General features: G+C 41.2%; 6 protein-coding genes and 1 long non-coding RNA gene across 26 annotated transcripts; 3 read left to right on the top strand and 4 right to left on the bottom strand.

Annotated features, from left to right (window-relative positions):
• Window positions 1-17,536: 17,536 nt before the first annotated feature.
• On the top strand, window positions 17,537-81,883 carry agla (amylo-alpha-1, 6-glucosidase, 4-alpha-glucanotransferase a). 9 transcript variants are annotated; one of them, XM_079649941.1, is made up of 27 exons: window positions 17,537-17,750; window positions 18,909-19,096; window positions 20,478-20,601; window positions 21,609-21,772; window positions 21,877-21,978; window positions 22,948-23,103; window positions 24,750-24,900; window positions 25,016-25,140; window positions 25,238-25,350; window positions 25,525-25,659; window positions 26,255-26,385; window positions 27,002-27,138; window positions 29,526-29,659; window positions 30,005-30,180; window positions 30,372-30,474; window positions 31,498-31,621; window positions 31,855-31,956; window positions 32,464-32,505; window positions 32,726-32,770; window positions 33,390-33,501; window positions 33,597-33,732; window positions 54,761-54,873; window positions 55,526-55,737; window positions 55,814-55,911; window positions 56,069-56,156; window positions 58,396-58,529; window positions 80,270-81,883. In XM_079649941.1, exons 1-27 carry the CDS (start codon window positions 17,552-17,554, stop codon window positions 80,385-80,387), a joined length of 3,462 nt encoding a protein of 1,153 aa, XP_079506067.1. In that variant the 5' UTR covers window positions 17,537-17,551; the 3' UTR covers window positions 80,388-81,883. The 9 variants fall into 9 exon arrangements, 8 of the variants coding, with proteins under 8 accessions (XP_079506067.1, XP_079506068.1, XP_079506069.1 ...); XM_079649942.1 differs by lacking the exon at window positions 20,478-20,601 and adding an exon at window positions 19,608-19,731; XR_013802607.1 differs by lacking the exon at window positions 80,270-81,883 and having other exon boundaries at window positions 55,814-55,931; window positions 58,396-58,419.
• Window positions 35,401-51,193, bottom strand: LOC307019235 (N-lysine methyltransferase KMT5A-A-like). 7 transcript variants are annotated; one of them, XM_079649951.1, is made up of 13 exons: window positions 50,650-51,193; window positions 49,437-50,096; window positions 48,398-48,540; window positions 47,133-47,289; window positions 45,309-45,501; window positions 44,076-44,183; window positions 43,213-43,320; window positions 42,350-42,457; window positions 39,119-39,160; window positions 37,936-38,046; window positions 37,353-37,463; window positions 36,880-36,989; window positions 35,401-36,394 (listed from the first exon to the last, which is right to left on the bottom strand). In XM_079649951.1, the coding sequence occupies exons 3-10, from the start codon at window positions 48,510-48,512 to the stop codon at window positions 37,966-37,968; spliced, it is 912 nt and encodes a 303-aa protein (XP_079506077.1). In that variant the 5' UTR covers window positions 48,513-48,540; window positions 49,437-50,096; window positions 50,650-51,193; the 3' UTR covers window positions 35,401-36,394; window positions 36,880-36,989; window positions 37,353-37,463; window positions 37,936-37,965. The 7 variants fall into 7 exon arrangements, with proteins under 7 accessions (XP_079506077.1, XP_079506081.1, XP_079506080.1 ...); XM_079649955.1 differs by having other exon boundaries at window positions 42,350-42,451; XM_079649954.1 differs by having other exon boundaries at window positions 43,213-43,314.
• Window positions 81,884-81,996: 113 nt separating the features above from the next.
• LOC307019234 (uncharacterized protein) lies at window positions 81,997-100,344 on the top strand. Of its 2 annotated transcripts, XM_079649949.1 has the most exons (19): window positions 81,997-85,448; window positions 85,652-85,781; window positions 86,161-86,235; window positions 88,469-88,858; window positions 89,069-89,167; window positions 94,148-94,380; window positions 94,507-94,685; window positions 94,850-94,943; window positions 95,039-95,148; window positions 95,421-95,546; window positions 95,699-95,813; window positions 95,927-95,989; window positions 96,237-96,291; window positions 96,516-96,607; window positions 96,847-96,964; window positions 98,701-98,802; window positions 98,898-99,068; window positions 99,292-99,468; window positions 99,835-100,344. In XM_079649949.1, the coding sequence occupies exons 1-19, from the start codon at window positions 85,350-85,352 to the stop codon at window positions 100,044-100,046; spliced, it is 2,640 nt and encodes an 879-aa protein (XP_079506075.1). In that variant the 5' UTR covers window positions 81,997-85,349; the 3' UTR covers window positions 100,047-100,344. The 2 variants fall into 2 exon arrangements, with proteins under 2 accessions (XP_079506075.1, XP_079506076.1); XM_079649950.1 differs by lacking the exons at window positions 88,469-88,858; window positions 89,069-89,167.
• A 3,680-nt stretch (window positions 100,345-104,024) lies between these two features.
• LOC307020808 (uncharacterized protein) lies at window positions 104,025-107,312 on the top strand (the record flags this gene model as incomplete). The annotated part of the gene is made up of 7 exons (XM_079652392.1): window positions 104,025-104,180; window positions 104,616-105,285; window positions 105,678-105,769; window positions 105,876-105,986; window positions 106,135-106,411; window positions 106,722-106,896; window positions 107,278-107,312. Exons 4-7 carry the CDS (start codon window positions 105,922-105,924, stop codon window positions 107,310-107,312), a joined length of 552 nt encoding a protein of 183 aa, XP_079508518.1. The 5' UTR covers window positions 104,025-104,180; window positions 104,616-105,285; window positions 105,678-105,769; window positions 105,876-105,921.
• LOC307020807 (uncharacterized protein) lies at window positions 107,061-120,551 on the bottom strand. 3 transcript variants are annotated; one of them, XM_079652389.1, is made up of 20 exons: window positions 120,334-120,551; window positions 118,211-118,792; window positions 117,879-117,922; window positions 115,966-116,019; window positions 115,360-115,435; window positions 114,817-115,012; window positions 114,433-114,634; window positions 114,154-114,229; window positions 113,600-113,880; window positions 113,469-113,519; window positions 113,326-113,379; window positions 113,146-113,219; window positions 112,963-113,034; window positions 112,498-112,703; window positions 109,844-109,940; window positions 109,592-109,754; window positions 109,327-109,430; window positions 109,034-109,178; window positions 108,007-108,133; window positions 107,061-107,699 (listed from the first exon to the last, which is right to left on the bottom strand). In XM_079652389.1, the coding sequence occupies exons 4-14, from the start codon at window positions 115,981-115,983 to the stop codon at window positions 112,508-112,510; spliced, it is 1,296 nt and encodes a 431-aa protein (XP_079508515.1). In that variant the 5' UTR covers window positions 115,984-116,019; window positions 117,879-117,922; window positions 118,211-118,792; window positions 120,334-120,551; the 3' UTR covers window positions 107,061-107,699; window positions 108,007-108,133; window positions 109,034-109,178; window positions 109,327-109,430; window positions 109,592-109,754; window positions 109,844-109,940; window positions 112,498-112,507. The 3 variants fall into 3 exon arrangements, with proteins under 3 accessions (XP_079508515.1, XP_079508517.1, XP_079508516.1); XM_079652391.1 differs by lacking the exon at window positions 112,498-112,703 and having other exon boundaries at window positions 113,146-113,216; window positions 113,324-113,379; XM_079652390.1 differs by lacking the exon at window positions 112,498-112,703.
• Window positions 120,552-124,985: 4,434 nt separating this feature from the next.
• On the bottom strand, window positions 124,986-129,315 carry LOC307018740 (uncharacterized protein). Of its 3 annotated transcripts, none has more exons than XR_013802488.1 (7): window positions 129,119-129,315; window positions 128,838-128,977; window positions 128,025-128,190; window positions 127,528-127,869; window positions 126,771-126,906; window positions 126,453-126,560; window positions 124,986-125,535 (listed from the first exon to the last, which is right to left on the bottom strand). XR_013802488.1 is itself a non-coding variant. In XM_079649132.1 (5 exons), exons 1-4 carry the CDS (start codon window positions 129,226-129,228, stop codon window positions 127,572-127,574), a joined length of 714 nt encoding a protein of 237 aa, XP_079505258.1. In that variant the 5' UTR covers window positions 129,229-129,315; the 3' UTR covers window positions 126,732-126,906; window positions 127,528-127,571. The 3 variants fall into 3 exon arrangements, 1 of the variants encoding a protein (XP_079505258.1); XR_013802489.1 differs by having other exon boundaries at window positions 124,992-125,535; window positions 126,324-126,560; XM_079649132.1 differs by lacking the exons at window positions 124,986-125,535; window positions 126,453-126,560 and having other exon boundaries at window positions 126,732-126,906.
• Window positions 129,316-129,891: 576 nt separating this feature from the next.
• Window positions 129,892-132,498, bottom strand: LOC307020484. The gene is made up of 2 exons (XR_013802904.1): window positions 132,077-132,498; window positions 129,892-131,327 (listed from the first exon to the last, which is right to left on the bottom strand). It is a non-coding gene; the product is annotated as an uncharacterized lncRNA (long non-coding RNA).
• Between the last annotated feature and the right edge of the window lie 6,508 nt (window positions 132,499-139,006).

The raw sequence follows: 139,006 nt of genomic DNA, 5'->3' as shown, positions 1-139,006 counted from the left end.
TGCATTTGATCTGGGATTTAGCTCTGTATTTACTGTGAGGATTGACTGATGCACAAAGGAGTGCTTCAGTCTGACTTTATTGAATCGTGGGACCCTGTATCTCCGATTAGATGGTAGCAGTTCATAGTCATTGTTCAGAACATGGTTTGGGTCAGAGATTATGTTGTTGGATAGCCTCACTAGGTTGTTATGAGTCATAGAGTCTCTGACAGGGTTGACCAACAATCTTTGAGCAGATTTTTAAAAGGTGGGGAAGTTTTGATTTTAAAGCTGCTGACAAACATTTGTACCAGGTAGTATTGCAGTACTGCAGAATAGACAAAATCACAGATATAAAGAACAACAGAAGAATTTCTCTGCTTGCCCCAAAAGACCTAATACGGCGGAGAAAATAAATTCTTTGTTTTGTCCTTTTGCAAAGATATTCAATGTGATCCTTCCATGACAGCAGGTGGTCAATCATTACACCCAAGTATTTGTATGCAACTCCCTGCTTGATTTCATCTGTATGGATGACAATGGGGACTTTATGGGAGTCAGATGGTGAGCCAAAAATGATTTCCTCAGTTGTCTTGGTGTTGATCTCAAGAGCATTGCTATCAGTCCACTCGACCACCTGATTTACAGCCTGTTGGTGCAGTTCAGGGTCGTCTGTGTTACTGAGGCAGAGATATTATTGCAGTATCATCAGAGTACTTAATGATGACTTGATTTGGTGCGTTGGTACGACAATCATCAGTGTAGAGAGTAAAGAGCACAGCTGAACTCACACAGCGCTGGGGGGCACCTACATTGGTTGTGATGGCAGATGACAGGGTTTTGTTAACCTTCACAAGTTGCTCTCTACTAGTGAGAAAAGCAGCATACCAGTAAATAAGGTATGGATTTACTTCCATTTTGGCCATTTTTGAAACCAAGATGTCGGCTTGTATTGTGTTGAATGCTGATGAGAAGTCTAGGAAGAGGGCTCTTGCATAGGTGTTGAGTTTATCTAAATGTTTAGTGATGATGTGAACCAGAGTGGCCACAGCATCTTCCGTACCACACCCTTGTTTATAGGCAAATTGGTATGGATCCAGTTTTGTCTTGTGTTGTACTGATAAGAAATCGGAGCAGAATTCTTTCTAGTGATTTCATAATCACTGAGGTGAGGGCTATTGGTCTGTAGTCCTCATGTTCTTTTAGGCATAGAATTTTGGGAAGCGGTTTGATGTGTGAAGTTTTCCATGACAGAGGGATGGTGTGCGTGTCAATAGAAGCCTGAAAGATGGGTTGCAACACTGGAGCCAGCTCAGTAGCAAAGTTTTTCAGCAGAAAACCGCTGCACCCATCTGGCCCAGCCGCTTTATTGGTGTTGGTGCACTGAAATGTTTTTCTGAAGTCTTCGACACTGATGGTAATTTTGTCAGAGGAAGCAGGTATTATGATTTCGAGCATTTCAGTGCACTTTGCAGAATATAGCTCACAGCAAGCAGAGAAGGACAAGATACTCTCAAAGTGCGAACACAGCACAACAGGACAAAAGATCTAAACAAGCGCAGTGTTGGGAGGAGGAGAAGTTGAGTCAGAGAGAGAGCCTCGAGGAACTGCACGGCTGCAGCTTAAAATTCTCCCGTCTCCCCAGGTGGACCAATCAGCCTGACGAGGGTAGCTAATCAGCTAACAGGCACCACCTGCTTGCACACACACACACACACACACACACACACACACACACACACACACACACACACCACACACACACACACACACACACACACACACACACACACACACAGGGAGGGAAAAATATACACACAAATGACCTAACGACCCAGGGTCGTAACACCCCCCCAACTAAAAATCAAACATTTCCCCCTGAAGAAATGTTTGACTCAGATATATTCAAAACATTTTTTTCTAAAGACGGACTCTTAAGGACTCAAAAGGACTCCAACAGACTAGGGCTACAACAAACGACTAATTTGATAATCGATTAATCGATTATTCGGACTATTATGCCTTGCACAATTTCTCAAACGTTCTTATTTAGCCATCAACTTTTAGATTTAGCTTGAGGTTGTTTTAGGCATGTGGAAACTAACAATGAAGACAATAAAGATGAATACTTGATTCAAAAATACATATATTATTAAATTAACAAAACACATTTTGGACAAAATTAACATTGCTTTTTATTTAAATTAAATAAATAATATTTCACATCAAAAGAAACAACAGTGTTTTAACAAATCGTATTAAATAATGTGATAAAAAAAAAACTAAACAGAATAGCTTAAACTTTAACAAAATAAATAACTCAGTTCTATTTCGTATATGGCTTCGCCCTCTAAGGCGATCGCTATTGGGTAATCCCCTGCGCACCCGTGCAGCACTGAAACACTTGTAGTCCACGCCCACCCGCAAGGTGGGCCCCACCCTCGGGCTCCCTTTCGCTGTAAATAGGAAGGAGGCCCGACAATCTGCTCCCTCTTTTCTTCAGCACACCGTTACTGAAGCACAAGGGACATTTCAATTGCAGAGTAAACATGAGTAACAATTGTGTGAGAGATTCTCCCTCATGTGGCTCTGGGTTCATAATGAGTTATGACCAGCAGAGATAATAGCAGTATGCAAATCCTGCCTGGGGTCAGAGCACGCGTACGCGGCTCTAAACCAGCAGGTAGCATGCATACACTGCGCCCGTCTCCCCTCGGGCGACAGGAAGCGGAGAGCGGACGCTCTTGCTGCTGTGGCCGAGGAGGACGATTGGCCCGTCCAGGCTTACGAGCCCGCGGACGCGGCCTCGTGTCCCTGGGGCCGAGTGCCGGGCAGGAGTCCGACAACTCCTGCCCCGCCTCCCTCCACGGTTCACCGTTCGGTTCTCCTCTCCCTCCTCTCCCCCGGACGGGGGAGACAGAGTCGGAGCAGGGTGCCAGCTTAGCGGCCGAACATGCTTTCCCCCTCTCCGTCACCACAGTGCGGCGGCGAATAACATCGCGCTGCTCTCCAACTCGGTGGTGACACTGGTAGAGCGGTCCACCACCGAGGCAGAGGAAATTAGCAAGGCGGCCAGCACGGCGCTCACTCTGTGCGCGTCCGTCGCTGTCTCCCAGGCGAGGATTTCCGTGTGGGTGACACAGATTAAGCGCCACCTCTGGCTGAAGCAGGCGTCTGTTAAGGAGACGGCCAGAAAACTGCTACTGGACGCTCCAATCAGCCCGGACGGGCTGTTCGGACCCCAGTTCCACGCCATGGTGGAGTCCATGAAGACGGCCGCGGAACAGGCGGACGGCATTCGCCAGCATGTACAGCTGACTCCAGCCTGCTGAGCGCCCACAGCGGCACCAACGCCCGCAGCAGCCGCGGCGTCCACGCCAGCCACGCCGGCCACAGGAGGCCGCAAGCGGAGAGACGCCCACAGCAACCTCCTCGGCGTCAGACTCGCCCTTTGGCGGCTGCAGGGGGCTCCGTCCCACGTCTCCACTCCCCGCCACGCCAGAGACAGGGTCTCCCGGCGGCGAGTCAAAGGGGAGTGAGGCTCCCCCGCTCCTGGTCTGCTCCGCGAGAGCCTCCGAGGAAGCAGAACCGGTAATTAAGCCGGCTGCCACTAGTGAAACGCACCGTGTGGAGGCTTCCTCGCAGCCCTTTCGCCTCACGGGCAGCGGCGGCGAGGGCAATGGCGTGGCTCGTCAACATGACGACCATTACAGCACATCACAGAGAAGCCAGAACGGGGGAATGAGCAGTATTCCAGGCTGAGTGCCCCCAGCGGCAGCGCCGCAGCGTCAGGGCTTGCTGCAGAAGCCTGCTGGTTTTAACCTATCGGTTAATTAACTGCAGAGCTTGCTAATTAAGCCGGCTGCCACTAATCTGTTGATTAAGTAGACAGTAGGGCTCGCTGCAGAAGCCTGCCGGTTTTAACCTCGGTTAATAACCTGCAGAGCTCGCGGCATTCCTCTGTCCGAGATACGCCTCCTACACACGGCCATAATAAACCCATGAGCGCCGTTATAACGCCTCATGTGGGCAGCACTGCACACACCTCCATCCATCCCCTGAGCGTGGACGCGCCTCATGATGAGAGTCGGAGTGAGACGCGACGTGTTGAGGCCCCCGCGCAGCCCTTTCGGTCCAAGCCCACCTTGGGTTGCCTCACGCCCTGTGTAAACCAGCTGCCTATAACCTGTCGGTTAATAGCCAGCAGGGCTCGTTGCTAAAGCCTGGTTTTAACCTGTCGGTTAATACATTTCAGAGCGCACTAATTAAGCCGGCTGCCACTAATCTGTTGATTAGTAGACAGCAGGGCTGGCTGCAGAAGCCTGGTTTTAACCTGTTGGTTAATAAACTTCAGAGCTCGCGGCATTCCTCTGTCCGAGATACGCCTCGTACACAAGGCCTTAATAAACTCATGAGCGCAGTGATAACGCCTCATGTGGGCAGCACTGCACACACCTCCATCCATCCCCTGAGCATGTACGCGCCTCATGATGAGAGTCGGAGTGAGACGCAGCGTGTGGAGGCCCCCGCGCAGCCCTTTCGGTCCAAGCACACCTTGGGTTACCTTACGGGCAGCGGTGGCAGGGGCCCTGGCGTGGCTCTTCACCATGACGACCAAAAACACATCTTGAGCATGTGCGCCCGCTCTCAGAGTTTTTCTCAGAGTGGCAGCGCGTGTGTCTGATGGGCAGATGGATGAGCAGGCTGATCAGCAGAGGATACGTCCTGCAGTTCGCCTCCCCCCCCCCACCCCCCCCCCCCCACACTTCAATGGGATACAGGAAACACTCCTGTCCTCCCATAAGTTATGTCTTGCGCTCCAATCCGAGCTGATGGAACTCCTGTTGAAAGAGGATATTTCCAGGGTTCCTCAAAGGGAGGAAAATCAGGGGTTTTCACTCCCGTTATTTTTCTAATCCCGAAAAAGACTGGGGGAATGAGACATCCTCGATCTGTCAGTATTTCCACATGCTGATGATCAAACAGGTGCTGGAATGTGTTCACCAGGACGACTGGTTCACTTCCACCTGAAGGATGCATACTTCCACGTACCCATCATCCCAAAACACAGGGAATTCTGCGTTTTCTCATTTCAGGGAATATCAGACCAGACAATCGTCTGCCGTTCGGATATTTCCTGGCTCCTCTCATTTTTGTCTATTGAAGGCTGGAGCCACTACACAGAGGAGGGATGAGAGTGTGGTTTTCTCTCTGGCTCGCTCCAGGGAGGAAGTCGCTTTACAGACGGTACATCTCGTATCGCATCTGTCAAAGCCTGGGTTTCATAATAAATTGGAAGAAGAGCTGTCCTTTTCCCTCTCAGACAATCGTGGAGTGGAGTTAAACTCAGCCAGCATGAGAGCGCGGCTCTCGTGGCAGCGAGTGGAGGAACTGACAGCTCTCCTCCGGCGTGTCACAACCTACACAGCCCTCTCCGTGACGCAGCTGCTCGGCGTTGGCCTCAGCTGGTCACGTGATGATACCCCTGGGACCGGGTCTCTTCCAACAGGGGGACACTCCAGAGGTGGTTCATTCGCTGCAGAAGCCTGCTGTTTTTAACCTATTGGTTTATAAACTGCAGAGCTCGCGGCATTCCTCTGTCCCAGATATGCCTCCTACACACGGTCATAATAACCCACGAGCACCGTTATAACGCCTCGTGTGGACAGCATGCACACACCTCTCATCCCCTGGGTGTGTACGCGCCTCATGATGAGAGACGGAGTGAAAGGCAACGTGTGGAAACTCCCTCGCAGCCCTTTTGCCTCACGGGCAGCGGCGGCGATGGCGTGGCTCGTCACCATGACAACCATTACGGCACATCACAGAGAAGCCTCTCCCCCCAGCAGTTCCATGGGATACAAGAATCACTCCTGTCATCCCAGGAACAGTGTCTTGGGCGGTTTTTACTCCGCTATTTTTCTAAATCTCGGAAAAGAAAGGGGGAGTCGCCCCGTTGCTGTACAATCAATGTGTTGATTCGCACAGACAACAGGCCATGGCTATGGAAGCAGCCTACCTCAATCGCCAGGGAGGAGTACGATCTGCGCAGCTTCTGAACACAGCCAGGCGGCTGCTGTTCTGGGCGCGCACACACGTTGCTCTCATCAGAGCAATGTATACTCCCAGCAAATAGAACAGAGGGGCTCGCAGAGCGCAGCAGCCGTGTTATGCGAGGAGTACGGAGACTCAGACCTGTGTCACGCGAACTCAGTGGGATTTGGCTTTGGTGTTACGCGCACTAAAGCAAAGCCCCATTTGAACCTTTAGACCAGGTTCCCCTTAAACTGTTGTCAGCCAAAGTGGTATTACTTTTGGCTCTATCGGCGAAAAGGTTGAGCAATTTGTCTGCTCTCTCTGTGGCTCCGTCATGCCTCTGGATCCAAGGAGATGGCAGTTCAGCTGTTTTACGCCCTAACCCGGCTTTTATGCCAAAGGTCATCACAAGCTCTTTTAGAGTCGAGAGTGATCACCTTGGATGGCTTGAACATTGCTCAACTTTTGAAGCGAGCAACGCGAAAAAAGCAAAGCGACGGAACAACAATGCAGTTTGGTAAAGTGTGACGTCACCCCATTCAAAGTGAATGGGCAGAAGCGTTGAAGCTTCAACGCACGCTACCCTGTGGACGGGCCGTTAGAGTAAACTTTCCCGGGAAGGCTGAGTAGTGTGATGCCTCTATAATTGGCACACACCCTCTGATCCCCCTTTTTGAAAAAGCCACTCCTTCTGTACTGTTTCCGACTTCCACACAACGTTGAGGAGACGTGTCAACCATGACAGTCCCTCAACACCCAGAGCCTTCAGCATTTCTGGGCGGATCTCATCCACCCCCGGGGCTTTGCCACTTTGGAGTTGTTTGACTACCTCAGTGACCTCCCCCCGGGAGATTGGTGTTAATCCCCCTGTCATACTCCAGCTCTGCCTCTACCATAGAGGGCGGAGTTGACGGGTTCAGGAGTTCCTCAAAGTGTTCCTTCCAATGCCCTAACACTCCATCAGTTGAGGTCAACAGCGTCCCATACTTACTGTACACAGCTTGGATGGTTCCCTGCTTCCCCCACCTGAGGTGTCGGACAATTTTCCAGAACAACTTTGGTGCCACCCGAAAGTCCTTTTCCATGTCTTCTCCGAACTTCTCCCACACCCGCTGCTTTGCCTCGGCCACGGCTGAGGCTGCTGCCCTTCAGGCCTGTTGGTACCTTGCAACTGCCTCGGGAGTCGCCCGGGATAACATATCCCTGAAGGCCTCCTTGTTCAGTCGGACTGCTTCCCTGACCCTATTTAGGGGCAATGGATGTCCACTCTCGGGAGACGACAGACAGTGGTGCGGTTAGCCAAAGTGACAGACCTAATGTTAGACCTATTTACAGGCAATGGACGTCCACTCTCGGGAGAGAGACCTCCAGCATGTGTCCCTGAAATGGAGACTCTGTTTATTTCACTCATCCAGGACAGAGACCGGGGAAATCTCCTCTCTGTGGCCCCTCCAAGACCCCCAAAGGACGGACCACAGACCTCCAGCATGTGTCCCTGACATGGGCACCTCCATAACCTTGCACACCGTGAGTCCCCGGACTCCCGGACTTAAGCACTCCCCCACGGACTAAACCCAGATGATCGCACCCTACAGAACCTCATGCCCCTGGTAACCCTAAAAGGGGGGTGGATTTTGCGGTGCTTTACCGTCCGCACATCGGCATCCATATTCGGCCTTATTCACGGCACCACCACCCCTTCTGTGGAGGATATTCTCATGCTCCTGGTAACCCTTTAAATAGTCTGATACTATCAGGGCTCATCACCGCACTTTACAAGCCAGAAATAATGTTTAAATGGTCGGGGAAAGTGTTTTTAAACGTCTGGAAGAGAGTTGTAGCCTGTCATTTTGCACGATATCATTTAACATTGAACATTTCCTGGAAATGCACAGAATATGTCCATTTCCAGGAGAGATTCCATGTTAAATGATATCGTGCAAAATGACAGGCTATAACCCAGGAACAAGTGTTTGAAAGGCGGGTAAAAGTTGTTTAAAATAGTCGGAAAAGTGTTTTTAAACGTCTGGAAGAGAGTTGTAGCCTGTCATTTTACAGGATATAATTTAACATGTAACCTCTCCCGGAAATGCACAGAATATGTCCATTTCCAGGAGAGATTCCATGTTAAATGATATCGTGCAAAATGACAGGCTATAACCCAGGAACAAGTGTTTGAAAGGCGGGGAAAAGTTGTTTAAAATAGTCGGAAAAGTGTTTTTAAACGTATGGAAGAGCGTTTTAGCCTGTCATTTTGCAGGATATCATTTAACATGTATCCTCTCCCGGAAATGCACAGAATCTGTTCATTTTCAGGAGAGGGTCAATGTTAAATGATATCCTGCAAAATGACAGGCTAAAACACCCAGGGATACGTGTTTGAAAGGCGGGGAAAAGTTGTTTAAAATAGTCTGATACCTCCAGGGCGCATCACCGCATTTTACAAGCCAGGGAAGGTGTCTGAATCCTGGGTAAACATTGTTTAAATAGTCTGACACCTGGCACTGTATTTGCCCCTGGGAACCTTCAAGGTTATATTCATGTTTTACTATTTATTTAATAATCACATGATTTTTACAAAAACAGTATACACATTATACATATATACAATAATAATAATATAACAATATACATAATAAAAACATGAAAAGTGGTGAAAATGAGAAAATGTATCCGAAAATAGTGCCTCATAATGCGGGCATGTGGACAGTAGCCAGAGACTCACAGGCACACACACATGCAGAGATCCAGGGGGCGGAGCACATGGCTTTTTTTACCCAGAAATAAGTCTCTGAGAGGCGGGGAGACTCAGAGGACAGGCTGCGTCACCTCACTTTGTAACCCAGGAAAAGAGCAGGAATTCTGGCTGCGTGAGTGTTAAAAGTGCATTCATCTGTGTTAATCCAACAGCCGCAGAGGTGCTGACGGAAAGCAGGCGGAACAAATGGATTATTTTAACCAGGAATAAATGTTTGCAAGGCGGGGAAAGTGTTCCTGCAGCCCCTCCATAACGGTAATAATGATTAGAAATGATTTCCAGGGCAGAAAGCGGTTTTTAAATGTGGAAAAAAATATGTTAAACTGTTTAAAAAGCACAAAGTGATTTGAGTGCAGTTCTCATGTGTCCCCACAGGAGGGCGCATCATCCCAGGGAGCAAAGTGCATTAATAGTAAAAAATACAACAAAAACAGGGCAAATCAATGGATTTAAAGTGCAGGGAAGCTCCGCACCACACACAGGTACATTCCTAAATCCCCACCATGGTGACCACGGTGATTTAAACTAGTTTCTGCGGGGGAAAGAGTGCTGAAAATCGGATTAAACCCTGCTCACAGTGTGGTAAAAATCAGATTGTTTCAGAGACCCATAGTAATGCAGGGTTGGGCCGTGTCAGTGCTTGGATGGGAGACCGCCTGGGAATACCCGGTGCTGTAAGCTTTTTTTTAAATGCAGCTACATGCATGGTGACAAGGTACGATTTATACTCTAAAATAGCATGCTAAGCGTGGGTGGATTGGTTTCAAAGCATGCACACTCTGCTCATGTCGGACTTACATTAAAATAGACCGGGAAAAACACCTCTCTTTAGCCCCTCACAGAGCCCCAAAGGACGGACTAAGCAGCTCCAGCACGGCTCCCTCACATGCACACTCTGCTCATGTCAGACTTACATTAAAATAGACCGGGAAAAACACCTCTTTTTAGCCCCTCACAGAGCCCCAAAGGACGGACTAAGCAGCTCCAGCACGGCTCCCTCACATGCACACTCTGCTCATGTCAGACTTACATTAAAATAGACCGGGAAAACCACCTCTCTGTAGCCCCTCACAGAGCCCCAAAGGAAGGACTAAGCAGCTCCAGCAACAGTGGCACTTCCATAACCTCGTGCACCGTGAGACCCCGGGCCCCCGGACTTAAGCACTCCCCCACGGACTAAACCCAGATGTTCACACCCTACAGAACCTCATGCCCCTGGTAACCCTAAAGGGGGTGGATTTTGCGGTGCTTTACCGTCCGCACATCGGCATCCATATTCGGCCTTATTCATGACACCACCACCCCTTCTTTGGAGGATATTCTCATGCTCCTTGTAACCCTTTAAATAGTCTGATACTACCAGGGCTCATCACCGCACTTTACAAGCCAGAAATAATGTTTAAATTGTCGGGGAAAGTGTTTTTAAACGTCTGGAAGAGAGTTGTAGCCTGTCATTTTGCACGATATCATTTAACATTGAAAATCTCCTGGAAATGCACAGAATATGTCCATTTCCAGGAGAGATTCCATGTTAAATGATATCGTGCAAAATGACAGGCTATAACCCAGGAACAAGTGTTTGAAAGGCGGGGAAAAGTTGTTTAAAATAGTCGGAAAAGTGTTTTTAAATGTATGGAAGAGCGTTTTAGCCTGTCATTTTGCAGGATATAATTTAACATGTAACCTCTCCCGGAAATGCACAGAATATGTCCATTTTCAGGAGAGGGTCAATGTTAAATGATATCCTGCAAAATGACAGGCTAAAACACCCAGGGATACGTGTTTGAAAGGCAGGGAAAAGTTGTTTAAAATAGTCTGATACGTCCAGGGCGCATCACCGCATTTTACAAGCCAGGGAAGGTGTCTTAATCATTGGTACACATTGTTTAAATAGTCTGATACCTGGCACTGTATTTGCCCCTGGGAACCTTCAAGGTTATACTAATGTTTTTATTATTTATTTAATTATCACACCATTTTTACAAAAACAGTATACAAAATAAACATAATAACAACATGATTACAACATGATTAACAGGGGCCTGGGGGCCATATTAGCCGTCTAACTTGCACGGTGCACCGGGGAAAAAAGGTTGAGTCCACGGCCCCTTTCCCCTCATCAGGAGTATCAATCGGTCTACAAGAGGTATCGCTGCTCTCCGCCCCTGAGTCCTCTTCGGAGGTAGCTGACGGTGGTAGACCTCCTTCTGATGATGATGCTGCTGCAGCTGCTGCCGCCCTGAACATGGAGCGGATCTTCAATGCCTCCTTTATTCCAGGCGTATTCGCGTAGAACCGGTCTGCATTGCTTACGTCGTGGCACATAAACCTAGCGAGAATCGACCTGCTTTCTGGATCTTGGTGATGCTTGATATTGTCAGCCAGGGCAGTGCGCAAGATGGTGAAGGTGACGGCTGTTTCTAGCCCAGCATCAGCCCAAGCCCTCTTCAAGTGAGCGTTCAGGTTCTTGGAAGCCTGCTTCCCCGATGTGAAAAGGAAGAATTCACTCTGAGGACCCGACAAGCCCTCTTTTATCCCCATCCACCGCATGACCCAGCTAAACTCCTTTATTGTAAGCACCAGCTGTGCTTCACCAAATGTCTTGGCAGTCTTGTGATCCTGCACGTGGATGATGTAGCCCTCAGCAGTGCCCCTTCTGTCCGCCTCAAAGACCTCCGTGTTGGTCATGTTTGTGTACACACCCGGACGGTGGCCATACAGGAGGCTCCAATGGAGGGTTAGATAGCCATATAGCAGGTACTGGGTGATTGAGGTCGGATTGCTAGCCATCAGGTCAAGGAGATCAGGGATGCGCTTCTCAGCGGCGGCCATGGCGGCGAGAAGCTCCGCCTGGCTCGGCAGACGATCCAGCTTGTCCCTCTTCACCTTAAACCGGTGGACAGTGACAGACTTTTTCAAATCGTTAATGTTGGCTTTCACCTCTCTGATGATGTGGGTCATATCAGACTGGGTGAGCCTGCACCCCCGGAGCTTTGACGCAGACAAGTACCTCAGGAAATAGTTCACAGTCTTCAGGAACAACAGCGATGTTGTGACTGTCCGGCCCGACTCTGAAATATACTCGCTCCAGCCACGGACCCTCTTTGTGTCTTTTAGAAACAGCCAGTCTGACAGCCGGTCAACACCATGGGCCATGAATACTAGGAAGTTCTTTATCCGGCTGACATTGGACATACAATTCTCTTTCCGTTTTACTGTCGGTGCGAGACCCTCACAATGACCTCTGTATGTCTGAATGTACGTCTCCATGCTTTTAGGCAACGTGATTTCACGCATGGTATTCCCCCGTCCCTTCCCAGTGGACCATTGATTTTGGGGAGAGGGCCAGTCCTTAGCCAGATTAGCTTTCAGCTTATTGGAGACAGACGCACGGGTCTTCTGGCATACAGGGGTCTCACTACAGGAGGCTTCTACGGACCGCATGACAGTCTTCACCGGGGTCTTGCTTCCGGAGGCTTCTGGGGACCGCATCACAGACTTGAGAGGGGTCTCACTCGCAGAGGCTTCTATGGACCGCATGACAGTCTTCACCGGGGTCTCACTACCGGAGGCTTCCGGGGACCACATGACAGTCTTCACCGGGGTCTTGCTTCCGGAGGCTTCTGGGGACCGCATCACAGACTTGAGAGGGGTCTCACTCGCAGAGGCTTCTATGGGCCGCATGACAGTCTTCACCGGGGTCTCACTACCTGAGGCTTCTGGGGACCGCATGACAGTCTTCACCGGGGTCTCACTACCGGAGGCTTCTGGGGACCGCATGACAGTCTTCACCGGGGTCTCACTACCGGAGGCTTCTGGGGACCGCATGAAAGTCTTCACCGGGGTCTCACTACCGGAGGCTTCTGGGGACCGCATGACAGTCTTCACCGGGGTCTCACTACCGGAGGCTTCTGGGGACCGCATGACAGTCTTCACCGGGGTCTTGCTTCCGGAGGCTTCTGGGGACCGCATGACAGTCTTCACCGGGGTCTTGCTTCCGGAGGCTTCTGGGGACCGCATCACAGACTTGAGAGGGGTCTCACTCGCAGAGGCTTCTATGGACCGTATGACAGTCTTCACCGGGGTCTTGCTTCCGGAGGCTTCTGGGGACCGCATCAAAGTCTTCACCAGGATCTTGAGAGGGGTATTGCTGCCAGAGGCTACTGTGTTCATGCCGGGGGTACTTGAGATTGCTAGGCCCTTAAATCGTATACATTCTTCGTCTTCCTCAAGCAGAGCAGCAGTGGCATTCTGCTTCCTGGGTTTTAGACCCTGTTTTAGCCTGGAGCGCAGGGTCTTCACCTCATCAATGAGGGCATCCTTCTGAGCCCTCAATGCCACATTTTCCAGCCTCACCTGCATGCAGTCCTCTTCGTCACACTCGGTATGTGGGGAGAAGGGTGGAAGGTGCACCGGGTATTCCTCCTCATTGTCTATATCCAATAATGGAGCCATTCCAATGATGGGATTAGTCTCTCGGAGGTCATGGAGCAACTGCATGGCCACACTATGCTTCAGCCTTGCCATGACCTGATGTGCCTCATCTCGGGAGAACTCAGGGTGGTCACGGGTTACATTGAGGTGTAGTTTCTTCCCAGCATACGAACACCCTGTGATGGGACAGGGTTTGGTCCGAACATTTATTCTACCACTGGCCATTTTAAGAATGATGCCTCTTTCCTCCAGGTTCCGCACTGCATGTTTGTGCTTAAGGTGCTTATTCAAAGCCAGATAGCAGAGTCTGCACACCGGGCATTCGGTCAACATCCTTCCCAAAACACACACAATGAATTCTATTTAAATGGTTTTCTGTTTCTCCGTTTATATGCGTTAGCCAACTGGTGATTGCAACCATGGGTCCGATGCTTCAATGCAGGGAACACGGACCAAGGGGAGGACTTGGGTTACCACCTGGTTAAAATGGTCCCACCTCCGCACCAACGCGGGGCTGGTGATGGGTCCGATACATTGATTGTGTTTTGTTTCATGGTTCTGCCACGAGCTCACAAGACAGTTTTGGGTACAAAAACGTTGGGATAACAGTACCTCCGGGCGCTCCATCCCGCTCCGGCTTTTGCCGCAGCGGGGGGAGGAGGCATTGAACCCCTCGCACCTGCCCCCGGAGGAGGCAGGGGAGTCAGGTACCCGGAGGCGCACGGTGGACGGCCAGGGCGAGACCGCCACACCGCACTGGAGTCAGAGTTCCGAGTTTTTCGAGCCAGGTCCCGGTGAAACGCAGTACGGAGCACCCGGCAGGAACCTCCTGCAGACCCCCGCGCGCGGTTCCCTCGTCCCCCGGAAGAGGCGGAGAGGTGGGTGTTTTTCATCTGCTGGCGGATTGCTGGGGAGAACGTGCTGCTCGGGAGCTAGGCTCAGAGTTAGTGGCAGTGAGAGCCCGTGCACCTGCCTTTTAAAGCAGGCACGCGCTGGTATCGGGGTGGGGAGAGAAGGTAGAAGCAGAGGCTGCAGAAACAGGCAGAGCCTTCCCCTCTAACACACCCCTAATTTGGTGCATTGAACCCCTTGCACCTGCCCCCGGAGGAGGCAGGGCAGTCAGGTACCCGGAGGCGCACGGTGGACGGCCAGGGCGAGACCGCCACACTGCACTGGAGTCAGGGTTCCGAGTTTTTCGAGCCAGGTCCCGGTGAAACGCAGTACGGAGCACCCGGCAGGAGTCTCCAGCAGACCTCCCCGCGCGGTTCCCTCGTCCCTCGGAAGAGGCGGAGAGGTGGGTGTTTTTCATCTGCTGGCGGACTGCCGGGGAGAACGTGCTGCTCGGGAGCCAGGCTCAGAGTTAGTGGCAGTGAGAGCCCGTGCACCTGCCTTTTACAGCAGGCACGCGCTGGTATCGGGGTGGGGAGAGAAGGTAGAAGCAGAGGCTGCAGAAACAGCCAGAGCCTTCCCCTCTAACACACCCCTCATTTGGTTCATGAGCACTGGGCAGAGTCCCCTGTCAACTCTCCTTATATTCCTCCGGAGACCAGTTGGGACATGGCAGCATCCCACTTCGCCTGGTACACCATATAGTTAAATGAGCTCAGTAATGTACTGCACAACATCACATTGGTAAATGAGCTACGGCAAAATCACATTTGGTTTATTTCCAAAAAGCCTGGAAAAAACATATCCGTCATGTCCTGTAAAATATCATTCTTTGTTTATTTCCATCCTTCAGGCAAATACACATATCTTTGTCCGCTCCAGGAGCACAGTCGAACCCGCAGTTTGGAGGAACCGACCGCCAAGCACCGGAACCTGGACCCGGGGAGGAGGCCCTCCGATGGCGGGTCAAATTTGCTGATACCGCAGCTGGCTGGACACTAGCCGTAGAAGAAAACCCGGGCGGGACCAGGCATGTCCCTCTTTGCAGACAAGCATATATGCGCTCCGGCATTCGCCGCATATCTTTGTCCGCCCCAGGAGCAGAGTCAAACCCGCAGTTTGGATGAACCAACCGCCAGAGCACCGGCACGAGGCCGGGCCGGCGGAGGCCTTCCGATGGCGGGTCGCGTTTGCCATTCGATCAATGTCTTTGCAGACAAGCATATATGTGGTTGTTACGCAGGATCAAACAGGTAGTGTGATGAAGTAGGGTCCTGTGCCCGGACCAAGGCCAATTGCTGAATGTCGCAGCCGACTAAGGCCGCTATGCCACAGTGGAGGATGAGAGAAACAGGTGTTTGTCTTGCATTCCGCGGCGAAGTGGGGAGGTGGGACTTCCACCCCGCTACGGAACCCGTGGTGGGACCCCTGAGTCAGACGGTTCGTCTTGGAAACGCTTCATATCGGTCGGCCTGGGAGGTAAGAGACACGCAGGGTAACGGACACGCAGGGTTACCCCCACGCAGCCCACGCAACACGGAGGAGGCAGGGGAGTCTGGTACCCGGAGGCACATGGCCGCAACACCGCACTAGAGTCAGGGTTTCAAGTTTTTCGAGCCAGGTCCCGGTGAAACGCAGGACTCCAGCAGGAACCTCCAGCAGACCCCCCCCGACGTTTCCCTCGTCCCTCCCGGCCATCAGAGTCGAACCCGCAGTTCGGAGGAACCGACCGCCAGAGCACCGGCACGAGGCCGGGCCGGCGGAGGCCCTCCGATGGCGGGTCGCGTTTGCCATTCGATCAGTGAGAAATCAGAAGAGGAAGGGAAAAAAAGACTAACTTGTCTTTTTGGAGTTCCATAAAAAATGGGTGAAAATGAAAAAATGTATCCGAGAATAGTGCCCCATAAGGCGGGTAGAGTCCCCTGACAACTCCCCTCGCATTCCTCCACACTCAACAAGTAACACTTTACTTTTTGGAGAACCGTACAAAACGGCTAAAAGGGTTGAAATGTATCCGAGAATAGTGCCCCATAAGGCGGGTAGAGTCCCCTGACAACTCCCCTCGCATTCCTCCACACTCTGAAAAAGTCAGTTATTTTTTGGAGAACCATCAAGAAGGGCTAAAAGTGTTGAAATGTATCCGAGAATAGTGCCCCATAAGGCGGGTAGAGTCCCCTGACAACTCCCCTCGCATTCCTCCACACTCACAAAGTAACACTTTACTTTTTGGAGAACCGTACAAAACGGCTAAAAGTGTTGAAATGTATCCGAGAATAGTGCCCCATAAGGCGGGTAGAGTCCCCTGTCAACTCCCCTTGCATTCCTCCACACTCTGAAAAAGTCAGTTATTTTTTGGAGAACCATCAAAAAGGGCTAAAAGTGTTGAAATGTATCCGAGAATAGTGCCCCATAAGGCGGGTAGAGTCCCCTGACAACTCCCCTCGCATTCCTCCACACTCACAAAGTAACACTTTACTTTTTGGAGAACCGTACAAAACGGCTAAAAGTGTTGAAATGTATCCGAGAATAGTGCCCCATAAGGCGGGTAGAGTCCCCTGACAACTCCCCTCGCATTCCTCCACACTCACAAAGTAACACTTTAATTTTTGGAGAACCGTACAAAACGGCTAAAAGTGTTGAAATGTATCCGAGAATAGTGCCCCATAAGGCGGGTAGAGTCCCCTGTCAACTCCCCTTGCATTCCTCCACACTCTGAAAAAGTCAGTTATTTTTTGGAGAACCATCAAAAATGGCTAAAAGTGTTGAAATGTATCCGAGAATAGTGCCCCATAAGGGGGGTAGAGTCCCCTGACAACTCCCCTCGTATTCCCCCACACTCACAAAGTAACACTTTACTTTTTGGAGAACCGTACAAAACTAATTTATGTACAGTGAAAACAGTAATGGTCCAAGAATGGAACCTTGTGGAACCCCAACAGGGTTGACAAGGTAGGGGAATTTGGCACCGTTGACCAAAACACACTGTTTTCTGTTAGATAAGTAAGACTTAAACCAATGTATAGAAACGGCAGAAAAATGGAAATGAGTCAGCTTTGTAAGGGGCACTTGGTGGTTTAAAGTGTAAAATGCCTTCCTGAGATCAAAGAAGACAGCACCTACATATGGGCTCGTGTCCAACATACATTTAACCTTTATAACTACAAATAATACTTTTGTGTGTGCTAAGTTGCTTGCAGTAAAACGGCTCTGCACTAGGCAGAAGCGTTACCCTTGGTGTCACACATCGCTCGAAATGATCATCAAACTATGCATTCCAAGTTCAAATATTTCAGATTTCACTTACTTTACCGCTGATCTTTCAATGCCCAACCAATCAGATGACAGGTTTATAAAGCGCCACAAGCTAGCGGGGGATGCAACCATAGATATGAAACTTATCTAGCTGCTTTCCACCCAAGGCTTTGCACCAAACCTCGCAGTGGGCAAAGAGCAAACATGAAGGTGATCTGGCGAACCGGATCATATTTCTCAGTGCCCTCATCTGTGTTCCTCAGGTATTTCACCTTCCCGTATGATGACATGACTCTGGAGCAGGAGCTGCAGCTGCTGGATCAGCCAGACAAGACGTGTCACTTCCTGGCCCACAATGGTTGGGTGATGGGCGACGATCCACTGCGGAACTTTGCTGAGCCAGGTTCATATTTTACACTCAGTGGAAAACATTCATATAATTTAAACACATAACGTAACATACTGTAACTAGAGTTCCTGCTGCGGTCAATCATGATTATACATCGTTTTTTATAAGGCTGGCGTCACACTGTCCCGAAATTGACACCCGATGGACACACGAATATGGAATTGTGAATTTTGCACAAAGATGGCCCCAAACCACACACGAAGGCAACATTTACATTACATTTAAGACATAGAACTGCAACGAAAGTAACAAAAACAATTATGTTAAAGTACTATGATACTGTATTGATATTTTCAGACTTTGTTCTTTACTTTATCCTTCTTTATATGTAGAAGATATTACGTTTTCTCCGTAATGTTGTTTCCATAGCAACAACAACTTCCTGTCAACTCGCCTTCAAAATAATATATTAAATCATTTTCAGTTTCACAGAACACAAATTGGGTTATTTACATAATATGTTTACATGATTTTGTTGTGCAATAAAACAACCCGATGGACACACGATAAAGGAAATGTTCAAATTCGGCTCTGATCGTAACAACATCGGGACATTCGTGAGGCCATCGTATGACCGCCGGTGGAGTTTCTCAGGCTCCGGCAGCAACTTCGTGAGCGGTGGCAAAATCTTTGGCATGCCAAAAAATTATCGACAGACCTTGCGAAGGTTCCTTTTCGTGTTGAATTTGTGTGTCAATTTTGCCATTCGTAAGGCCATCGTGAGGGCATCTTGTTATCATCGGTGCCATGGGGCATTCGCCCCGATCAGAGTGAGGGCGAATGCCCGATGGCACCGATGATAACACGAAGATGACACGATTTCACAAGATGCCCTCACGAGTGCCTTACGAAGTTATCGCTCACAAAGTTGCTGCCGGAGCCTGAGAAGCTCCACCAGCGGTCATACGATGGCTTAAGATGCCCTCACGAATGGCCCAATGTTGTTACGATCAGAGCCGAATTTGAACATTTCCTTTATCGTGTGTTCATCGGGTTTCAATTTCGGGACAGTGTGACAGGGGCTTAAAGGACAAATAATTTCTGTGCCCATTGAATCTTAATGAAATATGAGCTAATTTCAGGTATATATTGAACAATTTGCCCTGATGAAACGGTGATTCCTTGTGTCAGTAATGGTCTTTGTTCTTCTAGGCTCCAACGTGTACCTGCGCCGGGAGCTGGTGTGCTGGGGGGACAGTGTCAAACTGCGCTATGGCAATGGGCCCGAGGACTGCCCCTACCTGTGGGCCCACATGAAGAAGTACACTGAGATCACAGCCAAGTACTTTAATGGAGTCAGACTGGACAACTGCCACTCGACACCTTTACATGTAGCCGAGGTATTTTCATATTATCCTCCAGGAAAGTAGATAAACATTGATATATACTTATAGGTGCAGCAGTAAACAAAGTATTTAAAACACGTTCCACTTTTACCAGCTGATCAATAATTAAAAACGTTTTATACGTATGTAAAATACATTTGTGTACTTAATGGAAAATAGATGCTCACAGGGTGAAAAAAAAAAAAAAAAGTACCCGCCGGCGGGGACCTTGGGGCTTAACAGGTTAAAGGTCAGCAGCACATCACTTTCCATATATATATATTGTGTGTGTGTGTGTGTGTGTGTGTGTGTGTGTGTGTGTGTGTGTGTGTGTGTGTGTGTGTGTGTGTGTGTGTGTGTGTGTGTGTGTGTGTGTGTGTGTGTGTGTGTGTGTGTGTGTGTGTGTGTGTGTGTGTGTGTGTGTGTGTGTGTGTGTGTGTGTGTGTGTGTGTGTGTGTGTGTGTGTGTGTGTGTGTGTGTGTGTGTGTGTGTGTGTGTGTGTGTGTGTGTGTGTGTGGCTGTGCAGGCCATGTTAGACGCAGCTCGATCTGTCAGACCCGACCTGTATGTGATAGCTGAGCTGTTCACAGGCAGCGAGCTCATTGACAATGTGTTTGTGAACCTGCTGGGAATTAGCAGCCTTGTACGAGGTACAATACTCTGCACCAACTCACAGTGTTTTATCTCTGTCTCCTTTAACTCCATTCTTCCTCATCACACCTCCTCTCCTCCTCTCTCACTCCTGCACTGTGTGACTGCATGCTGTGCTCTCTGACTCACTGGCTGCATTCCCTTCACATATCTCTCCTCCACACTGTGTTTTCTCCTCCACTTTCACCACCACTCTCCATCTTCTCCCTAACTCTCTTTCCTCTCCTCCTACTTTTCTCTCTCATCCCTTTCTCTCCTTCCTCCCCTTTTTTGTTCCATCTTCCCTTCCTCCCACCCTCCTCCATTTTCCTCCCTGTCCATTCCCCCTTTCTCCTCCTCACTCTGTCCATATTTTCTTCACTATCTCTCCTTTCTCCGCCTTCACCTTATTCTCTGTCCACCTCCTCTGTCTCTCCTCCTTTCAATCTATCATCTCCCTTTTCTCTTTGCATCTTCCCTATCTCTCCCCCTCTCTCATCCTTCTGCCCTTCTGTCCTCCGCTCCCTCCTTTTCTGACCATCTCCTCCCTATTTCTCCTTCTTTCTCCTGCTCCCCACCCCTTTACCTCTCTCGTCCTCAATCTCTGCCCATATCCTTCTCCTATATTTGCTCCTTCTCTTCTGTCCATCTCCTCCCTATCTCTTCTTCTTTCTTTCCCCTCTTCTGTATATCTCCTTTTCCTCCATTTTCCTTCCTCATCCTCGCCCTTCACCTCTGTATGCTGTGTGTTGCTGTGTGTGATCAGTTCCTGCTGGACGCTGCCCGGACAGTGTGTCCTAACCTGTATGTGGTGGCTGAGCTGTTCACTGGCAGTGAGGAGCTGGATAATGTCTTCGTCACCAAGCTAGGGATCTCATCGCTCATACGAGGTACACGTCCACAATCACCACACTACATGCCCTTATATGCAAAGTGTATTTAATAATAATGACAAAGTTGACAGTTTGTGTATTTATGCTGCTTTATGTTACATGCAGTACAAATAACGTGAGACAAAGCCCGTTCAAAAAAAGGTGAAAGTGAAGGCTGTCATCCATGTACTCCTGAAAGCACCATCACAACTCTCACTTACTGAGTGGTTTTGCCTCCAATTTGTCACAAATTGTGACAAAGTGCAAACAAAGCGGTGCAGGAATCAGTCTTAAAACCCAGAAATGAGTTAATCATTTACCGCTTCTGGTTCCTTTGTCTCAAGTCATCGTTGTTCTGAACGTGTTTTTGGTTACACAGCTAAAATAAGGTCTAAGCTAAAGAGATTTCATGTTTTGCTCTATAAACTATGTCATTAAATACCCCACTGGTGAATGTCTGAAGCTTCTATTTTTCATAAAAACGGTGTCTAAATAAACTACTCAACGTAATCACGCCGAACATTTGCCACCTTTAGCTTAGCAGTAATGATTTACGGCCATGTGGCTTGTTTATAGCCTAATGTTAGCTTTTTACTTCTGGGGATTGCATTTACTCTTTAAAATCCCTAAGTGGTGTTAATATGTGGGGATAATCCTGCCGAACAAAACGTAGGTACGTAAGATAAACGTGTGTTTGCCACAGATCTTATTTCCTGCAATATTCCGAAATCCAATGGAAAGATCCAACTGGCTTTTAGTTGAGGGAGCCCTTAGGATGCTAACTTCAGGGTTGCACTACAAAAACACGTCATCACTGCACGACTCTATACCAACAAATTCGTCACTGCACCAATAGTGTGAGTAATGCCGGAAATAGAAAAATGAAAAAAAACATTTATAGGAAAAAGGGAGTATTCTTGTCATGATTGTAGGCTTAGCCTTGGTGAGCATGTGTCCTTAATGTGAGCCTGTGTTGAACTGCAGTGCCTGCATGTGTTGTGAAAGCTGTCCCTCCCTGTCCACAGAGGCCATGTCAGCCGGGGACAGCCATGAGCAGGGCCGGCTGGTCCACCGCTATGGGGGAGAGCCGGTCGGGGCCTTTGTTCAGCCCAGCCTCCGCCCACTCATGCCCTCCATCGCACACGCCATGTTCCTTGATGTTACCCATGACAACGAGTGTCCCATACAGGTGGGTCCCTGGGTTTGGTCTGAAGATGTTAATAACCATTTGCTTTAGTAGGCACAATCCATTCTGTGTTTAAAGGTTTGTACATTGATGTTTGTGTGTTACAGCTGCGCTCAGCACTGGACTCCCTCCCCAGCTCAGCGATGGTGTCCATGGCCTGCTGTGCTACCGGCTCCACCAGAGGATATGATGAGTTAATGCCACATCAGGTGAGTTATTAGTAACTGTATTTATATCTTGTGTGAGACGAATTCCTCAATATCATCATATTCATGCAAATATATAAACAGGGTTAATGCTAGTTTATTTTCTCTTAAGTCATGACTTTTGTAGTTTGAACATCTCTATGTATACTGTAGCTAGAGTATTATGTGTTTGTCGGTCAATGATTCGATTGTAAAAATCAGGATTTAACAAGTCTCCAACTTAACCAAACAAACATTTTTTGAAGAAAAAAAAGAAGTTTGGGTGTACGGGGGTCTGTAGATTACGCTAATCGTACACTCAACTATCACCTTCTATTATTCATTCTTGTTTGTGATTGTGTTAAAAAACTAAAAGCTGCAAGATTTATTTTTGATAGTTTAGCTTGGCTTACGCTGAAACAGCTGCTTATAATCGAAATAAACTGACAATCAATCAATAGCTAGCTAGAAAGAGTATTTTATTCTACTGTACAGTATTTCATTTTACATTCTGTTCATCTTATTCTATCCTTTATGAACATAGTTTACTCATTCCTGCTTTTTACTTGCACCACTGTATCACTTGCACTATTTTGTTTTTGCAGTATTTGACTTCCTATGTCTTAAGTATACTGTGTGTTGCACTGGTGGCCAGGACCGGGACTTCACATATTTTCATTGCCAACAACTATGGTGTAGATTTTGTGCATTAGACAATAAAACCTGAATCATGAGATTGCTTTATTGTATGTGTACAGGTGTGGATGCTCACACAATTTTTTAGCCCCATTCCACGGTTTACAAACAAATATTTACAAACAAATAAACTAAATGAATGTGAAACTCACCTCTGATCCCACTGCATAGAGTTTTATAATGTATCACAAACATGTACTGGATATTACACACAGCTGCTCAACTTGCTACAGTGGAACAGAATTCATTCATTATAAGAATGTGTGTGTGTGTGTGTGTGTGTGTGTGTGTGTGTAGATCTCTGTTGTGAAGGAGGAGCGATTTTACCCCAAGTGGAACCCTTCAGCAGCCCCCTCCTCTGGCGGTGAGGTTGGACCTCAGACAGGCATCATAGCTGGGAAACTGGCCCTGAACAAGCTGCACCAGGAGCTGGCCTCACAAGGCTTCATCCAGGTATGAACCACTCTCAGAGCTCTGAGAGAGGGGAGAAAAATAGGGATTTTATTTATGCACAGTATATAGCATTTTAAGGACTGGTAATAAAATAAAATGAAAAAATAGGTTAATTATATAAAAAGCAAATAGAAATGCTCTAGAGTCCAAGCATAATCTATTAAACAAATAACTTTTAACAAAAAATGCTGCCTGCTCCTCCAACCAAGAGCCACTGACTTCCTCTTCCAACCCCAGGAATGTATAACCAGTCCATAGCTGAATGCAGGAAGACATCTGTAACACATGGGAATGATTAAGGCGGTACTGGGCAGGTTCAGAACTGACCTCACAGTGTGGCTGTGACGCCTAGGACGTGACTAGTGGCACCATTAGGGGAAATCATTTGGGACTTTCAGAATGGCCCGATGACTAGGAAGAGAGACATTTTGGAAGATTATGGTTATTGTCCTCGACACCATCACAAACTGGATGTACACCTTTCACCCTAAACACCTACACCGAACACCAGGTGGCTGGATGCAGCTGCAGCAGAGAGGAGATTAACTTTCAGCCTGACAGGAAGGCACCCACACATTTCTCCAGATATAAGTTTGCCACACATAAGGAAAGGTTTAGTTACGAGCTTGCTAGGCATTAGCACTCAGGATTTACGTAGACCCTGATATAGGTACATCCATAATGTGATGGAAATATAATGAGCAGAGACCTGGTAAACAACTGTCTAACTGATTCTTAGAATAGTCATAAACATATTTTGGCCTCTAATGAAAACAAGGCCTCCTTAAATAATTCCTACCGTGAAAGAACATTCTTTTAACAAAATATGCAACGTCTTATGTTTGAATATTAGAATATTGATATAGTAATATACATACTAATATATTATATATAATATACTAATATACTAATAGATAGGAATATGCTCAAATAATACATGCTGCGGTAGAGCTCGGGTTCGAATTCGAGCCTAGGACCCTGTTAGAGCCACAATGAAGTCAACGTTATTATTTAGCTTCATAGTTTGATAAATGAATTAATGATGGAAAAGGATTTATATTGCCATGGTGAATATCTTTTGATGAAATGATTGTTTATTTTAAATCGTAAATATGATCTGTTTCCTTGTACCTTCCGGTTTTTATTTAAGTGAGGTAATTGAGGACAGCCGCGGTGCTCTGAGACCTGATGAGACGGGGAGCGGAACAGTCTTTCGACCGGAAATTGTAAACAGAGATTAGTGTTGCAAATTGGACTGCAAATTATAGTTTATATAGGAAAGTATGTCGCCGAAATATTGATTTAGATTTGCTATTTTGAGACTATTTAAGTCAATACTTTTTTGTTAATAAATTACATTTTTTTGACTGAAAACCTTCGGCTGCTTATTGCTTTGGATTGCGTGTCGTCAACCCCGCTCTATAGTGGCAAAAGGAAACCTTGGATGCCATTGCAGACCCTTTGCTGCAAGTCATCCCCTCTACCTCCTCCTTACACACTATCACTTCAATAAAGGAACGAGTACAAGTATTTATAAAAAAAAAAAAAAGGTTATACTTAACCCATAATGAACTTTGTATGTGTGTTGATATAATAAGGAAAAATTAAATGTGTATCATATCCATTGATCTCATCTGGTCCTGCAGGTGTTTGTGGACCAGGTGGATGCAGATGTTGTTGCAGTGACTCGCCACTGTCCCAGCACACACCAGTCTGTGGTGGCCGTGTGCAGGACGGCCTTCTGGAACCCCCAAACACACAAATATGACATGAACATCCCACCCATGTTCATACCTGGTATGGAAATTACATTATCACCTGTCTATAACAAATCTCCAACTTTTATATCTAACTACGTTGTTGCATCTTTTTATGATAATCTATCCCCCTCTCTTTGTCTCTCTCTCTCTAGGAAAAATAGAGGAAGTGGTGCTGGAGGCCAGGACAGTGGAAAGGCATGCTGGGAGTTATAAGAAGGATGACAAATACATCAACGGCATGCCAGAGTACACTGTGGAAATAAAGGAGCATATATTGGTAAATATTGATCATTTTTGGAATCACTGTAATTCTGAGTATTATTGATATAAATGAGATCATTTAAACTATTATAACATTCAGTATATATATGTAGTTACAGGAGAGTACATTGGTTAAGCAAGCTGGAGTGACTTCTAAAGGTATATCAGAGTTTATGGAGGAAATCACCTTTCAGAATTTGACACCTGGCAGCGTCATCGCCTTCAGGTAAACCTCAGCACTGAAGGGAAATAAGGACTGTGTATTTGCATCATCATTCAAACATTACAAGGCACATTTATCACTATTTCATTGTTTTTTGAAAGCTTTAACATTAGTTTGTTAGCAATGAAATCCTTTTTAATTCAAGGTTTTCTGTGTCACTCCCTCTTTTCCTCACAGGGTTAGTTTGGACCCCAAGGCCCAGAAGCTGGTGGGGGTGCTGAGATTTTATCTGACTCAGTTCAGCCCAAAATACAGGAGAGGCAGTGTAGCAGATGAACACCTGCCAGAGATTCTGACCAAACCCCTGGCACAGTGAGTAAAATGTCCACACGTCACTCACTGTAAATATTTTCTTATGGTATGAACAGAGTAAGGTTAAACCCGCCTTAACTATCTTTAACAACTCTAACATTTGTTATGAAGGTTTAGAGGCAAACAGTGACTCAACTTCACATGTCAAACTTTGTCTACAGATGTTGTAGAGTTATTCACATGTGCCAAAGGTTGCATGAAGTCTTGAGTGTCTCAGAAACTCTGATTGAATTTCCTCAAGTGTCACTCGAGCTAGTGTCGGTTGGCTTTAAGAAGAATTAAAACTCTGGAGGTGTGAAGTTCAGCGGATTTATTGTAAGTCTTGCTACAAGCAACTGCTACTGTCATTGAGTTGCATTATGGGAAATGTAGGCACCATATTTGGACAAGGAGAGGAAAACAAGGAATTAAAAACCATATGTCTGCTTGTTATATCATTTTTTTCATTACACTGCTGTGCTTACTTTTTATAAATGTGTATTAAACAAGACATCTAGTAAATTTCCCTTTTATGGAATGGGACAGCTTGAGTGTACATAAGAGGTGTGGAATGACAAAGATGATGACACTCGTTGGTGTTAAACGTGTTCCACAGACTGATGTCCAGGCTGACGTTAGCCGACCTGAACATCCTGCTTTTCCGCTGTGACGCTGAGGAACAGGAAGATGGTGGAGGCTGCTACGGGATCCCAGGATGGGAGAGCCTCAAATATGCTGGACTACAAGGTAGTTACACACAGTTTCAAATTGAGACACTATACGGTGTTCTAATATAGTTTACAGTGTACTATAATAAACTATAATATTTCCTCAAATCAGGATGTGCTAAGTACAATAACATATTATATAAAAAGGCAAGTACACCTTTATAAAATACATATTAGACAACTACACACCCAAGGTAGTAAAGTTAAGTAGCTGTATTATAACGTCCCGCTTTCTTTGTGGGCCGTTCCGAATGCTTTGAAGTTAAAATATTTATACTTTTCAGATATGCGCTGGGGAGTTAACTATAGAGGCTAGAGTAGAATGTAGTTTTTAAGCCCCATGTGTCCGACATACGGTTGACAAATCTTAACAAAGACACTAGCTGTTGGCGAGTGTTGTACTTTTATCAACACTCACCATCCTTTTCGCTCTATGGATCTTCTATTTGGTGTTCATGCTGAAATCTTGAACAAAAATAAAGTAGCCTGAACATACGTATAGATAAAAGGCAGTCTGTCCTCTAAAAGCGGTGATTGTAATTGAAAAAAATAAAAAAGTGGGAGAAGTGACTGTCTGCCAGAATCATATTCCGTGTGGACACAGGGCCTGAGGTCAGTTGATTTTGTCGCTTCAGGTCTGATATCAGTGCTGGCTGACATCCGTGCCAACAATGACCTGGGCCATCCTGTGTGTGGCAACCTCAGACAAGGGGACTGGCTCATAGACTTTGTCGCCAACAGACTGACACGCAGAGAGGGACAACTGCAACAGGTGAGCAGCCTACAGGGCCACCAATACAAAAAGACACATTTCATTTGTCTCTTCTGGTATTCAGCCCTCCAGATACATTTGGTTTTAAGTGTTCAGGTTTTGAGGAATCCGTCTTTGATTTTATCTCATGAGAGTTGAGCACAATGAAGGTGTAGAGAACAGTATTTACAAGACTTAAAGGTGGGGTAGGTAATTTTGGAGAAACCAACTCGAGTGCGCTAGAATTGGAAAATACACAGCCGGAAAAAATCTGCCACTTCCTTACAGAGCTCCTCCTCCAACACACACGAACGACCACATGACCAATGAAGGCACGAGATAAGTTTGTGCGCAGATGGAAGGCTGACAGGCAGGTAGGCCATCCAGTTATTTTAGCCGGGCCGGCTCAGGGGCCTCATTTATAACGCTGTGCGTAGGATTCACGTGGGAAGGTTGCTTACGTAGTAGAAATCCAAAAAATAGGTACAGAAATGTTCCGACATTTTCCGATTCACCAAACATTGCGTACCGGCGAGGAGAGGAAAGTGTGTACAGCACTTCCTACGCCGGTTTCCCTTTATAAATCAAAATCGACTCGAAATGCGTTGCAGCTTTTGCGGGGTTCAAGTAACACCCATATTTGCCTATAAATAGTCAAAGAAATGCCCTTTCATTCATTCATTTTGACTGACTTTATGAAGAAGATCGCAGGAAATGACGACAGAACAGCTAAAAAAGACATCTCACACCATGTCAGATTTTGGTTATTTTGGGGAGGTGGAGATAAATCATATTGTTCTGTGGATGCATTTTGAAACAGAGTAGCAGCATGGAGGTCAGATCGTCACCAAAATAAATAAGTGGTCCGAAAAATATTCATGACAAAAAAAAGACACATAGCCTTCCTCAGGCAGTGTGTTTATACCGGGGACAGGAGACCCCCACTTGATGAGAAACTGTAAGAAATGATCGGGGAATCCGTCCGGAGTGGAGTCATGACGACTGGATCTGAATCATGTATTTGTATTTGGTGGTTTGTGTCCCAGCCGTCGATCAGCTTTGCGCAGCGTCTTCACTGCAGCCTGTGAATCTCAACCCCCCCCCCTCCGCATCAACTCTATATCCACCAGTTAAAGGAAATACAACTAATGTGTTGTGTTATATTAGCTGTACAATTGACCACATATTGTGCTCTTAGTTTCCATACCTCCTGTGTTTTATGAGCGACTTATCAAGTCTTAGCAAACGGCATAAAACATGATTAAACATGATAGTATATAAAACCATGCTCGTACAACCTATAGAAATGCAAAACGGCGTCAATTTAGACGTAATTCTGTCCTCCTGCTTACCGCACCATTTATGAGAAAACATTTCATAACATTAACACAACATATTCAAGGTGGTTTTAAATAACATATCCGTATTTATTTATTTCTCCAAGTTATGTTTTTGTGTGCACTGAGGAGTCTCAAACAATAATTTTAAGATTGGCTTTGATCAATGTTTGAAAAATGAATTCTTCATATATGATAAATGAGAGGTAACATTTTATTTATGGTATTATTTCCACATATTTCTCTCCATTCTTCCTTCTGCCAACGGTGTCGCTGTTTCTCGTCTCTCCCGTTTTTGTGCTTAGTGCGTACGCATGGGTTAGAGTTTGCGTGGAGGACCGCACGTTTTCCCGTCAAGTTAGTATTTTATAAATCTCAAACATTGCGTAGAGACTGGCGTACGCCATTTTTTGAGCGTATATCCCTTTATAAATGATTGGTCGTGCTTTTTACAGTATACAGCTTCCACAGATGAATTTTTTTAATCTATTTTTTGTCAAAGCACTTAATTTATTCATTTCTATCGGGATGTTAAGAGCATTCCAATGAATATAACAAAAAGTGTATCTCGAGCCGGTTTCTCAAACGTACCTATCCCACCTTTAACTAATTCGCAAATATTATAATAATAATAATAATTAAAAAAAACAAAATTATCAATTTTTTAAAGCTATACTATACTGCACTATGCATCTGTTCTCATACTTCTGCTGCTATGTCATCTTAGCCTGAACATTGATTTTAATGGTGATTTTTCTTTTTATTGACAAAGCTTTGAGTGTCTTAAAAACTATTTTTTTGCATGGCAAGACACCACTATTTAAGTAAAAAATGTAAGTGACAAAATATGTCTTAATTAGATGAGCTGTGCCTTTAAAACAACTTGTCAACCCTCCTGTCACTGTAAGCTACTCGCTATGCAGGGTAGAACAGTATGATTATAGACAGGATGCAAATAATCTTCGAGTTGCATATCTGTAAAAAAATGTGTGCTCATGCACTAAACTACATGCCTCTAGTTTAAGTCCAGCTCTTACCTTCTTCTGATGTGTGTACATTGTGTGTGTGCAGATTGGTCAGTGGTTGGCAGCCATGTTTAACTACCTGAAACACATCCCACGCTACCTCATCCCCTGTTACTTTGATGCCATACTGGTGTCCACCTACACTACCGCTCTGGATGCATCTCAGAAACTCATGTCCAGGTAGGAAACAGGAAATATGCTTCGTTAGGATCTGATATTACTGGGGCCGACAGGTGCAAACGCGGTGTAATGGGCCAAAACACTTCCATTAGGAGAAAGTGCTGCACTTTCAAAACACAGGCAAATAAAAGCACATCTTCACCAACTTGACGATCCATGCGCAGCGGTTACTAAAAGCGTTGCATAAATCGCACTTTTCCCTTAATGGAAGTGTAACAGGTTTGCACCTGCCGGCCACCGTAGTGGCACTATTCTAAAACAGTTTTTGCAGTTAAGAGACATGTTGGACAACCCCACTTCCTGTCTCCCTTCAGCTGCTTATATTCTCTCTCTTTGTTCAAACAGTTTCGTCCAGAATGGCTCCAGCTTCGTGCGTTACCTGGCACTGGGGTCCGTTCAGATGTGTGGCGTTGGAGACCTGCCTGCCCTCCCTCCCCTTTCTATGAAACTTGACAACGTTCCCTACCGCGTCAGTCCAGTCACAGGCCAGAAGGAGCAGTGCTGCGTCTCATTGGCTGCAGGTAGCATAGCAACAGACGCTTAATGGTGTCTCTGTAGATAAAGTTACAATTATTATGAATTATTATTAATAAAAGTGTGTATTGAATCGAAGAATGAGCTCATTATCTTATGGAGATGAAGGTGAAATGAAATAAACATAAATACTGTAGATGAGGTGGATGCTCATTGGCCGATTTGACTCATCCTTCAGGTCTGCCTCATTTCTCCTCTGGGATTTTCCGGTGCTGGGGCCGAGACACTTTCATCGCCCTCAGAGGACTGGTGCTGCTCACTGGGAGACACATCGAGGCTCGGTGTGTGTGTGTGTGTGTGTGTGTGTGTGTGTGTGTGTGTGTGTGTGTGTGTGTGTGTGTGTGTGTGTGTGTGTGTGTGTGTGTGTGTGTGTGTGTGTGTGTGTGTGTGTGTGTGTGTGTGTGTGTGTGTGTGTGTGTGTGTGTGTGTGTGTGTGTGTGTGTGTGTGTGTGTGTGTGTGTGTGTGTGTGTGTGTGTGTGTGTGTGTGTGTGTGTGTGTGTGTGTGTGTGTGTGTGTGTGTGTGTGTGTGTGTGTGTGTGTGTGTGTGTGTGTGTGTGTGTGTGTGTGTGTGTGTGTGTGTGTGTGTGCGTGCGTGCGTGCGGGTGTTGCTCTAGACTAAACTCGAAGGAAGCCAGACTGGAATTTGTTTTAAAAAATCATAAAACTTGTTCATTAATGAAAGACATTTGACATTTAGCTTCAGCTGGGTTAATACTCTCTTTGTGGTATTTAAATTGGGCCAAGTAGAACCCCTTCATGGATTTGGCTTGCAACACAAAGTGATACTGATCTCTGTCTGTTAGGATTTGGAAGTCTCATGATTTATTGTGTGGGCCTGTGAAGGAGAGGCCCTTGGAAAACAACATCTATCTTCGAACTGCAATTACTGATCTTAAAGAGATTGCAACATTATACTTCTTAAACAAATTGCTCAATTCATTTAACACATTTATTATGCACACAATAAAAACTTCAACAAATATATTGATCCTGGCTTAACCAGCGACCTTTACTCTGTTGTTCATAAGCTCGGTTTCAGAAAACCTGTCACTAGTTCAACAACTATTAGAATTGTAGTAATGTCTATAGACCAATTGGTTGATACTAGAAATTATTTGAAACAGTTTAATAAAGTGTGCGCGTGTGTGTGTGTGTGTGTGTGTGTGTGTGTGTGTGTGTGTGTGTCAACTGTGCTATTCTGGGTAACAGTCATACACGTTTTGGTCTCTTAATGCTACTTCATTGCCCTGTCCTTCAGTAACTTAACTCTAAAATATACCATTCTGTCTCCTGGTCTCCATAGCAACATCATCCTGGCATTTGCGGGCACGTTGCGTCACGGTTTGATCCCCAATCTGCTGGGTGAGGGTCGCTTTGCTCGCTTCAACTGCCGTGATGCTGTGTGGTGGTGGCTGCAGTGCATTCAGGTAGTAATATGGTATAATATATGGCTGATGTAAAGAAGGAGGTCTAAATACATTTCAATTTCAACAAGCAAGCAATCCCCTCTAAAGTTATTCCTAACTATATTAAATGTTTGTTCACCTACAATAAATAAAGAAAAGTAATGTATTTCTACATACACATACAGTATGATCTTATATTGTCTTTTAATAATGTACTTATTTATAAACTTTAAACTCCTTTGTGCTTTCTTCAGGACTACACTTCCCACGTTCCTCAGGGGCATGAAATCCTTCAGTGCCCTGTAACACGCATGTACCCTACTGATGACTCTGAACCTCTGACCCCTGGAGAAGTGGTATGTACAACTGACAAACACACACACAGTTAACCTGTTAAGCCCCGAGCCTGTTTTTCAGGTCTCGGGCTCGAAAATGACATTCCCAGAACAAATGACCATATCTTCCCTTCTAAAAGTGTTAAATTAATAATCTTTTTCCTCAAAGCAAGGTCACACCTTTAAGTTGGATGTAGAAGTGTCAGAATCAATATAGATGTTTTTATTTTAAAGTAAATTCAGATTGAACACAGTAAAAAAAATGTAAATTATTGTGTCCGTCAAAAAAAAAAAATTACTTATAGTGAAAACCACCCTTGAATGATGGGATGGTAGACAGTTTAGGAATCCAAACTACAACATATAATAAGTACCCTGTATCAAGATTGATGCAAATCAAGTGAAATTTGACCTTTTTAGAGAGGTTTAGAAAAAAAAAAACACTTCTGGGGTCATTTGGGTGGATTTGACCTATCTCTGGCCCCCCTTGGTCGATTTTGCTGATTGACATCTCTTTCTAACCGTCAGAGCCAGTGGAATCGAGGGAAACTCCCACATACTCCTTATTCGGTAATGTGTGTGAGACTGCCGCATAGCTAAGACCGGAAGCTGCGATAACTCTGGTGGCTACCATTAGCAGCTAACTTTTACTCTCCGATTTTTACATAAAAATTGAATTATGGATTATAAATTAAAAAAATATTACCCAGAAACATTATCAACCTATGGATTAACCGATTCAGCTGCGTTTTTTCTCGTTTTAATGCCATTGAACACGTCTTTTGATCAGATTGACAGCTACGGTGAAACGATCTCCCGTAAAAGCTCCGTAAAGGTACGTGTTGTGATGTCTGTGTTTGCTTCCCCTGTCAAGAGTTTGGATCACTCAGTGGTGATATATATACCTAAATAATCTGTGGAACCTCAGCTTTAATCGGATATCTTGTATGTGCAGCTACAATAAGTAATAAGGATATCTTTTATCTTGAGTTCTGTGCCAAAGTGCGTTAGCATTTTTCGCTCAGGGGTCATTTAGATGCTTCTTATGAGACTTGTGTTTTGTTTTGGTAAAATTGGTTTGTATCGTCAGTTAGCTGAGATTATTCCCGTTAATCTGGTATAATACATTAATAGGTTCTTAAATATTAAGATCCCCTGAGACACAGTGTCGTGAAAAAAAAAAAAAAGAAGTACCCGCCGGCGGGGACCTTGGGGCTTAACAGGTTAAAGGTCAGCAGCACATCACTTTCCATATATATTGTGTGTGTGTGTGTGTGTGTGTGTGTGTGTGTGTGTGTGTGTGTGTGTGTGTGTGTGTGTGTGTGTGTGTGTGTGTGTGTGTGTGTGTGTGTGTGTGTGTGTGTGTGTGTGTGTGTGTGTGTGTGTGTGTGTGTGTGTGTGTGTGTGTGTGTGTGTGTGTGTGTGTGTGTGTGTGTGTGTGTGTGTGTGTGTAGGAGCAGCCTCTGTATGATGTGATCCAGGAGGCTCTGCAGCGCCACCTACAGGGAATTTCCTTCAGAGAGAGAAACGCTGGACCCAAGATAGACATGCACATGAAAGATGAAGGTAGATAGAAAAAAAACATTGCTACTGCATTATACATGGTTTATCCTGCGGTAGCAGCCGGGGTGTTTCATCAAATACATGAATCTTATTTCCAGGGTTCAACGTGGAGGCGAAGGTGGATCCAGATTCCGGATTTGTGAGCGGAGGAAACCTCTTCAACTGCGGCACATGGATGGATAAGATGGGAGAAAGTGAGAAGGCAAAGAACAAAGGCATGCCCGCTAGCCCAAGGTAACACACACACACACACACACACACACACACACACACACACACACACACACACACAAGATAAAAACACACACTCACACAGTCCAAGGTAACATGTCACCCAAATACACACTCACACTGAAATAACACATGATCACACACCTGCAAACACACACTTCAAGATAAATACAGGCACAACACTACACACAATTCAATATATCATAAAAAGAAATACACACACAGAAAATAGATGATACTCCATACACACGCACACTTCAAGATCACACACACACACACATCCTTGTGCAACTCAATTGTGGGGCCCGAACTGATTTTACCCAATTGTGGGGTCCACCCTTTCCAACTATACTAGACCTCCGTTAAAAATCTGGCAATATAGAAAAAAAATTAGAATCACAAAAACCACTTGAAATAAACATAATTCCAAGCTGTTGTCATCACGCTAGTTTTGTACCCACTTAGTGGGGCTCAGTTTCTAGCGGTCAGCACTTATGAGGTCCATTATACACACACACACACATATTTCTAGTTTTTATATCTTGGAAGGGATCAGACACACACATATTTCTAGTTTACATATCTTGGAAGGGATCAGAGTTACTAGACACATTATTGAGTTGGATGGACTTTCCTTGTTACCAGGTTAGGAATTTCACGGCGACCACAATGGCCATGGCCGTTGTTGCCCCTCGGTCTGGCCGTGATGCCCCGAAAATAATTGTACGTGCTACAGCCACCATGGCCTTTGTGCCCCGCGCACTGTTAACATCTCAAAGTTGCTTTAAAGGCATCAGAACAGTGGTCTTGTATCTGAACTGCATTATGCTGCGTTCACACCGGACGCGATGCAAATATTTGCATCGCTCTAATTTCACCGTGGCTGTCAGCTGTGTTTACTTCTGTCATTCAAACAGGACGTGCTGGAGAGGGGGTGGGGCTTATACCCATGAACTTACCGTGATTTAATTGTAATACACGTTTCAAAATGATGCCGAAGAAACAACATACTGATACCGGTTAGTAAAAACCATGAATTAATGCAAGTCTGCAGACAAGACGGCAGGCGAAAAACCTTTTAAAATGCGTATTTTTTTAATGGAGATCGGATCGACCAGGCTAAACAAACGTTGTATATGCTCCATCCGGACTCACAACAACATGATACAGGCACAGATACAACAGCGGCTGTATTCGCCATGACACAGACAGTCTGTGTTTTGTTCATGTTTAACTTTTGTCCAGTTTCTGAACAGATATGAGGAGCTGTGAGCTCTGAGTGCTAACAGCTAACGGCTGAGGTTTTCTGATACAGCGTCAGGCTGAGATCCTCACCGCTGATTAGCTACCGCGAGAACGTGTCACACGAATTTGACGCTAGAATTGAATTGAAAAAATTGATTAAAGAGACTCTTGTACACAACCACACACACTTTTGCATTTCAAAGTATTGCTTGTTCATACAGTTGAATGTTTGAGCTTCACTGTGCCCTGCTGAATGATGTATGTGCAGAGTTGGACCCTTGAAGGCTATTTCTTCTGCTCTGAAATGGAATATATTCGTTACATATTAATAGATTTTTTTATTTGGTTTCGGATTTGTGAATGGGAGAAGTAGTAGCTAGGAAACATACCCAACACTAATTATTAATAATAATAATTAATATAAACTCTCTACAACATTCTTTTAATGCAATAAACATTTATGTCAAAATTATTATGTTTTTCTGTATTGTTTGCGCAAAATGTACAACTTCAGAACATATCCGAAGACAACAAAAAAAGGCCTAACATCAGCCTAACATTGAAAGTATTTTGCAATGGTTTTATACCAATTTCCTTATGTTTTTCTGTATTGTTTAAACAAAAAGATGTCCAACTTCAGAACATATCCGAAGACAAAAAAAAGGCCTAACATCAGCCTAACATTGAAAGTATTTTGCAATGGTTTTATACCAATTTCCTTATGTTTTTCTGTATTGTTTAAACAAAAAAATGTCCAACTTCAGAACATATCCGAAGACAAAAAAAAGGCCTAACATCAGCCTAACATTGAAAGTATTTTGCAATGGTTTTATACCAATTTCCTTATGTTTTTCTGTATTGTTTAAACAAAAAAATGTCCAACTTCAGAACATATCCGAAGACAAAAAAAAGGCCTAACATCAGCCTAACATTGAAAGTATTTTGCAATGGTTTTATACCAATTTCCTTATGTTTTTCTGTATTGTTTAAACAAAAAAATGTCCAACTTCAGAACATATCCGAAGACAAAAAAAAGGCCTAACATCAGCCTAACATTGAAAGTATTTTGCAATGGTTTTATACCAATTTCCTTATGTTTTTCTGTATTGTTTAAACAAAAAAATTTCCAACTTCAGAACATATCCGAAGACAAAAAAAAAGGCCTAACATCAGCCTAGCATTGAAAATATTTTCAAATGGTTTCATACCAACTTCCTTCGGAGAGCAGATATTCTATTTTTGATGTAATATTTAACAGCTCTCCAGTCCCTATTTGATAGGGCTTGTGGTTCGGCAGAGATGCAATCCTCACAGGCCTCTTTTCCTGGAACCTGATTCATAAATATCCATCTTCTCAAGTGTCGTTCCACAGCAGCAATTTCCTCAGATGTCCAGATGCGCTTCACAACCATTTCTTTCCCTAGGTGGACATTAAAGAACATGTTATAGGTTTAAGAAGCCTAAGACTCAGTATCATACAGTTATGAATCTCTCTGAGGTTTACCACAAGGTGAGTTTCTTTTTATTTCCTGCTTCTTTACACATACTCTCTCCAGTACAGGTTAGCTCTGAGTGTTAGCGATGCTAATGTAAACACAGACTATATTACTTCCAGAACACGTCTCACATTCATTGATCCATAGCAAGAATTGATGAGGCACTGTCAGAGAATAAATTAAATAAATTGCTAGCATGAATATATGTCATATGGTTTAAACTTTACAGTATTGTTATCAGAATTAGAAAATAAAAGGTATTTCTCATGAAATGTTTGATTTGTCAAACTGTATAAAAAAGGGATTTATTTAAACGGTCATTGCTGATTCATCACTCTGCGTTATCCTCTTTTCAACCTATTAAACAGGGAAACAATCTAACCCTCATTGTAGTCCCTTTTCATCTCACCTCTCTTTTTAGCCGACTTCTGGTGTTTCGTCAGGACCTTTCTTGTACTATCTTGAAGGGATGACATGCTGGCCTCACCTCAGACTCTTCAGTGTCTTGTATTACGGCATCTGGATAAAGAAAACATTTGATTAGAAATATATTAAAGAGAGACACGGAGACTTTAAATATGAAGTAGTTGTTTGGAAAAGTCTTTGGATCAAGATCATTGTTGGTGCTAGTTATTTGTTAACCCCATGGCAGAATTATTGTTTTCTAATAGTAAATATAGCTTGATTGATAATGTCAGATGGTCCTTTACTTATAATCAAAATATAGTAGTATCTTTATTTGGTTTGAGTTTTGATTAATTTGGTTATGGTTTCAGGTAACTCTTTCTAAAAAGTGAACATCATGGTGATCACTGTCATAGCTAGACTTGATGAGGCACTGTCAGAGAATAAATTAAATAAATTTCTAGCATGAATATATACCTCTTTTTTTAGCCGACTTCTGGTGTTTTGTCAGGACCTTTCTTGTACTATCTTGAAGGGATGACATGCTGGCCTCACCTTCCGACTCTTCAGTGTCTTGTATTACGGCATCTGGATAAAGAAAACATTTGATTAGAAATATATTAAAGAGAGACACGGAGACTTTAAATATGAAGTAGTTGTTTGTAAAAGACTTTGGATCAAGATCATTGTCATTGTTGGTGCTAGTTATTTGTTAACCCCATGACATAATTATTGTTTTATAATAAGAAGTATAGCTTGATTGGTAATGTCAGATGTTCCTTTACTTATAATCAAAATATAGTAGTATCTTTATTTGGTTTGAGTTTTGATTCATTGGTTATGGTTTCTATATATTCAGCATATTTAGTTACAGTGCTAACATGAAGTACTCAATTTAGTTTTTTTTTACCAACATTTATATTGAGACCATCTTGCTATTTTCTGATGAGTAAATGCATTTTTGTACTTTTCAAGTGAACATCATGGTGATCAGTGACATAGCTAAACTTGAGGCACTGTTAGAGAATACATTAAATGAATTTCTAGCATGAATATATACCTCTCTTTTTAGCCGACTTCTGGTGTTTCGTCAGGACCTTTCTTGTACCATCTTGAAGGGATGACATGCTGGCCTCACCTTCAGACTCTTCAGCTTCCTGCATACTGGCATCTAGATACAGAAAATCGTTTTTACAGACAAGAGATATGGACTCAAAATATGCAGTAGCTGTCAGTAAAAGAGGACAAATTAGGATAAATATCATGCATATTATCTTCTGTCATTGTGAAAGCAATCACATTGCCATGATCAAGACCATTTGGTTTATCAAACATGACTTTTTCATCTTGATTTAGCTTACATTGTTCCATGATATAGTGGTCAACTATGAAGGATATAATCCTCCCTCCTTTTTCAGACTCAGACTAGCCCTCAAAATAGTAGTGCAAAACCAAGCGGCAAACTCTGGGGCAGAGCCGGGAGGCCAATAAGGAAGAGCCACAAAATGCAGTTAATCTATTGGCCGATGGGGGATGACTGCAGAAAGGAGCAATTTCCATAGACCCCTATGTTAAAATGCCCAACTTTACAGCAGAAATAAACATGTTTCTACCCCTGGATGCAATACAAATTATTCGGGATATAGTTAGATTCCACCTTAAAGATTATTAATTGTTGAGTGAATTGTTTTATAACGCAACCCTTTTATTTATATTAGGTCTTAAAGTTATTGCATAAATTAGGGCGTGGTCACGTTGATGGACAGGTACGTGCCTCACTGTCAGCTAACAGCAACTTGTCCACTCTGCTAGGCTACAACGTTAGCTAGTTGTAGTTACTGTACTTGACCCTTTAGCCGTTTTTGTGGTGATTATGCCTTTTAGGGAATGTTGTTACAAATACCAGACAATTAAAATGTCGTGCTGTGCGTCCCGGCGGACGGAGCTAGCCACCTGCGGCTCCGTTAGCTCCGGGCGGCGGAGTCCGGCGTTATAACTGGAAATCAAGGAATGCAGCGAAACACGGACTTGGTTCGTATATAATATGTCTATGTGCAAAACCCAGAGATGGCAGGTTTTTAATACGGCAACCCCATATTTGTTTATGTCAAATCAATTCTCAAGTTTCAAATGATAAATGCCGTATTCGACTAGCCGTCAGGTAATGCACTGCAGTGGACTGCTTCTGCATTAAATGGTGTGTGTTGTTATGTTGTGTGTTTTGTTATAATGGCTTAACATACCTTCCATGTCCTCTTGGTAACAGCCATCCATGTCAACAGTTTCTGAAATGATAGAAAATGAACTAATAAGTTGAAAAGCTGAACATTTGTGATATACCTATGAATATCAACTGATTGGAGAAGTAATACATAAACAGCTCACCTAAGGATACAAATAGTTGGAATAAAATATTGTAGTTACATTTTAAAAACAAACTCCAAAAACGAAATGTATGTAAATCATATTCTGAAAGAGTTTGATTTAAAAAGGTTGACAATGATGTCCCGTTTTAAATTGTATTTAAAATATAAATATATATTGGATATTATACCGTTCACATCAATGTGGATCTCATCCAGATTCATCCCTTTGTATTCGCCTATTCGTCCCTGTTCCAATGCCAGCAGAACCTTGCTTATTTTAGCAAGCTGGAGGGTTCCTTCTGGAAGGCGGTAGTGCTTTCGGTGGACTTCAATGTTATGCCCAAGGAAATCTGCTAACTGGTCAAGTTCTGTTGTCTTGAGATTCAGAACGGTTGAAAGAGTAGCAATGTGTTTCCTGAGTTTCGTTGAGGTCAGCGCTTTTGGATTCTTGATATCTTTACATTCATGCACAAACTGCCTCATGCAATCAGAACCCCTGAGGTGATGGACAGAATTTGGCAACGCAAACAAGAAGACGTTTTCTTTGAGTACCCCACATTCTTCTCGCTTTTGAATCAGAGTGTCAAGTGATTCCCTCATCAGCGGGGTGAGGAGTACTGGAACTTTTCTTCCTCTCTTTCCAACTATGGTTATACGGACAAAATGGTTGCAAAGCTTCTGCTCTAGTGTTGTTAGTGCCAAGTTTACATCCTCATGCGTTTCCGATAAGTCTCTGGATAAATACGCTGAAACGGCCATTCTGGATACTTCTCCTTCTCTCCGGCGGTTGAAGAGGATCACTTGAGCCAGGGTGACTTTGGCCAAGTCTTTCCAGTTAGACGGCGATACCTCTTCTTTTAGGTCCTTCACGCATTCAAGCTGTTTCTCAGATAAATGAGAATGAAGATGTTGGACGTCTTTTGTGAATGGAAGGAGTTGAGGAGTTCCACTTGGACTGTTCAAGTTGAGTTAGCGCTTGGCTTGCAATGTCAAATTTCCAACTTTCTTTGTATAGCTGCGCAAATTCCTCAGCATCGTTGGCAGTTTCTTTATCGTTGGACTTCATCCCTTCAGACTTGAGGAACATGGCCAATGAAAGCAAGCTGTGCCCAACTTTGCGGGCAAGAGATGGACGTTGATATTTGCCAGTGTCATCACTAAAACCAGCGAGGCATCTTGCAGCATTTACAACATCACCATACCTGTCAGGCTTAATAAGTTCTTTGATTGTCTTCTTCACAGTCGTAACTTCTTTAGCTGCCAGCAACAGTCGACCCAGCTCCCTCAGTTTTTGTCGGATGTGTTGAAGTTGGCTGGTTACCCTCTCATTTTTCTTAAACAATCTGTAACCAAACTGTAGAATAAATCTGTCTTCCTTCACAGCAATCGTAATCTTGTCTTGATGCATATCACTTAAGAACTTCCAGTATGCGTCACTAAATCCATCTGGAGCTGGTTCAGCAAAAGCACATAATGCTTGGACTCTTGATCTGCCTTTAGATCTATTACCTTCAGGTTTGAATTTGCAGGATTGAAAATGGCGCCACAAAACCTTCCTTGAAAACAAACCATAGCAATAGATACAATGCATAAATTCTTTTCCATCGGTATTTCTGCGGGGTTGCTTGTACGGAATAAGTTTTCCTTCTCCGTCTTCCAAAACTTGACTGTTGTGTGCAAACTTCCCTTTATTTCTGATGAAATCTAATTGCAGTCGTCTTTCCTTGGACTTTATTGGGAAACTCATTGCTTTTCCAACTTCTACTTTATCGTTGTGTTTACGTACCAGGTGTCTGGACATTTTTTGAACTTGTAGTTCACAATAATAGCAGTGGTCTTTTTTATTATATTTTCTTGATCCATCCTCTGTCTTCATTACTGCATTCACAAATACGGCCGGCTCGTTATCAGGGGGCATTGAGTCACTTGTTTTGTTTGTTGTATGTGACTGCTCCATGTTCCCTTTAGTTACTGCTCTGCAATGTGAAATGTTTTTGCTTTCCCTGGATGACTGACTGGACTTCTTGGCAATTGGTATTTCAATGTTGCCCTCACTGTCTGTGCTTTCTCTTTCTCTGGGACTTGGAACGTATTCTTCTTCGCTATCTGCCGTAGATACATCTGACCCTGCAAGATCCGTTTGAATCTTGAGAATAAAAAAACATAGTTAATACTCGCCCTCAAAATTATTGTTTATTATAGCTTGAACTGACTACACTTGTTATCATTAATTCATATTAGGAAGGGTTGGCTGAAATTCAGAATACTTTGAGTTGAAGTCATTTTTAAGATTTCAATATTCTATTAAATGTTGTCATAACTTGAACATAATTACAACTTAAATGTAAGCACTACCTAAAATGCATTGTCAATATGCATGCCTGGCACTCTAATAAGTGAAACTGTTGTTGATTTTGGTTGGTGCTACCCTTTAAGTGACAACATGGAAGAGTAAAAAGTGGCTTACTGGACGGCAACAGGCTCTTCTCTGCCTGAGGGGAGCTCTTTCAAAATTTGAGGTCGAAGGGCACTCTGAACCTTCATCACTCGAAAAATCTGGAACTCTATCCATCTGCAAAACAAAAAAGGTTTGTCATTGAATACTTATTTATTTATGTTTGCATTCCAATACACTCAACTGTAAAGGGAGGACCTTTGAAACAGTGCAAAGAAAAAAAATGAACTTGCATTCAAAGTATCTGAGCCTACCAGAACATCTTCTGTTATCCTGAGCTTCGGATTGCCTTCATCACAGTTTGGAATAAAATCTTCATCCTCTTCATCAGTGTCAGGATAATCCACTAGAGAGTACCCTCTGGCAGTAAAAAGCTATATAGAAATAAACACAAAACAGTATGCCTTAAAATAGTAAATAAGTAATATATTGACATTAATAGGTTGCCTTCTGTAAAATGTCTTTCTGCAACAGCCCTTTGGCTAAAACAAATTGCACGGCATGTTCTAATACAGGGGTCTCAAAATATAATACATAGCCTAAATCTGTCCATATTTTTCATATCTTTAAAATTACTTGAAATCATTACCGAACAAAAGTAGATTAACAGAACAAAAACTGATTGTGGAGAGAGCTCTATATTACTGAATTACCTCGGTAGAAGAACGGTCTGTTGTGGATGTTTTGAGGGAAGTCAACTCGATGGAGGGGCTCTCCTCCTCAACTGCCTCTGGATAATACTGCTCATTCGTCACCTGGAACTTAGATAAAACAAGAATGCACTAAGAAGATAGTAAATATTCATGAGTTACCACAGTTAGCTAAATCAAAAACTGTTTCTGAAACTAGATTTGAATCAAAGCAAAGTCCTGGCATTATTCATTACTGTGGTCTGAACATATCATAAAGGGGTTGCAATGGATTGCATTAAAATTACCCCTTTCAAACATGCACAGGCTCAGAGGGTGTAGAATGATGCCTCCAACAACTTGAGTTTAGAGACTAAAAGGTATTGCCAAAATATTTAGAAATCACTTCAAGCTATAACCAAACGGGAGGGCCCCATGAGGACAAGACTAGAAACAAGTGTGTGTGACAGGTTTATGCAACAAGTCCCATCAAGGCTAAGGTAAATGATCACCGTTTGAAACATGCTTATGCTCAAATAGTATAAACATATGCCCACAACAACTTGAGTTTAGACACTTAAAGGTATTGCCAAAATATTTTTAAATGACTTCAAGTTAAAACCAAACGGGAGGGCCCCATGAGGACAAGACTAGAAACAAGTGTGTGTGACAGGTGTCTGTAACAAGTCCCACCAAGGCTAGTCTAAAAATATGAAACCAATTCAGTTTCCTCTGTCAGATCGTTCCAAATCACCCAATTAGAAACGGGATTAAAGCTGTATCAGAAAAAGAGATCGAAAAGAAAGTTCCTGTCTTGGTATGGGGACTACATAGTGAAAGGCACAACATAATGAGATTGTGGAGACACCTCTATATTACTAAATTACCTCGGTAGAAGAACGGTCTGTTGTGGATGTTTTGAGGGAAGTCAACTCTATGGGGGGGCTCTCCTCCTCAACTGCCTCTGGATAATACTGCTCATTCGTCACCTGGAACTTAGATAAAACAAGAATGCACCAAGAAAATAGTAAATATTCATGAGTTACCACAGTTAGCTAAATCAAAAACTGTTTCTGAAACTAGATTTGAATCAAAGCAAAGTCCTGGCATTATTCATTACTGTGGTCTGAACATATCATAAAGGGGTTGCAATGGATTGCATTAAAATTACCCCTGTCAAACATGCACAGGCTCAGAGGGTGTAGAATGATGCCTCCAACAACTTGAGTTTAGAGACTAAAAGGTGTTGCACAAATATTTAGAAATCACTTCAAGCTATAACCAAACGGGAGGGCCCCATGAGGACAAGACTGGAAACAAGTGTGTGTGACAGGTTTATGCAACAAGTCCCATCAAGGCTAAGGTAAACGATCACCGTTTGAAACATGCTTATGCTCAAATAGTATAAACATATGCCCACAACAACTTGAGTTTAGACACTTAAAGGTATTGCCAAAATATTTTTAAATGACTTCAAGTTAAAACCAAACGGGAGGGCCCCATGAGGACAAGACTAGAAACAAGTGTGTGTGACAGGTGTCTGTAACAAGTCCCACCAAGGGTAGTCTAAAAATATGAAACCAATTCAGTTTCCTCTGTCAGATCGTTCCAAATCACCCAATTAGAAACGGGATTAAAGCTGTATCAGAAAAAGAGATCGAAAAGAAAGTTCCTGTCTTGGTATGGGGACTACATAGTGAAAGGCACAACATAATGAGATTGTGGAGACACCTCTATATTACTAAATTACCTCGGTAGAAGAACGGTCTGTTGTGGATGTTTTGAGGGAAGTCAACTCTATGGGGGGGTTCTCCTCCTCAACTGCCTCTGGATAATACTGCTCATTCGTCACCTGGAACTTAGATAAAACAAGAATACACTAAGAAGATAGTAAACATTTATGTTGAGATAACCCGCTGCTGCAGATACACGCTTTACAACATCAGGAGGATACGTCCCCTCCTGACCCAGAAAGCAATGCAGGTTCTGGTCCAGGCTCTCGTCATCTCACACCTAGACTACTGCAACTCCCTCCTGGCTGGTCTGCCTGCATGTGCCCTCCGACCTCTGCAGCTCATCCAGAATGCAGCGGCTCGTCTGGTCTTCAACCTTCCTAAATGTTCCCACACCACGCCGCTCCTCCGCTCCCTTCACTGGCTTCCGGTAACTGCTAGAATCCACTTCAAGACACTGGTACTTGCGTACCATGCTGCAAATGGATATGGCCCTTCCTACATCCAGGACATGGTTAAACCGTACACCCCAGCACGTGCACTCCGCTCTGCATCAGCCAAACAGCTCGCTGCACCCGCACTGCGAGGGGGACCCAAGTTCCCATCAGCAGAAACACGTGGGTTTGCTATCCTGGATCCAAAATGGTGGAATGAGCTCCCCATTGAAATCAGGACAGCAGATAGCCTCCACATCTTCCGGCGCAGACTGAAAAATCATCTCTTTAGACTCCACTTCGAGAGATAGAATTACTAACAAAGCACTTATATACTAATAAAGGACTGGCTTATCTAAAGCCAGTTGAGTAGCACTTGAAATGTTTGGCTCTATGAAACCTGATGTACTTATATGATTCTGTTTTCTTCAAGTTTGTATCTTCCTGGTCGAACGCAATTGTAAGTCGCTTTGGATAAAAGCCTCAGCTAAATGCAATGTAATATTCATGAGCTGCAAACATTAGCTAACTGAAAAGCAAGCAAGGGCATGGAAGTTGTCAGGTGAAATCTGTCAAGTTCTGCTTTTAATTAAATACATCATCAATTAAAGTATCACTCCCCCACTTGCTCATAGAGGTAGCAGACCAAACTTATAGCAAATCTGATGAATTCTCCAATACCAGTATAGTTTGCCACATCTGAACCATCTAAAATGACTTGTTAATCGAACAACAAATTAATTAGGTACTATAATTATTTGGAGGGAAACAAAAACATGTGTTAAATCACGTGTTACTTTTGAGTCATATGTTTACCTGTTTGCGCCAAGGCCAGTCTGCATCCCCATAATTGTAGGATATTTCTTCCCCTGGGGTGATGTCTCTAAGGGCAAACAGGCAGAGATGTGGCATCCCATCAAGGACAATGGTTCTCATCTTGCAGTTGGGCGTTTTGTGGTCATCGTTTACAAGCCTACCCAGTGACTTGTCTTCAACCGATGCATCAAGACTTAAATAAATAGAGATTGAATGTTAGTAGTAGAACTTGCATACTTGGTTTGGATATAGTGTAGAGCATTGTCAGTTACATTTAAAAGAAAATCATGAAGAAAAATAGATTAGACAGACAAGGTCAGGTTATATTAGGGCTGCACGATATTGGAAAAAACTGACATTGCGATATTTCTTTCCCCTGGGATATGAAAAAAGTACAGGAATTGAAGAAAAATATTTTATTATTATTTTAACAATATTTAACCGGATGAAGGATTTTAGTCACGGACTTCTGGATCTTAAGTTATCAGAGCAACAAGCTGAGCAAGCTCGGTTATCCTGCTGTGATCAGAGGCCTGAACTACGAAGCCGGTTCATCATAACCTGGATATGTTTGAGTTACCCGGCTTACCTAATCCAAAACAAACACGCTCTCGCTAAGCGGTCCTACGACGCTGGTTATCAACTCGTTAAGCCAGGGTTTCTCTGTCCGGCTGAGTGCGCGTTCACATGAAAGGGGCGAGGTTAGCAACATTTGGCCAATCGTCATACTTCATTAATGAAAAGTCAACTATAATATTAGACATATGAAGAAGTTAAACTTTAAACATCCATGACTTAAACACTTTATCCAGGATAAAAGCCACATAGCTGCACCTGCAAGGTCAATACAGCTGGTAACAGAACAAGTGTTTGAATGCGTACATTAACAGGTTTATGATATCTCTGCCCCATCTAAGACACCATCTGACTTTAATTACATTTGTCTCGAGTGTTTCGTCAACTTAAATAATACTTCTGCATACAGTATGTGACAGTGTGAGTGTTGCACGGCCAGATACGGCTCAGCTGACTCAGATAAGGAGATATATGATACATTATGATGTGATATGCCACAGACTGTACTTAATGTTACTCTGATCCGGTTACTTATGTTGTGGCAGATATTTAATTAAGCTTTCTTAACACTAATGTTATAATAGTCAGATTGCTCTGAAGATGGGAGGTGATATTCTATTAATGTTCACGTTCACATAGTCGGTGATTTTTGCCGGCCGTCTTTCCTGCAAAGGCAGCTTTTCTGTATTTCTTTTCTCCTGTAATATGACTTGATCGCTTTAACCTCCGCACAACGAGCTCTGATTGGTCAGCAGGCAGTGCTTTCACCGAGTTGATCTCCTAGCCTGGAACCGAACCTGGTCCAGAGCTGTCAGCATAAGTTACCATGGAGATCTAGCCCGATAAGAAGAGAACCAGCGTCGTAGGACCGGAAACCCAGAGTTTCCCCTGAAGTTAGCTCGCTAAGCGAAGATCCGGCTTCGTAGTACAGGCCTCTGATCAAGAATGATTGTGATTGGTGGTTTGCTGTGCATGCAGAGCCTGCATGTCATTCACTCAAGTACCCCTGAAATGAGAGCCGCGCGAGATTTCCTTTTGTAGCAAGCAGCAAAAATAATTGTAACATGACGTGTTTGAGTTAATTTGCCTACTTAATATTGCACGTCCTGCGATTTGAATATCGCGATTATCGTCACGACACGATATATCGTGCAGCCCTAGATTCTATTATTGATTATTCTTATGTGAGATTCTAACAAGAGCAGTGCATTTTTACAACAGCAAACAATAGCATTTATTATGACTTACCACAAACATTTCCCATCCCATTTCAGATCAAACAGGAACGTTGCTTCTGTGTCACTGTAGTTTTTGGTGTTGACATCATCCTGGTTGTAAAGTTTGCCCCGGTACTCAATCACAAACACTCCTTTTGTGAAAACTTTAGCAGCAAACACACCTCGACCTTTAAAGTAAGAAGAAATCTTTATGACATGATTCACTTAAACATATTTTTAGTTTGAAGCCATTATATTGCAAGTTAAAAAAAGGGAGATCTCAATGTGAATTGAGGTCAAATCTCAAGAGTTAACTTTAAATGGTATTGAAGACAACTTTGGAGAAAAGGGCAAGAACCCCTCAGTCTTCTTTCATCTTTCTATCAATAAGCCAATTTAAGTAATTCACAGCACTACAAAACTAAGATTTGCTCTTCTCCAACATAGTTTTCCATGCAAAATTATACAAAAGACTAAGAGCAGCAATAGACAACGCAGGAGACAACAGTGTGACATGCCAATGTACAAGTAGCACCTTCTTATGTTTGTAAAATAGAGAATATGTCTGTGTTAATCCATATTTAACCCAGCTAGAGCAGAATGAAATCAGATTAAACATTTATTTGAATACAAATAATTATTAATAAACTACAGCCATGTGGGAAGTTAGAATGCAAGGTTTACATATTCACCTGTTTCTGAGACACATGACATTAAAATGATTATCAAAAAAAGTGTTATTATTATATAAATATAGAGGGATATGTTTAAATCACAACAACTGTTGTAAAAAAATGAAGACTAAAAAATAATAAATAATAACCCAATTGTCCCTATAGATGCTTATATATTATGTATTCAGACTAATAACTTTTTTCGACTAAAACAGTTATTGGGGTAACTATTTGTATTATTATACATGAACATGCTCAACTTCCATGTGGCCCATTGATATGATGCCCAGCCTGACCTTTGTGGAGATGTCTAACAGGCATATGGTGTTTCTTTTGTTTTAAAAACGTGCGTTATACTTTTGTAAGTGGCTTATTACAAAACCTTGAAGTATTGGATTTATCGATGAAGGAATGTTTAGAAAATGTTACCAAATATAACATTTGCTTTTTAATAATTGCATAGATTTTTGATTTAAATTATAATACTGCCAGTAAGAAGTAACTTTTTGGAGTTAAAATGAACAAAGGAAGCAATGTTGGGATTATGAATTAAGATATTGTGATTTAATTTGCACTATTTGCTTGTGTTCATTTAAAAACATACAACATTGTAAGCACTTACCTTTAAACTGGTCGATAAAATGCTCTTCAAGACCAGCCTTGTCAGTCCTCAACTTAATGTGCTGTTCAGCATCCTGTTGAGGACCAAGCCGTCTCTTTCTCACTGATCTCTGCATTGTTTTTTTAAATGGTCAGCCATCTCACCTGTTAGACAGAAGAACACTCTTTATTATTAATCACACCCTGATCCTGTTCAGGATATTTCAATGTTTGCAGGTGCACAGCAGTGTCAGTAAGTTCATTTATTCTGAGGTTTAATGCTAACAATTGTCACATAACTTATTGAAGCCAATAATATTCCAACTTAATTTAATAAGAAAAGTAATAGCTAGCTAACGTTCTTTTGCTAAAAATGGTAAAATATCCATTTATTTACACCACTTTTAAGGAGAGAAGTGCCACATGACAGCGATAGGTGCACTAAAAGTTTTCGATTGTACTGCATGTCCTGAGAAACTCCCTCTTGAGCTTCTCAACAGGGCATTCAAGCAGTTATTTTTCTGCAGCATCATTTGAATTGCATTGGTGCAAGTTTTATTTTGGGAAATTTAAACATGCATTTATTTATATATATATTTAAAAAAAACATATATACAGTATAAAAATATATATACATTATATTTATGGGGCTCTGAGACCAACTAGAGCAGATGCTCACATAATGCTCACATAAAGCACAGTTGAAGCCTTAAATCCCCTCCCCCTTCTCCCTCCGATGCCATAACGAGTTCTTCCCTCAACTCACTTTCGCGGGTGTGCGCTGTGCCCCTCCCCCTCCCTCCTTCACGAAGATGCCCGAACCAATAGCACAAGCTTAGCTTACTTCACCGTCAGGTCACTTTCTCCGAATAAAAGTGATTAAAAACCACGCCGTATTTAACAGTGAATAAGTCATAGAATATACAGATAATGTCATGCAAAATTAAGTTTCGTTTTCGAGGCGAGACAAATCCTTTCATTCACAGGAGTTGCCGGAAATAAAACCTCTCCTTCCCACCGCAGCCTAACGTCACAGCCTCACCGACCAAATATAAACTTACCGTTTTCACTCACGGTAAAACGAGGCACCACAATATTTTCGTTTCTCCCTTAGTTAACTCCGTGAATACTGATGCTATCTAACTAAAACGTGTTTTAAACATGGTTTAAAGACAGATTGAGGCGGCAGCATTACAGACAGTGATTGGACGAAAAAAAAGACTTTACATCACGTGTCTGCATGCACTCCTCTCATCCCCCGAGCTGCCCCCCCTGCCTGTGTAAACTTCACTAATTTGACCATTGCACATGAATACATTGCATAAACACAGGTTATTTATGTTGTATGTTTTGTATTTAATTAAAGTGCTTTTGCAGTATATACAGTTCGTGTTAATCACCAAGCCCACTTTCTAATGATTTTCTAAATCATGAAAATATATCGATCATAAATCTATCAATTCAAAAATTATAAAAGTAGGGTAGACATGTGGATATTATCCGGCTGAAAACGTGTATTTATCTAACAGGTTCGTTTTCCACAGACCTTATTTAGAGCCATTTTCCAAAATCCTATGGAGGAGAAATCACGTTGCGAGGGAACCAGCAGCTTACGTCCGGTTTTTAAGACTGCATCACTGCTCTGTCCTGTTACTGAAGTCACAGCACAGCTGGGTAAGAGTGGGGGAGGGGAGGGCGATGAAGTGCACGTGCAGCATGCTCTGCAAATGCACGGTGAAACGAACCACAGGAATATTGCCGTTGTTAACTCCATGAATCCTGATGCTATCTTTACTTTAGACACGGCAAAACAATAATACCTCAGCAGTGCCTCCAATATTTGTTGCACACATGGACACAAAAAGGATTTCCAGGTGTGCATACGTTTAAAGAACAAGACGATCTTTACTTCAGTTCTTCAATTTACGTAAAAACAAGACTTTACATCACGTGTCTGCACGCACTCCTCTCATCCCCCGAGCTGCCCCCCCCCCCCCCCCCCGTGCCTGTGTAAACTTCACTAATTTGAGCATTGCACATGAATACATTGCATAAACACAGGTTAATTAAATACAAAACATACAACATAAATAAAGTGCTTTTGCAGTATATACAGTTCCGTGTTAATCACCAAGCCCACTTTCTAATGATCTTCTAATGATAAATATATCGATCATAAATCTATCAATTCAAAAATTATAAAAGTAGGGTAGACATGTGGATATTATCCGGCTGAAAACGTGCATTTATCTAACAGGTTCGTTTTCCACAGACCTTATTTAGAGCCATTTTCCAAAATCCTATGGAGGAGAAATCACGTTGCGAGGGAACCAGCAGCTTACTTCCGGTTTTTAAGACGCGTCACTGCATCACTGCTCTGTCCTGTTACTGAAGTCACAGCACAGCTTGGTAAGAGTGGGGGAGGGGAGGGCGATCAAGTGCACGTGCAGCACGCTCTGCAAATGCACGGTGAAACGAACCACAGGAATATTGCCGTTGTTAACTCCCTGAATCCTGATGCTATCTTTACTTGTACTCAAGTACAAGATCTGAATACTTCTACTTTTACTCAAGTACAATAATTGAGAACTTTTACATTTACTCAAGTATAATATCTGAGTACTTCTACTTTAACTAAAGTACCAGAACTGAGTACTTCTACTTTTACTCAAGTACAAGATCTGAGTACTTCTACTTTTACTACAAGATCTGAGTACTTTTATTTTTACTCAAGTACAAGATCTGAGTACTTCTACTTTTACTACAAGATCTGAGTACTTCTACTTTTACTACAAGATCTGAGTACTTCTACTTTTACTCAAGTACAAGATCTGAGTACTTCTACTTTTACTACAAGATCTGAGTACTTCTACATTTACTCAAGTACAAGATCTGAGTACTTCTTCATTTACTAAAGTACAAGATCTGAGTACTTCTACATTTACTACAAGATCTGAGTACTTCTACATTTACTCAAGTACAAGATCTGAGTACTTCTACATTTACTCAAGTACAAGATCTGAGTACTTCTTCATTTACTAAAGTACAAGATCTGAGTACTTCTACATTTACTACAAGATCTGAGTACTTCTACTTTTACTACAAGATCTGAGTACTTCTACTTTTACTCAAGTACAAGATCTGAGTACTTCTACATTTACTACAAGATCTGAGTACTTCTACTTTTACTACAAGATCTGAGTACTTCTACTTTTACTCAAGTACAAGATCTGAGTACTTCTACTTTTACTACAAGATCTGAGTACTTCTACATTTACTCAAGTACAAGATCTGAGTACTTCTTCATTGACTAAAGTACAAGATCTGAGTACTTCTACATTTACTACAAAATCTGAGTACTTCTACTTTTACTACAAGATCTGAGTACTTCTACATTTACTCAAGTACAAGATCTGAGTACTTCTACTTTTACTACAATATCTGAGTACATCTACTTTTACTCAAGTACAAGATCTGAGTACTTCTTCATTTACTCAATTACAAGATCTGAGTACTTCTACATTTACTACAAGATCTGAGTACTTCTACTTTTACTACAAGATCTGAGTACTTCTACTTTTACTCAAGTACAAGATCTGAGTACTTCTACTTTTACTACAAGATCTGAGTACTTCTACATTTACTCAAGTACAAGATCTGAGTACTTCTACATTTACTACAAGATCTGAGTACTTCTACTTTTACTACAAGATCTGAGTACTTCTACTTTTACTCAAGTACAAGATCTGAGTACTTCTACTTTTACTACAAGATCTGAGTACTTCTACTTTTACTCAAGTACAAGATCTGAGTACTTCTACTTTTACTACAAGATCTGAGTACTTCTACATTTACTCAAGTACAAGATCTGAGTACTTCTTCATTTACTAAAGTACAAGATCTGAGTACTTCTATATTTACTACAAGATCTGAGTACTTCTACTTTTACTACAAGATCTGAGTACTTCTACATTTACTCAAGTACAAGATCTGAGTACTTCTACTTTTACTACAAGATCTGAGTACTTCTACTTTTACTCAAGTACAATATTTGAGTACTTCTACTTTTACTACAAGATCTGAGTACTTCTACATTTACGGCCCGTCTACACTACAGGCATCGAAAAATGCTTTCGACGCTTCGCCCATTCACTTGAATGGGTTGACGTAGAAGATTTTAATCTTCGCCGAACTGCATTGTGGGGAGCATGGCATGGCTTTGCAAGCATCACGAGCATCTGTCGGCTCGATGCTTGGCATCAGCCAATCAAATCCCGTTTATGCAATTCCCGCCAGTACAAGCGCTAGCCAATCAAACCGCGTGTATGCTGATACCGCAGGTCTTGACTATTTTCCATATGTCATAAAATGGAGGATAAATTAATCATTGCCGTGGCAAGTGTCCCAGTCCTGTATGACTGTACTCTGTTCACCTACCGGGACCTAAACCGGAGGAACCAGGCATGGCGGGAGGTGGCAGAGACAGTTGGTGAAACTGGTAGGTTTTCAACTGTTTGGGGAGTTTATATCCAGTTTACTTCGTTTTAACATTGAATGGACAGCTAGTAATGTAGCATAATATACAGGGCATAACAAGGCTTTGTATGCCGGGGGCGGGCGGGAGATTCCTGATTGGTTGTTGGTCGCCTTGGGCGCGAGAAATCGCCAAGCCTCAGACACGTCCAGCTTCAAGATTTTTTGATGCCTGTAGTATAGACGGGCCGTTACTCAAGTATAAGATCTGATTACTTCTACTTTTACCTTAGTGCAAAATCTGAGTACTTATACTTTTACTCAATTACAAGGTCTGAGTACTTCTACTTTTACTCAGGTAGAATATCTGAGTACTTCTACATTTACTACAAGCGCTGAGTACTTCTACTTTTACTCAAGTACAATATCTGAGTACTTCTACTTTTACTCAAGTACAAGATCTGAGTACTTCTACTTTTACTCAAGTACAAGATCTGAGTACTTCTTCATTTACTCAAGTACAAGATCTGAGTACTTCTACATTTACTACAAGATCTGAGTACTTTTACTTTTACTCAAGTACAAGATCTGAGTACTTCTACTTTTACTACAATATCTGAGTACTTTTACTCAAGTCCAAGATCTGAGTACTTTTACTCAAGTACAAGATCTGAGTACTTCTGCTTTTACTCAAGTACAAGATCTGAGTACTTCTACTCTTACTCAAGTCCAAGATCTGAGTACTTCTACATTAGTACACTACAGCCCTTAGCTGCTATGCTTAACACTTAGCTGCTTTGCTTAGCAATTGCTGCTAAGTAGCTGCTAATATTAGCACCTCTGACTTCACCCATCTCTGACAAAAAGCCTGAATATGGTCAATAATGCCTCTTAATTCACTATACTGTTGCACCCCGATTGCAAATTCTTAGCACTTAGCTGCTACGCTTAGCACTGCTAAGCAGCTGATAATATTAGCAGCTACATAGGTAGCTAAAGCCTACTGAGCAGTTACAAATTATTACTTACTTAATCACAATAAGAAACATATCAAGAAACAACTGCAATAAATGTGGAGGGAAACTTTGTTATAAACCAAATAAATATAATATTAAACCAAAACATATTAAATCAACTTACCTATTGCTCACAGCAAAGTCTATGTGTTGGCATTCATGTAAGTAATTCAATGCAGGGGAAATGGCTGCATGAGATCTCGCAATATCTCATGGGATTACGCACATCACACGTGATTTGGTTGTCGGCATCTGATTGGCTTAAATGTTACACACTTTCAGGAAGTGTGTATAACTGTAGTTACACCGAATGGCCTCCGGGGAAAGAAATTGTTTACACACTTTTCCATATTTTGTGACCTTGTGGGCCAAGTGAAAAAAAAGTAAGAGGCATATAAGGGGAAGCCCTAGAGCTCATTTATAGCATTAATATTTGTGGGGCCCACCATTTTGGGCCCCACAACGCACCTGGGCCCCACAACGTAAGTGTTCTCCCTGTTTACTGGCCCCACAAAGTAATAAGAACGAGTGCACACACACACACACACACAAACACACACAAACACACACAAACACAATCCAAGATATCACAAATACAATTACACACAGACACTCCAAGGTAACTCCAAGGAACCATTTCAAGCTACCACACACACAACAAGGTACTACACAAACATTCATCACACACGTTCCCTCACATTACAAACCTCTCACAGTGTCTTAAAGCTAGTTTGCATCAGATCATCGTCCTGTATTGGATTTAATCAGATATGAAGATTTGCTGTTTTCCTCAGTGTTACTTCAGCATTACTGTGTATGTTTATTTCCCCTATCCTCTGATGTTTTACAGTCTAAATAATTAACAGAATAACAGAGGTGAATGTGTGTGTGTGCAGGGACGGAGCAGCAGTGGAGATCGTTGGTCTCAGTAAGTCAGCTGTCCGCTGGGTGGTGGAGCTCCATGTCAAAGGAATGTTCCCTTATGACGGAGCCAAAGTACACAGAGATGGTACATACACACACACGCACGCACGCACGCACGCACACACACACACACAAATACTCACTGTTTGTTCACATGATGAAATGTGTCCTGCACTCCTTTGGTTTGACTAGCCATCAGTATGAACCAGGGGCCTCAAACTCATTTTAGTTCAGTGGCCGCATACAGCAAGCTTTGATCTCAAGTGGACCAGACCAGTAAAATCAATGCATGATAACCTCTACATAACAACAACTCTAAATGTTTTCCTTCATTTTAGTGCAAAAAAGTAGATTCTCAAAATGTTTATCATTAAATTACACACGTGCATTACAGATCATGGTGTATCTACAAAGGCATAAAACATTTAGAAAGTATCTGGAACTGAACAATTTAGTATTTTACTTTATGTATTTAACTTCTCGTCAAGATCTAGAAATTATTTTACATTCATTTCCACTTCTGTGTAGTAATCCTGACCACCTGAACTGACACACCACCATACAGACTAAAGTGGGAACTGTTAAGGAAGAAGGTGTACTTATCCCCCTGCCTTTTAAATGTATAACATATTTATACATGAAAAATACATCAACGTTTTTGACATTGCAGTTCATGTCTTGTAATGTATACACTTTGAGGATACACCCTTGGTATAAACCCTGTTGTTGTGTTGCAGGTAAGGAGGAGTTCCTCTCGTACTCCCAGTGGAACCAGCAACTGCAGCAGACCTTCGAGGCAGGGTTCTGGGTGTCCGGGGACCCAGGTGACCCCAATGAGAAGCATGCTGACCTGGTGCACAAGAAAGGCATCTATAAGGACAGCTACGGGGCCTCCAACGCCTGGTGTGACTACCAGCTGAGACCCAACTTCACTATAGCCATGGTGGTGGTGAGTAGAACATCTGGTATAGGCTCACGGTGTGCTGAGCTGTGATTGGTTGCTGACAGGCTCTCTGTGTTTGAAGGCCCCCGAGCTGTTCACAGTGGAGAAGGCCTGGTTGGCCCTTGAGATGGTTGAGAAGAAACTGCTGGGCCCGCTGGGAATGAAGACGCTGGACCCCGAGTATATATATCTTCATTAGGGTGATTGGCAGATGTACTGTCACTCCACCTGCTTTTAAATGTATTCATGTACATGTGCTTCAAAGAACAGTGATGGCAGTAGGAGGATTCCTTATACATTCAGTCTCATACTGATAATAGTATTTGTGTTTTCATAGTGACATGGTGTACTGCGGTGTCTATAACAACTCTCTGGACAACGACAACTACAACCTGGCTAAAGGCTTCAACTACCACCAAGGCCCAGTGAGTGAGACGCACTCATTACAAACAGCTCCAAATCCACTACAATCTTACAGAATGCAGATATGTGAAACCCTGAGAGGCTATCTGAAGCTTCATCATAACCACCCAGACACTGAGCAGATAGCCATCTGAATACATTTCATTACAAAATAAAAGTAATCTAATCTGATTACTTTCCGTTACTTTTGGACTACCTCATTATCAAATATAATGTAAATAAATACAAGAGAAAATAAAAATCAATAAGAAGTGCACTGAAAAAACTGTAACGATGACTTTAGTTAAATGTATCATGTCAACAGAATTCATATAACAATTAAGTTTAAATACAAATATTAGGTTCAACCAAATATTATTGCTTTCAACTAACCTAATACAGTTATGTGACATTTGTTGACATAATACATTTAATTAAAGTCAAAGTTTTTTCGGTGTGTATTCTGACAACAGAACAATGTAAACTTAGAAAAGAAGAAACCAAGATATTCAGTATCAGAAATGTCTCATCTGAAGTGAAAGGCCAACAGAAAAGTAAAGTTAGAAAAGTAAAGTTTACACATTTTAGTTAAAAGCATTAGTTTACACAATTAAAAGCAAACACAGTGTTTTGTTTAATAAATCAGGTGTCCTCCTACTTAATTTAAAGTGCACCTATCATGCTATTTTTAGGCAATAGCATAGGTCTCATATATATAAAAATATATAAAAAACATGTCTATGAAGTGTTTTGCTCAAAATACCAAACAGATCACCCATTCTAGCCATGCCTCATATCCCTCTATTTCACTTCCTGTTTCAAAAGTGCTGATTTTATGTATAAAGCTTAAAAAAAATAGAATTTGATAAAAAGGGAGGGGGCTGAGCTCATGTGGTAGATTCTACTGCCAGATACTGCCGTGATGAAACGCTATATCATGGATTATCATGGATTATCTCTGAAACAGTATGGAGCTCAAAGGCTTTCTCTCTTGCCGTTTATACCACAAGGTGAGCTCTTTTTTATTTCCTGCTTCTTCCCACACATGCTCTGTGCAGTACAGGTTAGCTCTGAGTGTTAGCGATGCTAATGTAAACACCGACCATATTACGTCCAAAACAATCGGGCATTGTTTCTGAAAGCAACGTTTCTGATAGTGCCGTGGGTCCACATTGCCGATATGACGTCAAATCGGATGCAAATCTGGATCAGCTCCGTTGTACCCTGCGTTTTTAGAGATTTGGGTGCAGAGGAAAAGAGAGAGGGTTTTATTTTCTGACGCTGCATGAGTTCCCTGATACACCGGGGACACATATTTATGTATAAAAGACATAACAAAGTGCATTTTGCATGATAGGTCCCTTTTTTATAAAAATAATGAAGGTAGCCTAAATGAAAACCATAAAGAAAGTTCAGATACTATGCCTCCCTACAATATATTGATCTTTATTTCAAAATGTATTGTAACATTGTTATCCTGCTATTAATCCCCATTTAAAGGTCACCTATTATGCAAAATCCACGTGTTTATGTCTTTTATACATCAACATGTGTCCCCTCTGTGGAAAGAGACTCTGAAAGTTTCAGGAAAAAATATTCTCACTCTTTTTGTCCTGATCCATTGCAATAAAAACCTGTCTGAAAATGAGCTGATCAGATTTTGGGCCCTTTATGATGTCCTGAAGATGTTTTGGCTTGTCCCTCCCCCCCCCCCCCACTTTATCACCTGCATCTCCTCCTAGAGCACCATTGAGTTCTTTTTAAGCAAATCTCTCTCAGAGGGGTGTTGGGAGTGGCTCCTTATTTTCATCTAAAGTAACAGAGAGAAAATCAGCACTTTTGAAACGGGGCTGAAACAGAGGGGATTATGGGATGCTGCAATGACCTGTTTGGTGTTTGGAGGCAAACACTTCAGAGACTTGTTTTGTATTTGAGACTTAAAATATATTTATAAAAAACAGTATAATAGGGGACCTTTAAAAAAAGTAATCTTGTTGCGTCTTTTTGAATGTAATTTATACAGTTACCATTTTTTCATATCCTGATTACGTAATCCGTTACTTCCCAAGCCTTGAAAAACTTTACATACTACAATCTATTTCAGAGCAGAAAAATATTTTATAACAACTGCTGTCTAAAAACACAGATAAGGGTATTTTAGACAATGAGCTGCAGAAGAGTTAGCTTAAAGCTAACCAACACCTTGAACTATAGCATAGAACCAGCGATGCAGCAGGATTTTAATTTTTTTTTTTTTTGTAGGAGTGGCTGTGGCCTGTAGGCTACTTCCTGCGTGCTAAACTCTACTTTGCCAGGAAGCAGGGAGAAGAAAGCTACGCTAAAACAGTCACCATGGTGAAGAATGTTCTGTCACGGCATTACACCCACCTGGAGAGGTACGAACACTGTGCTCCCTTTCACTTATAAAGAGATAGCTAGCGGCTAATGCTGAAAGAATGGAAGGCAGGGGCGGACTGGCCCTTGGGAATACCGGGAGTTTCCGCAATGGGCCAGTGCTGTGTGTTTACCTAAATCCTACCGGCCCACATTTGGAAGTGTTCCGGCCCAGCCCAGCCCAGCCCAGGGGGGTGTGGTTCAGGGGGAGTGGTTGTACGGCTGTACCCTTAGGATAGAAAAGGGGGAAGTGACGTCTGACTCAGAGGTCGCATTTAACTTCAACATTTTAAAAAAAATCTTCCCGGGGGAGCTTGCCCCCGGACCCCCCTAGAGGAGGTGAGGTCCACCACCTGCCCACACCCCCTGTTAAATTGTCTCACCCACATTGAGGATGCTTCCTACGCCCATGTTTTATTCCATGTGCCAAGTCAGGCATATTGGGTCAAAAATGTTATTGCATCAATGATCTGTTAACATTAAAATCACTAAATATATGCTGTAACTATTTTGCTCTAGGTAACTCAAGGGCTCAGGTAATGTGATTTCTATATGAATAATTGTCCAAAATAACATTAAATGCATAGGGTTTTTTGTTAAGTGACATGCTTTCGTCGCCGGCCGGCCGATACATGCCGCGCATTAAGTGGGCCTGTCTGTCAATTAATCCCCAGGCCACTTTTTCCCCCCAGTCCGCCCCTGATGGAAGGTATGCTAACGGCTAATGCTGAAAGAATAGAAAGAATGCTAGCGGCTAATGCTGAAAGAATGGAAGGTATGCTAGCGGCTAATGCTGAAAGAATGGAAGGTATGCTAACGGGTAATGCTGAAAGAATGGAAGGTATGCTAGCGGCTAATGCTGAAAGAATGGAAGGTATGCTAGCGGCTAATGCTGAAAGAATGGAAGGTATTTTAACAGCTAATGCTGAAAGAATGGAAGGTATGCTAGCGGCTAATGCTGAAAGAATGGAAGGTATGCTAACGGGTAATGCTGAAAGAATGGAAGGTATGCTAGCGACTAATGCTGAAAGAATAGAAGGTATGCTAACGGCTAATGCTGAAAGAATAGAAGGAAAGCTAGCGGCTAATGCTGAAAGAATGGAAGGTATGCTAGGGGCTAATGCTGAAATAATTGAAGGTACGCCAACGGGTAATGCTGAAAGAATGGAAGGTATCAGTGTGAATTTCGTCAACGAAAACTATGACGAAATGTATATTTAGTTTTCGTTGACGAGACGGGACTAAGGTTTTAATGGTGGACTATCGGACATTCAAAATGCAGGGTATTAACCCCCAATTGTCCGTCTTGTCTGTCAAAATGCATCTTACGTTTCTAACTTTCAATATCATTATTTCCGCTCTCTTCACTCCATAAGAGCGATATCCCTGTGTCTCTCTTTGTGCGGGGGGCCTAACAGACACGCTGCAGCGGCACACAGAGATCTGCCGGGGACGGAGCGTTCAGAAGTATAGAGACACTCTACAAGGCTCGATGTGGACAAAGCTTGTTTGCCATTAGTGTTTTCGCGTTAGCTCGTTGACACGAGTAGAGTAGTCTGTCCAAACAGCCGGCCAAAAGGCGTCATATTCAGTCGGAGAAATGCAAAATGTTCGACTTCCTCAACTCGTAGCTCTGTTGCCCCAATTACGAGTAACGTTATCACATCAGGTGTGCAGAGGTGGGAAAAGTACTAAAAAAATACCATAGTGTAGGAAGAGTTCCTTAAGTAAAAGTATGATCGTCAAAATATAGTTAAAGTAGCGACAGTAAAAGTAGTCATTGTGCAGATAGGTCCATTTCAGAATAATATGTTTTATAATGATTGATTATTAAAGTGTTCTCAAAGCTGGTAAAGGTGCAGCTAGTTTGAATGACTTTGTATACTGCAGGGTAGCTTGTGAATTTACTCCAGGTGGAACTAAAGTCTGATTTAACACTTGATTATATTTCACATCATTAATCCACATCTGTAAAGTAACTAAAGGTATTAATCAATCAATCAATGTTTATTTATATAGCCCGATATCACAAATGTTACATTTGTCTCAGTGGACTTCACAGTTTGTACAGAATATCAGTATGACAATACGACACCCTCTGTCCTTAGACCCTCACATCGTACAAGGAAAAACTTCCGGAGAAAACCCAAAGTTTAAAGGGGAACATGGGAGAAACCTCACGGAGAGCAACAGAGGAAGGACCCCTCTCCCAGGGCGGACAGACGTGCAATAGATGCCGTGTGTAAATTGAAAAGATAATACATTTGCAACATACAGATGTAGCGATTCATTTCAGACAGTTTGAAACGCGAGGGCCGTGCTTGGTACGTGATCTGCCCTCGCTCAAGGGAAAACCTCCAGCTTGACTTGAGACCGCCCCCGTGATAGATAAATGTAATTATAATGAAGCCAGCTGCAATGGATCATTGATCCACCAGGGGGTGCAGTGGGGTTCCACACTGGAGCTCATGTGAAATAAAGTGAGATACAGTATGCTGGATGTACAGCGGAACTTTGTTAAGATCCATATGTCACGGATATCATACTACTGTACTAAATAAGAGACATGTAATCATTTACAAAACATCACCATTTTGTTATTTAACAAAATAATTTTGTTATTCGAAAAAAACGAACGGGAGGAAATGCAGCCCGGCTCTCGATTTTTAATCCTAATTTAATCATCATCTTCACCACGATCATTTATGTTTAGGTTCGCCGAATTGACATGAAATCACTGACACATATGAATATACTGTATTCAACTTCATTAAAACGTTATTAACGTGCCTAAACTCAGTAATTCACCAAAAATATGTATATTTTAATGGAGCTTCGTCTGTCGATCAGGATCCCAAAGTGTAGCGGAGGGATCCTCATCTGGATGAAGGGTGTTATTTTCCCCATAAAGAAAAAGTCGCTTCAAATTATCCCGCTTATTACATGGCCACATTCTCAACAAAGTAACGACATGACTCCCAATATTAATTGAAATGCTTTTATGGATTTAGAAAATGTTTTTATTGATTTAAAAAATGGTTGTATGTATTGATTTAAATTGACCTGCATCCGCTAAGAAAAATAGTCCGTTGTTACCGTTTTTTAAACAGTCTGAATGAAACGGCAGCTCTCAGCTGTGTATTTACACAACTAATGGCCCATCAACCACAGCTCTCTCCCCCCCTCCCCCCCTGATCTTTCTTCTCCAGCAGCTAAATTAACAGTAGGTTACTCTGAGTGACCATAGACTGTATGTGACAGGCTTACAGTTAGTGACGTAACAACACCATAAAAGCTGGTGGGTTGAAAGCAATACGGGAGGTAAAAATAACTAGAATAATTGTGATTCATTTATTGTGGCTTTTATGTTTTTAGGTATAAAATGTTATGTAATTCAGGCTTATAGTTCACCCTTCTCTAAAAGCCTTCAACAATGACAATATTCATTGTAATTTAATAAATCCTTCCAACACACATTGTAAAAAATAGCCTACTGTAAGTTAAGAAATCATTTCAATATCTTCTGATGTAACAACAATAACATTATAAATAGTAACATAGCTGAACATAGTATTGCACATTTAGCTTTGAGTGTTACTGACCTGAGATGTTTTTATTACATGAATTAAGGTGACTGAGGCTTATTAACATACAGGGATGCAAACTCATCAGGTATGAAAAAGGTGACAAGGATCCGAGCCCCCGGCTCCCCCACCCCACGGAATGACAGAGGATTTTAGCAGTCAGAACAACTAAAGCAGCAGTGTTAATAATAACAGAAACGCCAAAGAGTCATATCTAATAGAAATATATAAAAGCATTTATTTTAAATTGTGGAGCAGTCAGTTTATAATTTTGGCAGCACTGTTCAGCATTTTGAAAATGTATTTTCATACCTCTGTGCAAGGCTTAAGTCTTTTTATCTTTATAGCCACATGGTGTAAAGTAACTAAGTTCATAAACTCAACAAGTACTATACTTGGGCACAATTTTGAGATACTTGTACTTTATTTAAGTATTTCAATGTTTTGCTACTTTGTTCTTCTACTCCACTACAGTTCAGAGGTACATGGTGTACTTTGACTCCACTACATGTATTTAATACCTTTAGTTACTTCACAGATCTGGATTAATTAAGTGAAATATAATCAAGTGTTAAATCAGACTTTAGTTCCACCTGGAGTAAATCCACAAGCTACCCTGCAGTATACAAAGTCATTCAAACTAGCTGCACCTTTAGCAGCTTTGAGAACACTTTCATGATCAATCATTATAAAACATATCATATCTATTATTCTGAAATGGACCAATCTGCACAATGACTACTTTTACTGTCGCTACTTTCACTATATTTTGATGATAATACTTTTCTACTTTGACTTGAGGAACATTTTGAATGCAGGACTTTTACTGTAACAGAGTATTCCTACACTCTGGGACTATTACTTTTAGTCAAGTACAAGATCTGAGTACTTCTACTTTTACTCAAGTACAAGCCCTGAGTACTTCTACTTTTACTCTAGTACAAGATCTGTGTGCTTCTACTTTTACTCAAGTACAAGATTTGAGTACTTCTACTTTTACTCTAGTACAAGATATGTGTGCTTCTACTTTTACTCAAATACAAGATCTGAGTACTTCTACTTTTACTCAAGTACAAGACCTGAGTACTTCTACTTTTGCTCAAGTACAAGATCTGAGTACTTCTACTTTTACTCAAGTACAATATATATACTTATACCACCTCTGTTTATAGCCTATGAAAAAAACTATTAGAAATAGAAGGCTAAAGCTAACGTTAGCAGATAGTGACAATGTATGCTAGCTAGCTAGCTCAACGATTCCTTAAATAATATTGCCACAGAAAAACTTTTCAGTTCACATCACGCTCTGCCGCTCCGACAGGGAGCTCTGCTCTGAACACCTGAACAGCCCGTTCTAACAGCTGTTCACCAGCGGTCCAGTCTGTGCCACAGTGACTCCGGACACAGTTAATATTAACGAACGCACCCGTAGGTAATGTAGCTGCTGAAGCTAGACCATCATCTCGGAGCAGCAGAGCCTTATTATACATCCATGAGCAGAGCCGACAGGCAGGAAGACTCGAGCACACAGCTCGTACTTCATTATAATATATAAAAAAAGAACACCATGCGTGTCATGATGGCACATAACAGCTCACGGCCGCAGATTACTCCGGGTCCCAGCCCCCCCCATACCCCAAAAATATTTGTTTTGCAGATCTAGATGAATCACACAAACGACTTATTTTGGATTCAAAACGGCGAATTTCGCCGAAAGGTGACAAGTTTGCATCACTGAACATAGACAGAGCACAACTGAAACATAACATCTGAAACGATGTAACAACATAATACACTTGTGGGGATGCTTCGGATGTGAGGAGTGAGGGACACGGCTTAGAACGGGCGTGTCGCCTGACAGGACAGGAGAGTGTGCACCAGTCTGCCTTGATCTATGAATTCATGTCTGTGACACTCACTGCTGCCCACAGCTGTTTTATAGAAGGAAATTCCTTCACTTCATGAAAGTGTTTTAACCACACACACCTCTACACACACATGACGGGTGTTATTTTCCCCATAAGGAACAAGTCGCTGCAAATTATCCCGCTTATTACACGGCCAAATTCTCAACAAAGTAACGACATGACTCCCAATATTAATTGAAATGCTTTTATGGATTTAGAAAATGTTTTTATTGATTTAAAAAATAGTTGTATGTATTGATTTAAAAAATAGTTGTATGTATTGATTTAAATTGACATGCATCCGCTAAGAAAAATAGTCCGTTGTTACAGTTTTTTAAACAGTCTGAATGAAACGGCAGCTCTCAGCTGTGTATTTACACAACTAATGGCCCATCAACCACAGCTCTCTCCCCCCTTGATCTTTCTTCTCCAGCAGCTAAATTAACGGTAGGTTACTCTGAGTGACAAGCTTACAGTTAGACACAACACTGTCATTACAAGTGACCCTCAGTTAGTTGACTTTTATGTTCAACTGCTAAATTCGTTACTGATAAAAAAGGGCTTCTACTGTACCTAATTACCTTAACACTAGAACCGCCAGAGGTTTTTGTATAGGCCTACCTAAACCTGTCAAATCCCGCTATTAGAATGCAATTTTTAACAACATAGGGTGCTACATAACACACTTTCAGGAAAAGTCAGGGACTGGGAGACTTTAATATTTTATTGAAAAAAAGTTACATTGCACACACACAACACACATCACACAAATTGACCCGATTGGCGGTTCAAGTATTAAATAAACTCACTAATTAATGAAACCAGTTCAATACGAATTATTCTTATTCTTATCATTCTTTATGAGCGCAGAAATAGTCTTAAAATCAGATCTGTTTTTTAAATGAAATCTGACGGCAGGCAGTTAGCTCTGATCACCTATGACAAATGCGCCGCACCTAATCGCTGGCCATTCAGCCACAGACACTGTTCGAAATGGGGGGGAGCTAGGAGGAGCTTGGCTCCCCCGAAGAGGGAGGGAGCTCCCCTGAAGACTGACTTTGAGATAAATAGGGGGAGCCCAAAACAATCGTGCATATTTGTGTCACACAGATTAGAAATGTTGAGTTTCTGTAAATAACAGTTCTTGAAATAAATAATAGTTATTATTCATTACAGTTTCTGAATATTTGTTTTATATTTGTGAATATGTCTGGGTGTTGCCATCTGTATGTGGCGGCGCTGCATTCTTACTTACGTTGCTATGATTATGGCGGTGATGCCGGCGCGGTATTTGAAATGTTCATATTGATATTTTTTTAACTCTGGCTGTGTAATAAAAAAATATAGCAAAACGAAAACAGCCAAGCGTCACAGCTTTTGGATTTACAAGCAAAGAAGCGAAGGAGTCTAACAATGACAACGTGAACGGAAAACAACTTTTAGTTGGCCGGCTGTAAGCGGCGTTAGGGTCGAGTTTGACAGCTCCACACAGAGGGAGAGGCCTGCCGATGCGGAGCCTGAAGAGGCTTCAACAACGGCCACATCCGCCGGCATAGTGACACCGTCTGTATTAGTAGAAGAGTGTTTTTATAGCAATTGATCGCATCCGCGCTGCTGCGCCAGTCAACAGAGCGTGCGTGTGACATATTTAGTAGCAGGATGTGCTCTGAAAAATAGGGCTCCCCGAAAGCAAATGGGTAATTCGAAAACTGATAGAGCTCCCTCTATACAAATCAAACTGTAGAAGGTGTGAAAGCACCTATTGTTTTAAATACTGGTCGGAATGTGACCTGTGAGCCTTCTGAATTACCGTGGGACAGCACATTCTAAACTAAAATGTTCAATCAATAAAGTAACATCTTATCTTATCTTAATAATATCTTCATATTAATAATAATAATAAATCATACAGTATGTGTCCGAAAGGGAGCAGGAGGAAGCAAACAGAAAAATATACTGCATATTAAAGCAAACGATTGTAAAGGTTAAAGTATGAGCATAACAAATAAAGAAGTGTAATGTAAACATTTACATTATAATTATGATTATTTAATATATAAAGACTATATATTATTGAATTACAAGATTAGATATACTTTAGTTGATCTAAAATATTGATGTGCTCTTCAAAACACAACTGAAAGTCCATAAAACTTGTCTTTCTGTATTTGTGAATGAAGCGTCATCTCCTGGTTAAAACCTGAAATTGAAAATCTGGCAACGCCCTCTTGGAAAATAGTGGGAGGGCTTAACATTCCTCTATACTGGTCTTTGGCAGGCCGTAGGCAGGAAGCTGTAAGCTGGAGTCCCAAATTCAGTGCTACATCTGTAGGTAGTCCAAATGTTTGGAAATGCATGTGTGTATAATAGGAAGATGAATCCACGAGGATATCCATCCAGGACTCAAGATCCAGGACCACAGCGACGACTCAAGATCCAGGGCTCGCGATCCAGGACACAGGACCGCAGGATCATCCATGACTCCGGATCACAGCGTAGATAGACACCAAAAAGAAGGAGTTAATCGGAACATGAGAGAACACAGGTATAGACAGAGAGAAGGAAGAAGTAAGATGTCCCCCGACAAACTAAGCCTATATCAGCAAAACTAGGGGCTAAATCTAAAATGCCCTAACTATAAGCTTTATCAAAAAGGAAGGTCTTAAGCGCACTCTTAAAAACGGATAGGGTGTCTGCCGCCCGAACACAAACTGGAAGCTGATTCCACAAATGTGGAGCTTGATAAGAAAAGGCTCTGGCTCCCATTGTACTTTTAGAGACTCTAGGAACAACCAACAACGCTGCATTCTTGGAACGCAATGCCCTAGTAGGACAGTAGGGTATAATGAGTTCTTTAAAGTAAGATTGGGGCCTGCCCATTAAGGGCTTTGTAGGCGAGAAGAAGAATTTTAAATTCTATCCTGTGTTCTATAGGGAGCCAGTGTAAGGCAGCCAGAACAGGAGTAATGTGGTCCCTTTCCCTAATTCTGGTTAGTACACGAGCTGCAGCATTTTGAATCAGCTGAAGCGACTTGACTGACTTCTTGGTACACCCTGATAATAAGGAGTTACAATAATCCAGCCTTGAAGTAACAAATGCATGGACTAGTTTCTCTACATCGTTTTGAGGCAATATATGCCTGATTTTTGCAATGTTACGTAGATGGAAGTAGGCGGTCCTTGAAATTGATTTTATGTGGGTGTTAAAGGATAAATCCTGATCAAATATAACACCAAGATTCCTTACAGTCTCACTGGAGGCCAAATTAATGCCATCCATAGTTAGTATATCTTTAGATAATTTGTTTTCGTAGATTCTTCGGCCCGAGTACAATAACTTCAGTTTTGGTCGTGTTTAACATAAAAAAGTTTAAGGCCATCTACGTTTTTAAGTCCTTGAGGCAGTCTTGAATTTTATTTAGATGATTAATTTCATCAGGCTTGATTGATAAATATAGTTGAGTATCATCCGCATAACAATTAAAGTTTACAGAATGATTCCTTATAATATTGCTTAACGGAAGCATATATAATCTGAACAAAATAGGTCCGAGCACTGAGCCCTGTGGCACTCCATGGCTAACTTTGGTTTGCGTGGAAGATTCATCGTTGACAGGTACAAACTGAGAGCGTTCAGATAGATAGGACCTAAAGCAGTTCCCTTTATGCCTACTAAGTGCTCTAGTCTTTGCAATAAGATATCATGGTTGATAGTGTCAAATGCAACACTGAGATCGAGCAAAACAAGAATAAAGACAAGTCCCTTGTCAGCGGCTATTCGAATGTCATTTGTGACTTTAACCAGGGCTGTCTCTGTGCTATGTTGTGTTCTAAAGCCAGACTGAAAATCTTCAAATAAATCATTGTTTTTTAAGTAATCACACAACTGTTTTGCGACTGCTTTCTCATGACTTTTTGAGAGGAACGGAAGATTAGAAATAGGTCTATAATTGGCTAAAACCTCTGGATCGAGGTTGTGCCTTTTAAGAAGCGGTTTTATCACTGCTAGTTTGAATGATTGTGGAACATAGCCTGATAATAAAGAGATATTCATAATATTTAATAAAGAAGTGCTAATTAATGGAAAAACTTCCTTCAACAGCTTAGTTGGAATTGGGTCTAAGATACATGTTGAGGGTTTAGAAGAGAGAATCATTGAATTTAATTGTTCAAGGTTTATGGCTGAAAAGCATTCTAGTTTACTATCAAGTGTAATATTAGAACTTACGTTTCCGGGAGCTGTTGATAACACTATACTAGTCAAAGGCAAGAGGTCATTAATTTAGTTTGTAAGAGTAACAATTTTATCATTAAAAAAGCACATACAATCATTGCTACTGAGTGCTATGGGAATAGAAGGCTGGCTACAGTGCTGAAAATATATCTTGCATTATTGTTATTCTCATCTATTAATGAAGAGTAGTAGGCTGCTCTCGCTCTACGCAGTGCTTTCTTATATTCATTGAGAGTAATATGCCAAATTAAACGAGATTCTTCAAGTTTAGTGGAACCCCATGTCCTTTCAAGTTGTCTCGACTTTTGCGGGTTTCGGCATTATGCCATGGAGCTAATCTATGTTTGATTTTCTTCTTTTTCAAATGAGCAACAGAGTCTAATTTTATTCGCAGCTCATCTGTAGCACTATCAACAACATGATCAATTTGGGGTGGTGTACATTTTGTATAAGTTTCCTCCCATACAGACATGCTATCGAGTTAAGTATTGATGGAATCTCTTCCTTAAATTTGACTATAGCACTAACAGATAGGTTACTGCTGCAGGAGCTTTTGACTAATGCTTTGTAGTCTTGTAACAGTACTTCAAAAGTTACTAAGAAATGGTCGGATAAAGCAGGATTATGCGGTTCGACTAATAGTTGCTCAATTTCAATACCATAAGTCAGAACAAGGTCGAGAGTGTGATTATAGCAGTGGGTTAAATACATGTAGTGGAGGAAAAGTACACCATTTACCTCTGAACTGTAGTGGAGTAGAAGTACACAGTAGCAAAACATTTAAATACTGCAGTAAAGTACAAGTACCTCAACATTTTACTCAAGTACAGTACAATATTTTAACATAATTATATATATTTCATTTATTTCACATTTAAATAAAGCAATTAATTTGGTTAAAAATGTGTTAAAAAATAACAAAAAGTAAATACAAGAATACCGTTAAAGTACCGGATCGATAAGCAGTATCGATAAGACTAGTAGTACCGTAGAAAACCTTAACGATACCCAGCCCTAGATATTACAAAAGTAAAGTGTTAAGAGAGTGAAATGTTGCTTTACGAATTTCAACACTTGATGCTGTCACCTTGATTCCAATGTCAGAAACCTGTATTTGCCTAACTGAATTGGTTTAAAGCATAGACTGTATATATAAATGGACGTAGGGTCCGTGACGTCACCCATAGGATTCTGCAGAGTTGCCGAAAAGCCCTTAGTAGGCGGAGTCGGCCACTAACGGCTCGACACTGACGTCAGAGTTCAACTCCCGCCTACACCAGCCTGCTCCAAATAAGGGCAAAGAGGCGAGACTTCCTGCCACCGAGCTGAAAGTTCCAGAGCTAGCTGAAGCTGCCAAGCTAAGCTATGCTCCCCATCTGCACACTGCCGTGGCATTTTACGTTTCTAAGGTAAGCGGACATGAAACTATTCAGCAAAACTATAAATAATAATCTAAGTTATTGAGTTTTTAGCATAATACTTCAGAATCTTAAAATCCCTTAACGTTTGTATGCAATTGTGCTAAATTCAACACTGGAATCAAGCAAATATTAATATGTTCGATACGTTTACGTTTAATACATTTAAGTCAAGTGATGCATGTGATGGATGAATGTAGTAATGTGTTATTTATTATTATTTGCATGTACAGCACTTTGGTCTTGACCAAAAATCTTTTAAAATGTGCTTTATAAATAAAACCTGATTTGATTTGATGGTAGCTAGTTAGTGCTCTTACTTGTGAGGCCTCCTCCAAACAGCATAATAACCAGACTGTATCATTAAAACTAAGTACCGTAATTTTCGGACTATAAGGCGCACCTGAATATAAGCCGCAGCAGCTAAATTGAATGATGTGTACATATATAAGCCGCACTGGACTATAATCCGCAGGTGTTTTAATGTTTAATTACCATATGTAAGGGTTCGTGCACAGAGGGGATTGTCGGGAAAGAGATGGCTGTTTGAGGAAGCTCCCATTTATTAACATTTCAACAAACAAGTTGCATATTTGCATAACGTATTCAAGTGTTACCATTTAGTGCAATAGTAGCTACAGAACATGTACTGTGCTGTGTAAACTGTACTGTATCACATAGCGTTTCAGACACACAAACTTTTCAACTTTCAAACTTAAACGGTGCGCTCCCAGCGCACGTACCGGCAGTGATCTACAGCAGTGGTTTTCAATCAGTGGTACGGGGACAAACTGTCTCGCTCTCGTAATGTCTGTCTGTCTTGCTCTCGTTCTGTCTCTCGTACCACTCTCGGTTCCACTTTTACTTTTAAGCGCTACCTGTCTCACTCTTTTCCGGCCTCCAGCTTTTCCTGCTGGAGCCCGCCGCTTAAAGGTGGGGGGCGCGGACTGGCCATAGAGCCCATAGAGTTAAAGGTGGTGGACTGTAACCTGTAAAATCCATAGATTTAGGCGGTCCCCTAGTGGCCTTTAGCTGTAAAAATCCATAGATTAGCCGCACCGTTATATAAGCCGCAGCGTCGAAAAATGGGATAAAAGGCGCGGCTTATAGTCCGAAAATTACGGTACCAGTTCTAGATCCTTGACTTTAGTCAAACAATTCAAAGGACAACATGTATTTAAAGACCAATCTTTATTTGAATGTGCCTCTTAACCTGATATATTAGTTATACAGTAATAGTATTGACAATCTAAAAAAACTGAGCAACTCAACAGTCAACTTTGTTTCTTATTGTCTAAAGCATTTATTATTTTCATTCTCCCCCTCTCATATTCAGTGTGGACGGATTGAGACAGCGTGGTGTCCAGAACGCTGCAGAGACTTCAGGGAGAAACCTCCGTGTGATGGACGTCCTGTCTGTTTGTTTGGACCGGAGAGGATTGAGGGTCTTTCCTCTGCGAGGAGGACCAGGCCTGATGGAGGAGCCCATGCTGGGCAAAGCTGATAGACTAGGCCTGTGCAGTTGGTGTCACTTTATTTGACTAAATGTATTTACTTATACATTTAATAGGTTTACACCTTCTGTCCATATGTGCTTTTTATTTAAAACATGTTTGATTAACTTTTGGTTCACATTTCAATAAATTGTATTTGTATTTGCACTCCTTTTGTCCATTATTCTTACTGAAAATGATAGATTACACATTCAAATCTGACTGAAGATTGACCCCATTTATTTGTGACATTGCAAACTCTGCGGTACAAGGCACAAGTGATGTGAAGCTCATAAAGCGAGGCAAATACAAATAATCAGCTGATGGAGTGTAGATGTGGAAATAGGTGCATTCGATCAGCTGACTGTTTTTACAGTAAAAGTAGTTTCTTAGTGTACTGGGGCCTCATTTATAAAGGGATATAGGCTCAAAAAATGGCGTACGGCAGTTTCTACGCAATGTTTGCGATTTATAAAATACTAACTTGACGGGAAAACGTGCGGTCCTCCACGCAAACTCTAACCCATGCGTACGCACTAAGCACAAAAACGGGAGAGACGAGAAACTGCGACACTGTTGGCAGAAGGAAGAATGGAGAGAAATATGTGGAAATAATACCATAAATAAAATGTTACCTCTCATTTATCATATATGAAGAATTCATTTTCAAACATTGATTAAAGCCAATCTTAAAATGATTTAACAAACGCCTGTTTGAGACTCCTCAGTGCACACAAAAACATAACTGGGAGAAATATATAAATACGGATATGTTATTTAAAACCAACTGGAATACGTTGTGTTAATGTTATGAAATGTTTTCTCATAAATGATGCGGTAAGCAGGAGGACAGAATTACGTCTAAACTGACGCCGTTTTGCATTTCCATAGGTTGTAGATATGAGCATGGTTTTATATACTATCATGTTTAATCGTGTTTTATGCCGTTTGCCAAGACTTGATAAGTCGCTCGTAAAACACAGGAGGTATGGAAACTAAGAGCACCATATGTGGTAAATTGTACAGCTAATATAACACAACACATTAGTTGTATTTCCTTTAACTGGTGGATATAGAGTTGCTGCGGGGGGAGGTTGAGATGCACAGGCTGCAGTGAAGACGCTGCGCACAGCTGATCGACAGCTGGGACACAAACCGCCAAATACAAAAACATAATTCAGATCCAGTCGTCATGACTCCACTCCGGAGGGATTCCCCGATCATTTCTTACAGTTTCTCATCAAGTGGGGGTCTCCTGTCCCCGGTACAAACACACTGCCTGAGGAAGGCTATGTGTATTTTTTTTGTCATTAACCTTTTTCGGACCACTTATTTATTTATTTTGGTGACGATCCGACCTCCATGCTGCTACTCTGGTTCAAACTGCATCCACCAAACAATATGATTTATCTCGACCTCCCCAAAATAACCAAAATCTGACACGGTGTGAGATGGTTTTTTTCAGCTGTTCTGTCGTCATTTCCTGCGATCTTCTCCATGCAGTCAGTCAAAATGAATGAATGAAAGGGCGTTTCTTTGACTATTTATAGGCAAACATGGGCGTTACGTGAAGCCCGCAAAAGCTGCACCGCATTTCGAGTCGGTTGTGATTTATAAAGGCAAACAGGCGTAGGAAGTGCCATACGCACTTTCCTCGCCGGTACGCAATGTTTGGTGAATCGGAAAATGGCAGAAAATGTATGGACCTATTTTTCGGATTTCTACTACGTAGGCAACTTTCCCACGTGAATCCTACGCACGGCGTTATACATGAGGCCCCTGGTCTTAAAATCTCATAGCATCAGCTTTTAATTTTCCTCTTGGATGTTCTTATTGACCCTCAGAGAAGGAGAACATGTCATGTCTTTCAGGCATGTCCTTTCCTAACAAAAATTACAGGAAACAGAAAACATATTATTGCAGAACAAGTGTGTTATTTATGAAAGCGGTGTGTTTGTGTGTTTAGGGGCTGTAGATATAATTATTTTGTAATTGTAATGTTTTTTTTTTATTTCAACAGCGAGCTACAAAGACAATCAGATTATGAATGAACAGTATGAAGTTCATCAACATTGAAATATATGTTATTATCAAAATAATATTTAACTGTTATCAAAATGTAGTGCAACTGTAGAAGCTTGCTCTGTTGTCTCACTGAAAGAATAACTTTTACCACATTTTTTACAGATAATATTGAGATAAATAGTAGCAGTTCTCACTGTGTTAAATATCTTTGCCTTCAATATATTAAATTAGAAAGCTGACAAAATCATATTGCTTGTTTACATCTAAATGTAACTTTTTGCATGGAAAAAACCCTCAACTTAACTGATGTGTAGGTGATCTAGTATTGTTTAATGGAATGTATATCAGTTTATTAGTCAAGTCAATACTTCATTTAAACCAATGTCTTTCTTGATTCTTTGCACAGTATGAAAAATAGAGTCTTTATACCTGTGCTGAAGTTCACTGCTGTGAGGAGTCCAGTTATGTCTCTCACTCTCTGGTCCAGCCTGTCTGCATCACCTGGACAACTTAAACAAACAGATATACTATATGTAAAGGACCATGTGTACAAACAATATAACTGATTCTCTTCTGTTGAACATGTTGGATTGTGTATGGTCCGAGTCAGGGTCCTTTTTATTTTACTGTAACTTTGGAAGTTGTGTTTCCAATGCTTACTGTTTATTTGATACCCATTTGGTAATGCAATTAATAAAAACAACAAGGTTTGGGTTCGTTCTTCAGATGACTGTGACATTAACATGTAAGCTCAATAATACGATACGATAATACTTTATTGGTCAGATCAAGTCTGAAATTTGACTTGCGTCACAGCAGCTCCATGTCCAACATCAGTAGACAAAGTATCCAGACACAATACATGAAACACAAACAACAAACATTTAACATAACAGCACAATCAGTGAGAGAAAACATGCTCAAAGAACCTTCAGCGTGTATTTGATCTGGGATTTAGCTCTGTGTTTACTGTGAGGATTGACTGATGCACGAAGGAGTGCTTCAGTCTGACTTTATTGAAACGTGGGACCCTGTATCTCCGATTAGATGGTAGCAGTTCATATTCAGTGTTCAGAACATGGTTTGGGTCAGATATGATGTTGTTGGACAGGCTCACTAGGTTGTTATGAGTCATAGAGTCTCTGACAGGGTTGACCAACAATCTTTGAGCAGATTTTTAACAGGTGGAGCAGTTTTGATTTTAAAGCTGCTGACAAACATTTGTACCAGGTAGTATTGCAGTACTGCAGAATAGACAAGATCACAGATGTAAAGAACAACAGAAGAATTTCTCTGCTCGCCCCAAAAGACCTAAGACGGCGGAGAAAATAAATTCTTTGTTTTGTCCTTTTGCACAGATATTCAATGTGATCCTTCCATGACAGCAGATGGTCAATCATTACACCCAAGTATTTGTTTGAAACTCCCTGCTTGATTTCATCTGTATGGATGACAATGGGGACTTTATGGGAGTCAGATGGTGAGCCAAAAATGATTTCCTCAGTTTTCTTGGTGTTGATCTCAAGAGCATTGCTATCAGTCCACTCGACCACCTGATTTACAGCCTGTTGGTGCAGTTCAGGGTCGTCTGTGTTACTGAGCAGAGATATTATTGCAGTATCATCAGAGTACTTAATGATGACTTGATTTTGTGTATTGATACGACAATCATCAGTGTAGAGAGTAAAGAGCACAGCTGAACTCACACAGCCCTGGGGGGCACCTACATTGGTTGTGATGGCAGATGACAGGGTTTTGTTAACCTTCACAAGTTGCTCTCTACTAGTGAGGAAAGCAGCATACCAGTAAATAAGGTATGGATTTACTTCCATATTGGCCATTTTTGACACCAAGATGTCTGCTTGTATTGTGTTGAATGCTGATGAGAAGTCTAGGAAGAGGGCTCTTGCATAGGTGTTGCGTTTATCTAAATGTTTAGTGATGATGTGAACCAGAGTGGCCACAGCATCTTCCGTACCACACCCTTGTTTATAGGCAAATTGGTATGGATCAAGTTTGTCTTGTGTTGTACTGATAAGAAATCGGAGCAGAATTCTTTCTAGTGATTTCATAATCACTGAGGTGAGGGCTATTGGTCTGTAGTCCTTATGTTCTTTTAGGCATGGAATTTTGGGCAGCGGTTTGATGTGTGAAGTTTTCCATGACAGAGGGATGGTGTGCGTGTCAATAGAAGCCTGAAAGTTGGGTTGCCACACTGGAGCCAGCTCAGAAGCAAAGTTCTTCAGCAGAAAACCGCTGCACCCATCTGGCCCAGCCGCTTTCTTGGTGTTGGTGCACTGAAATGTTTTTCTGACCTCTTCGACACTGATGGTCATTTTGTCAGAGGAAGCAGGTATTATGGTTTCGAGCATTTCAGTGCACTTTGCAGAATTATCCAGTGACTCAAAACGGGTAAAGAACGTGTTTAGTTCGTTTGCAAAACAAAATTCATTGTTCGTCACAATAGGTTTAGCTGAGGATGACATTCCTGTCATGGTTTTCATGGTGTCCCATACCTTTTGGGGGTTTTTGGCTTTAAAAGCATTTTCCAAAAGCTCTCTGTGTGCCAGTTTTGATTCCCTCAATTTGACTTTCATTTCTTTCTCTTTCTGTTTAAGTGCTCCATAGTCTTTGTTTTTGAAAGCTATTTTCCTGGTATTTATAACGGTTTTAATGTCCTTAGTCACATAAGATGTATTATTTGGATAGATTTGTATTTCTTTAGTGGGAACAACTAGTTCTACACAGAAGTTGATATATTCATTGGTAACAGTTATTTCATCTAGTGAACCTTCCTGAAAAATGTTCCAATCTGTCCAATCAAAACAGGCTTTCAACTGTTCCCTACTTTCATTTGTCCATGTCCTTATTACTTTCTTTTCCGGTTTACTTCTCTTCAGTTTGGTCTTATACACTGGTATCATATTCACAACATTATGATCAGAGTTCAGTATTGGTGGTCTACATTTAGTCACATAGGCTCCTTTAACATTTACGAAACATTTGTCCAGGATATTGTCTTTTCTTGTGTGGTCCTTAGCATACTGTTGGAACCCAGGTAACACAGTCTCTAGGCGAGATTGGTTCATGTCCCCGAGCACTATTGCCGGTGCATAGGGGTGGCTGAGTTGCAGCTCGTGAACACAGTCAGCGATGGAGCCGGCCGCCAGTGACGCTCTGCCGCTGGGAGGCACGTAAACAACAAATAGTAAAATACACCCGAATTCTCTGCAGATAGAAGGGTCTTAACGTCATACCGAGAATTTCTACGTTGGGATCACAGGTTTTACATTTTACTGAGTATGATCGGCACCACAGATCATTAATATACACACAAATACCGCCTCCTCTGGTTTTCCCCAAGGTCGCATCCTTGTCTGCTCGAACAAGGGTGAATCCGGGTACTTCCAAGAGAGATTCAGGCATCGTAGATTATAGCCAACTTTCCGTGAAACATAGTAAAGAGGCCTCACGAAATTCATGACAGTACCTTGTTATAATGTTCTTATCCGGACGTAAGAGCCGCAGACTTAACACGAAGTTAAACTCCACTCAAAATGAAGAAAAAGGGTCGTCGTCGTAGTTGGGAAACTTTACTGGTAATTCCTTCACCATGACATGGAGTGAAAACTGTAACAATAAATACAGAATGCACAAATACCCCCTCCTCTGGTTTTCCCCAAGGTCGCATCCCTGTCTGCTCGAACAAGGGTGAATCCGGGTACTTCAAAGAGAGATTCAGGCATCGTAGATTATAGCCAACTTTCCGTGAAACATAGTAAAGAGGCCTCACGAAATTCATGACAGTACCTTGTTATAATGTTCTTATCCGGACGTAAGAGCCGCAGACTTAACACGAAGTTAAACTCCACTCAAAATGAAGAAAAAGGGTCGTCGTCGTAGTTGGGAAACTTTACTGGTAATTCCTTCACCATGACATGGAGTGAAAACTGTAACAATAAATACAGAATGCAAAACGATCTTAGTCTTGTGTTGTCTATTCAAACACCCTTAGCTGCATTGTAAATGTATACAATATAACATTACATTTTTCTTAATTTCTTTCCATCAAATAAGCATTGATATAGGAACTTCAACATGTTAACAATGAAATGTAATCACTTACGACATTGATTGATTGGTCTTTTCATGCAGATGCAAATGGATCCTAACGGTGCCTAAACATGTGGCTTCCTTGAGCTTCTACCATTTTCTAACAGCATGACAGGAAGTGATGCAATATTGACAGGAAGTGATACATTCAAATAACTTTATGGACAGAGTCAAATAAACAAACGTTACAAGCCACCTGAAAGGTGCTGCAAAGCAGTATTTTAACCTTACAAATTATATGAAGTGTTTTTGAAAACACCACACTTGTGTATATCCTTAGTGTGTCCACTTTGTTGCTCAATGAGCGCAGGTTTGTGAGAATGATGGATGGAAGTGGTGGCCGGCTGAATCTCCGCCGTAGGCGATTCCGAACTCCTCCCCTCCTTCCTCGTCTCTTTTTCCTGATATGTCTAAGCAGCTCCCGAGGGATGTCATCCAATAACGAAGAACACAGGTCGCTTGGTTTATTCGTAGGAGGCCGATCGCATTGTTGCTCCAGCATAGCCTCTCGGCTGTAGCAGCGTAGAGGCCGGGGCTTCTCGCCGTACCTGTTCGTGTTGTGGCTCAGGTGTGTTTTGAAAAGTTGTATGGCCAGACATGGTCCGCAGAAGGCAAAAGTAATCCACAGGATCAAAAGCATGGTCTCTCAAAAATTATGTGTCATACAGACAAATAACGTTTAGACAATAATTAGCCCAAACAAAAACAAAACAAAACACAAGACGGACGGAGCAGCTGAGACGCGGTGCGCAGCCGAGCAGCGCACTTCACCAAATTGAACTCCAGATCAACCAACCATATTGTAAAATCTAAGTAATCATCTTGAAATATGACATTAATAATTGTAATATACACACATCTTATCGTGAGGTTGATTTCACATACACTACTTCGACATTAGCTTGTCTACATACTTGAGCACAGCCAATTTAAATTAACCTTAGCAATGCATACAGTTCCTACCTACATAATAAAATATCTCTCTAAGTTACAAGGATGACCTTATTTTATCAACCTCAAACAGAAGTCGTTTGTTGTACAGTATTATCCCACATAACACTTGTCTATTTCGTTTTAAACTTTATATATAGTCTATGATTTTAACTTGGAGGCTACTATTAGCATCGTTAGTACCGATGTAGCTACCACTCGCTTACACGCTAACCCAAGCCTTAACATTCATTACGTAGCTGATTAAAATCATTAACACATAAATAAAGTACTCGAATTTCACTTAACGCAAAACCGCATTTATGCACCGTCTGTTTTAACCGCAGAGTGAGTCACAATAGTCCGATATACGTATAAGCATGAAGAACAAATAACCACGGCCGGATCAAGTTGTGTTCCCTGGATGAACTGAGCAGGCAGAGTCCCTGTAGCTAGCTTCACGGAGCAGCTAGCAGAGAGACAAGAAGCTAGCAGCAGCAGTGATTGAACGGAGCTGTCACTCAATGTGACCACGCCCTATGCATAACTTTAAGGCTTAATATTAATTAAACAGATGAGTTGAGAAAAAATTCACCCCCCCAATCCATATTCATGAAGGGGGGATCTAACTATACAGAGAATATGGTTTTTTGAACCACGATGTAAACATCTTTATTTCTGCTTTAAAGTTGGGCATTTTAACATGGGGGTCTATGGAAATTGCTCCCTTCTGCAGACTGCTCCTACTGGCCACTAGATGAACTGCAGTGCGTTGCACTTCCGCATTGGCGTCCCGGCTCTTCCCCAGGGTTTTCCGCTTGGTTTAACACTAGAACCACCAGAGGTCGCTGTATACCTAAAACCGCCAATGGGTAAAATGTACCCGCTATAGATTTTCAAGGTACAATGTTCTTTTATTTATCATACAGAACAGTGAGTTTTGATCGCACAGGGATGAAACTTATACCAATAGAATCTGTGGACTCTCAGCTTTTCATATGATATAGGTTGTGCAGATAGCATGAAGTTTAAAATATCGCTAAGAGTGCTGATTTAAATACTTGGTGTTCGACTTGTGTTTTGTTTAGGTACAAATCTCTCTATCTCTCTCTATCGATATATCTGTAATGTTCTGTTCTATGAACATATAATTGTCTACCTAAATAGACGACGCGGACTACTTCTCTCATTCCGAGTCTCCATCATTCTTCAACCGGCACGTAACCTGCACACATGCATTACGTCCTCAACGTGAGCTCAGTCATCCAAGATCTTGTATTCTCCAAGATGTTACACTATCTATAACTATCTATCTGTCTATCTATCTCTCTATCCATCTATCAATATATCTATCTATCTATCTCTCTCAATATATCTCTCTATCTATAAGGAACCGCAGTAGACAAAAGGCGTTGCTATAGCAACACGTCATGTTTACGCTGCATTTTCTATGAGGTAAATATTACCCGCTGGCGGATATAGGTATAAATGGCATTATTTTTGGCGATTTTTTCAATCTGACTTCATATTGACAATTGTTAACAACAGAGGGTGCTACATAACACACTTTAAGGAAAAGTCACGGACTGGGAGACTTTAATATGTTATTGAACAAAAGTTACATACAATCAAAAAACAGCTGCGGGTAAAATGTACCCGTTGGCGATTCTAGTGTTGAAGAGAGAAGACACTTTGACTAAAAGTTGACTAACATTTTATTTTTCATCGACTAAAAGTAGACTAAAACGTTTTTAAGTTTTCGTCGACTAAAACTATGAAGGATAGAAATGACTAAAATGTGACAAACTAATAACCATTTTTGTCTAAAGACTAAGACTAAATCAAAAACAGCTGCCAAAATTAACACTGGAAGGTTTGCTAGCGGCTAATGCTGAAAGAATGGAAGGTATGCTAACGGATAATGCTGAAAGAATGGAAGGTATGCTAACTGTTAATGCTGAATGAATGGAAGCTATGCTAACGGATAGCTGAATTAACGATGGTGTTGTCATCACTTCGCCTCTCTGTCTCTGCTCAGGTCTCCATGGAAGGGTCTGCCTGAGCTGACCAATGAGAACGGTCAGTTCTGTCCCTTCAGCTGTGAGAGCCAGGCCTGGTCTTTGTCTACCGTGCTGGAGGTCCTCTTCGACCTCTGAAGCCCCCCCAACGTCACGCAGCAGTCCCACTTCCTGCAGCAGAATAGTTGTGCTGAAGATTGACTGAAGATTGACTGAAGAAGAGAGTCCCCTAAGCCCAGAGCTTGCCTTGAGTAGAAACACAGACGCAGGAAAACACTCTGTCTTCAGTGTCAGTCCACTGTTGTTTGGGTTACCATTGAGACAGATAATCTGGGAGCTCCATCCTGTTTCAGCTACCCTGCACTGATAGGGAGAGTGTGTATTAGAGCCTGAGTCCACATAGCATCTTGTTCTGGAAGTGCGCTGTGCAGAGCCTCCTCCCCCCTTTTAATCAAGAAAGAAAACGTCCCGGCACTGATGTTTCTACAATGATATCTTGATAGTGTACCGGCGATGTTGTTTGGCAAACTCGCTTTGCCCCCTTGTTCTCAATTAACGATTGAAGCTACTATATATGTGTTTCACCATTACAGGCAGACCAGAAGATGCTTACTCTCACACTTTGTATTATTGAGCCTTGTTAATCAGTCTGACAGCCGGCTTGGGTGCTTCTAACTCCCTTGACTGAATAAAGTTTAGTTCAGGATCATGTTTACCATCTCTCCCCGATCACATACAAGCAGCAAGAGCATAATTTCAAACAATATTTAATATTCTCTAATGTTTTGAATAAAATAAGAGAGTAGCCTGGCACTTTAGTGTTGATATGTACGTACTTAATATCATATCACACTCTGACGCACCTTGACCAACAGAGATAATTCAACACAGAGCAGAACTTGCATAATAAGTCCCTCGTAGTCAGCACCACGTGTGAGAAGATGCTACAGCTTTCTCACAGCAGCAGTTCCTTCAATAAAAACCCTTCAGTTCGGTGTCCGACTGGTGCAAATGCACTTTAATGTCCCAAGACATTTCCATAAGGAGAAACGCGCTGCAGCCTCAAAAACAATGCAAATAAAAAAACACAAATGTGCCAAAACACATGCAGATGAAGAAAAAACTTCACCAACTTGCGCAGCATTTAATAAAAGCGCTGCATAAACAAAACACTGCAAATACAAAACACAGCAAGAAGCTCGAAACACAACAGAAACCAGGAGACACTAAAATGTGACTGTGTTGTTATATTCGCATCGTTCAAGTATTTTGGTATTCAGTTTTTGAAGCTGCAGCTCGTTTCTCCTAATGATAATGTTTTGGGCCGTTGTAAAGCGTTTCCACCCGTCAGCCTGCGTACTTTAGAGCATAAAACAATGAATATTTTGCATATGATTGTCAAGCTTTTCCACATTTTGCCACATTTTTCCTACAAGCTTTAATATGTTAGATATTATCTGTCACTGTGTAGAGATATTCAAACAGCAGTGATCATTACTGGATCATTAACCCCCTGTTCCCCCCCTCCCACCGTGTGTACCTGCTCCATTATCAGTGTGGGTTTTCTGTGTCATGTTGTAATGCCTGTTTGCATAGTGTTACAGTAGCAATGCTGAATAAACTGTTACAGGTCATGGCTCCTCTCTTTTGTGTGTGTGTGTGTGTGTGTGTGTGTGTGTGTGTGTGTGTGTGTGTGTGTGTGTGTGTGTGTGTGTGTGTGTGTGTGTGTGTGTGTGTGTGTGTGTGTGTGTGTGTGTGTGTGTGTGTGTGTGTGTGTGTGTGTGTGTGTGTGTGTGTGTGTGTGTGTGTGTGTGTGTGTGAATCTGACAAAAGTGAGTGATTGACGTTTGAATGAGAGAGAGTTAGACGGAGACGGAGTGTAAACAAAACTAGATAGCGAATATGCAGAGGGAACATGATTTGTTCACAGAAACACCCTGAGAGGAGGACACTGGAGGGAAAGCTGAGAGTAAAAGAGCTCGGGCCTGATCAGCCGGACATAGGCAGGAGTTAAGGACAGAGGAAGGCAGTATGCCTGCTCTTTCACAAGGAGCTGGTTTAGCAAGAAGGCTAACTACAAGTAGCAACACCAGTGCTGTATTTAGCTTCCCTGCCTCCCTTTTCAAACGTCAGGATCAGACCAGTCTATGGACCAGACCCAGCATGGATCCAGACAGATGTGAGTGACACATATCAGAAAAAACTAAAAAGCATGAACAAACTAGAGTCCACATGGATGATGCTATGCGACTAGCCATGTTTATGAAAGTACCACAGCTGTCCAATGAGGGTACAGGATAGGAATCAGTAAGCATAATAAGGAGGTTGACAAAAACAGGCACTAAAATAATAGACTGTATAAAGTGCTGTGTGCCTTTGAGCTAGCCCTGCGTTGTAATATGACATGTTTTGAGTTTGTGTATAAGTTTGCCTACATTTTGGTAGAGCCCTTCCTGGAAAAAAATTGATTGATTGACAGCGGACTCACAGTACATAGAGGCTAATTGGCTAGTATTCATTGTCAGAATTCATGAACTTTTTTTTGTATTCAACGTGTTGAATGGTCATATGCACAGTAGTAGATGTGTTAGCCTATTTATTTATGTTTAAAAAGTGTTCTTTCTTCAAGTGGACAGGAGGGTGGTCAAACCTTTCCATTCTCTTTCCTTTTTTTAATGGTAATGGATTAATTTATTTTGTTCACGTTGTTTCGTTTAGTGAGCATAGAAGCTATGGAGTCAGCTTTGTGCCATTAAGATAAAGCTAAACTTTATCAGAATCAAGCAAAACTAAGAGTTTAAGAGAAAACAAAATGTAAAATTAAAAAAAAATCAGTCAAACAAAAATAAATATCATCTCAAAAGTAAAACTATTACTTTCAAACAAATAATTTGTGTAATCATGTAAACTATTCATAATTTTTCTTTTTTGTAACATATCTTTTTGTTTGCAGTTCTCTTTGCTTCTTCTCAATAGAGGTTTCTCAATACTCAAATTTTCCTTCCTCGACTCCTCGGTCCTCCGGTAGTGACCCGGAAATGAATTTCAGCGCGCCATTTTGAAGGACATCTCATTTCTCTAAATGCACTTCGAGGACCGAGCATCGAGGAGGCTCTCTGGAGGAGCTCTAACCGAGGAGACACTGATGCATCCTCCACGGCTCCTCCACGGATGCATTTCCGGGAACGGTGGAGGCGTGAGGCACGGCCGGACTTATCTCAGCCAATGACAGCTCTGCATGCATCCCTTGGATATTATCTTAGTCACTGCTTTCATCGCAACGCGATGTTTACAGTGAGAACAGCTGTGAGGTCCGTGCAGAAAGCAGAGCAGTGTGTAAAATATATATCACACTCAGTATAACAGGCCTACATTACTCTCTGTATTTGTATGCTCTAGTTTAGTAGATATCTACAAACAAAGAGTCGATATTGTTCTAAGACCATTTAGTGCTTCACATAATAAAATACCAACCTGATCTCACCAGAATGCGTGACTCCACCACAGCTCCTTAACACCGCATTGCGTGGTGGAGTCACGACATTTGTTACATTTACGTGTCGGCACCACGCAAACAACGCCAATGTAAAGTGAATGAGGCTCCTTTGTCGTGGTGCACACACGCATTTCTACAACGTCCTGCAGTGAGCTTTTTATTCTATAAAACGTTTTTAAAATCTACTTTATAGCTTGTAGTAACTCACGGGAGGCTTGTTTTATTTTATTTGTATTCATAATAAAAAAAAATGTTTGTCAAAATGTATTATGGTGCATTATTTACCAAATTTGTGTTCTCAAAAAACAGTGTGTGTAATACAACTGTGATTTTTATTAAATTAGTTATTTTTTAAGGAAGGCCAGAGCTTCAGCTGTGTCAAATAGATTGTTCCCTTTAGTTTACGTTATTTAAAAGACAATTATATTCCTATTTGATCAATAAAGGGGTATTGTAGGCCAATATTACTCATTTAAAAAATATATAATGATGATAATGATGGTGAAAACCACTTATTATAACAAGAATAAACCAGAAGGAGATTCCGTCGTTACCACGGCAACGTTACGTCGCGCTTGACGGCAACGTGACGTAGCCACGTTACGTTACCCACAATCAACTCACTTTCATTAATTTCATCTGACAACGGACTACAGTAAGTATCTAAACTCAAGGGGAGTTTATTTCTTTAAAACACGAAATAATATTGCTTTTATTTATTCCACTGTAGCACAGTCTCTATAGCGTTTCATTCCTGGATATTAGGTTGAGTTTTGTAGTGTGTTTAGCTTTTACAATAGGCTATGCGCAACCTACTGGAGCGGCCACGTCCAGCTACCAGCTACTAGCGGCCTCCGGCCTTCCGGTCAAAGTTTTTAGCTGGATAGCATTTATAGTTTATACAGCTACATGACATTAGCTGTCCCGGGCACAGTTGGATAGTGGAGGTGCGTGCTAGAAAAATATGTTTAAATGCATGTATTTGCACATGTGTTGTAAAGACACTGTTCAACACAGAGTTGTAATAGTGGCTAAAGGGCATCGGCGATGGAGTGGAACAAAAATGTGGAACTGGAGTTTTTCCAGAGGATTTGACTGGCCAGTGGGGACCACCCAATGTCCCACTCTGAATCAGAAATACTTAATTGATCTCCGGGGGAAATTGGGGTTGTTACATTGTAGAATTAAAATATATAGTAGAAGATATAAGAAAAACAAGTATGTAAAAATATGTGCATAATATAACAATATGCACAGTGTATGCATAATGTATTCCAGAGTATTGCTCAGATTAATTATTATTGCATATAGAGTATTGCACAGATGTTACTGTTATTCTAAATAATCCTAATCATGTTTTTATTTTTCCTGTTTTACAGCTTCATTACAACACTTAATATCTCCAACACACACATATCCACACACACACACACACACACACACACACACACACACACACACACACACACACATAAAACCAACGGTGCTTTTAAGAGCCACTCTCTCTCTCACTGTCTCTCTTTCTATCACTCTCTCTCTTTTAATCGCTCTCCTGTCTTTCTCTCACTCTTCATTTTGTGTATTGTTTGTATTATTTGTATGCCATGTCCCTCAACCCTGAAGTGAGGGTCTTTGAGGATCCCAAGGAGGCCACGATGAACATGGCTGCATTGATTAGCGAGGCTCATCTCCATGAGGCCAGGGTGAGGCTTTTCATGAAGGCTTTTCATGATAAGCAAACACCCAAGTCTGTAATATAATCATTGCTATTGCTTTTTATTGATGTAATGTAAAGGGACAGTTAGACCTTTTTATGCAACCGTTAAATAATTGCTCAAATATAAGTGCTGCTGTCTTATGTTGTATTACAACTTTGTTGTTGATCTCAACCTCTGAAAAAATATAGGCTGCCATGGCCACTGAAACTCCTGCCATCCCTCCAAAAAAGAAAAGAAAAAGCAGGAAGAGACCTCTTTCTAATCCAGTGGTCACACGCAGACGTGAGAGACAACGGGAAACACAACGCTCCGCATCAGGTTTGTTCTTTACTATATCATGATTTCTAAGTCTAAGAATAAAGATAATTCATAACAAAGTTATTTTGGTTTACACAGTATGAAATTATTAATTTGAAGATACCTCTTGACAAATTTGTTGCAATGTTTAAAACATTTTCAAATTAAATCAAGATATTTTAAGAGCCTGTGACTGATAATCCTTGCTTGTGTTGTATTTTTTTAAATGTATACCTCGATTTGGATAAAAGTTAGCCAAATGTAAATTGTCATTGTGATGCTGTGGTAATATGTTCTTAGTTTCATTACCTGCAGTCCTTACAGAGCATTTTCATATTACAATGAATTGGTGTAATTTTAGATTGATTGAAGGGTTAAGCAAAAATGACTGTCTCTGCAGCTTCACAAGCCAGAAGAGACGATCCTGTGCATGAGGAAGGCCTTCAGCTAGAACATCAAGAGTTTGGTAGTCTTGGTGAGTATATTGATTATAACAGCAGTTGACTGGCACTACAGTTTTTCCCAATGTTTCCATTTTTATACTCATCTAGTTAATCATAATAAAGTATTGAGTATTGACTGTTTCATGACAAGTGAATGCATATTTGGTATAAGTATCACTTGCTAATATTGCTTTGGATGCATATGATGATTCATAGCATGTTGCTATTATTAGTCGGCATATATTTTTCCAACTCAAAAGTGGTTCAGTATACTACCTTAATATCCATCATACCAGTTTTAGGGTGGCGGCTTATCCGCTGTTTTATTTTTTAGAAAACACATCTCCGAATGCTCGAATGCTTGTTTCTTACATATGACGCCAACAGCAAATCTGGAAAAGTCTTGTTCTTTTAATTTGTCACCAGGTGGCTTTAAATACTTAGGAATAAATATAACACCACACCTGGATAATCTGTTTAAAGAGAATTACAATCCGCTCATTGACAAAATCAAACAGGATTTATCCAAATGGTCCACATTACCATTATCACTGCTAGGAAGAATCAATGTCATAAAAATGAATATTCTACCGAGATGTATTTTTATTTTTCAAATGTTACCATGCTATTTATCCGCGGATTATTTTAAATCTCTCAATAGACACATCTCAAAATATATCTGGTGTAATAAAAAACCAAGAATCAAGTTAATTACTCTTATGAAACCAGAAACCATGGGGGGTCTTGGTCTTCCCAACTTTCAACACTACTTCTGGTCAGCTCAATTAAGAAATGTACTATCTTGGTTTCTGGGAAGAAAGGATTCACTATGGGTTCAGATAGAAGCCAGTGTCTTTGACCCGCTGCCAGTGGAAACTCTTATATTTGTTAAAGACTTCAATAAGGTGAAAAATATGGCCAAATGTTTTACAGTGGTCAATACACTTTTAGCCTGGAGGGACTGTACAAAAAAAGTTCATGTTAACTCAGGTATTTCAATCTTTTCTCCTATTTTGAACAATCCTGATCTGAGCAAATATTTGTTGTCAATCAATATAAACAAATGGACGAAATCAGGTATAAAGCAATTGAAACATTTGTTTCACAAAGATATAACATTGAAATCATTTAATGATTTAAGAGCAGAATATGACATTTCAAATAAGGATTTTTTCAGATACCTGCAAATTAGGAACGTGATCCAATCAATTATTAAAAGCAATAAATTGAGATCGGGATTGTTGGAAGAGGAGGAGATATTGATGTCATCGAGCACAATCAAAGGTAAAATTAGAGAATTTAATGCAGTTTTTTCTAAAAGAGCTCAGTCATCCTTTCCAACCTTAAAAAAAATCTGGGAAAAGGACTTAGGGATACAGATAGATGAAACTACATGGCTGAATATCTGTGAAAGAACACATTTTCCATTCACAAGCAATAAAATCAAAGAAGCAAACTTTAAATTTCTCAACAAATTTTACCTCACACCCAGAAAGATGCATAAAATTTCCAAAGAAAACTCTCCAAAATGTCCGAGATGTAAAGTAAAAGAAGGAACATTTATGCATCTGTTTTGGGACTGTGATCCGATTCATGCGCTCACAAAAGCCGTTTTAGCAATCGAAATGAGCCAAAATCCATGTTTTTTCCTGTTAAATGATATGCCAAACTTTAAACTGAACCCCAAACATTATAGAATACTAATCACAATAACATATTTTGCCAAGAAATGTATACTTTTACTCTGGAAGAATGAACGTCCTCCAACATTTAAACTTTTAATTGATCAGATAACACATTTTTTACCTCTGGAGAAAATGACTTTGGAAAAATATAATCATGGACATATCTTTCAAGCTCTGTGGTTGTCATTGTTTTCATATTTGGAAAATATATCTGAGATATGACCAGTGATGGAATGGTGCATTCTGTGGCTATTTTTCCTGACGGCCGGAAATACTAGTTGTGTTGTCTATATTGTCGTTGTATTGGATAAATAATTGTATAATTATTTGTTTGTTTTATTTTGATGTGGGCTTATTATTATTATTTTTATTTTTTTTCATTTTCATGGCTCTGTTGTTTGAGTTATATTGAGAAGCATTTTTTTTTTTTTTTTTTATATCAATGTTTTTGGTTTCGTTAGTGTGGGCATGTGCGGGTGAAGATAGGGAGGGGGGAGTGTACTGTGATATTACAATCTATGAAATGGCATCGATTATTGTACACTATAATGAAATAAAAAGACTTGTAAAAAAAAAAAAGAAACACATCTCCAAGAGTTAAGGGACACCCTAACTGCAGTCCAGGTTCCGGAGGCAACAGACGGAACGGTTTCTGCCTGGGCACAAAGGCAGCTTCTCACAGATGTGAGAATGAAAACGGCTAGGCCAATGCTTTTTAATGCAAATCTCTCAGCTGAGAGAATAGCCATTCAGAAGTGCCACAGATGCTGTGCAGAAGAAGCGGCTATTAGCTGCCTGGACTGTGTTCCACTGGACATGGAGTCGCTCTGTGCAACCTGTGACATGGACGCCCACAAGAGGAATATCTTCCATGACAGAGAGGCTGTGTTCAATGGATTTCTAGAGCCCATTCCCCCTACAACTGCTGTGGTGGTGGATGAAAATGGCCAGCCTCAGTTTTGTGAACAAAGTATGTAAAGATTAACACTACATTACAATGTCCCCATAATTAAGTGCGAATGGGAAGTGTACATAGCTGATTGAAAAAAGTATGATTGGTTTTGACTAGGGCTGCAAGATATGTGGAAATGATGCAACATTTTATTGAATATCTTGATAATCTGGAGAATTAAGGAAAAACTGTAAATACACCCTTCCTAACTTATTTTCTATATTGCAGTATGTCAACTGCCTGTTCCTACTGCAAGGTCAATATGTAAATGCTCTGATGACGTCACAGTTACTCCTTGGAAGCATATTTCTGTGGTCACCATCAACGGTATGTTGTTCCGAAAGCTTTTCGTATTGTACGGCCGAGTTTTACCACTTTGTGCAATGCAAAGATTTTTATCACTTGGTCATTGTTACATCCCCACTAAGGTCTAGGGGACCTGGAGACAATAACATACAACCAATAAAAATGAAGGAGTCAGTGTAACAGTTGACAAAAGGTTTATTTTGCATAATGCCAGAACCGAACAGACATATAATTGAAACACTCGGTTGGTGAGGAGGAGGAGTCAAAGGATAGTGCCAAACAAAAGAAAAAAGCATAACAAAACCAGGCCTCTCTCTACATCTATCCTTTGAAACCAAACCCAAACAAAAAAACCCTCACTAACTAAACTACAAAGAATTTGACAAAACAATATACAGGGGTGGCAACAATCCGCAAACCTAGTGTGTCTGAACATTAGTTAGCTACGTGGTGAGAAATGTACAGGGTACCCCAGACTTACCTAACTCCTCCACCTCTCAACACACACACTTTCAAAAAGGTCAGACAATACAAAGATCATGAGTTGCTAAACACTGCAGGCTCCTTCATCAGCAACAGGCCCAGAGTGAGAGAGAGAGAGAAGACTTCCTGGGTGCCTCCTTTATGGTCGGCCCTGGCTGCTGATAGGCCAGCTGAGGGTGAGGGGATCCAATCAGCCATCAGATTCAGGTGCACAGGCAGATTCCGATCAGCTGCTGTGCAGAAGACAGGGAGAAGAGAGAAACACAGGAGGGAAAGAAAACCCCACAAGTACAGCCTGCCTGGCACGTAACACCCCCACATATAAATCCAAACAGTATGTTTGGACCCGACAATATACATTTTCTATGTTATTGGGAAGATGAGACAAGTAATTGGGCAAATCAGCCAATACCTCAGTATTGCTTAGTCTTGCCCCCTGTGGTGTTGCACTGCGCATCACCAACTCATCCTCATGCTCATTTGAGCTCACCTTTGAAACTGAAGCCATAGGAGAGACGGTTGTCTCCACCTGGTGAGCTTTAGAAGAATCACTTTGGTCATCCCTGGTGCAGTACTTCTTCAGCATGTTGATATGACACACTCTGGTAGGACGTCTGCGGTCAGGTGTTTGAATGACGTAGTTTGTTTCACAGAGCTTCTTATCTACAACATAAGGACCAGAAGATTTAGTAGACAGAGCAGAACCAGGTACAGGCAATAGAACCAACACCTTGTCACCTGGCTGAAACAAGCGTGCTATGGCCTTCTGGTCGTAGCGTTTCTTCATTTTCCCCTGGGTAGAGGTCAGAGCTTCCCTAGCCAAGGAGCAAGCACGATGTAAACGAGCCTTAAGTTTGGCGACATACTCTGGGATACTGCAAACTTTTTTCATTGGCATGATCAAATGCTCTTTAAGAACTTTTAAAGGACCTCTGACTTCATATCCAAACACTAGCTCAGCAGGAATAAAACCTAGAGACTCCTGAACAGCTTCACGGGCGGCAAATAACACTAAAGGAACACCGTCATCCCAATCTTTATGAGACTCGTGGCAATGTTTTCTTAACATAGTTTTCTTTCATAGCATAGTCTGGTGAAACCTCTCTAATGCCCCCTGACTTTCAGGATGATATGGGCTGGATGTCACATGCTTGATACCTAAGGTGTCAAGTACCCGGGAAGACACTTTAGACATGAAGTTAGTACCTTGGTCTGTTTGAACTACCTTTGGTAGACCAAACGTGGAGAAAAACTTCAGAAGTGCCTTGGTGATGACCGGGGCAGTGATTTTCCGTAGTGGGATGGCTTCTGGTATCCTAGTGGAGGCACACATGACAGTTAAGAGAAACTGGTTTCCAGTTTTAGTTTTTGGCAAGGGTCCCACACAATCCACAATCACCCTTTCAAATGGCTCTCCCATTACTGGAATGGGAATGAGAGGAGCAGGGTGTATCACCTGATTTGGTCTACCAGCAACTTGGCACACATGACATGTTCGACAATAAATAACTACGTCAGACTTAAGTCCTGGCCAAAATAAGTGTTTTTGTTACCCCCATGTGACCTGACCATGGATGATCATGAGCCAAGGACATCACCTGAGAACGATAGGCTGTTGGCACGACAACCTGATAAATTGCAAAGGAGTCTGACTCCTCACAGGCATCCCTAATCCAGCGACGCATCAATAGTCCATCTTCCATAATATAGGCCATCTTCTTTGACTTGGCCTCTTTCTGACTGATAACAGAAGAGAGACATTTAGAAAGTGTTTCATCCCTTAACTGGGCTGCCATGAATTCTTCCCGAGTGGCAGGCAGTTGTACAAGCTCTGAGCTGTTACTGGGTGATCCAGCATCAGCAGACCGGGCCTCCTCTGGCAGTCGGTCCGTCGCAGTCATGTCTTTAAGAAACTGCCCTGTAGCAAGAAAAGAATCAGACAAGTCCTCTCCATATTTCTTTGACTGGGCCCTTGTAACAAGACAAGCAGGAAAGATTTTGGGAGGTACTTCAGCTGATTTATCTGCATCTAAACTTAGATCAGGAGAATCAATGACCTCAGGTACTGGCTTGACTTCGCCTCCAGCCAAGTCATTACTGAGGATGAAATCAACACCTTTGATGGGCAAGGCAGGGAGGACAGCTACTTTAAAGAATCCTTTGACAAGGGACGAGTGAATATAAACATTGTGCAAAGGAGCCACAACTAGTGTCATGCCTACCCCTTGAACAACAGCACTTGATCCACATGATGACCTGGAGGTTAAAGGTAAGATGCCTTCCCTAATAATAGACTGAGAACCTCCGGTGTCCCTAAGTACCTGTACTGGCAGCTGGTCTTTAGGATCCCCTGTTAAAGAAACAAAGCCCTTTGAAATAAAGGGTTTGAAGCAGGGATCAGGTACATCATCTTCCTGAGACATTTCTATGTCTGATAGGGAAACTCCTTTAATGAGTCCCATGCCTTTTGGCGTTTGAAAGCGTTGCGAAAATTGTTGTTTACGCTTTAAGAAATGACACCCTGAAATAAGGTGTCCTGTTTTATGGCAGTAGTTACACTCACGGGGCCCCCGTGGAGGTGATGGTGGTCCTCTAGACCTTTCAAAAGTTGTTGGGCCAAGATCAGTCCTTCCGGTTTGCGACTCTGTAGCTTTATCTGGGCGCAAGGGTGAAGAAAACAGTCTTGTGAGTGAGCATACATTCATCCGCTAAAACAGCTGCCTTAGCCAGTCAAGTCACCTTCTGTTCATTTAAGAATATCACCATCCTTTCAGGCAAAGAATTCTTAAAATCTTCCAAGAGAAGTAACTGACGAAGACTCTCAAAATGATCCTTCACTTCATTAGCCGCACACCATTTATCAAAGAGAATGCCCTTCTCTCGTGCAAACTCAACAAATGTCTGAGTAGCAGACTTTTTATGGTTTCTGAACTTTTGTCTGTAGGCCTCCGGCACAAGCTCATAAGCACGCAAGATCGACTCTTTAAGCACTTCGTACTACAAGCTTTCTTTCAAAGAAAGTGAAGATACCACTTCCTGAGCTTTACCTACTAATTTTCACTGTAGTAGGATTGGCCACATGTCTTTAGGCCAGACTAGTGCGGTAGCAATCCTCTCAAAAGCACAAAAATATGAGTCAACTTCTGACTCTCTAAAAGTTGGCACCAAAGCAATATTTTTACTAACATCCAAACTTTTTGTATGAGAGACTATATGCGAAGGTATTGACCTCTCAAATGTCTGCTCTGAAGAGATTCTCAGGGCATCAACTTCAAGCCGCTTTAACGTGATTTGTTTCTCAGCTTCTATCTCTAACTTGCGAATCTGCAGTTTGTATTCATATTCCGCTCTACGCACCATTTCCTTCTCCTGGAACTCCAGCTGAAGACGGGCAAGACGAACCTTCAGTTTGGCATCACTACTTGCACCAACGCTACCCAGAGAGAAAGCCTCAAACCTAGGAAGCGTTGCAGGAGGAGCCTCAGGATTTACCTTGTCAATTCTAGGTGTAGCTAATACAGCCAGACTCTTCTGTTCTATAAAGGAAGCACCAACAACACGTTCCCTATCATCATCATCGATAGATACATCAGCCCTAGGCTGAGTTGACATGCTTGGGATTACAAGAATCTTTAACTCCTCTAGTTTTTGCATGATTTTCTCTCTTATCTCTTTTTACTTTATACTTGTCTACTGAAATGTTAAAGTGAGCTGCAATACATAACATGTCATCTTTGCGACAGGAATACAATTAATCAACACTTGGACTTTCAATAAAGTCCTGTTAGTCAAAACCCATTTTTCAGCCAATGTACAACACCTACAATGACTTCTCAATTACCGTTTTGTTTTTTTTTAGCTCAGGAAAATAGAGATCCCGGACGAGGCCCCATTTGTTACGTCCCCAATAAGGTCTAGGGGACCTGGAGACAATAACATACAACCAATAAAAATGAGGGAGTCAGTGTAACAGTTGACAAAATGTTTATTTTGCGTAAACCCAGAACCGAACAGACATATAATTGAAACACTCGGTTGGTGAGGAGGAGGAGGAGGAGGAGTCAAAGGATTGTGCCAAACAAAATAAACAAGCATAACAAAACCAGGCCTATCTCTACATCTATCCTTTGAAACCAAAACTCAAACAAAAAAACCCTCACTAACTAAACTACAAAGAATTTGACAAAACAATATACAGGGGTGGCAACAATCCGCAAACCTAGTGTGTCTGAACATTAGTTAGCTACGTGGTGAGAAATGTACAGGGTACCCCAGACTTACCTAACTCCTCCACCTCTCAACACACACACTTTCAAAAAGGTCAGACAATACAAAGATCATGAGTTGCTAAACACTGCAGGCTCCTTCATCAGCAACAGGCCCAGAGTGAGAGAGAGAGAAGACTTCCTGGGTGCCTCCTTTATGGTCGGCCCTGGCTGCTGATAGGCCAGCTGAGGGTGAGGGGATCCAATCAGCCATCAGATTCAGGTGCACAGGCAGATTCCGATTTGTTCACAGGACGATACAATGTCTGCTTGCCTCGGAAATCCTGTCCATCCTGCTCTGCAGAATGGACTCCTGAGGCTAAAGACCTGCTTTTGTATCGGTACTGGCCAGCTAGCACCAGCTGCCAGACGCTTTACAAATATGATGTGTTCACCTCATTCGAGCACATGAAGGTGACAGCACCAGCCATGTCCAGGCAGGCATTTCTGAAAATGTTGGAGCACAGATCTGTTCAAGCTGGATGGGTAAATCTGCCTGAATCACACGGAAACATACAAAAAACAATATCGTATTACTGTATACCATATCATTAATTGTTGACATTGCTTTCAAAACAATTACTAATCCACTTTTTTTAAATCAATATACAGACAGGTAGTATCTGTGCTGATACATTTCAGCGAAGCTTCTTCGAGTTTTGCTTCTGTCAGTACAAACAAGAGGATATGTGCCAGGTCCATCACTTTGTTTGTCCAGCATGTTCTCCAGACATGTTGGCTGTCTGCTGTGATGGAAACCGCAAGCATTACCGCTTTTCCAAGTCAAAAGGGTATGTATAGGTATTAATGAAAATGATAAAGAACACACCGCTAATACAAATAGTAGCCCTTGGGGTTGTGTTTGAGTAGCCATAACAGACATTAAAACAAATCATACTAATGTAGTGCTTTGCGATTTTTATTATTGACTTGTATGTTAACTTATCATGGACAGGACTGAGGAGTCACCAATCTATGAGGGCTTGTTCCTGGCCAAGGACGAAGAAGTCGCAACATTTGTTGACCTTGTCAGAGGCAACATAAAAAGTGTACGTTTTTTTTATCATTATGATAGTTGCAGTTACAGCTGTGGTGTTCTTTTTTATATATGTCAAAACTTGTGTGTAATAAACTGACTTTATAGGAAAATGACAGTGCCGTCTGTGGTACTGCCAAATTCACAGATGGCAGAGAGATGTCAAAAAAGTCTGGTGCCCAGATAGACGAGGAGGGCATTCAAGTGGCAGTTTGCAGGTATGTATTTGTAAGTGTGTCTGTGTGTGTATATGTGTTTGGTTCTTGAGTCTGGTCTCATTATTTCAGTTTTAATAGCAATCGAATTCTAAGTCTTTGTAAGAATTGGAAGCATTAAACACTTTTGATTGTGGAGCGGAATTGATCCATCATTCGTAGCATCCAAGTGATATTTTTTGTTATAGCCTCCTAGATGACAGAGATGAGTGCTTAAGCCAGGCCTTGCTGTGTCAGTTTATTATTAACAACTAGATTTTCTTCTGATTAATCAGACATGGGTTTCTCTTACGAGGACTGAACCACTTCCGTGGAGAAATATACGCTTACTCAATGTTTCTCCAAAAAGAGATGTCCAAGAAGGCAAATGTTGACTTCTTCTGTATGGATGTAACATGCAGGTAATCCTCACTGTCATATTGCACATCCACAAAAATGTTTAAAATGGCCTATGCCTCAGCAGTCATTTTAGATGATATTGATATTGTTGTCATGTCAATTAAAAATTTATCTTTGTAACGCTCAATCACAAAATGCTGCTCCTGATTCTTAGGTTCTGGCCATACCTTAACAAAATAGCCGAGGGATTACCAGAGCTTCTGCCATTGACAGAAATGAGGCCATTTCTTAGCGTGATGCATGCTAAAGCCCATACAGCAAAATGTGAGGTACATAACATCTTTAATGCAAAGGACTTTTAAATGTTGTGCATGGCATGCCTTATTGGATATCAAAAACTTCTAAAGAAATGCTACATAACACTACTTGCGCTGTGTTACAGGTGAGATGGGGTGGCAGAAGTCAGGACGGAGCAGGAAACACAGTGGGAGAGGAAGTAGAGCAGGTATGTTATTAATGGCATTATTGTGTCATCTCAGTGACAAGCCTGTTGATTAGTTTAAAGCATATTCTTTATGTCTGAGTTCAAATGAAAGATAGGCAGCTCATATGTTCAGCAACACTAAATGCATGCATATTGTAGGAAGTCAGTACACAAGTTTTCTCTTCAACCATCCAGTTCAAGATCTATGATGTGTAGGTAATATTGTTATGTGATGGTGACCGAACATCAATTGTAACATTCATTATAGGTGAACAGCTTTCTCTCCAGGGCAGCTCTGGTCACAAAATACATGACAAAAGCAGGTTGGTATTAACACTACACACTGTGATAAGGCAGCCCTGATAAGTATTTTACAGAGAGTTCCCTCCTTAAAAACATTATTAGGGTATTACTGTACTGTAATTACCAGTTCAACAACCTTTCAACGATTGGGTTTAGTCATGTCTATCAGGTTTCTCACTCAGTATTGCCTTTTTGATGTGAATACTTACTTTTTTGTTTGTGGATATATTTTTGTCTTTTTTAGGAAGAGTGAACATGCTCACTCAACAGGCCATGGATTGGAACAGAAGGAAGAGGGACAACCTTCATCAAGTTTTAGCCCACCGATATGTCAAAGTAAGGGCAAATTACAATTGTCTTCTCATCTGACATTACATATTTATGAAGGATGTCTGCAATGTAACCTCATGGCTATATACATTATGTTCTCCCTTATCCACACTTCCTCTTGCAAGTCAGATGGTGTCATGGAATGTTTCAACTGTTCTTCTGAAGGTCTTGTACTGAAAACTGGTGTTCTTTGCATTATGGTGTTGCATGGTGCTTTTCGCTGACATTTTCTTTTTTTGGTAAAGATCACAGAGAGGGCAAAGGTGGAAGCTGCCAGCTTCAGCGACTTCAAAAAGGAGCACAACCTTGATCAGGAGACCATACAGCAGTGGGTGTATGATGTCAGGCAATGGGCGGTCACAGGTTTTCCATATATACAGGACTGTCTCAGAAAATTAGAATATTGTGATAAAGTTCTTTATTTTCTGTAATGCAATTAAAAAAACAAAAATGTCATACATTCTGGATTCATTACAAATCAACTGAAATATTGCAAGCCTTTTATTATTTTAATATTGCTGATTATGGCATACAGCTTAAGAAAACTCAAATATCCTATCTCTAAATATTAGAATATCATGAAAAAGTATACTAGTAGGGTGTTCAACGAATCACTTGAATCGTCTAATTAACTCGAAACACCTGCAAGGGTTTCCTGAGCCTTGAAAAACACTCAGCTTGGTTCAGTAAACTAAATCACAAGTATGGGGAAGACTGCTGATCTGACTGCTGTCCAGAGGACCGTCATTGACACCCTCCATCAGGAGGGTAAGACACAAAAAGAAATTTCTCAAAGAGCAAGCTGTTCACAGAGTGCAGTTTCAAAGCACATCCACAAAAAGTCTGTTGGAAGGGGGAAATGTGGCAGGAAACGCTGCACAACCAAGAGAGATGACCGCAGCCTTAACAGCATTGTGAAGAAGAGTCGCTTCCAGAATTTGGGGGAGCTTCAAAGACAGTGGACTGAAGCTGGAGTCCAGGTATCAAAAGTCACTGTTCACAGACGTGTCCGGGAAATGGGCTACAATAGCCGTATTCCCATGGTCAAGCCACTTCTGAACTCAAGACAACGGAAGAGGCGTCTGACTTGGGCTAAGGAAAAGAAGCACTGGACAGTTGCACAGTGGTCCAAAGTCCTCTTTTCAGACGAAAGCAAGTTTTGTATTTCATTTGGAAGTCAAGGCGCCAGAGTCTGGAGAAAGGCTGGAGAGGAGCAAAATCCAAGTTGCTTGAAATCCAGTGTGAAGTTCCCACAGTCAGCGATGGTTTGGGGAGCCATGTCAGCTGCTGGTGTTGGTCCACTGTGTTTCATCAAGCCCAGAGTAAATGCAGCTGTGTACCAAGACATTTTAGAGCACTACATGCTTCCGTCTGCTGAAAAGCTCTATGGAGATGAGGAATTCATTTTCCAGCATGATCTGGCACCTGCCCACAGTGCCAAAACCACCAGTAACTGGTGTACTGACCATGGCATTACTGTCCTCGATTGGCCTGCAAATTCCCCTGACCTGAACCCCATAGAGAATATGTGGGGTATTGTGAAGAAGAAGCTGAAAGACACCAGACCCAACAATGCTAATGAGCTAAAGGCCGCTATTGAAGCATCCTGGGCATCCATAACACCTCAGCAATGCCACAGGCTGATTGCCTCCATGCCACGCCGCATTGATGCAGTAATCCGTGCAAAAGGATTCCCAACCAAGTACTGAGTGCATTAATGGACATTTTCAAATGTTTGATTGTGTTTTGCTGTTATAAATCTTTTTTTTTTACTTGGTCTGAGGAACTATTCTAATTTTTTGAGATAGGATTTTTGAGTTTTCTTAAGCTGTATGCCATAATCAGCAATATTAAAATAATAAAAGGCTTGCAATATTTCAGTTGATTTGTAATGAATCCAGAATGTATGACATTTTTGTTTTTTTAATTGCATTACAGAAAATAAAGAACTTTATCACAATATTCTAATTTTCTGAGACAGTCCTGTACATCTGTTAATTACTGTAAGTTTAGACACACAATATAAGTTGGCTATATGTTGAAACTGAGACTGTCACTGATTGTATCTCTTCTCCAATTGTTTTTTTGCAACTATTTAGAGAGAATCTACGCCCCAGGGTGTACTGAAGGACTGAGGGTGGATATTGAGAACATCACCGTCAGTCTTTTGCGCAGGAAGCAAGATCTGTATCGTCAGCGTGGTTTGTTGTCAAACTTAGTTATTGAAATTACACTTCAAAAACAACAAAATCATTCTGGCACCATGACACAGTTTTGTTTCCGTTTCACTTTGCAGACAGCAAACAGGCAAGGCAAAGAAAGAGGAAGAGAATGAGAGAGCTGAAGAAGAAGCTTCGCGAAAAAGTTGTGCAATACAACACCGGAGTGCAGGAAGAACATATTGATGAGGAGTTGGCTTGCAGTCTGACAGAGGGCTACATCCTACCATGGGAGAGGCATGCAAATGGTAGGATAATTGCAAGTTGTTTTTTTAGTCTATACCAAAATATGACAGGGGCAGAAAAAGCAATGGTGATACCTGCAAATATATATTATTTGTTATTAGTTTACATTATAGAGATCCAATGCTATCGCTACAAAGATTCGTGTCTCAGAAATCATTCTGTAATAATATAATTTATGAATAAATATTCCTTGTCCACTATTCCATTCCTTTCCTCAACCTAAAGGCAAAACCTTCTGGTTGAAGAGGTCTGTCTTTGACCAGGTAATGCTGGTCAGACGTTTGGAGGAGGAGCAGAGCATCCTGGTGAAAGAGATGTCGCAGCACATCATGCTCCTTCTGAAGGAAGTGCAAGAAGTGGAAGCACTCAGAGGACAGACTTTGGAGGGCATCAAAACCAGCAGTATGTCTGAGATCTTAACATTTGAATATTTTTCATCCACTCTTCAACACATTACATGTCTTACATAAGTAGAACACATCTGTCACTGTGTCAGGCCGAAGTGAAATAGTAAATTACTGAAACTATTCATTATCAAGATCATAATCGATTATTTTCTGTCTATTGACTAATTGTTAAGCACTATATCAAACATTAATCAACATATCCCATTTGGCACCAAATATATAGTAACATCCTTCAGTTTAAGATGGATTTACCTATTTTGTACTGTTTTTACATATGCAGCATTTTACAATGCAAAGAGATTTGCAATTGTCATGGTTTGTTTACATTCAGCCCTTTTTCTGTGTGATTATTCCTCTACAGATTTCGGTGACCTGACAGAGGATGCTGCACATGGGCTCAAGAGTGTCCTCAGTCGGAGGTGGCACTTCCTCAAAAGCCAACACAAACAGGCTGTACATGCGTACAGCGGTGTAGCCGCTTTGGAATGCCATGATCTTCAATTACACCAGGACATTGAGGAGTCGGATGACAATGGCTACACTAGCCCTGAGTCTGAGGAAGAAGACCTGTAAAGGTTTCTGCCAAGCAACACAGAGGCACTGGAGAGCTCTTTCACAAGAGACGTGTCACGTCCACACGCTGGCGCACGCCATAATAATGACAAAACACACTTAAAACACACTTAAAGCCATACAGAATAAAGACATTATAAAACACTATATATGAGAACAATATGAAACTATGCACTTGTTTCGCCCGACTGAGTTCATAGTAATGTGAAAATGTGTTTATATTTTGTACTTCCGTTTATTTAAAGCGCTTTGACTTGCTGATGTGTATGAAAATAAATTGCCTTGCCTTTATATTAAACTGCCTCTTATTACTCAAACAAGTGCTATACAATGGTTGTTTTCTTGTCACTGCATTTTGTCATTCGTTGATTATGAACTATTAATGTGAATACATTGTAAATAGAGTTCATACAATAACATAATTCTTTATTTGTAACGTGCATAATGCAGGGTAAATACCAACACATTCTCACTCCCAACTCGTACTTCTAATTTTGTATTATTTTCTAAACCACACTGTGTTATTTACTCAACAATAACACACAATTATTCTTGTGTTTATTTATTTGTTTGATTGTATAATGTCGGACTTTTGGAGTCCGTCAGGACCGAGGGTCGGAGCAGCTCATAGTAGTTGCTTTAGAGAATTTTACACCCGGAAGTAAGTATTCTCTCTTCTTTGCTTTACAAACCCATCCATGGACAAACCCCGTGATAGTCCTCAAGCTCTGTGATTGGATGTTGGAGTGGCAGTGCGCCGAGCGTCCAACATCACTTTGAAATGGAGTGGAACCACGACACATGGTCCAAAACTGGAGTCGGACGGGTCCACCCCCTCCCCCACCCCGTCACCAGAACTACACATGCTGGCTATTGTGTGTTTCGCACATAGGTTTCCATGTTCTATGGCACGTTTCTACTGGGAATTGTAGTTTTAAAAGACGTTTTCGTATTTCCCATAATAAGAAGTTGCCAGTATTAAACTGTGTACACTCCTAGAGGTTTAGGGGATAGGAAACACAGTGGTGTTATCACATTTAAAACATATAATTAATAAATGGGTGAAAATTGCTTGTGCCCATAATGGGCAGCATTAGTATACCCACATGACAGCTAAGGTCAGAAGAGCTTTATTTAACAGCTGGTCTTATGTTTGTGACCCCTCCTGTTGTCCATTGATAAGCCTTGAAACATGCACTTGTCAAGGTTCAGAGGCACATTTTGCAAATATGGCAGTAGCCATCGATCATCTTAAGATAAGATATACTTTATTGATCCCAAGCGGGGCCATTTTTTCGTTACAGCAGCATGTGTAACAGTTGGAAATATGCAGTGGTGTTTATTTGGAAATCATTTAGTATAATCACACAAATTCTATGTTTTATATTTAATAATTCTCTGTTCCTCATTTATTGGATGTTCAATACCTGACAAGGTCAGAGATGAAAAAGGTCAGAGATTAAAAACTTGGGTCGCAGTTTCCTCAACAGGGCATTACAAGACATCTATCGATATGTATGTACCTCCACCATTAAACTGTTATATTCTGCACATTTCTTACACTATCTAGATACATCTTATCAGAGTATAATACATATGTATAATATCAGTTAAAATAAGTGCTTCGACTTAGTTAACATTGCAGCAAAGTTGATTGTCAAGTTCCAAAACAAACTATGCAATATATTAGACGTTAAGTACTTTGTCAGACTTAATATTTGCCTGTAGATAGATACCCCCAAAAGCTTTTTTCTTATTTAAAAGAAGACCTTAACTTAAAGTATTCTTTAATGTTTAAATAAAGCCTATTTAGTTTGTCTGTTTTGCACATCCTCCTATTAATATCTTTGGACGTCCTGCACTAAACTGTTTTATTATAGAGATCAAAACAGTATCTTCTTAATATTTTCATCTATATTTCTATGATTGACCTTCTACTTTCCCACCTATGTATGTACTCTTAATATTTTTATGTTTCATCAAATATAACATAATTCAACAAAAAAATTCAATAACGTGCTTTAACCACTAGTTAAAACGGGTTAAAAAAACCTCAACTTTAAAGTGTTAACAAGACAAATTATACTGCTGTTTCCAGTTTAGTTTATGATGGATGTATTTTGTTATCGACACATATATTGTTTTGATATGTGTGACACCAATCTTCGGAAAAAGTGTGTTTGGTATCTGAAATAAATTAGGGTTATGCAGGTAGCTGAGAGTGGACCGACTCCGTTTCCACGGCAACGGTGGCTGAGGATCATAGCCGTGGGAACATGTTTCAAATGGGGGGTGCTGTGGGGATGACACCAGGGCTGGTTCTGACTAATGTGCTGCCCTATAAGGCAATATTTTAGCTGGCAATGAAAAACCTCTACAAAAGACCACTACACTGCAAAAAGAGAAATATATTGACATGTTGGACAGCTTATATAACAAGGCTTCAAATTTATTATATATTATAACATGTTTTAATTGGAGGGGTGGACTTCACATCCTCTAGGGGGGTCCGGGGGCACCCCCCCGGGAAGATTTTTTAAACATTTTAAAGTAAAATGCTTCAATTTGGTGCAATTTGAGCGCCCAATTAGAGACTGATATAGGGGGTACAACTCTAAACACCCATATGAAAAAGATCGGTTTGCATTTTATCAATCAAATAAGCAGCTATGTGAACATTTCCAATAACCTACCATAGCCAATAACAAATACATGTAACTTATTTTATTTGTGTTGTTCATTCATATCTTGTTTTACAAGTTAACATTTATTTATTTATGTATATTTTAAAATCTCTCCAGTTTTAAACGATATTTTTGGTTTACTGTCCTATAGTATACATTGGAATGATTTCAAACCTGTTTTTATTTATCCTAATAATTATAAAGGTGTGCCTTGGAAATATTTGTTTACATAAATTGTGATCAAAACGTTTGAGACACACTGAGATAACTTCGACTAAAGTGAACTATCTAAGCCCTCAGAGTCCTTTACCTCACTGAGCCTCTCAGTCTGACAGGAGAGGACATTATTGTAGAAAACAGCTTCTTATATCCGTTAGCGCAGCAGAAGCTAACAACAATCCCCGCCGGTGTTACAGTATAAGTTGAGTCATGACAACTGGCGACATTCTATTATTTTCGTCATAGGAATCCGGGGCGTGTACATTGAGGACCCATTGTTGACTTACCAGGAAAGAAACATCGTTTGTCGTTTACGTTCATCTTTTGCTATATCTGCCTTCCTAAGATCACTTTGCTGCACATTCAGTACTCGTATGTGAGGTTGTGGGTGAGAGTCCGATATCGTGACGCTTACAGGGAGGTATCGAACATTACAAAGTAGGTGACTGTGTGGATGCCTGTTCAAAACATTGCAAACTTCAATAAATCATTTAAATTATATATTTGTGTCCGACTTTCATTTGTTCATCGTTCTTAATGTGATGTATAGTAGCTTTGATAGCTGTCCATACCTTCAGACAGCCTAAAAGTAAAACACAAGTTGTTTATTCACAGCCCGAACGCTCATCGAGATGACTGGATCAGTCATGAAACTTGTGATCAGCTCCGATTAAATTGTGATATCAATTCTGTAGCTAACCTCCAGGGAGCACGTTTATTTTATGAAATACCTGTATCCCTCTCATCACAACAAGACTCTACACTGTGCAGGAAAAACAATTACATACATGAAAATAACCTTGATGCATGGGAATTAAACACACAAACTATCTTCCGTGGCTATACTGATATGTCACAGTAACGGTAAACCACAGAAAAGTAAGTCCAGCGGGGCACAAGTTGAATACATACAATACGGTAGTTCTATTATGCCTTTAAGCCTATACGTTTAACGTTTATTTCATAAAAATAAACGTGCTCCCTGGAGGTTAGCTACAGAATTGATATCCCACATTTCTTAAAAATATAATTAAATACTATTTAATACTTTATTTTTCTTCACAGCATATTCTGAAACGGCAGATCCTGGAGAGACTCCTGTCGAAGTTTGAGCTTGCCCTCATTCGAGCACCACTTGACCTGGATTTCCTGGAGTTTGCATGTCGCCAGGAGCTGTACCTCCTGCAAGCACTTTCGAGACATGTTGACATACCGCAAGGAATAATCCAAGGTAATAATCCAAGGTCCTGTGTCATGGATTGCGAGTCCTGGATCTTGAGTCGTGGCTGCGGTCCTGGATCATAAGTCCTGGATGGATATCCTCGTGGATTCATCTTCTTATTATACACACATGCATTTCAAAACATTTGGACTACCTATGTTGCAAATGTATTATCTTTTCAATTTACACACGGCATCTATTGCACGTCTGTCCGTCCTGGGAGAGGGATCCCTCCTCTGTTGCTCTCCCTGAGGTTTCTCCCATTTTTCCCTTTAAACTGTGGGGTTTTCTCTGGAAGTTTTTCCTTGTACGATGTGAGGGTCTAAGGACAGAGGGTGTCGTATTGTCATACTGATATTCTGTACAAACTGTGAAGTCCACTGAGACAAATGTAACATTTGTGATATTGGGCTATATAAATAAACATTGATTGATTGATTGAAGCTCTTCAAGAGCTGTTTGGACTACTTAGGCAATATTTAGATTCAGAAGCCCCAAATACAGCAGTGGGATCAGTTATTGGTCTAAGAGGACATCCTAAGTTTGAAATTGAGAGGCAGCAGTTGGTTGAGATGTTGGGGACAAACCTATCAGTGCCTTGCATTGCTAAGCTGCTGGGTTTTTCTTCCAGCACAGTCTTTAGAAGAATGAGAGAGTTTGGCTTATCTGTTTCAGAAATGTATAGCTCCATCAGTGATGAGAAGTTGGATAACGTGGTCATATCCATCAAGAATGACATGCCCACTGCTGGATACCGAATGGTCAAAGGACGGTTGTTATCCATTGGTCTACGTGTACAATGGACAAGAATGGCTGCCTCAATGCATCGAGTGGATTCCATAGGCATCCTCTCCAGACTGGCTAGTCTGGGCTGTGTTGTGAGGAGAACATATTCAGTGCGAGGGCCTCTGTCGCTTGTGCACGTGGATACCAACCACAAATTGATACGGTACTGGTATTTATATTTCGCTAAGTGTTTAAGAAATAATCTCTTTGTAATGTCCCAGTTTTGGAGAATCAGTGTTTCAATTCCAGAGTGCTATAACAGTTTGTTCTTTGGTTTTCCAGTTATAAAATTGTCTTATTTGGTGGAGTGGACGGGTATTCGAGAAAGGTAAGACTGCATTTCACTTCAGTAGACACACATTAAACAAACATGTATTTTTTGTACGAGTTTACAACTAGCTACTTAAAACCACAAAAGAGGTCCCAACGCTGTGTCCTGGCTTTGCTTAAGGAATTTGGTCCAAATGGAGAAAGTGTATGGACTAAAACGGAAGCAGCAAAGTCAAAGTAGATATAAAGGAGATTTTGTGTATTGCCTATTTTTGCTGCACAAGTATTATGAGTCAGTATACTGTATGTCAGTATTGTTTGCTTATTTCTATTGCAACAGGAATTCTTTGATCTCTGCCTTTTTTTCCCTATAATACACAGTTTAACAGAATGTTGCCTAGTTATTGTGTGTAATTGCCCTATTCTTAAATATTCTCTGCTTTTCTGCAGGTAATGTACTAGGGTGCTTCGACCAACAACCGTGCGTCAACAGCCTATGACTTCTTCTTAGAGGCAACACAAAGACATGGAGTGCCTTTAAGGTGAATTCACAGAAAAAAGTACTCTTTGGAGAACTAGATCAATACTGTGACACTTTTGGATGAGTATTTTCTTTGACAGTCCTTTGGTCAACTGTGTACATTTCAGGGTCAGAGGAGACCAAGGAGTAGAAAACGTACAGATCGCGAGATTCATGTTTTCGGTTCGCGGCACCGACCGTGGAAGCTTCATCTCTGGTAAAAGTGTTCATAACCAGAGGTAAATTGCAGCATCTTTAGTAACTCAATTAGTGAGGTGAACTTATCTGATGTGTAGACCAAGCACCTTGCACTTAACCCATGCTAGGCCAGCATGAAAATAGATCACTTGAACTGGTTTTCCCTAAACCTTGTATTTTCATCCATAGGATTGAGCGTCTTTGGCGTGATGTACGAGTCATTGTCATCAACAAGTACTCTGCGATACTGCTTTCCCTCAAAGAGGATGGTCTGCTCGACATCTCATCAACAGACAACCTCTTCTGTGTGCACTACATCATTCTTCCCCGACTTCAGATGGACTTGGGGATTTTTACAGAAGGCTGGAACCATCATCCACTCAGCACTGAACGGAACCAATGTCCAGAGCAGTTATGGCAACTTGGACTGATGCAGACAAACATTGATCAGCCGGAGAGCCCAGAGGTATTGATCTCGTTTCAGTATTACATTACATGTCACTTGTTAGACGCTTTTATCCAAAGCAACTTACATACTCAGTACTGTGGGCAATCCCACGATAGTAATTACTTACCATTTACTTTGTGTAATATACATTGTCAAAAGATTACTTTCTTTCCCTACTCTTGGCATGACCATTTTCTGGGCATTTTATTCAGTTTGTGTTATTTTAACTGCAAAAATAACACAAACTATTACTTGATGTCATTGTTCCACATTGTTTATAAGACATTTATTTCACCAAAGTGTTCAAAACCTCTGTTATGGTTATTAGGAGCCAGATGTTGACTGGGAAATTGCTGCTGACCACGATGGAGAAGAAGAGGATGCAGTGATTGTCGTCCCCGAATTCGACTGCCCTTTGAGTCCAGAAGACACAACTGAACTTCAATCAGTATTTCAGCAAATTGACCCAAACACTCCGGTCAAGGAACTGTACTTACTCTGCCGTGAGTATATAGCTGAAAGATGTGGCTCTTAAGAAATACAGCTCCCTTGAATGACACAGATGAGGTAAAAGTAAAATTCCTGTGTTCAAAGTGTTACTTAAGTACCAAGAGTAAAATAAGTCATGATGCCAATTTCAGGATAGAGTAAAGTTACTTGGCACAACTGGTGACTGGGTTTTTATTCCCTTAAATTGAAACAATTGACACAAAATACAGCTCAAAACTATAATGGTTCCCCAACTTCACCATTTGTTTCCAAAACATTTTGACTAGAACAGTATGTCACTTGAACGTATGACTGTATTCTCATCTTGAACAAATGAAAACAAATGAAAACCTTGTCAAATAAAGTGCAATAAAGACTGTCTAACCCTAACCCAGAAAACATCGATTCTATGACTCTTATGAGCGGCTAAACTCCCCTTTACTCATAACAGCCTGTGTTATGATGCTCAGGAACTCTGGATATGAGCCGAGGTGCCTTGTCGGAAAGGTAATGGAGTTGGAGCATGCATTCACTACGGGAAAGCATACCGTGTATGTACCATAGCGCACGCTGCAATCATGGTCGAACTCAATCAAGAGTTTAAAAATCTCTCTCTCTGTTGAGTTGATGGGGACGTGTGCCTGCCCCGTAAGCCATTGAAGGAAGCAACCAACAGTGATCTTGGGTTTTTCCTTCATCTCCTCTTCATCTTTTGCCGCTTCACCTGTAGACTCTGTCTCTCTTGAGTCTCTTTCATCACTCTCTGTTATCTTCACAGGGGTCCCCCTCTCTTCAACCACGAAGCTCTTTTCTTCCTCTAAAAACAAGTTGAAAATGAATACAAAGAAATGCATATATTCACCTAAGCAATGTCAATAAATATGGCTATTGTTTTTAAATTGTTTCTTTATGTGGATATTTTGAAGAAGAAAACCTCATTAGCCAGTCCTGCTTTAGTTTATCATTGTTTCATCGCAACCATCATGATGCAAAGTTGTGTTTAAACTGAGACATGTAAACATGAATAAAAAGGGTATGCAAAGCTGTCATTGAGTTGCCTGTCGTAATCGGGGGTAAAATTCAAGAACAAATACGTTTATAAAATGTCAGGGCAGTAGTATCACCTTCTTCTTCAATGTGTTGGATGAAGTCTTGTAAAAAGTTAACAATCTTCGATTCCCTCTGGCGTCGCAGCGAGCCCAGCTCGCTGAAGACTGGAGATATGGCTCCCATCAGGAATTCAGCATCCGGCTCTGAGAGAGGAAAAAACAAAATGATGTATGCTCAAAGTTGGATGACCTTAACCCTTTAATTGCCAGACCAAGAAAAAAAACTATGGAAAAATTATTTGTTTGCATTTTTTTATCAAATGGGACACACATAGCACATTTAAAAAAAAAAAGTTATCAATATTGATATTGATATAAAAAGTAATGTTAAGTGTTTTTCATAATTAAAAAAAAACGTGCTCATCTTACTGTAGATGCTGAATTGGCCTAACAGGAAACCACTGGCCTAACAGCAAATGTCTATATCCTGTGTTGGCCTAACTTGCTCATCTGTGTGCAACTTTGGGCTGTATGCCATGCATGAAAGCTGCTATATAAATTATTATCACTCTTTCAATCTGAGACTCATAAGGCAGTATAGATGTAGTAATAATGTAATATAAGATGTAGTAATATTTACATGAATCTATCTATTTACCATATTGTATTGGAAAACATCTCTGAACCCTGAAAAAGTTATATTGCTAGTTTAGTTTGTTAAAACTTTTTGTGTGCATCAAGTTATCTAATTATGTTCAGTCAGTGCTCTGACATTAAAATATGTCAAAAATGATATGGTTACCTTACAAAAGTTGACCAAAAATAGCGATTTCTTCAGCAGTGATTTTTTAGCATGCCAACTTTCTCAGTGGAAAGCTGAATGGCTTTCTGTTCTAACCACAGTGACATCTAGAGGTTGTTTTGTGCATAACATGTCAACCAAATGGTAGAGATGGCTGAATAAGGTAGAGTTAAACTTTTAAAACATTTTTTCAACAGGATATCAAGACACAAAATGTGCTCTACCAAATGGTGGCGCTGGCTGTTAAAGGGTTAAGGTTTGAAATTCATTGGTAAAATCAGCTAGAGACATAATACTGACCTTTTCATGAAGGCCAGCGACGAACAGATCCCTGAAATGCTGTGGTTGTTGTACTATCATCTCACACAAGCCATACAGCTTCATGCCTGAGCATATCTGCTGCAGCATTGGTAGAGTGCGGACCGATGAGTGCAAGATAATTGCCCTATAATTCAGTAACAGATAACAGCAATAATATAAAATCATACATAAAAAAGGGAAATAGTGACTGCACACTCAATATGAAGTATGAGTGTAAAGGAATAATTGATTGGTTTTAAACATGGGTTGAATCACTTAGCATATGTACATACTTTATTATGTCTTCCTTCCTCTCCCACGTTGCAGGACCACTGTACCCGCATGCTGTTATCCGATCCAGAAGGTCGTACATAGCTTCAGGTTCAGCTATCTCAACCTTTGCAATTAGAAAAACAGTATCACACAGTAAGTCATGGGAGCTTTAGCTTATTTTAAGAATTAGAAAATATTCACACTACAAAGAGGTGTGTGTGTCAACCATACTAAAACAAACATCATGTTATATGAAGGAGTATCTGAGGAGAAGACAAATATTACCTCTTCCATAAGCTGGCTGAGCTCTGGATCAGTCACATCTTCCTTGGAAATGGAATCTCTATCAATCTCTCCAGTGGATATGTATCCATAGCACCACTCTCTGAAAAAGTTAGGTGGAGGACCACCTTGTACTATACTGACTGCCATAATCTATCCAGCTGTCCTGCATTAACAAAGTTTAATCAATGCATAGACATTATTAATAAATGAAATAAACATCGAAAAGACATTGCAGAACACAATTCTACATACTTGAAATGCTCTTTGTGGTAGTCAGTCATTGAGTACTTGGGGGTTTTCCCTGTACTCCTTCCCTGAAAAAACTTCCTTTCAACACCTGCCATCATTTCTATAATTGAAAGGAAAAGTGGATCAATACATTGATAATCTCAATTAGACCACTGTATACGTATGTTAAAGAACAGCACGCGTCATGCAAAGCCCTTAACCTGTGCAAGCACAGAAATTGCATGCAACCAGAGAACCGCCACACACTGAGGAATATTTTCATTTATTATAAGATGGTAAACATATACCGTATTTTCCGGACTATAAGTCGCACTTTTTTTCCTAGTTTGGCTGGTCCTGCGACTTATAGTCAGGAGCGACGTATATATGTTTTAAATGTCAATTCATGCTGACTGACATGAACCGTCTACAGCCACCAGAGGGCGCTCTAGGCTTGTGACAACTATATGCTGCCCCTGTACCACCGAAAAAAATAACATTAACATTAAAAGAAAAGAAAGACTGAACAAAATCGAAATGCCTCCAAAAAGAAAATCGTATGCTGCAGATTACAAACTGCAGGTTGTGAAATATGCATCCGAAAACGGCAATAGAGCAGCAGAGAGAAAGTTTGGAGTCAACGAGAAACTTGTGAGAGACTGGAGAAAAGCAGAGGTTGCTCTTGCCGCCATGAAAAAAACAAAAAAAGCGAATCGCGGGCTGAGGGCGAGATGGCCAGAGCTGGAGGAACGACTATATAGATGGGTTTTAGAGCAACGTGCTGCCGGGAGAGGCATGTCAACGGTGCATGTACGTCTCCACGCCCTGGCAGTTGCCAAAGACATGAATATAAACGACTTCAGAGGCGGGCCGTCCTGGTGTTACCGTTTCATGCAACGGAACCGGCTCTCTATCAGAGCACGGACAACTGTATGTCAGAAACTGCCAGCAGATTTTCAGGCCAAGATCGACAGTTTCCGTGAGTTTGTTGCAAAGCAGGTGACTGAACACAACGTGTCACCGGATCACATTATAAACATGGATGAAGTCCCCCTCACGTTTGACATCCCCATGGGCCGAAGTGTCGCAGAGAAAGGGCAGAAAAGTGTGAATATAGTGACAACTGGTCATGAGAAATCACACTTCACCGTGGTGCTTGCATGTTGTGGAGACGGATCGAAATTACCACCGATGGTCATTTTCAAGCGCAAAACCATGCCAAAAGACGACTTCCCCCCCACAATTGCCGTGGCCGTGAATGAGAAAGGATGGATGGATACAGAAATGATGAATGTTTGGCTTACAAAGTGCTACACTAAGCGTCCCGACGGCTTCTTTAAAACACGCAAAGCCCTGCTTGTGATGGACAGTATGCGAGCGCACATAACGCAACTGTTCAAAGATAAAATAAAAGCTTGCAACTCCATACCTGTCATCATCCCTGGAGGCTTAACAAAAGTACTCCAGCCACTCGACATCTCCGTGAACCGGAGCTTCAAGGCTGTCTTGCGTCGCCTGTGGGAGGAGTGGATGGTGGATGGAGAGCACAGCTTCACGGCAACGGGAAGGATGCGCCATGCAACTTTCCAGCAAGTCCTTGGATGGATCGACAAAGCATGGACTTCTGTGACAACCGAAACCATACTGTCCGGATTCAGAAAGGCTGGGATAACGGGAAATAATGCTGCGTCTGACGACAGCCCCGCAGAAGAGGAGACAGTGCTTCGTCTTCCTCCGGAGTTGGCGGAGTTGTTCCGCAGCGACACCGAGAATGAAGAATTCAATGGATTCAGTGAAGTGGAATGAGATCGGGAGCTTCGTTAACTTGCTTACCGAGACTTGGCTCGTCGTGTTAATTTAGCCTCTTTTTTTCAGCCTCCCAGCGATGTTCCTTATGCTATTGTGTAGCTGAATAACTGTACATATGTTACGTTAACATACCGGACATTCAGCCTGTTCTGTGTTAAATTAACTGAATAACTGTTTGTGTTAAATTACCGGTAACATACCGGACATTCAGCCTGTTCTGTGTTAAATTAACTGAATAACCGTTTGTGTTAAATTGTTAAGTGTGAAATAAATGTCTGAATAAATGCGAATTCATACTTTTTGACAAGAACTGTCTACAGCCGTGAGAGTGCGCTCTCGGCTTGTGACAACTATATGCTGCTCCTGTACCACTGAAAAAAACGAAGAAGAGAGCGGACGGTTCTTCCGGGTTAGCTGCTTGTTAGCCATCTGTTGTTAGCCGTCTTGTTAGCTTGTTAGCCGTCTGTTGTTAGCCCGCCGTCTTGTGTCCGGTGCGGCGCAGGGTCCACCCCTACCAGCCCAGCGGCCGAATGCTCAGTGGGTGCGTCCGAGATGCCCCGTCTGTCCCAGCAGTCCTCCGTCGGAGCGCGTCAAGGGGTAGAAGCATGCCACCCTAGCCCGACTCGCAGAGCCAGCCTCCAGGTAGAAGGTATGTGTTGCGTTAACATACCGGACCTGTGTAGTTAATAACTTCCCTTTCCAGTTTACCGTAAATGTCTGTTATTGGCTTGGATTTGAAAATAAATATCTGAATAAATACGACTTATAGTCCGGTGCGACCTATATACGTTTTTTTCCTCTTCACGACGCATTTATTGGCTGATGCGACTTATACTCAGGAGCGACTTATAGTCCAGAAAATACGGTACCTGTTAAGAATTATTTCCTGAGAGCCCCATGGTCAATTCCAGACTCTCCAATGAAAGACACTCGGAGGTTTTTTTTGGGAGAAGACCTCTTCTGACGTCTCCACTGCCCTAAACCCCTTTCAAACATGTCCTCCCTAGTGACACTAACATTAAAGAGTGTTGTTGTGTCCACTCGTCCACTAAGTGTTTCGATGGCCTCAGCAAGACTTGAAGGAAACAATTAGAAGTTGATTAGACAACTGGATCCAAAACGTTTTCCCTTAAGAGACCCCTTTTGTATCATTGAGTAAACTGACGACCCCTGACTGATGTAAAGTGGCGTCTTTTAAATGATATTCAAGGCATAACAATAACAATGCAGGGCAACTGATGAACAGTATAATTAACACAAATAGTGAACACAATAACTGCAGGACGTTTTTTTTTTTTAAATAAGCAATTACAGTTAAATTTTAAGCATATTACCTTTTCTCTCGCCCTGTCAGTTCTTCACTGGCATGTTCTTCCAAATCGATAATTTGTGTCGACTGCAATGTACTGATGAGGGAAAAAATATTTCAATGGGGCATAACTTAATCATGGTTTACAATATCTAACACTGCAAGAAAAAAGTATATAAAGAATGTGCATAATAGGAGAAAAAAAAACCTTTCTCTACAAGTGCTGGCATGTATTTCAACCAAATACTCAGGAAATAACTCTGAGCACAATGGACAGGCCACCTTTAAAAATACAGAAAAGCAGAGCAAATATTCAAGTGAATTACTGAGACGCAGAAACCTTCATCATCTGCAATAATGTAATTGATAAATAATGCCCTGATTTTACCTTAATATCGATTTTAGAACAGGAGGTCCTACACGGGAGCACACTTGGAGAAGCCTATAATAAAATGTAGAAAGACTGCCAATTAATGACACATACAATGAAAATTGTTTAGAAACAAACACCTACAATATTAGTGAGCTTACATTCCCAGGATTGCTTGTAGCTAGAGACTCATCTAAATCTGGGTCCAGATCCTGAAAATCGTAACCAGTTAAAAAAGCTGTCGATTCAGGATGATAATGATCCTGCATAGTTATTTGTGGAATAACATTACCGGTTCCAGATCCATGTGGTCAGAACAGCTGCTTGGTTCACACTCTTGTGCATGTAAAGCCAACAGCTGGACAGGCATGCTTAGATGACACGTGGCACATCTGGCTTTTGGCATATTTTTGAACTCCTTCGATGAGTAGGGCAAGGGGGAGGTGTCCAAAGTGTCCTGGATGGGCATTATATAGAGACAGCCTTTTCCACCTAAAGCTTTGGCAAGGTAGGCCCCTGTGTAACCCTCTGCCTCAGGTGCCAAAACACTTAATTTCCACTGACCTGATCCTCCTATGTGGGAATACAAACAAGTTGATGTTATTTAATGCACAGAATGTTCTAGTATAGGGGAGGCAGTTGATTTTAACAAGATGCACACTTGCAGTGTTAGGCTTTCTCATGGATTGCTAAAAACAAGAGGGTAGGTAAATATGCTAACCATCAAGGGCATTAATGAGCTATTATAAGAGCAGCTATTGTAGGAGAAGATAGAGGGTATAAATAGGATTTAACTGCAGAAATACTAGACCACAGTTGAATTTAATAAGGGAGATTGTATCTTACCAGCAGCTTTATGTAGCATCCAGGCCCCTTCCAATGGTACCATTTTGGAATATGATTCCATAAGTATATATGATATCTATGTGGGAAGAGCAAAACAAGTGTGCAGTTAGAACTATAACCCTCCACACATGTCACCACTGTTGAAGCTGATTTGTGACCAGTAGTACTTCAGTGGATTGGGAAACTACAGTAATACATAAAAAATGTCCCCAAATTGGGATCAATAAAGTGCTTCTTATATTATCTTGACTCCTTCCCTTATTATTTGTTCTATCTTACCTGGGAGTGGTCAGCATTTTCGGGGATATTGAGAGTCCTCCTGCCAAGTCCAGCCTGGAGAAGGACCATTTCATCCGATGACTTTGGTGTTCTTTCTGTGCTCTTATTGAGCAGGAAGAACTGGATTGGGGTTGACCTAACAGCCCTTCTTTTGGGAGATGGGGTATAACTTTTACCCGATTTGAATAGGCCGGGGAAAACCCTGAGGAGTTGAAAACAATGTGTAAGAGAGGCATTTAAGAAGCTTTTATACAATATATTCATTCTAAACAATCTGAAGAGCGTCAATTTCTATGAAAAAAAAAACTGAATTATAGTCAATTGCGGAGTTATTACAATGGCAATTCAGTTCAGAACTATATTTATTTCCTAACGGATCCAAACCTGGCCATATTTTGGTCCACTGTATTTCCTGCTGTAGAAGGAAAGCCAGGGGTCCTTTGTTGCTTCTGCCCCTGGACTGCCTGACGCTGCCTTGTCCCAGCCTGCTGCCTGTTGCCAAGAGCAGACTGCTGCTGTCCCTGTATAGTAGGCTGTCTGTTGCCCACCTCCACCTGCTCTCCCTGAACCTGTACTTCATCTGTGAACACAATTTAAAGATGTCTATGATTCCCTAGAATCTAAATAAACTGAGTACTAAATACGTAAAGTAGTTGGAATATATAAAGGCTTCATTAATTAAACATTACCCAGATAGTCACAAGCCCTGAAAATAAATAGAAGAAGAACAAGAAGAAGATGAACCTTTAATTATCCCCCATGGGGAAATTCAGTTTTTCACTCTGGTTTTAATATAGGTTGGTAAAACTGTCACTGAAACACCTCGGCGTGCTTCCGCCGGCCAAGACTGCAGCTGTAATTTTTTGTAAACGACTGACCATTAGATGAATCTGTGAAGACAAGTGATCTCCCCCTAGTTTCACTTACGATTTTGAGAAGTTGGTTCAGCCATGGCACTTCTCAGCAACTCAACGACACGCCTGGCAGCATTTTGTAACTCTATCTGTTAAAATAGATAGCATTTTTCATTTAATCATTTATTTCAATAGGGACAATGCACATAAATGAACACTTTAGACAAATAACGCTTCAAGTGTAAATGGATCATGTCTTCCTATACTGTCTATACTGTCTTGCTGTTTTTAAATTATTGTCTTGTTGTTGCGCACTGGCACTTTGACTTTGAGTCGATGTAATTTCGCTGTACTTGTTATAATGACAAATAAAGTATCTATCTATCTATCTATTTATCTATCTATCTATCTAAAACAGACACAAAAAAGAAATAGTCAAATTGATTGTCACAATCACAGTGCAAAGACATGTCGTCTTGTTTATCCAGATCTGCTAACAGTTAACTTTAGCTAACTTTTATTATTGCGGGCAGACAGCTGTGTCACTTTGTTCTTATACCGTGGCTTGTAAATAATGCAATGTCAATATCTTAAATGCCCGTCAAGCAGATACAATTATAGTTATGTTAAACCATTGTTTTCTATATGCATAGCTAAAAGTACCGGGTTTTGTACGTACCTCCTTGTCGTCAGCCATTCTTCTTCTGCGTGGCTTTCCCGCTCCGATATCCCTCTTCATTTGAAAACGGCCAATCATAAAAGAGGAGGGGTGTAACCAATTAGATTTGGCGTTACTGGGACACGGTACGCCCACTTCCTAACATTTCTCCGCGCGCGAGAGCAGGCCAGAGTTTCACGAGCAGAAGAGCAGGAATTGCTCGCGAGAGCGCAGGAGACCAAGGAGAGCTCATGTAGATGCTGCACATGCTCAAGGCATGTTTCTCCCCTGCAGGCTTCAATATTAGCTCTCCTGGCAGTGGATGTGATGAGAGGAGGTGGATGGGGTGGAGGCGGGCGGCAGCATGACAACCTGAAATAACAGCTGACTGCCATTTTAAAGTTTGGCTGCAGCACGGTGATTGGCTGCTGGAGAATGAGGTGAAATGTAATATGTTAAAGACAACGCCTGTGATGAGCTGATTATATGCAGCTGCGGAGTGAATGTATATACATATATATATATATATATATATATATATATATATATATATATATATATACCCAGTCTTCCTGAAAGAACTTGCGCCGAGCTTCATTTTACATCAATATGCAATTCACCTGTGAAATTAATTGCCAGTGGCCATAAAACAATGCAACAATCCTTCAAGTAAAAAAAATGTTAAGTCTGTTGCAGTTGTTAAACTGTTGCACTTTATTAATTCCAACATCAAAAAATGTATTGTTTTGTTTGGCAATGGGATTTGCATGGGGTGGGAATCAGGCTGCTTGCCAGGATGGAGGGAGGACATACCACTGAGAAAAAAATTAAAATAAAGGGAGGGTGAAGAAGAATGAGTGAGCAGTAATACACATTCAATTGATTTTCATTAGGCTACTTTAAAATGTTTATACTGTTTTAGAAACGTTTGAAGACAAGTGCAGTGTTGTATGAAGTATTTGGTATTCCACTGTATGGATGCAGCGATTAACCAATGTCACTTTTAACAGCTCAGCTACACTGAGTGTTTTTGTTCTCACTATCTAAACAACTACATTATGGTACGTTAAGGTTCATTACAGCAACTGTTGCTCATTGAAAAATATGTAAAACGGGTTAATCGTGTTAATAAAGGTAAATAGGCACAGCAGCTGAAAATGCCAAAACGTTATGGAAAAATCCTATAAAACCTCTAATTATAAGAACACATTCATCCATCGTTAGTGTCATAATTGTAAAATCCTGACAAAGGTGATGTTTCCTCAGACTATTATCATAGCATCAAAATGTAAAATCATTGCATCCCTAGAGCCTTACAGCACAACATTTCTAGTGAATAATAACTCCTCCAACAGGCACATTGTATTCCAAGATAAGGGATCAAATAGCATTTGATAGATAACAAACAGTCTATAGATCCCCTTGGGGAAATTATATCATGATGCGTTTGTTACGTTACAATTTGATCTGCCCAATAATAGGGTACTGATATATTACCCTTTGTTGTAGTTTACGGTTTCACCACTTGATTGTCACTATTGTTAATTTGCACTATCTGTAGATGAATGTCTAATCATAATTCTTTGTCCTAGTTCCTTTACATTTCTGTTGTTGTTTGGTGGTTGTTTGGTGATTATTTACTAATACTTTAGTAAGTGTGGACTTAACGCCAGAGTAGCTAACGTGAACCTGGTGTCTCTGTGGTGTAATCAAATATTGACACAGCTTTAATTAAATAAACTACCTAGTTTCAATTTATCGTTTAGTGTGGACTTTGCACATTTAAAATAACTTGTGTATAGCTGGTGCTACAGACAGCATAACTTTTTGCATTTTTCTTTAACAAATGCCACCTAAGATAATGGCGTGCCAACAATTACCACAAATGTTAACAGCACACATAGATGTAATTGTACAAAAGCCAATTAACATACCAAATGGTGCAGGGCTCCCAGTCATAAAGGTGCTCCGTCCCCCCCTGTGGCAGGCAGACAAAGACATTGTACATCTGTATGCTCTTTGAACTTTGTACTTTCACAAGTACTTATAATATATGTATTGTTCAAATAGTTTGCATATATTTAAAAATATAGTCGTGAAAAAAGACATCTGACCGACTAGAGGGATTTACAGGATGTTTACACAAATAGCTTAATATTGTGAATTGGACAACAGCATTCCTTCAAGGTAAGATTAAGTAATTGCTATACAAATTCAGAAAAGTTATCCAACAGCAAACACTGTCATCATCAATCATTTTTCCTACCTTTCGGTTCCTTGTCTTTATTATTTTGCGGACAGGGAACACCTCGAGATGGTTGTAAGCGCAATCTGTAATTGTATGGAATACATTATTAACAGGTAAAGTACGTTTTGTATAGGGCTCAACTCAGAATGCCTGGTTTGGTGGTGGGTGGGTGCTTGGAGCCTGGTGTGGTGGTGGGTGGGTGCTTGGAGCCTGGTTTGGTGGTGGGTGGGTGCTGGGAGCCTGGTTTGGTGGTGGGTGGGTGCTTGGAGCCTGGTTTGGTGGTGGGTGGGTGCTGGGAGCCTGGTTTGGTGGTGGGTGGGTGCTTGGAGCCTGGTTTGGTGGTGGGTGGGTGCTGGGAGCCTGGTGTGGTGGTGGGTGGGTGGGTGCTTGGAGCCTGGTTTGGTGGTGGGTGGGTGCTTTGAGCCTGGTGTGGTGGTGGATCTGCTGTTTCCTGTGGTTGCTGTCTATGGGTGATGGGTGATGGATGGCATGGCACCAAATTTAAGATGTAGCTTCCATCGAGCAGTTGGTTGGGTGGTTCTTGGGGTGGTGTTGGTGTGTCAGGGTTCTCCTCTTGGTCTGGGTTGAGTCTTGTCCAACCTACAAAGGGTTTGGAGTACAAATCTGTTTAAAAGCCCACATATTTATTTATTTATTATGTATAATACCATAATGTTGCATTGGTTAGTTATCGGTTCATAAAGAATATATTTATACATATCCACATCTGTTTATACAACCTTTTCATTCATGCCTCCCCATATTAGTATTTCATTTTACTTTCTGTCTTATCTTATTCTATTTTATAAGTATATATTTGACTTATTCCTGCATGTTAGTTTTGCACCTACGTTGTTGGACTAGTTTCTTCTTGCACTATTTTATTTCTTCTTGTACTATTTGTATGCTGCATTGTTGGAGGAGCCTGGGAGTTAAGATTGTCATTTCCAACAACTACGCTGTAGCGGTGCATATGACAATAACACCTTTGAACATTGAATGTTCGAAAACAAGAAGATGGAATACACACACATACATTATAAAATATGAAATTAGGCCAATGTGCAAAACATGCAAAAAAAGGCAACCCTAATCAAGCTAAACTGTAAAAAAAAAGATTGATTGAGTATGATGTCACCCACAGGTATCTGTTTGGCATTAGGGCAGAGGAGCCAGAGAAGCTAGGGTTGTCCACAGAGCCACTGCTCAGCGCAATTTATTTGAAGAAGAAACACATTTTTTTTCTGACTGTGTGACTGTGACTCTGATTGTGGTGGAAGATGTCCCAGAACACTTGTCCCCTCTTAATTCTTACATGCAGGGGGTCCTAGCAGTGCCAGTGGTCCACCATGCAGCATTACGAGTATCATACAGTAATTCAATGTTTACAGCAGGGGTGGTGAACCTTTTTCCTCTCAAGGGCCATTTCAATTTTTTCAACATCCTCCGAGGGCCGTACAAATGATTGACCTCTGCTTAAAAAAACTAAAATCACAGCCCATTCATTGGGCCTTTCTTTCATGCTGTGCAAAGAAAAAGCATCCTCTTAATCCAGATACCTCACCATGACTCACGCATGCATGCACGTGCACGGTGTGGCATGACCACCACAACAGAAAGATATGGACACAAGATGTGTGCAAATGTATTTAGTTTCATATCCATGTGGACACGATTTAAGTGGGGGGGTACCTCACACCCTCTAGGGGGGTCCGGGGGGCATGCTCCCCCGGGAAGATTTGTTTTTAAATGTTTAAGTTAAAAGCATCAATCTGGTGCACTTTGAGAGCAACATTAAGAGATCTATGGATACATCTCTCAACACCCATATGAAACAGAACTGTAAGCAGATTTTCTTTTTCTTTATGGATATTTTACAAATCGCTCCCCTTTCAAACTGTATTCTTCTTTATTAATAACAACTTTGTTTGACTGTCATACAGTATTTTATACCTGTTTACTTTATTCTCTTATTTTTTTATAACTATAATGATCATATCAATAATGATAATTATAATAATACATTACATTTATAAAGCGCTTTTCCTGGTGCTCAAAGCGCTTACAAGCAAGTAAAACAAAATAACAACAGATAAATAAAGATAAAATAAATAAAGATGATGATAAAGATGTACCTTTACCTCACTGGTTGGAGAAAAAGCTTCTTATATTCGTTAGCATAGCTAGCTAACCAGGTGCTAATAACAACAAAGTTATTGACTGTATGATCAGTATGACAGATGAACAGATCGCCCACTGGGCTTTCAACTAAAGACACAGCCACGCAGAAACTGCGGTATGTGTACGGCTCCTTATGGGTAGGCCTACTGCAATTTCTCAAGTGCCGGAGCGGCATTCTGGCATTCTGGTACTCTCTGTCAAAACTGCACCCGTCAGACACGATAGGCTCGTGTTGTGTTCAAGGACCCTAATCTTGGCCAGGAAAAACAGGCACTCGCTTTTTTTATTTTTTGCGGTCTATATTTCTTCCATTTTTTTCTTTTTTGCGTGTGTTTATAAATTACCTCGAGGGCCGTACCAAATGGTCTCGCGGGCCGTATACGGCCCGGAGGCCGGAGGTTCCCCACCCCTGGTTTCCAGCAATCAAACTGATCGCTTCAATATTTGCAAAAGTCAATGGTATCCCCCACACTGGTTTATCATTGGAAAATGGAAGTTTGATAAGTGAACAAAATGTATTTATTTAAGTTTTGGCCTGCAATATAATTAGGACTCATAGGCTTTATTATATGTATAATGATGCTTATAACATGTATTTCTACAATCTGGCTTCAATTCACCACCTCACCATCTGCATAGACAATTAACCCTGTCATCATAATCTTCTGTCAATTAAAAAAATATATAGATTACAACTTTTGCATGGGAAGTGGCATACACCTCTTTCAAGCCCTGTTTTGTGCATACATAATAGTTATAAATGAGACCCCAGCTCTTTAAAATTACTCTCTTTGTTGCTTTGAAATAAACAGGACAAATCAACACCACACATTGTATAACAGATAGTCAATATATGCATGAGTGACTCGTGCAGATGGTTATGAAATAAATGCAATCTCACCTGCAACCGTCAGCTTGAAAATGGCCTCCACATTGTCAAGGCATGTCTTGGCTGATGGGCTAAACCGGGCATGCATGGGCATCAAAACCTTCATTTTAGATGTCCGTGGCACCCTCTTGGTAGGGGGATACGCCAGCAGCAGCAGGGGCTTCAAGCCAAGGGCATGCAACTTCTCCAGCTGGGAAAATAATTGTTGAGAGGTAGAGAGATCAATTAGATAAATACACAAAACTGTTGTTTACATTTGAATTTATCCTAATATCCTGGCATCATAATAAAAACAATGATTTGTTCATAATGTTTTGTAGGATACATTTGGGATTTTTAACTTATGAGACACTTTCTAAACTTCCTACACATAATAGTTAATTCTGTTTGAAAATCATTAATCATGAATTATATTCTCATTAATGATACAATTAATACTCTGGATGTGAAGCAATACCAGTTCATTTATAATCCTCTGTCAAAGTAATAAAACTACTTTTCAAGCTTTTGGTGAATGAGATAATTCTGTAAACCACAGGGGTGCACCGAATGGGAAATTCTTGGCCGAAACCGATACCGAAAATAGGAAACAGTTGGCCGAAAACCGAATGCCGAAAGGCCGAAAATGATTAATAGAAATATATACAGTTGCAAGAAAAAGTATGTGAACCCTTTGGAATTACCTGGATTTCAGCATAAGTTGGTCATAAAATGTGTTCTGATCTGCACGTTTGAAGTTTGCAAAAGAGAACCTGGATGTTCCACAGCACTACTGGCAAAATATTCTGTGGACAGATGAAACCAAAGTTGAGATGTTTGGAAGGAACACACATGTGTGGAGAAAAAAAGGCACAGCACACCAACATCAAAACCTCATCCCAACTGTGAAGTATGGTGGAGGGAGCATCAGGGTTTGGGGCTGCTTTGCTGCCTCAGGGCCTGGACAGATTGCCATCATCGACGGAAAAATAAATTCTCAAGTTTATCAAGACATTTTGCTGGAGAACTTAAGGCCATATGTCCACCAATTGAAGCTCAACAGAAGATGGGTGATGCAACAGGACAACGACCCAAAGCACAGAAGTAAATCAACAACAGAATGGCTTCAACAGAAGACAATACGCCTTCTGGGGTGGCCCAGTCAGAGTCCTGACCTCAACCCAATTGAGATGCTGTGGCATGACCTCAAGAGAGCGATTCACACCAGACATCCCAAGAATATTGCTGAACTGAAACAGTTTTGTAAAGAGGAATGGTCCAAAATCCCTCCTGACCGTTGTGCAGGTCTGATATGCAACTATACAGTTGTAGCACTTAATTTCAGACAGTTTGAAACGCGAGGGCCGTGATTGGTACGTGATCTGCCCTCGCTCAAGGGAAAACCTCCAGCTTGACTTGAGACCGCCCCCGTGATAGATAAATGTAATTATAATGAAGCCAGCTGCAATGGATCATTGATCCACCAGGAGGTGCAGTGGGGTTCCACACTGGAGTTCATGTGAAATAAAGTCAGATACTGTACAGTACGCTGGATGAACTTAATGTTGTTTAGTCTAAAAAAAACGAACGGGAGGAAATGCAGCCCGGCTCTCGATTTTTAATCCTAATTTAATCATCATCTTCACCACGATCATTTATGTTTATGTTTGCCGAATTGACATGAAATCACTGACAAATATGAATATACTGTATTCAACTTCATTAAAACGTTATTAACGTGCCTAAACTCAGTAATTATACGATCATGTTCTGATAAAGATGACGCAATAGCCCCGCCTCTCCCCACCTCTGCTGCTCATCCCCGCGTCAAAGTAAACTGCACACTGAATTCAGATTATTTATCTTTCTCTCGATATGGACATAAACGGGAGTGAAGTCTAATCTGACAGGACGGAGCTCTGCTCACCTGCAGCTCCTCCCGCTGTGATGCAGCGGGGAACGGAGTAAAACACACACTTCAGTCAGATCATCGCCCTTTGCTATTTTAATTACCTCTCAAACTACCTAAACTAGTTATAAATATGTTTATTTTTTACTGTCGGCCAGGTCACTCATTACTGGATCAGCTGCTGCATGAGACAGACACTGACGCTGTCCGAAGAGAGGGAGGAAAAAGAGAAGCTCCGTGTATTTTATTATTATATAGAGTCGTTATTCATTTGTTTTAAAGCTCAATAAATAACAAAGAAGACATCTGACCGGCACTTTTTATCATTTGGTCCTGAAGATTTAAACTTCAGGACACGTTGACCTCTGCCCCATGGATGTATAATAAGAACTGGATACAGCGCGGGAGGCGGGGCCTCATTCATTCCTATGAGAGTTGCTTGGCGCATGATGATAAAATGGCCCAATTTTTGAGAGAGCGAAACGTCACAGATTACCCAGCATGCCTGAGAAGTACCCGTATGTGCGCTCATAGCGCATGCCCAACTTTAACCAAAATGCAAAGAATTATTGCACTGTATGTATATTAATATATATATATATACAGTGCAATAAGCTTTTTAGTGCAATAAGTAGCTACAGGGACGTTAATCTAATGTCGGTAATATTAACTTTATTTAATACAACATTTACGGTACAAGATTTAATCATACAGCCCATGTAGTATCATATTTAACAAATGAGGAATTACAGCAAACATGTGCAATATATCCATTATTACAGCTCCGTGGAATGGCAGTGAGACGATATGGGTCCGTTGTTATTGTGCATCCATGGGTAAAGATAAACGCATGTAGTCGTGCTGAACCTGCTGAACACGTAACATGAACGTGCCGGGCGGCGCGGTCCCGTGGGTTATGGAAAGCCAAAAGTGCCATAATACGGGGGTGAAAACTATGGAAAGCCAAAAGTGCCATAATACGGGGGTGAAAAAACGCGCGAACATACGGGGAGGTCCGTTTTTTCGCGCGAAAAAACGCGCGAACATACGGGGAGGTCCGTTTTTTCGCGCGAAAAAACGGGCCAATATACGTGCGAATGTTCGCGCGGTTTTTTATATGATAATGAGCCCCTCCTTCTGATTTCCTTAGCCAATAAGTTCAAAGTGTCTGTAACCAATCAGTGAAGGGTAAAGCCAGACCAAAACAATCTGTAGATGAAAAGTTCCTGACATGGTGAGGCTGTGCTGTAAATTGTGCATTATTCCAGATTCAGGGGACTAAGTATTAATTTGCCTTTGAATATAATAAATATATCAATCAATATATCAATATAACCTGCCTTCATTGTTTTTTTTTAAATAAAATGGCATTACCCTTTTCCTTAAACCTCTGGAGTGTGAAGTGAAGGTATTTTCTCAATTTTTAGATGTCTCCTTAAATCCACTTTTAAATGTACTTCTTATAACATGGCATGGTGTTACATGTCAAAATGTTCAGTAGTCTCTGGTGTTGCTAGAAATGCAAATTCACTCACCTTAGAGCACTGTCTTATGAGAAACCTAGCTTAGAAATCCGATTTTTGGAAAACTTCAAAACTGTTGTGAAACACATATGTACTCATGTCATCCATTTTTTTTGGTGTTTCAGATTTTGTTCACCAAAGTCTTTGGTTCACAAAAGTAGTGAAATATATCAATTACACTATAAGCCTATATAAAAGTGTTGTTCATGTCTAAAATGAAAATGTGTAAATTATAATTTAGAGTAAAATATTTCCATCCCTCTACTTTCACCACAGAAAAGTTACATCAGGACTGAATAATGACTTCATATTCCATACCAAGGTTTATGTGATGTGTACAAATACAAATTCAGCATTTCAACTTTATTTTTCAACCAACTATTTATGTTAACATATGAAACTGTAAAATCTCAATATTTCCAATATCAGAACTTTTTCAACCAACTATTCATTATAAATGTAAAGACAGGGGGTCTTTGTCCATGGTCTTTGTCTGTCTTCCAAGACAGTGGGTCTGGCTGCTGTGTAGGTGGGGCTGATGGTGCATGGGCTGCTGGTGGCTGTGTGGGAGGGAGGTAGGTGTGATTGTCCCGGGTTGATGCTGGTGGCTGGATTGGAGGTACGTCTGCTAGGCGAGACTTCTTTGCTGGCTGGGTTGATCGCGATGGCTGTGGTGGAGGCCTTTGTACCGAGGTGTATCTTAATCTTGTGGCAGGGACAGATGGAGGCCGCTGTAGTGATGCTGGTCCTTTGGTCCTCGGTGGTGATGGCTCTGGTGAAGGCCCTTGAGCAACGGTAGATCTTGACCTTGGTGCAGGCACAGATGGAGGTTCTTTCTCCTAGGCCCAGGCAGCTGTGAAATCTGAAAGAAATATAGGACAATAATTACTACTAAGTTCATTCAAATAAAGTTCAAGTGGAATGTTTCTAAAGCACAAATAACAATGCACAACTAAAAATAAAATGGAGAGGCGGGACAGGAGTCTCTCTCTTACACAGGTATTTTCCAGTTATTTCCCATTCAATATAAAGTCACAGACACAAATATAACTACATCTATAGGTGTGTATGTGTGGGACGAATACAAGTTGATGTTATTCATCTACACATGTTATCTCACTTTTACACACAGAAATCACTTTTACACAGAGTAAACGTTTACTAACGGAGAGTCTATTTTGTCACAAGAGAAAGTTCATGACTATCGATAAAAATACAAACAATACCTATGTGGGATTCACCATCAAAAAGTTTGTTCTCTTTTATCCTCCTAATGACACGCTCTACATGAACCCTCAGTCTGGCAATGGCCTGTGTCTCCCTCACCTCATAGGCTGGCATTTGCTTCTGCTTTGACAGAAAAGGTGGGCAGTACACCTTGCATTTGCAGCAATCGCTGATCAGGAAGCTCTTATCTACCATCACTGCTATGTTTTCAGTCAACAACGCAGCTATTCCAGATTGTTTGAAAATCTCCTTGTCGCTGACAGAACCACCATACAGACTGGAAACAAATGTCACTGCGCCATGTGGGGCTATGCCAACCAGGGCTTTCATGGTGCAGTGAGATTTCTATGTAGAATACATTTCACTTTGGAGGAGGAGTGAGGATGGTGTTTGACACCTCAGCTCTGTGCAATCCAGGATCACCTGTGTGTCTGGGAAATCTTTGAATGCCTCTGGGAGGTGGGCTTGAACTTCTGCAGGTGTAAGCCAGATGCACTGTGACCCCAATAAAGTTGTAAGAAAACTTGTCCATGTTGCAATGATGCGGCTCACAGTGGACTGGTGTACGTTGAAGCGGTTTGCAAGGTCCCTCTCTTTCAAACCCACCGACAGGAAGCATAGAAAAAGGAAGAACTCGTCAATTGGCTGAAGCAGCTGTCTCTGGAAGATAAAAACAAAAAAAGGTTACTATATTAATGTCATGAGTGTAGCACACTATGGGAAAAACATTAAGTTGTTTTAGTTCTCTGATGTATTCAAAAAGGATTGAGTACTTTAGCCTTTTAGCCTACACAAAAGCAATGAAATGTCGGAGAGACATTTTCCCTTCAGTTTGTGTTTAGATTGTGTGTTAAAAGAAACGTAACCTACCGTTGATGGACGTGCGTGTGTAACCACTTCTTCATTACTCTTGGCAGTTGATATCGCTCTAGTAACACAAACCATTTAATGAATTGAAGGCTCAATTAAAAACCAGAAGGCCATCAGGTGGTTATAGCTCGGGAATCTGTACACAAAAGACACATGTCAGTCATTAATTGACAGTAAATACAATCGTGTTAACTGTAACACATGGGCTAATGCTTTCCTCTTGTTTGCTATAATACATTACAATTCAAATAGACTGAGTAAGAAGGCACTAGGTGCAGGTATAGTAATCTACAGCAGTAAAATGTAGCAACTACATTAGCAGCAGTAATAATAATCTAAAACATACAGGGAACATTTTACACACAATGACTACGTTTACTCTTCATTCTTACGTGTGCAACTGGGGGAAACGCAGTGGATATTGACATACTTTTACTTTGGTAAGGTTTTGAAGATTTCCACTTGTAGTAAAATATTATCAGTATGTTGTTAGTATTAATATGTTTTACTCCACCACATTTAGTTAACCTTCATAGTTTCTAGTTACTTTTTATATATGAAAACACAGGATTTATGATTCTACATGTTCAGTTCAGGAGTATTTTAAAACCATAGTATTTGTACTTATACTTCAGTTAAGTTGAGTACTTATTCCAACACTGCATGCATATAGTCAGCGGTCACACGGCAGGTAAACAGGATTCTTTATAAGCTAACCCATCTCAAAAACTTGGATAGAATTTAGCCAAAACATTACCTTGTATAGAATCGGATGTTGTCGTCGGAGCCAGCAAACCTCTGTTAGCAAAACTCTCGCTGGACTCTTAACTCCTGCAGTTGCTTCTGCAGATCCTCCACTGTTTTGGAGTTGTCTTCTGCAGCTTGAGAGGACATGTCCAGTGAAGCTGCTTCTGGGTCTATCCACCTCATGCTGTCCCGCACTCTGCGTCTCTGTATCCACATCTGCTGGGCCTGCAGCTGTGCCCTGACAGATTCAGGGCCAATCTGGTTATTCCCAGCCACTATCTCCTTGATGAGGTCGTCTAGTGTAGCATCTGAGATGGTGGAGTATGTCCCAGAGCGCAGCATGTGGAACTGCCTGAAAAATAAACATGTTTTAAATATATGAGACCTACGGTATTCAGATTTACTTTACAACATGCATAGTGTAACATGGCTACAACCCCTCCTTGGGATGTTTACAATAAATTGAGACAAGATGGCACTTCCAATGTTGAAGACATTGCTACATACCTCAATCGCCGTCTCACTGTGCGCAGAGATACTTTTAATATCTGTGCCATCTTTGTTGCTGTAAAACCACAGCTCCTCAAAAAAGAGAGTTGCTCTCTGGAAATGCTGAATTGTGGGGGACCTCGACCACCCAACAAAATGAGTGGGGCGTGGTAGCCAGAATGACCTGCAACAACAGCAAAACATTAGATTACATTTATTGTCATTGTTGTAAAAGCAACGCATTTATGCCGTTGTGCCAGAAACGCACACAATGCGTCTATTTTATTGTCATTGCCCAGCCTAAAGATACTTTAAAAAAAAATGAAATGCAGTTTGGCATTAAACCAGTGGACATGCAATACACTATAGTTGTAGTATACAGTAAGAACAAAAGCATAAATGTGTATGGGCATAGAGATACATAGTTGCAGTCTGTGTCTTCCAACCCTGAAGACAGAGACTCCCCCTCTGGCACCCTTTCAATGTCCTCATTCACACGTTTGATGATACGTGGTGTACTACAGATGGCCAGACTGCCCTCGACGGGGGAGGGGGAATAGCGTCTCCTCTACTGTGGCAGGATATAAAGGTGGAATTTGGAGTACAGTTTTAAGTGGACAACTCGAGACTCAGAGCGTCTCACCAGAATGTTGTAATTAATAGCTGGCAACTACAGATTAAAAAAGGTGTTTATATTGGTATTACCCATATTTAAAACAAATAATTACTTTAAAATGTATTGGCCTGTTGGACACTTAGTACTCAACAATACTAGCACTGGTTTATCAACGAAAGCCTATGCTAAAGTGAACAATTATCACATCGACCTACCTTGTTGTGCGGGTGTGGTAGGCCAAGATCTCCGGACTTCAAGTATATATTCCCGAAGGTCCTGAAGTAAAAGATCAGCTGTAGGGACGTTAATTAGCCTGCCCCGTGACCACTCGAGGCTCCTTTCCATGGTTTCTAACCTGCCAGTAAACGGTTTGGTGAAATAGGGGAGAAGACAGAATTTGTAAGTGTGAAAGATCTCACACAACCTCAGTTTACGTTACATGCAAAAACAAACTACATTCCTTTGTGTTGGTAGTAGCGATAGGCTTGGCCCTTACCTCGTTACTGTGGATTGTAACACGGCATGACCGGCATCATCTGTTTGGAGAAGTCTTGTGCAGTCATTTATTGTCCTTTTGCAACGCAAGATGAAGTTTCTCGTGGACATTTTTCCGGCTGCTGCTACTGCTGCTGCATGCTTATAGAGAGGCGAAGTCCCTCCCTTTCCGGTTGAGCTCCATGGGACCTTATTTCGGAAAAGTTATGTATTGAAGTCAATGGAGAGAGAAAGATTATCTTTCGATCCCGTTTGAATTGAACCACAAATTACACATATGATTTTTGTCAATTTAAAAGATGATTTTGCAAGTCAAAAAAATTGAAATGTGTCGTAAAACTGTGAAGTAACACTTTTTTTTTGCCTGAAACCAGTCAATGACCTACATCTCCCGTCGCGCACCACACACCAAGACGGCCGTCACGTTGGCACATTTCACTTCTTTCTAGTTGCGTATTTTTCATAGTCTTATATTTCAACAGTTTTACGACAAACTGAGTTTTTTGACATGGAAGTGATTGTTTAAGATGACAAACATCATAAGTGTAATTCGTGGCACAATTCAAACGGGATCAAAAGATAAGTTTTCTCTCAAGATATATTGCCTGATCTTTTCCCTAACAGCCCTGATACCGAAAATTCATGGTATTTTTCTTTCTTCAGTGTCTGGAAAAGCACAATTATGTTGTTTTTCCGGTTTTGTAGACAACGAAAAAAGTAAACAATCCTTCCTTTCTAAAACAGAACAAAGAACACAAAAATGATGCAATGTGCAATTGCAATTGCACTGAAGAGAAACATTCGAATTCAATTTTTTTTTTTTTTATAAATTAATACATCTGAGGCTGATCAATTCCCATTTATTTGAAACATGAACGCAGGCGACAGGCTACCACCTTAAACAACTGGAGAACAGACAGCTGTTGCCAAGCAATTGTTGGGACAATTAAGGTGAAGCAGACCTTGGAATACTTTGCATTTATACAAAGATTGTAAGTGAATGAAAAGAGATAACACAAAAAAACGTTTCCTTTCCGAGACTCGAGCCCGGCCCTCCCGGATATTAGACCCTTTGACCGTTAGTCTACAAGCAGATAGTGGATAGATTTAGTTTGAAAGATATAACTGGAGTCCACCCACGCAGCGTCGAAGTGCGCATATTTTAGATATTTAATCATATATTTTCGAATATAAGGGGTAGAAATATGATTCAGATAACCGCATAAATATGTGGGCACATTTTCAATGTATATTGTCTTGTATAAATTAAGTTATACTCTCGAAGGCATGTTTATGTTAAATATTGTATATCATTACAAACAGCAGAGGGCAGTATAGGACACGGAAAGGCCTCAGTGGGCATGCCGTAAAAGGGAATGTGTTGCTGAGCGCATGCCGTAAAGTAAGTGTTGTTATTATGTGTCTGCCGCAGACTTGGCATTCTGGCTGGAACGGCAACAACGTTCCCTCTGCTTCATTCATTTCTCCTGTTCAACAGGTTAGTAGTGTGTACAAAGATTATGTCATATTTCGATCTAAGAAGTGTGTTTGAAACTGTTCTTTATGTGTAGTTTAATGTCATTCTGTCAGCTAGTTCGGCTCCACTACAGTGGCTAATGGCGTCCGCTAGCTTCTTTGTTCTTCTATGTTACTAGGTGTATGACTCCCGTGCAGTAGTTTGGCTTACATTTCAAGTGTATTCTGCTTGTATAAATATGTGAAATGCTGGTCTGAGTTCATAATTGTTCATATTATTGAAATTCTAATAGCGCGCTAATGCTATGCTAATATTGTGCCTATCAGTGTACAACAGAGCCAGGTTAAAGTGAGTACAGTCAACCGGGTTGTGTGTGTTATCACTGTATTATATACTGGAAATGAAGAAGGCTTTAATCCTTCATAAAAGTCATAATATGGCATGTGGATTTATTTCCATTTTTGATTAGAGAAAAATACGTCATACAGTTATTTTGATTTGCTAAATGTAAAGGTATGTTTTTTTTCCTTCAGATTTCACAGCTGCCTGGGCCTAGTGGCCCAGAGGCGGCGTTTATCCAGCAGCCAGAACCTTCATCTGTGCCGGCCCCCAGGTCAAAATCTACCGTGGCTCAAAGACCTCCACCACAGCCATCACCACCAATGACCAGAGGACCAGCATCCCTACAGCGGCCTCCACCTCCATCTGTGCCTGCCACAAGATTAAGATACACCTCGGTACAAAGGCGTCCACCACAGCCATCACCACCAAGGACCAGAGGACCAGAGGACCAGCATCCCTACAGCGGCCTCCACCTCCATCTGTGCCTGCCACAGAGTCCTGCACGGGTCTGATTTTCAAGACCCGCTCCCGCCCCGCACCCGTGACGTGCAGTACCGAACCCGCCCCGCTACCCGCACATATTGCCAATTAGTTCCGCAACCCGACCCGACCCGCCGGCACAAGATCCGCAACCCGACCCGAACCCGCATATATATAAGCAGTGACAACGTGCAATTATTAACACACGCAGTTGCATATTTGGCTCAAAAAGCCTGGGATGTTGTTTATTTTCTCCATCTAGGTTGACACCAAAAGCCTCCCAGACGTTGGATTTCGCTCTTGAAGAAGAGTTATTGAAAATGGTGTATTCTCCGCTAGAGAGCTTCACCTCAGCCATTCAGAATGTGGTGCGCTCAGCAGCAGATAGATGCGCTGCAGAGGTTATGATTATGCTCGGTCCCGCGGAGGAGAGGTCTGAGGATTTAAACATTAAACTAAAATATTATTGTTTAAATATATTTATTATGCAAAACCCGCAACCGGACCCGCATCATCTTTGTTTTACCCAGAAGCGAACCCGGAAAAAAGCGTTTGAAAAAATACCACCCGCAAATCACCTTTTTTGCGGGTCACCCGTCGGGTACCCGCGGATACCCGACCCGATGCAGGACTCTGGCCTGCCACAAGAATAAGATACACCTCGATACAAAGGTCTCCACCACAGCCATCACGATCAACCCAGCCAGCAAAGAAGTCTCGCCTAGCACACGTACCTCCCATCCAGCCACCAGCATCAACCCGGGACAATCCCAGCATCAACCCGGGACAATCCCACCTACCTCCCTCCGACACAGCCACCAGCAGGCCATGCACCATCACCCCCACCTACACAGCAGCCAGACCCACTGTCTTGGAAGACAGACAAAGACCATGGACAAAGACCCCCTGTCTTTACATTTATAATGAATAGTTGGTTGAAAAAGTTCTGATATTGGAAATATTGAGATTTTACAGTTTCATATGTTAACATAAATAGTTGGTTGAAAAATAAAGTTGAAATGCTGAATTTGTATTTGTACACATCACATAAACCTTGGTATGGAATATGAAGTCATTATTCAGTCCTGATGTAACTTTTCTGTGGTGAAAGTAGAGGGATGGAAATATTTTCCTCTAAATTATAATTTACACATTTTCATTTTAGACATGAACAACACATTTATATAGGCTTATAGTGTAATTGATATATTTCACTACTTTTGTGAACCAAAGACTTTGGTGAACAAAATCTGAAACACCAAAAAAAAAAGGATGACATGAGTACATATGTGTTTCACAACAGTTTTGAAGTTTTCCAAAAATCGGATTTCTAAGCTATGGTTTCTCATAAGACAGTGCTCTAAGGTGAGTGAATTTGCATTTCTAGCAAGACCAGAGACTACTGAACATTTTGACATGTAACACCATGCCATGTTATAAGAAGTACATTTAAAAGTGGATTTAAGGAGACATCTAAAAATTGAGAAAATACCTTCACTTCACACTCCAGAGTTTTAAGGAAAAGGGTAATGCCATTTTATTTAAAAAAACAATGAAGGCAGGTTATATTGATATATTGATTGATATATTTATTATATTCAAAGGCAAATTAATACTTAGTCCCCTGAATCTGGAATAATGCACAATTTACAGCACAGCCTCACCATGTCAGGAACTTTTCATCTACAGATTGCTTTGGTCTGGCTTTACCCTTCACTGATTGGTTACAGACACTTTGAACTTATTGGCTAAGGAAATCAGAAGGAGGGGCTCATTATCATATAAAAAACCGCGCGAACATTCGCACGTATATTGGCCCGTTTTTTCGCGCGAATCAACGGACCTCCCCGTATGTTCGCGCGTTTTTTCACCCCCGTATTATGGCACTTTTGGCTTTCCATAGTGGGTTAGATGCGCGTTCATAATGCAGAGGGATATAACTCTCAGAATAACGTTATTAGCACATTTTTACAACTTGAGGAACGAATGTTTTTTATTAGGGCTATACAAGTGTTCATACTGGGTGGTTTATTTAGTTTAAAAAAAAATATCCAACGATTTACAGCCCATTCTTTCCCCATGTAAGTAGATGGGAAAAAGTGTTTCCGGGCCCAGCAACCTAAAGGAAGTGTAGTACCGCCGTTTGGCCACGACGAATATTCTACTCAGAGTCCGGTGCACTTCCTAGGGGCTTGCTCGGCCCCCACCGCGGAGAATAAACAGAAGGGTAACCATGAAAACTATGCTTCTTCGCTAATTTTATGCCACTGGTCCGTGGTCAGGCCTGGGAACCGACGGGAGACACTGGATTCAAGTGTCTGCCTCACATTGAGGGGAAGGGGCATTTCCCCTTTGCTCCCGCTCCAGTTTGTGATTCTGACCATTTTCTCATAGGTTTCAAATGGTAACATGGCCATGAACATATCCCGCTATTAGAATGCAATTTTTAAAAACATAGGGTGCTACACCAGACTTTTAGGAAAAGTAACGGACTGGGAGACTTTAATATTTTATTGAAAAAAGTTACATTGCACACACACCACATCACACAAATTGACCCGATTGGCGGTTCTAGTGTTAAATAAACTCACTAATTAATGAAACCAGTTCAATACGCATTATTCTTATCATTCTTTATGAGCGCAGAAAGTCTTAAAATCAGACGGAAGGCAGTTACAGGTGTGTGTGTGTGCGTGTGTGCCTTATGTGCCCATCCCCCTATGTGAATCACACATAGCTCTGATCACCTATGATAAATGGGCCACACCTAATCGCTGGCTATTCAGCCACAGAGCTCCCTCTATGCAAATCAAACTGTAGACGGTGTGAAAGCAGTGAGGCCTTTGAAGACACCATTGCAGTAGTCGAGTCTACTGAAGATACAAGTTTAAAATCAGACCTGTTTTTTAAATGAAATCTGACGGCAGGCAGTTAGCTGTGATCACCTATAAGGCTTGAAGTTACTTCAGATGCTGAAATATTTTAATTTTTCAAGTATAAACATACAGTATACAACAGATATACATGCATACAAATTATAACATCACACTCATGTTATTAATTTTACAAATAGGACAGAGGGTGCAGCACAAACAGTACGAAACAAATAGAGAGCTTTCTGAACATCAGCAGGAGAGGACTCTTTCAAGACACGAGTAAATACTGAAATGAACATTAAATGTCCTATTAAAATGCAAGTTTCTTTGTGACACTTCCAACATAAATGGAATTCTCATTAACCTAAAACATTTTATTTTTTTAAAAACATGTCACTGTAGAGACACAAAATACTTGAACATACAAATGAACAACACCAAATTGAGCTCACTTTCTACAATCTTTGATGATCTACCTCCTACCTAGTTTGTTTTTTAGTCCATGTATATTGGCAGAGGCTTGGTCTGGCTGTATCTTCATAACAACCCTCTGGATAAACTCAAATGAATATTTAATTTCCAAAGTATACTGAAGATTGAAGCAATATATTAGTCCAAGAAGCATCGCAAAGCCACATCTTTCAGGTTGTGGAGCACAATTGTCTCCTCGACCACAACTGCCACATTGAAGATCTGCTGAGGAAAGGCATCCCATTCACCTTCGTAGCCTATGAGTAGACCAACTTGCATCACCTTCATGGCTTCCTCGAGAGTGTCTCCATGAGCCTTAAAAAAGGAGAAATAAAAGTGAGCTCAGTCTACTACAAGTACTTTTTCTCTACAAAGCTAATTAAGAGGCTTCTGCTATAAACATAGAAGCTAAAATCTACAGTTCACAGTGTAAAAGTGCAATGTGATGAAACATCATTTCAACTGCCTCTCTTTTCACAGTTTGAGTTTTATATTTATTTATATTATTTAATAGTTACGTTTTCTTGCTGTTTTTGTTTATATTAAATGTATCATTCTTTATTGCAATTATTTTAGTTAAATTAAGGTAATTGTAAACATTACTTTTGAAGGAAACTTTGGGCACAGGGTGATTTGGGTTGATTTATGTTAAAATGTACAATTACATAAAGTAATTCAAGACAGTTATGATCTTACATCACACATCCTGATGACATTTTCCTGATTTTCGCCAGACATGTAGTGTGATAGTCCCAAGAGAGCAGCAGTCCTCCTCCTCTCATTTGTGTCCTGCAGGACAACAAATGCACTGGGATATAAACATTTGTAGCAAACAAATGGTGGCTAAATTATGGTCATCAACATCTCCACTTACATCTTTCTCAAGGCAGTCCAAAAGGCCTTTTAGTGCCGGCTTCTTTCCAGTCCTGGATGCACCTTTGTAGACCTCCAGCAATGCCAGGCCATCAAGTCCATCCAGAAACGATGAAAGCAGGTCCGTAGTGACAATTCTCTGGAACTCTGCCTGAATCTGAGGAGACAGACATATAGAAAATATTCTACCTACAGTATGCAACTGTGCATGTTGCCTTCTCATTGTAACTGGAAAACCTGCACAACTTACAAGTCCACTTCATCCAGTTGCAGCACAACGGAAATCTTTGAAAATCTGTCTGTAATAGAGAACACACATTTAGGTACATTATGAAGCAGGTCTTAATAAAGTAATAAGAACTGAGAACATGACAAAGAATAAGATGCACACAATTACAAGTCACGTTGCCCATAAACTACAAGCCTTGGCTTTCACAATTACAATATTATCCCTGAATTCATATGATAAAGACTTAAACAGTACTTCATTTAAATAAATAAACAACTTGAAATGTTCATCTTTGATTGATGAGGCATATTCAATCTAATAAATTCATGGGATGCATGTAATAATAACAGGGAAAGGTTAGTGTGCATCCACATAGAGCATTTTTGTGTCTACGTGCATGCCAAATATATCGATGAAAAAACTATTATTTGTTTTAACCAAACTTGAAAGAAATTGTACAATGGTTGTAATTGTTGATTATTTGCTTGCAGTTATTTTCCATAGACTATTCATTTGATTATTATTGTTTTTTTAGTAATAACTTGACTACCTCTGGAAGCAGAAGTTTAGGAAAATGATTGTTAATGTATAAATATTATTTATTTTATTATAATTAGGGTCGGGACTTTAACGCGTTAATTAAGATTAATTAATTACACAAAAATTAACGCGTTAAAAAAATTAACCTTTCCCTGTGTTATAATTACATACATCCCATTAATTTATTAGATTAAATAACAATAATCTCATCAATCAAAGATCAACATTTTTAAGTGCCTTGAGCACCAACTGTTCCTGCTGCTAGAAACGGCTGATATTAAGACACTTCAGTGCGCAAGTCACAGAACGAAATGCATTGTGGGACATGTAGTTTATGGGCAACATAGTTCAATAAAATAAACTAAATATATTCCTTTCTTTTCTATAAAATATTTTCTAAAAAGCAGAAATACAAATTTGTCTCCATTCCAAGAGTGGAACATAGCATTTGTACACAATATAAATGCTATTTCTGAACACAGTTAGCATTTTACTCGTTCAATGGCGCGAGGCACCCCCTCTTTATCTGGGCAGGTTTAGCGTGAGCTGAACCAGAAACACGTTGCAAGGATAGAATCACTTTAACACTTGCTCTGCCTTAACAAAAAACAATCTTCAAGTCCCCTATACTTATCCACAAATGACATCCATTTCAAAGCCATGGCGGGGGCTAACAAGCTACAATTCTTAGCCGAACAGAGAGCCGGGACACGGCTAATTACTGGCAGGAACACACACAACCTCACCAAAACACGTTAATTTAGCTTAAATATTTAGCCGAACAGAGCCGGGACATGGCTAATTACTGGAACGAACAAACAAAACCTCTCTAAATTAAGCTACAAATATAGGCAGTTACCATTTAAACCTTTTAAAAATTCATAAGCGTCATACATAAGAGTAAGAATACTTGAAACTTATTTATTTAATAAAAGTTTAGATAATCATAATCCTGTAAAGTTAGCTTGGTTAACCGACATTTTCATAACACTGCCCTGAAATAAAATCTCTTTTATAAACATTCAAACACCAGTTAGGTGTGGATTTAACTCCATTTAGCTACTTTTCGTTTTGCCTGAAACCATTAAATATGCAACCACTCACCTGACTTTGCCTGTCCGTCAGTGGTTCATCAGCCGAAATCACTGTCATATCGCTTCACAAAAACGTATTCATCCGCCGCTTAGCTTTTCGTAGTCATCAATCTGTCCGGTGGAAGTTCTTCTTTTGATAATGGCGAATCAAACTCTGTGGTTCACTTGCTGTATATCGTAAAAAAATTAAAAACTCATGTCCCTGTTAAATGCATTCAATTAATGAAAACAACTATGAGACCGGGACTATTTTCACCGGGCAGGAATATGTCAACACTCCTGCCATGTTAAGAGGCCATGGAAAGTTTCAGAACATTATTACACATCACAACTCACTGTTCAGTCAAATTGACTTCATAGAATGTAGAGGTCATTGAACTGGCATGAAATTAAGTAGAAATTGCATAAATTGATATGTTAAGTGAAAGTAACTTAAAGACAAAAGTTTCAGTAACTTAATGATCAAATCCTTTTTTACAGCGGCTCCATAATATAACTGGCAAAAATGTAAGAATTTCATGCATCGGCCTACAGTGGGAAAATGGTTTAATCTGTTAGAATAGAGTATAAATATTAAATATCACTACTTTTCTTCTAAATGAAATGCTGACATTACAAAATGCATGGTTTAATGTAATGTAAACATTTACATTATTATTATGATTATTTAATATATAAAGACTATATTTTCAAATGCTCTTCAAAGCAGTTTGTGTCAACTACGAAAGGCAACATCATTTCTGTATTTGTGAATGAAGCGCCATCTCCTGGTTAAAACCTGAAATTGAAAATCTGGCAACGCCCTCTTGGAAAATAGTGGGAGGGCTTAACATTCCTCTATACTGGTTTTAGGCAGGTCGTAGGCAGGAAGATGTAAACTGGAGTCTGAAATGAAGTGCTACATCTGTAGGAAACGTTTGGTTGAGGTTATTGCTGCCAAAGGAGGGTCAACCAGTTAAATCCAAGGGTTCACATCCAAGGGTTCACATACTTTTTCCACCCTGCACTGTGAATGTTTACATGGTGTGTTCAATAAAAACATAAAAACATATAATTGTTTGTGTGGTTTTAGCTTAAGCAGACTGTGTTTGTCTATTGTTGTGACTTAGATGAAGATCAGAACACATTTTATGACCAATTTATGCAGAAATCCAGGTAGTTCCAAAGGATTCGCATACTTTTTCTTGCAACTGTATATATATATATATATATATATATATATATATATATATATATATATATATATATAATGTATACATTTTTACCAATGTTGTTCAGCTACCTGATTATGTAAAAATACATGATTATGGCAAAACTTAACTTAAATAATAATCACTATTATGGGTCCATAAAACATTTATTCAGCACTTTTGAATGCATACAGTACATTAATTCCAAGTCAAGTGCATTTTCTTTTCTCTGTAGGATAACTACAACAAAGCGCATTCAGAACAAAGCCAAGGTGCTTTAAAACTGCATAAACATCTAGGCTAGTAGGCCTACAACA

The sequence above is a fragment of the Notothenia rossii genome, assembly GCF_949606895.1.
Source record: "Notothenia rossii genome assembly, chromosome: 9".
NCBI classification, from domain to species: domain Eukaryota; kingdom Metazoa; phylum Chordata; class Actinopteri; order Perciformes; family Nototheniidae; genus Notothenia; species Notothenia rossii.
Note: the sequence above shows the minus strand (reverse complement) of the source record. Positions and strands in the feature narration are given on the sequence as shown.

Bases quoted from the DNA above. Each gene is read 5' to 3' on its own strand.
- agla (XM_079649941.1), top strand. From the start codon at position 17,552: ATGAAGGTGATCTGGCGAACCGGATCATATTTCTCAGTGCCCTCATCT. The intron at 24,901-25,015 runs GTATGGAAATTA...CTCTCTCTCTAG, and splicing joins CCCACCCATGTTCATACCTG to GAAAAATAGAGGAAGTGGTG. The intron at 25,660-26,254 runs GTGAGTAAAATG...CGTGTTCCACAG, and splicing joins CTGACCAAACCCCTGGCACA to ACTGATGTCCAGGCTGACGT.
- LOC307019235 (XM_079649951.1), bottom strand. From the start codon at position 48,512: ATGCAGAGATCAGTGAGAAAGAGACGGCTTGGTCCTCAACAGGATGCT. The intron at 47,290-48,397 runs GTAAGTGCTTAC...CTTACTTTAAAG, and splicing joins TTTTATCGACCAGTTTAAAG to GTCGAGGTGTGTTTGCTGCT. The intron at 38,047-39,118 runs GTATGTTAAGCC...TTCTGTATCTAG, and splicing joins TTACCAAGAGGACATGGAAG to ATGCCAGTATGCAGGAAGCT.
- LOC307019234 (XM_079649949.1), top strand. From the start codon at position 85,350: ATGTCCCTCAACCCTGAAGTGAGGGTCTTTGAGGATCCCAAGGAGGCC. The intron at 94,944-95,038 runs GTACGTTTTTTT...CTGACTTTATAG, and splicing joins TCAGAGGCAACATAAAAAGT to GAAAATGACAGTGCCGTCTG. The intron at 96,608-96,846 runs GTAAGGGCAAAT...TTTTTGGTAAAG, and splicing joins TAGCCCACCGATATGTCAAA to ATCACAGAGAGGGCAAAGGT.
- LOC307020807 (XM_079652389.1), bottom strand. The intron at 113,520-113,599 runs GTAATGTTATTC...TACGATTTTCAG, and splicing joins ACCACATGGATCTGGAACCG to GATCTGGACCCAGATTTAGA. The intron at 113,380-113,468 runs GTAAGCTCACTA...ATTTTATTATAG, and splicing joins CTACAAGCAATCCTGGGAAT to GCTTCTCCAAGTGTGCTCCC.
- LOC307018740 (XM_079649132.1), bottom strand. From the start codon at position 129,228: ATGTCCACGAGAAACTTCATCTTGCGTTGCAAAAGGACAATAAATGAC. The intron at 128,978-129,118 runs GTAAGGGCCAAG...GTTTACTGGCAG, and splicing joins TTACAATCCACAGTAACGAG to GTTAGAAACCATGGAAAGGA. The intron at 127,870-128,024 runs GTATGTAGCAAT...TTTATTTTTCAG, and splicing joins ACAGTGAGACGGCGATTGAG to GCAGTTCCACATGCTGCGCT.